The following is a 141,878-nucleotide window of genomic DNA, read 5'->3' as shown; positions in this document are numbered from 1 at the left end:
CGCCGAACAAGCGCGTGCTTGCCACGCGCGTGCTTTCTCAGTGCTCATCACGAGCACGCGCCTATTTTGCCGCGTGGGCGGGGCGGAGCGGCAAGAAGACGAAGGGGGAACCGTATCTGATGGGGAAACGCGGATTGACGTAACACCGGTTCGGGCTTTTAGCTTCCGAAGCCTGACGAAGCTCAACAAGCCTCATAGCTTGACAGTAGCGCAGCTCTGGTGTCAGAGATCTGGTTCAGCTGTTCAGGTTCAAAGTTGCTGCTTTTAGAAAAATATGACCGTGTTGCTTCATGTCTCCGTGTTATTTCGTTTTATTTGCATGTTTCTTGTGAAGAGCTCAGATAGGACGGTGTTTACAGCAGGATGTACAGGCGGATCAGTTGCTCGGCTGTCTGGCTCTGGTCTGCTCTCTGGTTCCCATAAACTCTTTCAGGCTGAATATAGAAGTGATTCCATGGAAATAACTCAGGGAGGCTCCTTTATTTACCATCCGTGTCCCCGGTAGTTTTAGGCTGATCCGGAGTGAAGTGAAGGCTGCAAACTTTGCTGTGCGGCGTTAGCTGGTAGCGACAGATATTTACAAGCCATCTTCTTAATTCAGGATCGCTTGGAAATTAACGAAAACTTAAAAGCCCATTATATTAGGAAGACAACAATGTTAATAGTATTGTTTTTTTGCATCTGAAATACGACTTAGTCTTTTCTACCAGTCATGGTAACTCAAAGCGGAAAAAAGTGAGCCGCATTAGCTCCTGGAGATGTGACGTCAACGCCTTAGGTGCAAAGAGCCCATGGTAGCAGGTGGAGGAGACGCACCTGCAGGGACACACAGGTGAGTCTGAGTCACATCACTTCATGTTTCACTTCAAACATCTGAAAGCAGAGGAAGACGCTTCCTGGAACACCTGCAGACAGGAAGTACCGCAGTAGGTACTTCCTGTCTGCAGGACTCACAGCAGTCACTTTGCACTCACCTGGAGGGAAACGCTGCAGCTCTCTGTTTCCACCTAAAAGCAGTGCTAACCTTTGACCTGTGAAGAGGCCTGTTCAACTTTAACTTTTTACAATGATCACATTCTTAATAAAACTGGGGCAGTTGGTTGACCCTTGACCTTTGGAAAATGCTAATTTAGCAATACAAAGCTGACATCAGTGTGATCAGTGTAGCGTAGAAATCTTCAGAACTTTTTCTGTTTTTCAGTTTGGAGCTTGTAGTGGCGATTGTTTGTCAAACCAAACATCCAACAAAGTTCCAATAAGCCACTGAGACACTGGGGTCAAATATTTCAACGCAGGCAAAGAAGGTTCAGGATCCAACTTGTAACTTGTTCTTCATGATTTATTTTGATATCTTTGCAAAACAAACAATTACAGAGTTTAAACTTCCTTTGTTTTCTCTGCTACCTCCTTGCACTGGTAAAAACCATCGGCCCCTAACCCAAATGCCTGCTGGTCCTTTACCAGGCCCCTACATTTATAGAAAGTGGACCAACCCACATCACTTCCTGTTTACTTAAAAAATATCAATAAGAAAAATAATAAAACAAAAAAATAAATGAAATCAACAATTATTAACTTACAAATAAGTTCTGTAAATAATACAAAAAATATAAATTTAAGAACAAACTAACAAAATTCAAATGGATAAAGAATATAAACAATAAATAGCTCCAACAGAGCTGTTAGCTTCATTTTGATCATCTTTGGTTTATTATTCTCAGTTTATTGGATCTTGTTTCTGATCCGTTTCTTCCTTACCGTCTTGTTTCAGACTTTGCTCCGGTCTGCGGCTGCAGCTCCTCTCCTGCTCGTCGGTATTTTCTGCCGGTTCCTCCAGGTTCTTCATTCTCAGTTTCTCTAAAGATTTTAATTTTCTGATTTTAAAAGAACATTGGATCTTTTTCAAATCTTTTCTGTCTCACTAACGGTTCTCTCTGACTATAGAACCGGTTTTAAATTGGACCTTCAGGTCCTGCAGACATAAACAGGAACTTTCTTCAGTTTAGAGTCGGATCCGAACCAGAACTGGTGCTCTGCTCTGTGATCTGTTCTGCATGAATAATGGATGAGTCCAGCGCCACCTGAAGGTTAATGAGCTAAATCATGGCTGATGACAGGAAGCTGCACAGGGATTGGGAGTTCTGGACACCGGCCCGGCCCGTGGTACCGTCAGAACACGGATGATTTAATTACTGTGTTGAACAGTTACATAAGCAGCTGAACTCCGAGAGAAACAGAAACGTTCAGCAGGAAACACGCAGAACTTTCTCACATCTGGATCAGAATTAATGTTTTATTTTCAAAGTCCTGCGGAAAAAACTAGATTGAAATATTTTAAGTTTTTATTTTCTTGCTGAACATGTTTTTTCTTTAGATGAGTGTAAATAAATATGATGTGCAAAAAATGATGAGTTGTTCTTTTTTCTGATTATAAATATATATTTCTATAATTTCTACAGACAGGAAAAGAAAAATGTTTTTAAGTCTCGGTTTTTTTCTCACTGAAAGGCAAGTGAAAAACAATTACTGTGAAAACCAAAAGTTTTTCTTTTCCTGTTTTGGATGAAAAGAAATTAAAATAAGTAGAAAAATCAACAACAGAAATATTTTTTCTCTGCTGAGTCTCTGAATCAGAATCTGTTTCTGTTTCCATCTGTCGTTTGTGACGTCAGCAGTCTGACGGCTGCAGCTTTAATCCGACAGAAAACCTCGGCCGGATTTAGACCCGCAGATTTATTCCTGACTCAGATTCACATCAGTGGATCTGAAACATGAATTAATCGTGATCTAGTCGGAGAACCGGATCAGAACCGGACTGGAACCGAGTCGCAGCTCTCAGATCAGCTGCAACTCGGTTCCAGTCCGGCTGCATTAACCAGGAAAAACTGCTTCTGCAGCCACAACCAGCAACCTTCAACCTGCAACCCTCAACCCTCAACCTGCAACCCTCAACCTGCAACCCTCAACCTGCAACCCTCAACCTGCAACCTTCAACCTGCAACCTTCAACCCTCAACCTGCAACCTGCAACCCTCAACCCTCAACCTGCAACCCTCAACCTGCAACCCTCAACCTGCAACCCTCAACCTGCAACCTTCAACCTGCAACCTTCAACCCGCAACCTTCAACCTGCAACCCTCAACCTGCAACCCTCAACCTGCAACCTTCAACCTGCAACCCTCAACCTGCAACCCTCAACCTGCAACCTTCAACCTGCAACCCTCAACCCTCAACCTTCAACCTGCAACCCTCAACCTGCAACCTGCAACCCTCAACCTGCAACCCTCAACCTGCAACCTTCAACCTGCAACCCTCAACCCTCAACCTGCAACCTTCAACCTGCAACCCTCAACCTGCAACCTGCAACCCTCAACCTGCAACCCTCAACCTGCAACCTTCAACCTGCAACCCTCAACCCTCAACCTGCAACCCTCAACCTGCAACCCTCAACCTGCAACCTTCAACCTGCAACCTTCAACCTGCAACCCTCAACCCTCAACCTGCAACCCTCAACCTGCAACCCTCAACCTGCAACCCTCAACCTGCAACCTTCAACCTGCAACCTTCAACCCTCAACCTGCAACCTGCAACCCTCAACCCTCAACCTGCAACCCTCAACCTGCAACCCTCAACCTGCAACCCTCAACCTGCAACCTTCAACCTGCAACCTTCAACCCGCAACCTTCAACCTGCAACCCTCAACCTGCAACCCTCAACCTGCAACCTTCAACCTGCAACCCTCAACCTGCAACCCTCAACCTGCAACCTTCAACCTGCAACCCTCAACCCTCAACCTTCAACCTGCAACCCTCAACCTGCAACCTGCAACCCTCAACCTGCAACCCTCAACCTGCAACCTTCAACCTGCAACCCTCAACCCTCAACCTGCAACCTTCAACCTGCAACCCTCAACCTGCAACCTGCAACCCTCAACCTGCAACCCTCAACCTGCAACCTTCAACCTGCAACCCTCAACCCTCAACCTGCAACCCTCAACCTGCAACCCTCAACCTGCAACCTTCAACCTGCAACCTTCAACCTGCAACCCTCAACCCTCAACCTGCAACCCTCAACCTGCAACCCTCAACCTGCAACCCTCAACCTGCAACCTGCAACCCTCAACCTGCAACCCTCAACCTGCAACCCTCAACCTGCAACCCTCAACCTGCAACCTTCAACCTGCAACCCTCAACCTGCAACCCTCAACCTGCAACCCTCAACCTGCAACCTTCAACCTGCAACCTTCAACCTGCAACCCTCAACCCTCAACCTGCAACCCTCAACCTGCAACCCTCAACCTGCAACCTTCAACCTGCAACCCTCAACCTTCAACCTGCAACCCTCAACCTGCAACCCTCAACCTGCAACCTGCAACCCTCAACCTGCAACCCTCAACCTGCAACCTTCAACCTGCAACCCTCAACCTGCAACCTTCAACCTGCAACCCTCAACCTGCAACCCTCAACCTGCAACCTTCAACCTGCAACCTGCAACCCTCAACCTGCAACCCTCAACCTGCAACCTTCAACCTGCAACCCTCAACCTGCAACCTTCAACTTGCAACCTTCAACCTGCAACCCTCAACCTGCAACCCTCAACCTGCAACCCTCAACCTGCAACCTGCAACCCTCAACCCTCAACCTGCAACCCTCAACCTGCAACCCTCAACCTGCAACCCTCAACCTGCAACCCTCAACCCTCAACCTGCAACCCTCAACCTGCAACCCTCAACCTGCAACCTTCAACCTGCAACCCTCAACCTTCAACCTGCAACCCTCAACCTGCAACCCTCAACCTGCAACCTGCAACCCTCAACCTGCAACCCTCAACCTGCAACCCTCAACCTGCAACCCTCAACCTGCAACCCTCAACCTGCAACCTTCAACCTTCAACCTGCAACCCTCAACCTGCAACCCTCAACCTGCAACCTGCAACCCTCAACCCTCAACCTGCAACCCTCAACCTGCAACCCTCAACCTGCAACCCTCAACCTGCAACCCTCAACCCTCAACCTGCAACCCTCAACCTGCAACCCTCAACCTTCAACCTGTAACCCTCAACCTGCAACCCTCAACCCTCAACCTGCAACCTTCAACCCTCAACCTGCAACCCTCAACCTGCAACCCTCAACCTGCAACCTGCAACCCTCAACCTGCAACCCTCAACCTGCAACCCTCAACCCTCAACCTGCAACCCTCAACCTGCAACCCTCAACCCGCAACCCTCAACCTGCAACCCTCAACCTGCAACCTTCAACCTGTAACCCTCAACCTGCAACCCTCAACCTTCAACCTGCAACCCTCAACCTGCAACCCTCAACCTGCAACCCTCAACCCTCAACCTGCAACCCTCAACCTGCAACCCTCAACCCTCAACCCTCAACCTGCAACCCTCAACCTGCAACCTTCAACCTGTAACCCTCAACCTGCAACCTGCAACCCTCAACCTGCAACCCTCAACCTGCAACCTTCAACCTGCAACCCTCAACCTGCAACCTTCAACTTGCAACCTTCAACCTGCAACCCTCAACCTGCAACCCTCAACCTGCAACCCTCAACCTGCAACCCTCAACCCTCAACCTGCAACCCTCAACCTGCAACCCTCAACCTGCAACCCTCAACCTGCAACCCTCAACCCTCAACCTGCAACCCTCAACCTGCAACCCTCAACCTGCAACCTTCAACCTGCAACCCTCAACCTTCAACCTGCAACCCTCAACCTGCAACCCTCAACCTGCAACCTGCAACCCTCAACCTGCAACCCTCAACCTGCAACCCTCAACCTGCAACCCTCAACCTGCAACCCTCAACCTGCAACCTTCAACCTTCAACCTGCAACCCTCAACCTGCAACCCTCAACCTGCAACCTGCAACCCTCAACCCTCAACCTGCAACCCTCAACCTGCAACCCTCAACCTGCAACCCTCAACCTGCAACCCTCAACCCTCAACCTGCAACCCTCAACCTGCAACCCTCAACCTTCAACCTGTAACCCTCAACCTGCAACCCTCAACCCTCAACCTGCAACCTTCAACCCTCAACCTGCAACCCTCAACCTGCAACCCTCAACCTGCAACCTGCAACCCTCAACCTGCAACCCTCAACCTGCAACCCTCAACCCTCAACCTGCAACCCTCAACCTGCAACCCTCAACCCGCAACCCTCAACCTGCAACCCTCAACCTGCAACCTTCAACCTGTAACCCTCAACCTGCAACCCTCAACCTTCAACCTGCAACCCTCAACCTGCAACCCTCAACCTGCAACCCTCAACCCTCAACCTGCAACCCTCAACCTGCAACCCTCAACCCTCAACCCTCAACCTGCAACCCTCAACCTGCAACCTTCAACCTGTAACCCTCAACCTTCAACCTGCAACCCTCAACCTGCAACCTTCAACCTGTAACCCTCAACCTTCAACCTGCAACCCTCAACCAGCAGGTCCAGCAGAACCTGCCGTCTCAGTCCAGTTTCTACTGGGAGCAATCCCAGTTATTCATTCATTTAACTGATTAAACTGGAGGAGTTCAGATCTGAATAATTTCTTCTAGATGTTTCTTCCATGGTTCAGAACCAGAACATCTCTTCCTAGTCAGACTGAGTTTAGTCAGGATGTTTAACTGGTTTAACTGGGAAACGTCTGTGGGAAGAACTGAAAGTTATCATAATAATAATAATAAATAATAATTAATCTCTCTTAAACCAAACAGCAATCTGATTGGCTGTTGTCACAGCAGCCATGTTGGTCTGAACCATCATCATCATCATCATCATCATCCAGGCTTTTCATCGTGATGCCGCAGGAACAAGCCCTCCTGGTTCTGTTCGAGTCCGTTTGGGTCTGAAGCTGCTATGTTGATGTCATATTCAAATCTCTGTTTCTAGGCAACTCCCTGATAAGTCGACCTGCTTTGCATACAGCAGCTGGTTCTGGACGGGTCTGTTTGGGTCGGGAAGCTGCTTTGCATACAGTCACTGGTTGACCCAGTTTCTTTGCTCCATTTCCACCTTCAGGTTCCAGGAAACCAGGACTGATGAGCAAACCGGATCTTCCTCCTGAGGGCTTCAGACGCCGACACAGGATCCAACCATCCAACCAACCAACCAACCAACCAACCAACCAACCATCCAACCAACCAACCAACCAACCAACCAACCAACCAACCAACCAACCAACCAACCAACCAACCAACCAACCATCCATCCATCCATCCATCCATCCATCCATCCATCCATCCATCCATCCATCCATCCATCCATCCATCCATCCAAATAAAATTTTATTTGTATAGTGCATGTCAGCAGCAAGGCATTTCAAAGAGTTTTACATCATAACAAAAACACAAAGTCATGCAACATTGAATCAACAATCAAAACATTACATTAAGTCAAGTGCCATCGTTAAATTTGTAATTGATCACATTTCAAATAAAGTAACCAGCTGGTTTTTAGTCGAGATTTAAAGGAGCTCAGTGTTTCAGCTGTTTTACAGTTTTCTGGAAGTTTGATAGCTGGTTTTAGTTAGTTAACCAGCTGTTTTTTAATAACTGAAGCTGTGCATTGACTCCAGATCTATGACTCTAGATCTATAACTCCAGATCTATAACTCTAGTTCTATAACTCCAGATCTATAACTCTAGTTCGCTCCTCTTTCGGTCCAAAGATAATAACTTCAGTTTGTTTCTGTTCAGCTGGAGAAAGTTTTGGCCCATCCACACATTTATCTGTTCTCAGCATCTATTCAGTGATTGGATGGGGTCAAAGGTCACCTGGTGACATCATGATGTAGAGCTGTGTATCATAGATATGGTAGCTGATCTTATTTCCTGCTATAACCTGAGCCAGTGGGAGCATGTAGATATTGAATAGGAGGGTCCTAGGATTGAACCTCGGGGTACCCCACATGTGACCTTTGACCTCTCTGATGAGAAGTTTCCGATTGAAACAAAGAAATCTCTGTTCTTTATGTAAGATTCAAACCAGTGGAGCTCTGGACCGGAGAGTCCGACCCGACTCTCCAGTCGGTTCAGTAAAATGTCCTGATCAACACTGAGGTCCAACAGAACCAGAACCAGCACTGTGGTTCTCCCACAGTCTGTATTTATGTGGATATCATTGAGCACGGAAACCAGACTGGAAGGAGTCAAAGCGGTTGGTTATTGTTAGGAAGCTATTTAATTGTTTAAAAACTGCTTTGTCAATAACTTTGGTGATGAATGGGAGGTCAGAGGTCAGAGATCGGCCTGTAATTCTGCAGTAGTGATTTGTCCAGATTGTTCTTTTTTATCGATGGTTTGATAACTGCTGTTTTCAAACCAACCATCCAACCAACCATCGTTCTCCAGCCAACAGGAAGTTGGTCTCGAGCTCCGGTTCTTCCCACAGCATGCTGCTGCCACCACCGTCCCTTCCTGTGTGAAGCTTCCTGCCTCTGTGGGAACGAAGGGAACTTGTCAGAGCGTTATGTAAATGTTCTGATGAGCGGCGAAGCTTCTTCTCTCCATCAGCCGTCTCCATGGTGACGTAACCGACCTGCAGCTTCCTGACCGTCTAATCTGGACATCAGGATTAAAACGCTGCTCAGGGTGAATCAGCGCTGCTGAGCCTCGAGCCGCAGAGGCTGAACCAGCAGGTTGAACCAGAAGCATCAGCTCTGCTGCTTTCTGTCTTGTTTCCTTGTATTTTCTCTGTTTTGGTCTGAGATGTTCTTCTGGGTCAGAGGTTCTGATCCGCTGAGAGGAAAACTCTGGGTTATGACAGCAAACCTCCTTCAGGGGAAGCAGAGACAGTCCAGAACCAGCTGCCGAACCGGCAGCAGAACCGGTTGAACCGGTCCGATACTTGAGCCCAGACTCGGCGCCGGCTCTGTTTTTACTGTGGCTCTGATTGCATGAGTCCGGCTCGTCTCCCAGGTTCTGTTCAGGCCCCATTCCAACCTCACCTGTTCTTAGAGTGAATAATTCATGTTCTCCTGTGCGGTCAAACCGGGTCAGAACCAGAACCTGACTGAGGTTCTCCCAGCGACAGATTAGAACTAAAATGTCGGAGTTCACAGTTTGTTCAGGTTTTGTTCTGATTGCAGCATTAAACTGCAGAACTGTTCTGGTTCTGGTCCAGATAAACCAGCAGACGGTTTGGACCTGCAGTCTCTGATTGGACCATGAAGTGTTCTAATGTGAACCAAACCGGGTCATCATCAGAACCATGATCCAAACCCAGCAGCTGAGATGAACCCCAGAAAAGAGAAGCAGCAACTAGACGGTCAGCAGCCGCTGCTAGCTTAAATATGCTTTACCAGAAACAAGCCAATACAAAGGTTCTGACCCAAACCTGTTCATGTGAAACATAAAAGCAATTAATTCTGCTAAAATCAATAAATTAATGGAAATTAATGTGCTAAAGTCTAATTAAATACTTTTCTGTGCCAGGTCCCAGGAACCTCTGGCTGTAATCGTTTGGTTGAATTCGGCTGCAGATGACGTTAATTTTCTCCATGAATTAGATTCAGTGAGAAACGAGGAACCAACTTGGAGAACGCGGAGGAACCCTCCGGTTCTGATCCGGTTCTCCTCTTCAACCCAGATAACATCACCAGCTGAGGCCTCTGGGAAATGTGCTACGCCGCAGCCGGCATCAGAATCACTCATCCGGGCCTGGCACCAGCTCCTCACATGACCTTTGACCTTACCTCGTCAGGCCCCGTGTCAGGCTGACGGTCCGAATGTTCTGCTCCTTTCATCTCGTATCTGTTGGGTTCTGTGTTTCTGTGTATTTGTTTCTTGGTTTTTTCTGTGTCCTGTTCCCCTGTGAGTCTCTGTGATGTCCTGTCCTCCCTGTTGATTGATCCCAGCTGTGTCTCGTTCCCCGATTACCCTTCTCATGTATTTAAGTCCACCTGTGGTCTTTGTTCCTTGTCGGGTCCTCATCGTATGTCACTGTCGTCAGTCTGCTCTCTGGTTTCTGTTGTTCTTGGATTATCATTAAATCATCTTTTACATCATGTCTACCTGGGCCTGTCTTTCTCACCGCCTCCAAAACCACATCATGACAGTATCAGCCTGAGGTTCTATCTGCTGACGGGAACCAGTACCAGAACCGCTCACGGTCCGTCTGCCATCACAAACATCACAAATGCCTCTGATCGATATTCAGAGACCAGGCTGGGCGTTAAAACAAGAGCATAAAGTCTGAACAACGACACAACTTTACCAGAAAAATGTCTGAAAATACAAGAAGAAAAGAGAAGAAATGTTCTGTAGTTCTGGAATCAGCCTGTCTGGTTCTGGTTCTAAAACTCCTAATGCAGATAAAACTGAGCTGATCCTCCTTTTCCACGTGAGCCTGAAACTGATCTGGGTTTGTGGCCGTTTCCATGCCAACGGTGACTCAAAGCTTCCCGCTGAGGATCCCACGGTTCTTAGAGGATCAGAGTGTTTCTATTTCTGCAGCCGAGAACGAAAAGCTGCAGCGAGTCAGCAGGGCACTGGGCCCCTCAGACCCCTGAGACCCCTCAGGCTCCCAGTCCCCTCCGGTCCCTCTGGACCCTCCGATCCCTCCGGTCCCTCCAGACCCTCCGGACCCTCAGCCCCCTCTGGTCTCTCTGGCCCCTGGGGCCCCAGATCCTCTCTGACCGCTCCTGGCTGCTGGTTCTGACCCAAACACCAGAACCTCCAGAGCCTCTGTGGTTCATTCAGTTATTCCTGCAGGTGAGTGGTTGCCATGGAGACGCACGGCTCCATATTTAGCCTGCTGGCTGCTAATCCTGTTAAAGCAGCAGGAGGCTGTTCACAGAGTGACCCACTGTACAGACAGACTGATCCCAATCCCTGACCCCTGACCCCTGCTGGGCAGGCTGGAGGACAGACTGGAGGACGGACTGGAGGACCTGTTGGACATGTTGGATCCTCCTGCAGACTGTGAGTTTATTAAAAACTGTCTGACAGGAAAACCAAAACTATAAATTCAGATTAAAAACTAACTGATCTCATTTGGAGCTGGTGGGGAGCTAACAAAGGATAGAAGCAGCAACATTTGAAATAATTTCCTTGAAAAAACTTCATGGTTTTTAGCTGTTCAGATAAGCAGTTAGTGCGCTAACAGAGCGAAGGAAACATGTAGCGGACACTCCCACCCGCTGCTGGCTCTGAGCCCCACTAGAGGAACCAGAACTCCAGGAGGGCATGACTCCCTCTGCTCCAGTTAGCAGTCTGTACTTCCTGTTAGCAACCTGTACTTCCTGTTAGCAGCCTGTACTTCCTGTTGCAGTCTGTACTTCCTGTTAGGAACCTGTACTTCCTGTTAGCAGCCTGTACTTCCTGTTGCAGTCTGTACTTCCTGAAAGCAACCTGTACTTCCTGTTAGCAACCTGCACTTCCTGTTAGCAGTCTGTACTTCCTGTTACCAGTCTGTACTTCCTGCTAGCAGTCTGTACTTCCTGCTAGCAGTCTGTACTTCCTGTTAGCAACCTGTACTTCCTTCTAGCAGTCTGTACTTCCTTTTAGCAACCTGTACTTCCTGTTAGCAGCTTGTACTTCCTGTTAGCAGCCTGTACTTCCTGTTAGCAATCTGTACTTCCTGTTAGCAGTCTGTACTTCCTGTTAGCAGTCTGCACTTCCTGTTTGCAGCCTGTACTTCCTGTTAGCAACCTGTACTTCCTGTTACCAGTCTGTACTTCCTGTTGCAGTCTGTACTTCCTGTTAGCAGCCTGTACTTCCTGTTAGCAACCTGTACTTCCTGTTGCAGTCTGTACTTCCTGTTAGGAACCTGTACTTCCTGTTAGCAGCCTGTACTTCCTGTTGCAGTCTGTACTTCCTGTTAGCAGCCTGTACTTCCTGTTAGCAGCCTGTACTTCCTATTGCAGTCTGTACTTCCTGTTGCAGTCTGTACTTCCTGTTGCAGTCTGTACTTCCTGTTAGGAACCTGTACTTCCTGTTAGCAGCCTGTACTTCCTGTTGCAGTCTGTACTTCCTGTTAGCAGCCTGTACTTCCTGTTAGCAGCCTGTACTTCCTATTGCAGCCTGTACTTCCTGTTAGCAGCCTGTACTTCCTGTTAGCAGCCTGTACTTCCTGTTAGCAGCCTGTACTTCCTGTTAGCAGCCTGTACTTCCTGTTAGCAGCCTGTACTTCCTATTGCAGCCTGTACTTCCTGTTAGCAGCCTGTACTTCCTGTTAGCAACCTGTACTTCCTGTTAGCAGCCTGTACTTCCTGTTAGCAGCCTGTACTTCCTGTTAGCAACCTGTACTTCCTGTTAGCAGCCTGTACTTCCTGTTTATGCCATCCGGAGCGTCAACATCTAATGACATCAAGCTCTGCGTCGCCTGTGTCACGATCCTTGTTTCTGTGTGTTTATTTTTGAGTTTTTTTCCTGTGTAGTCCTGTTCCTGTGAGTCTCAGTCCTGTCCTCCCCGTTGATTGCTCCCCATGTGTGTCTCATTTCCCCTGATTACCCGTGTGTATTTAAACCCACCTGTGTCTGTGTTCGTTGTCGGATCCTTGTCGTAGTCAGTGCCGTTTGTCTCACCTCTTGTGTTCGCTCCAGTAGAACTGTTAAGTCCTGGATAGCGTTAGCTCTCCTTTCCAGTCCTATGTGTCAGTTGCTACCGGTGTTTGGCTGTGTGCCTGTCTCTCTGCCGTGCTGCCTGTTTTTGGACTGTTTTGAGCATTTTCTTTATTAAAACCATCATATTCGAACATCCTGGGTCCGCCTGCGTCATCTCCTCACCACCTCAACCTCACCTTATGACAGCCTGGTTGATTCTCTCCAAACTAAAAGACAATAGCACGACTTTTTAAAACTTTTTAAAAGTTTAAAACTTTTTAAAAGTTTGCTTAAATTTTCATGACAGCAGGATGGAAACATCACCAGTAACAGAAATAAATATTAAATCTAATAAAACAAACCCCAAAATTCCCAAACAAGAGAAACACAAGAAATAAAGTAAAGTGGGAAGATTTAACAGTAAACAGTGACATGCGGTCAGGGGAGGCAAGTGAGGTAGAGCCTCACCTGTTATCAAGGAAAAATAATATGTAATGATAAAACAATTTATATTGCTATTTTCACCCTGTGGTTTGTATTATAAAGTACTTATTTTTCATTTAGCTCAACTAATTTTGCTTATTTTCCCCTCAAAATCGCTGGATTTTCGCATTTTTCCATTCAAATGCTCTGAAGCGAAGCAGGTGAGGCAGCAGCGAGCTGAGCCTCACCTGGACTGATCAACCTCTCTAACTGCACTGGCTGCCATTCGATGAGAGCAGGTCCTCCTGTCTGTACGTCGTGAACAAAATGGTTAAAAACATAATATATTAACCTATTTTCCATAATTTAGCTTATATATATAACGTACTGTGTTTTATGTCACCAACTGTGTGTGTTTCGTGTTTCGTGTGTTGAGGAGCGATCAGAAACGACAGAAAACAGACTCCAGGGGAGGCAGGCAGTTCTCCTGCCTCATGGCAGGGGGCGCTCATGATCCCAGATATTGTGACTCCACAACTGCAGAGTAAGACACAGTGAGCTAGCCATGGAGCTAGCCACACAGTAAATAAGTAAAGTACAGCGATATATTTGTTTTCTCCTCTCTTCCGACGTCAACAGGAAAGACTACATTTCTACAGTTAAACAGTTTTCTAAAGTGGGTTTTCAGTTGAAGCAGGAGATAATAACTAAAGTAAGACCAACACCGGAGCTGAAGGTTTTGCTTCGAGAGTTTGATGATTCTCAAACGGAGTAGAAAAGACATGCCGAGGATAGACTTGGCTTTGGATGAACGGATATTTTTGTGCAGAATTAGCGGTGCATGGATTTTATTGATAGATAAAGGTAAGACAGCAATAACATGTTTTTGTTTAGTTTTTTAATGAAATGTGCGTTTTGTGGGCTACAGTTTGTATGTCTACGTAATTCAGTAAAGTAGAAGCGGTAGCTAATCTACCACAGCAATTATTTATTAATAAAACATTAAGCCTAAAACATGCTACTGCAACAGACTGAATGTTCTGTTCTGTGTGCAAAATTCTTGAATTTTTGTTTTTGTTTTTATGTTAAATCCTAAAACATGAAGTGGCATTTGTAACAGCTGTAGTTGTGTAGTGTCTCTTTAAGATACTCCAGTATCTCTAATGACGTCACGTGTTTGCGCCGCGGCTTCTCTGTAGAGAGCGTGAGAGAAACGTGCTATAGTTGCCACATGGACATGTTAGCTCTCTAACTTTTGTAACGTTACGGGTAAGTTGTACTCTGCTCATTTTCATGTTTGATAATATAGCAGCCGTTCAACCGGGCTTTGTAAGGTTGGTGAAGAGTTCATTAAAGGACAACACTGTGGAATTCCCAGTATCGGTGTGGTTGTGAATTTTCTGTCGCCTCTTCTCCTTCCCTAATACAACCCAAACGTTACACATTGTTGTCAGTTGCTATGGCAACGGGTCTGCGCTTAGCTTAGCCGATACAAAGTGAGAAAGTGGTTTCGGTTTTTTCCCTTTGCTGTGGATCTTAGCACAAAATTAATACCTACATTTCTAAGTTTCACTGAATTAACGCGGCTATTGATAACATGTAAAAGATTAGCCTTTGTCCTCCAGCGTTGTATGTATGCAAGAAATTTCGGTCCGTAAATTAACATGCATGGTGTCTATATTTATAAATCGTAAGTCGATCAGTGCCTCACCGCACGTCACTGACAGTAAAGGTCTAAATAGAAACAAACTGAAGAGGCTCAGAGTAACGCCTGTTTGAGTTTAAGAATAAATATAAATATTTTATATTTTGTGATCATCAGGAAGAGAAACTAATTGAGCTTCCCCTGAGGTTCCTCTGAAACTCTGCGCTCCGGTTCAAACGTCGAGCTAACACAGCTAATGCAGCTAACACAGCTAATGCAGCTAATACAGCTCATGCAGCTAATACAGCTAATTCAGCTAATGCAGCTAATGCAGCTAATACAGCTAATTCAGCTAATACAGCTAACACAGCTAATGCAGCTAACACAGCTAATGCAGCTAACGCAGCTAACACAGCTAATACAGCTAACGCAGCTAATGCAGCTAACACAGCTAATGCAGCTATGCAGCTATGCAGCGAGCGCATCAGGAATCCTCAGAGAGATCAGCAAACAGATCAGCATGCTCAGCTCTTCATTGCTGCCAGCCAATCAGGAGCCTCCGCTGCTTCCCCAGGTGGATCCAGCGTCATGGAGACCGACTCTGAGGCGAGAAGCTGCAACCAGACACCTGCTGATTAGCTCCCCAGGTGGAGGGGGGAACAGGTGAGTCAGAGATGAGAGGAAAGTTAGAACTGTTCAGATAGAGCTGCAGCTTTCCATGCGGCACATGCATCAGCTGGACGCTCTGCAGATGTGGATCAGATCCTCCAGATCCATCAGATCCCCTTCCGTCTGGACATGAAGAGCAGGAAGCGATCCTTCATCGGTACGTTCTGCTTTCCTTCCACAGACGATAAAAACTGCTGAGTCACCACTGTGTTGGGTTTAGTCCAGAACCTCCAGAACCTGATCCAGAGGAGGAACTTTGCTCTGATCTTCCCAGCGTTCCTTTAGTTGCTTGCTGTTCCGCTCGGCTCCTCCACAGCATTTCAATTAATCTGGACTTTGACTAGGCCATTGCAAAACCTTGACTCTCCTCTGTTTAAGCGATCAGCTGCTGGGTTTGGATCATGGTTCTGATGATGACCCGGTTTGGTTCACATTAGAACACTTCATGGTCCAATCAGAGACTGCAGGTCCAAACCGTCTGCTGGTTTATCTGGACCAGAACCAGAACAGTTCTGCAGTTTAATGCTGCAATCAGAACAAAACCTGAACAAACTGTGAACTCCGACATTTTAGTTCTAATCTGTCGCTGGGAGAACCTCAGTCAGGTTCTGGTTCTGACCCGGTTTGACCGCACAGGAGAACATGAATTATTCACTCTAAGAACAGGTGAGGTTGGAATGGGGCCTGAACAGAACCTGGGAGACGAGCCGGACTCATGCAATCAGAGCCACAGTGAAAACAGAGCCGGCGCCGAGTCTGGGCTCAAGTATCGGACCGGTTCAACCGGTTCTGCTGCTGCTGACCAACATGGAGACTCCTGCTAGTCTCCATGGCAACAATTTGTTACACAGTAAAAATTAACAGCAACAATTTGACTCATTTAATCCACCGTAGGAGAAAATGTGGTTCATATTTCAAGATTTCCATCATTTTTATCTGTAACAGTTTCGGACTGAGCTGAATGTTTAGTTTGGGGCTAAAATGATTCGGTCACGTGAGGCTGGAGGAGGTTCTGCTGGCACCGGTTCCGAACTGAACTGGACCGGTTCCGGATCCTCGATTCTCCCGCTGCGGATCTTCTGCATTATGACTCAGTTATGTAACTGCATGTTAGTGGAGCAGCTGGACTCGCCGCTGCGTGACGTCACAGCTCCAGCTTTACGTAACCGCTGGTCCATAAGCTGCTCTGGGTCAGAACCGGAGGAACATCTGGGCCTCTGGTTCCGTAAAGGTTCCGGGATCAAAGGTTGCAGATGTTGCACCGTGTGATGGCGCAGCCTGAGGAAGAGGAGAAAGGACAGAAACTCTTCATCATCTTCCTCCTTTTCATCACCGTCATTCCTGCTGCTGCAGCGGAATCCCGTGACGTCATGGCCCAGTTGCTGTGGTTACCGGTGACGCAGCAGGGGGCGGGGTCCCCCGGTACCACGTGTCCCTTATAAAGCGGCGCGTCGGGGTCGCGCAGCAGCAGTCTTGCGCAGCTTCAGAGGAGATACACCGGACCGTCGGAACCGGGTCGGAACCGAACCGCGGGAGGATTCCTGTTTATTCTCTGCCTTTGGAGATTCGGTTTTGATTCCCGTCCGAACTGGCTTCCCGCTGCGCAGCGCTCAACATGGCGGTGACCGAGGCGGGATGCGACCTGACCTACTGCAAGATGCGGGGGATCGTTGCGGTTCTGACCGGTGAGCCTCACAGCACCCTATCGGTACCGGTACCAGGCCCGAACCCGGCGCCTTCACCACACAGCAGGACTCTAATCAGAACTTTAGTCTGTCACGGAAATGCGGTTTAAATTTAAATAGCGGAGCCAGTGCGCCTGCGCAGTAGGACTGTGTGACGGGCTGAATGGAAAAAGCCGCTGGGCTCTGCATGAATGGAAACCCGGCTGGTTGCGTAACTAATAAGCCGCAGCTTTGCACAAATCTTTAACAATCACGCAGCAACTGACCGCAGAAAGAACGTTCAGATGTCCAGATCGCAGTTCGGATCGTTTTTAATCAGACCGGTTCTTTTTTTTCTCTGCAGCTTTCATCAAGGAGAGGAAAATGGGTCTGAACGATTTCATCCAGAAGCTGGCGGCGACCCCGCACATCTGCCAGCAGTGAGTATCTGAGGGGCAGAGGCGGGATAACTGCCCCGGGTCAGGGGGTAAAACTGGGCCATAACTGCCCCGGGTCAGGGGGTAAAACTGGGCCATAACTGCCCCGGTCAGGGGGTAAAACTGGTCCATAACTGCCCCGGGTCAGGGGGTAAAACTGGTCCGTAACTGCCCCGGGTCAGGGGGTAAAACTGGTCCATAACTGCCCTGGTACAGGCTTCCTGCCCCCGCTCCTAATCTGCCTCCAGGAAGCCAGAATAGTCTAATCCCTGATGTTCTGGAGGTAAATCTGGTTGGGATTACGGTGTGACTCACCGCTCAGACCCGCACAGCTGCTGCCGCCTGCGGGAGAAAGTCAGACATCCTGTGGCGGCTCTAAGCCGATCCTCAGACGGTACAGGCTGGACTGGTGCCAGAGGTCAGCCAGAGGTCACCTGCTGACCCCTGACCTGCACATCCTGTGGTCTGATCAGAAAAAACATTTTAAGGTTTAATTTTTTTAATGTTTCTTTGTTTCTGTGCTGCAGCTCTGAGGGGAACAACTTCCTGAAGATCGATGAGAATCAGAACGAAGCTGAAGATGGAAGTCCAGTAAGTTCATCTCTTCACTTTCAACCTTTATTTAAAATAAATCGGTTCCTCCAGCAGAGCTGAGCTTAAATGATAATCTGACGTTCTTATGCTATCTATAGTGGCCTTTCTGTGTTTTATTTCCTTTGAATGTTATTGTTAAAACTTGGACAAAGCTTAGAGTGTCTACAAAATACGTTAGTAACATATTAATACAATAAACAGAAAGAAGTAGAAAAACAGAACTAATCTGTGCATTGCTCCCAAATAAAGTGCAAAAAATAGAAACAGTCTTTGAGGCAGAGTTCAGAAACTATAATAACTTTAAAAATAAAGTTAAATATGAAGAGGGAATCTGAAACTAAAGTATCGATCCGACACATATTTAATTAATATTACCCATATTTTAGATCGGTTATTTTGTCACATTTTGCTGTTGGACTGCTGATGTTTGGGATCTGCTGTACAAACAATAGTTTTTTTTTCTTCATTTAAATTCTTCCAAAAAATCCACATAAAAAAAATCCAACAACTATTTTTATTCTCTGAAGAAGCGAAACTCCAGACTTCCCATGAAGTGGGAAACGCTGCCACCTGCAGGAGGGAGTTGGCGTCATCAGAGCTGCAGGTTCTGATCCTGTTCAGCTGGTCGTTCTGGATCAGTGTGAGCAGCTGAGACCATCCGTCTCTGTTTGGCTCCAGGGTTTATTCCTCCTGCTTGTCTTTCAGATGTACCTGAGTCCGCGCTCGTCGCTGGCCGAGGACACTCAGTGAGTTTCTGCTCATTTCCTGTTTTATGACCTGAAGTCGGTTATCAGACAGGAAGCTGATTTATTCTGTCTGTCAGGATCAAGCCGTGTGACTTCGACTACCTCAAGATCATCGGGAAAGGCAGCTTTGGGAAGGTGAGTGATCTGCGCTTTGCTCCTGGCGTCGTTTCTGTTTCTCCTCTGACGGTTCTGGACCTGGTTCTGCTCAGGTTCTGCTGGCCCGGCACAGGGAGACCACCAGGTACTACGCCGTCAAGGTTCTACAGAAAAAGATCATCCTGAAGAAGAAGGAGGTGAGTCGTTGGCGGCAGCAGGTGAGCGGCTCCTGGTGGGACAGAGTATAACGGTTCTGGTTCGGTTCTGATCCAGCAAAAGCACATCATGGCGGAGCGCAGCGTGTTGATGAAGAACGTCCAGCACCCCTTCCTGGTCGGGCTGCACTACAGCTTCCAGACCACCGACAAGCTCTACTTCGTCCTGGACTACGTCAACGGAGGAGAGGTCAGTGTGCAGCTGGAAGGGACCGGTCCGGTCCGGTCCAGATGTTGACTCCGTCTGTTCCCTGCAGCTCTTCTACCACCTGCAGAGGGAGCGGGTCTTCCTGGAGCCCAGGGCCCGGTTCTATGCGGCGGAGATCGCCAGCGCTCTGGGCTACCTTCACTCTCTGCACATCGTGTACAGGTGAGGCTGAGCCCCAGCGCCCTCTGGTGGCCGCCGCGGGTCACGGGTTTTAATGCCGCCTGCTGTCCGGTGTTCCTCAGGGACCTGAAGCCTGAGAACATCCTGCTGGACTCGCAGGGCCACATCGTCCTGACCGACTTCGGACTCTGTAAGGAAGGCCTGGAGCCCAACGGAACCACATCCACCTTCTGCGGGACGCCGGAGGTAAACGCCAGAAAACATTTGAACTACCGTTGGTACATTTTAAATGACAGTTATTACATCTGGATCTGGTTAAACTCAAAATAAGAGAATCTATCAACAGGAAATATTCAAAAATGTTTACAGAAAGAGAAGATATGAATTTTAAAAACCATAAAATGAGAACCTGTGGAGTGACTTTATGAAGCTGCATGGATAAAGAAATGAATAAATGTAAAATCATAAACGTGTTAAAAAAGCTTCTAGATGACTTTAAGCAAGATGGACACACATAAACTGTAAAATAATACAAAATATTCTTGGATTATTCAGATATAAACAGCATAAAATTATGTTTTCTAGTTATTGATACATTTTCAAGAATTATATATATGAGTGGGGATTTAACAAGTGTAAACTTCTCCCTGTCTGAATAAACCAGTAGCCAAAATGATTCTCGTCTTGCACAACATTGTTGGGTTTTTTTTGGACACTGTAAAAACTAAAAATCTTACTGAGTATTTTTGTCTAGTTTCTAGTGCAAATATCTCATTTCACTTGAAATCAGACAAAACTAAGTTTCTTTTCAGCAAACAAATAGGAGCTTCTTTCATGTAAATAAATCCTTAATGGTGATTTTTTGCCATATAGGTGACAGAATCTGCCAGTGGAATTAGTCATTTAAAAAATCAATATTAAGGATTTATTTACATAAAAAAGTCCTTATATCTTGGAGAAATTTTACTTGCCATTTAGTTTTGTCTTATTATGAGACATTTGCTCTATAAACTAGACAAACATAATTTGAAATAAGTGTTTTTGCAGTGTGTGTCTTTATATATATTTGTATGTTTTCTGATTTGTTGGTGGTAAAGCATCTAGCGGTCCAGGAGGGTCGTGACGTTTGTGTTGGTTTGTGTTGCAGTACCTGGCTCCAGAGGTCCTGCAGAAGCAGGCGTACGACCGGACCGTGGACTGGTGGTGTCTGGGCTCGGTTCTGTACGAGATGCTCTACGGACTCGTGAGTCTCACTCTGTCCCATTTCTGCTGCTTTCTGCTCGTCTCTGCTGAACCGGCCGCTAACCGGCTAACCGTCTCCCTCAGCCGCCGTTCTACAGCCGCAACACGGCGGAGATGTACAACAACATCCTGCACAAGGCGCCGGTGCTGAAGCCCAACGTGTCCAACGCCGGCAGGGAGCTGCTGGAGGGGCTGCTGCAGAAGGAGTGCTGCAGCCGGCTGGGGGCCAAGGACGACTTCGTAAGTCCGCCTGACCCGCCGCGGCGCCGTCCCGACTGGGACCGGACCTCATAGTGTTGTGTTTCCCTGCAGCTGGAGCTCAAGCATCACTCCTTCTTCTCCCCCATCAACTGGGACGACCTGATGGCCAAGAAGCTGGCGCCTCCCTTCGTCCCCTCCGTGGTACGGTCACACCAACATCTGGAGCTGGTTCTGATCCAACCCAGAACCCGGGTCAGAACCAGCAGCTAGATGTTGAGCAGTGGATGATTGATAAGTGGAGAGCCATAAAAATGATCATAATTTAGTTTATTTAGTTTTAAGAGTAAAAAATAGAGGTTCATTTTGTAAAGCCATATTTTCATCACGTTTATTTATAAATGTCTGTTTCAAACTAAATATTTAACTTGCAAGCTGAATGTTGATCTCAAATTAAAACATGTAGCTCCAAACTAAATGTTTAGACATTTAGTTTACCTATTTAACCTGAAGCCAATTACCAGCTAACTAAATATTTAACTTGCTAACTAATTAGTTAATTTGAAACTGATATTTATACATGAACGAAAACATGACATTAAAAAAAATAATGGTTTATTTTTTAATGTTAGGCTAATAAATTTGGATTGCTAGCCCCGGTTCTGACTTCCGGTCCGCTCTGTTCTCCAGTCCGGTCCCACCGACCTGCGGCACTTCGACCCGGAGTTCACCCACCTGCCGGTGTCCGCCTCGCTCTGCAGCGACTCGGCCGCGGTGACCGGCAGCGTCCGGGAGGCGGCCGGAGCCTTCCCGGGCTTTTCCTACGGACCGCCGTCCGACCACGCCTTCATGTGACCGGACCGGTCCGGACACGAGCAGCTCTGGTACCGACTCAAAAGCATGTTGGCCGGAGGGACTCATGTTGCAGCACCATCGGCCCGACGGGCCGAACCGACCCAACAGGAGAGCATGTGCCAAGTGGAGGCGTTTCCGGACCTGAGGCCTGTTTGGGCCGGTTCTGGAGCCGCTGGTGACGTGACATGAAGTGCCTGACGTTGGGACGGCTCCATGAAGCTGTGTCGCCGTTTGGACCTCAGAGGAGGCGCCTTCGTTACCGGACCGGTCGGTTCTGCTCGTCCAATTCGTGTTTTCACGCAGAAGCTGAATTGCACTCGAGGAAACGAGGGTCAAAGAGAAGCCGAGCAGCTTCGGAACCAAAGGGTCCAAACGTCTCTGCTTCCGGTTCCGGGACCAAAGCGACGCTTCCCTCGACCCGTTTGTCCTCGACCTGACGAGGAAACCTGCAAATGATCCCAACCTGTTTACCTTGAACGACCTGCAGCTCTTCCACCTGTACATATCATAGAGGATATTCCCAGCTGGTTCTGATAGACTCGTGTCGGGTCAGAACCAGCGGTGACCTGGTATCGTTCGGTACTGTCCACCAGCACCGTAGCATCTGTTTATGCGTCATGTAGAGCAGAACTGTGTCGTCTTGTGCCTGATCCGTGTTGAAACATATCTCCGTCCCTCCAGAACCTTCTAGAACTTTAGTCTTACAGAAGTGCTTCGTTTGGTTGGACAGGAACCGCAGGCCGGAGCCGGATCCGGCTCGGTTCTGAAAAGTGCAATAAAATGTTCCCACAGAATATCTCCTGATCCCGCGTGGTTGTTCCTGATTGAATTGGAGAGCATCGTCACTCGGAGAGGAAATGTTCCCGGAATGAAACCGGTCCTGAAGTTCTTCCATATTTGGAAGTTTGTTTGTTTTTCTGTGTTTTTATTTTCATGTAAAGCAGAAAATTGGCTCCTTGAAGTGAAACTCTGAGCTGAGGTCTGGATCACAAATGCTAAATAAAAGCTTTCAAACACAACCAGACTGTCTCCTTTAATCCCACAGAAAAAATGTTCCTGTCATTCCAGAGGAAATGAAGATAGTTGCACAGAAATGATTTTCAAACATCACAAGATGCTGACATTCATCAGCAACTAAAAGCCAGAGGGATGCATAACGACCTGACTGCTGATGGATGTGAAAGTGTTCAGGCGATGGTTCAGCCAGATGGCGTCATGTTCACGCTTCAGTTCAGAGGCGCTTCTTCCACCTGGCCACCAGGGGGCTCCACAGCTGCATGTTCAGCCTCATCTCAGCAAAATTAAAATGCAGTATCCCGTTTATATCTGTAGTTATCTCATGTTTATTACATCTTTTAAATGCTTTTAAAAATAGAGAATAACTAAGCTACAAAGATTAACTTGGGCTGTTTTAGTCATTATTACATCATATTTTGTTGGTCCGCACCGTTTGTCACACGGAGTGGCGTAGGCTGCCGACGGAAATGACGTCAGACAAAAATACGGTGAGTGTCCCAGAAAAACAAGACAGAAGTGACGCATTTGTTGGTGATGTGGGCTGATGAGATGTCTGTTTGTGTTTCTTGGGTTATTAATAGATATTCTAAAAACTAAAACTAAATTTATGGTTACCGAAGCTAAAAAATGTCAAACGGAGCTGTAACTGAAAGAGTTTTATACCAAGATCCAAGGAGTCATAACTGATTTCAGGCTAGCAGAGACAGTATGTTGTAAACATGACGGTAAAACTTTCTAAAACTGGATATTTTATACAAAAATACAGATTTGCTTAGTTAAAATGCCCTATTTACAGTTTACTGCACGTGGATACTTTCATGTTTTGTGCTGAAGTGTAGAAATGTTGGGGAGCTAGTTTCAAAACAAATTGATTTTTTCTAACAAACATGAGCCTTAAAAATAAGGCTACTATTATCACATAAATCCATTATTTTAAAAATCCAAATACCTGAAGTTTAAAGACAGTTTTTCACATAATTCAGATGTGTTATGCAAAAGCAAAGACAGTGAAAAATGAACGTTGGTCAGTGGGGACATGCTCATTTGGCTGACCTCTACGCTTCAACAACCCATAACATTTTTCAAAACAGAATTTTTCAAATATATTTGCATGTTACATTAGCAAGACACATGGATATTCCATTTATTGATTTTCTCAAAAAATGTGGTTTGCATTATGTGAAAATCTTTGAGATAAACCTGAGACACATTATGCTAACAGACCCGGTACCGGTTCTGCTCTCATTCAGAGAATGACCCTCCTGTGTCAGCAAAATAACTTCTCTTTAATGGGCCCCAAATCGGTTCAAGGCCCATGGGCCCCATGGTTGTAAATCCGTCAACAGGATCCTGATCCCAGCGGTAAAACATCTCAAACTGCTCATGTTTGGTTTCTCTTATTCATTTTCAGGATCATTTTCTTTACTTTGAGTCTCCTGAAGATCTGGGAAGTCTTCCCGGGTTGATGAGCAGCAGCAGTTGCTTCCAGTTGCTTCCTTCTGGCAGGATTTGACCTCTGACCCCGCTCCTGTTCCATCTCACCTGTCAGCCCTCATCCCGTCAGCGACCTCAGAGATGTGAACGTTCTGCGCATGCGCTGTGGATCCCGTAGGAGCTCTTTCCTGCCAGATAGTGCTCCCTAACAACAGACAAAGCTTTCCTGCGTGGATTCCCGGGGAGAGAGTGGATCGAGGCGCTCCCGGATCCCCTTCCATGGTAAGGCCGGGCTGCGGGCTGCGGTGTCCGGGCAGAGGGCTGCCTGGGAGCCAGGGGGGACGGTTTCCTGCTCCGGGGTTCAGAAGCTGACACACGATGCCTGGTGGGACCGACTAATCCCTGGAGCAGAAAACTTCCCTACCCTGGTTCCGCCGGAGCATTGTGTAGTTCAGTCTGAATTATTCCCAGTAATGAAGAGTCGGACCGCCGCTAACGGCGCAGCTTAACCCGACAGAAGGAGACAGAAAGGAAGTTAGCTTTAGCTGGCTAACGTTCCCGTTGCTGGGTGCAGACTAACTCCTGGCGCCGTCAGTGGTGTTCCGGTCCAGATCTATGTGCCGCCCCCAGATCTATGTGTCGGTCCGGTTTCCTCAGGGATGAGTTGCTTCTTTCCAGGAAATAGCCGGGTTCGTGGCTGCACCCTTACTGTGTGCTCGGTGGGGTGTATTTCCTGGAGTCAGCGGTCTAGCAGCAGGATGTTTACGGCCAGGTAAACAGAGCCGGTTCCGGGCTTAAACAGGTTCGGGAAGAACCGGGTCCAGAGCCTCCATCCCTGCTCTACACCTGAGTCAGATTCCCTTACATCATCCGGTTCTGCGGAGACCTGGTTCCGATCCAATCCAATAGTCAGTCAGAACCACCAACTATGGCCCACATCAGACTGGACCCGATACCGGTTCTGCTCTCTGTTTCCTGAGCTGATAACACCGCTTCTCTCCTCAGTCCACCATTAATGACCTCTGCTGATTTATTTATTATTAGTCTTGTTTTTCTCAGATCTTCTGAAACGTTTTTCACCAGAACACAGTTTGAAACACATCCACATTATTTCCACAAACATCTGGAACCATCTGGGGCAGCAGAACCCGCCGCCCCCAGCAGTTAGTGAGATGCAGCCGCCACCCTTCATGGGCTTTTATTACAGCGATTCAGAGACACTGATCAGGGCCCAGTTGCCCTAAAAACCAACGTTACTGGATGGTGGAGGGACGCCGGAGTACCTGGAGAGAACCCAAACATGCATGAGGAGAACATTTCCACACCAGAACCTGCTGGAACTGTGAACCACAGGGCTGGCACAGAGCAACCCGTACCGTCTGTCTGCGGCCGTTTGACTCCTGATGGGTTACATTTAGACTGGATGGATGCATCAGTCTGTCCGTCCGTCCGTCCGGAGTTGTCCTGATCCGGTTCCTGATCTCAAACAGGAAGTAGTTTTCTCTGAGTTCATTGCTGATGTCTTTCCTTCTTGGCGTTGGGTTTTGGAGGTTGGAGATGTTCTGCCAGTTTTTTTCCTGGTTCCAGGAGGTTCTAAAACTTGGAAGCATCAGTTCTCCCCAGTCACCCGGTCCTGGTCCAGTTCTGGTTCTGTTGAACTGGTTGCTTCGCTGTCTTGAACCCTGGTGAACTTGATGAATCTTTTTTTAGTTGGTTTTTCCGCTCTGGCCTCCTTTCCTTGCTGTTGTGACAGTTTAGTGGTCCAGTTATCTAAAGCTTGTGTAAGTAGTTATTGCGGCTGAGCGGACGGATTCACGCGGCACGTTTCTCTCCCAGAACGTGTTCGGCGAGGAGCTGGCCGACACGTCTGGCGGTTTTAAATTAGCCGTCTGACCCACTTTGGGCCTCTCTCGGCATTATGTCAGCGAGATAACGGCTGGGCGCCTCCAGCTGTGGCCGATGGACAAAACCAGGTTAGATCTTATCCGGCCAGGCGAGTGTTGCTGCACCTGGGCTCATAATGCTGGGTGGAGATGTTTTCCCTGAATGTAGGTTAGGCCTCGTGTAAGGCGGCCCGCTCCCCTAATCCACAGGTCACCGCCGTGATGGAGACGCTGGTCAACGCCACGTCCACACGTGCCTCACCTGCACGTCTCGTGCTGCAGATCAGAGCGAGGCGCCGCACTTCCTGTGGCGCCGGGCGGGGCGGGGGGCTGATGGGTATTTATGGGGCAGGAGGAGCGGAGCCGCCTCACAGCGCCGGTGTTTGTGTGAAGCAGGGTCCAGAGCGGCGGTCCGACTGCAGAGCGTAGCTGAGCCTGGAGACGTGGTGGCGCACCCCGCCGCAGAGATGGACGACCCGCAGGAGCTGCCGGTGAGTCGCAGCGCGGCTAGCATAGCGTTAGCCTTCAACCGTAGCTCTAATCTGACTAAATCTGGTTTTACTGTTTGGTGTTCAGCTTGAAATGCAGCCGGTGACACAAAGATTCATTCATGCTTTTATTCTGGAGATGTGACGTGACGATTTCCCATCTGAACACGTAGAACTGGTTTAAAGTAGTTGGACAGCAGTAAATAATCTGTAATCTCCAGTTAATCTGAAAGATCGTAAAAATAAAGGTTTTCTTTCCAATGCTGGGACTCGGCTTGTTCGGTTTGTTCAGGCGAAGAAGGCGAAGCTGGAGGCCGACGGGGAGCAGGAGTCGGAGCTCAGGTTGGATTATCATCATTTCTCCTCAGATTAGCATTAATCTGTAACTCAGATGAAGGTTCTCTGTTCTCAGGAGTCTGAGCTCAGACGGGACTCCAGCTGCTGCTCTGGCTTCATCGGAGGAGGACGGCTCCTTCTCCGCTCTGTCTGCGGCCCGGCTGGACCCAGGTGAGCAGAACCAGAACCATTTTCCTTCCTGTCCTCTGGATGTTCTTGATGTTTTCTCTGAGCCTGCTGTAGTTAGCATGTTGCTGCAGTGTGTAAAGACGCCTGCATGGTTTTGTTTTCCCTGCAGGGGAGCAGGATCAGGCGAGCGGCGCCAGAGGAGAATCGGACCGGCCGATCGGCGACGCCGTCGACTCGTTCTCCCATCCAGGTACGGCGCCGGCGCTGAGAAAGCTTGCGTGTCTGGACTAGGGGTTGAACGACTACATATGTTTTAAGGTCGACTACATCATGATAATAGTCGAGTCGATGTCGACTAGTCGCGGTGACGTCATAGTGACGTAAGCGCAAAAAACCCTTCACAACTACTTGGAGGCTTTATCAGCTATTTTCACAGCAAATATGGACCCCCCCCCCCCACACACACACACACACTCCCCTTCTCCTGCTTTTACTAAGTCTATTATGCAGAATTAAAGAGCAATAAACAGATCATTCTTCGTGAGCAGGGAGAAAAGTTCGTTGCACAAAGTCGGGTATGACTTTTTTTTTTTTTTTTTTCCACACACCGGCTGATGCTGATGATCTCTGGATAGTTACTCGTATAGGAGTCAAATTATCACACTGACCACAATGTGCTTTTGGAACATCACAAACCAAACTTATTATGAACGGATCCCGTTTGGTTACAGTTGAATTTAACGAAACCTCCTGCTGCTCCTCCTGCTGCTCCTCCTGCTGCTCCTCCTGCTGCTCCTCCTGCTGCTCCTCCTGCTGCTCCTCCTCCTGCTGCTCCTCCTGCTGCTCCTCCTGCTGCTCCTCCGCCCGATGCGCAGCATGATCTCTGCTGACTCAGCAGCGGCTCTCTGAACCGACATGCAGACGGCGGCCGAGATCACCTCTATCAGATCCTCAGGATGAAGCTTGGACTTAGTTTCCAGATGTAGTCAAACCATATCTTTATAAGAGCGTAAAGCTGCCAGGTTAAAAGCTTCAATACGCAGGGTGATGCTGATCAGTTGGATGGATAAAAAAGCCTGACATCATGACGCGTTGTAACACATTACTGCGGTAGTCTTTTTTATATATATATATATATATTTAAGGATTTTTTTCGGCACTAGTTTATTTGACAACGACCTGACTGTAGGGGGGCAGAGAGAGCGGAGAGAGGCCTGGGCCCAGCGAATGGAGGACGGGAGTCGGACTCCTGATTACCGCGGGCTAAGGTCTCTGTATGCGGGGCACCGCGCTAACCACTGCGCCGCGCAACGCCCCTATTGCGGTAGCCTATGTTGTAATTTACAGTTTGTAATTATTAAATTATTTACATTTTTATACAATTTGAGCTTTCTGACGAACTCACCTAGTCCACCTTCTTTAATTTTCTGGGAAAAATCTGTTTAGTCATGTGATTGCGACTAGTCGACTGGCCCAGATAAAAGTCAGTGCAGAGAAAAGAATCGACGAGTCGACTAATTGGTGCAACCCCTAGTCTGGACCGGATTCACTCAGAACCTATTCTGTCTTCCAGATGGCAACTCGGCTCAGTCCAACTACAGTCAGCAGGTTTACCAGGAGGCCAGGTGAGATTCTGACAGAACCGGCCCGGTTCTGGAGGCCCACTTCAGTCCTGAGAGTTCATGCTAATGTTTGCTTTCTGGATGAATGAATCTGCTGTTGTTTGCTTGGTCATGTGACAGTGATGCAGCAAAGGATTGTGGGATGTTTAACTGAAACAGTAGAGGTCAATATATCGGTTATCGACCATATCGATCAGTTCATCCTGATATGATCGCAGAGGATTGAAATAAATACTGATAAAGTAAAAATGAAGCTTCTGAGAAAATGTTTTATGTTTGATGGAGACTTTAGATAAATAACTAAATCATTTTAATCAGTCACAGCTTATCTCTGCTCAGGTGGTTCTGGTCCGGTTCTGGTCGCAGCTGGGCCAGAGCCTCAGACTCGAGGTCGCCCCCTTGGGGGGAAATGTGTAGTTTGGTTTCAGAGCTCCTGTCCAGCAGGGGGCACCTGCAGCTGGTTGCCATGGAGACCTCTCTCTTCCAGTTTGACTCCTTCAGGCTGATCTCACTGTGCTGTTCTCTGTGTTGCCATGGCAATGCTGCTCCAGCCCTGCAGTGACATCCTTCAGCAGCCAGGTGGCGTTCCAGTCCGCCGTCTACTCCTCCTTCCCTCAGAGCGGTCAGACTTACGGCCTCCCGCCCTTTGGTTAGCCCCGCCCCTACCTCCCGCAGCATCATGCCTCTCTATGCCTCCGCCGTGCTCTGACCCCATCCTGCTGCGCCCCCTGCAGGTGCGCTGTGGCCAGGTGTGAAGACGGAGACAGGGCTGCCTGAGGCGCCCCCCGGTGGCCAGACGGGGTTCCTCAGCTTCAGCACAGCCTACACCTCCACCCAGCCGGGCCAGCTGCACTACTCCTACCCCAGCCAAGGCGAGCTGCACACACACACACACACGCACGCACGCATGCACACACGCACGCACGCACAGGCATGCAGGCACACACACACGCACGCACAGGCATGCACGCACACACACACGCACGCACACACGCACGCACGCACGCACAGGCATGCACGCACACACACACACACACGCACAGGCATGCACGCACACACACACGCACGCACGCACAGGCATGCACACACACACGCACGCACGCACGCACAGGCATGCACGCACGCACACACGCACGCACGCACGCACAGGCATGCACGCACACACACACACACAGGCACGCGCACACACACGCATGCACACACACACGCACGCATGCACACACACACACACGCACACACACGCATGCACACACACACGCACGCACACACACACGCACGCACACACACACGCACGCACAGGCATGCACGCACACACACACACACAGGCACGCGCACACACACGCATGCACACACACACGCACGCATGCACACACACACACGCACACACACGCATGCACACACACACCCTCCCTCCCTCCCTCTGAGGTGTAATGATGCTGTTTCTGCCTTCAGCCTCCAGCTTCACCACGTCCAGCGTTTACTCAAACATCCCCTCATCAGCCGCCGTCAGCGGCGGCGCCACCACCGCCGGACCGCAGGTGAGGACAAAACGAGCATCTGGACTGTCGCTTCTGTCCAGAACCAGAATCCCTGCAAGAACATGTTGGGTTCTGGTTCTCTGTGGGACAAGAACCAGATTTCCCATTAGAAAATGCTATTTCCAGTTAGCATATCTGTCACAAAGCGAGTCAAAAATAAAATACAGACTTAATAATTGGTCCCTGAATGCCAGAGAAGACGTTGGCTAATGAGTCAGAGTTCATGTCATCCAGATTACGTTTCATTGTGAGAGTTAAATTAAACTGTGACTCTGAAAACAAACTTTTTTTTCATGGAGTCTCACAGTAGCAGCGCTGCAAACCAAACTTACCTCTGGGTCAAAGGTCAATCATCGGTTCATTCCAGGTTTCATCCACCAATCAGGGAACAGCTCATTGATCATGTGATCAGTATTATGGTGGTTTCTTTTTAATGTATTTAGTAACCTGGTACCAGGTTCTGGTGTCTGACCCGGTCCAGTCTCTCCAGTCAACCTCTTCCTCCTTCCTTCCTCCAGGAGTTCAGCAGCTACAGCTCACTGGGACAGAACCAGTTCTCCCAGTACTACCACCTTCCTCCCAACTACACGTCCTCCACGCCGCCCAGCGCTGACGAGCACGGCTCTGGTACCGGCGCCGGCGCCGTGGGGTATTCAGCAGTGAAGTCAGAAGAGGCCGCCTCAGCTGGACCGCCCACAGGAGGTTCTGCAGAACTTCCTGACCCAGATGCTGCAGTCAGAACCCTGGCGGTTTGGACAGAGCCAGGTCAGTATCATCAATCTGTTTACCTGTTCTGCTGCAGATGCGTCACCGCCTGAGAACCCGCCAGCGGGGGGCGCCAGAGATCAGGACGAGGTCGGCCGCAGGAACTCGGTGGGAAAGTCCAAAGCCAAGGCCAAAAAGTCTGACGGCTCGCCGCCCGCCAGCAGCGACCTGGAGGTAAGCTCACCCGCTGCGGCTCACCCGCTGCGGCTCACCCGCTGCGGCTCACCCGCTGCGGCTCACCCGCTGCGGCTCACCCGCTGCGGCTCACCCGCTGCGGCTCACCCGCTGCGGCTCACCCGCTGCGGCTCACCCGCTGCGGCTCACCCGCTGGAAGGGGGCGGAGCCTCATTGTTCACCTCTGCTGCTTCCAGCGCGTCTTCCTGTGGGATCTGGATGAGACCATCATCATCTTCCACTCTCTGCTCACCGGAACATACGCACAGAAGTTCGGCAAGGTGAGGTTCTGATCCGAAGCTCCGGTTCCGGACCAGAACCAGGATTTTAACACAGTTCTTGTTGCTTAGGACCCGGCGACCATGCTGAACCTCGGCCTACAGATGGAGGAGCTGATCTTCGAGCTGGCCGACACTCACCTGTTCTTCAACGACCTGGAGGTACGGTCCAACAGAACCTCAGATAACCAACAGAACCTCAGATAACCATCAGAACCTCAGATAACCAACAGAACCTCAGATAATCAACAGAACCTCAGATAACCGATCAGAACCTCAGATAACCATCAGAACCTCAGATAACCATCAGAACCTCAGATAACCGATCAGAACCTCAGATAACCAACAGAACCTCAGATAATCAACAGAACCTCAGATAACCATCAGAACCTCAGATAACCGATCAGAACCTCAGATAACCAACAGAACCTCAGATAATCAACAGAACCTCAGATAACCGATCAGAACCTCAGATAACCGATCAGAACCTCAGATAACCGATCAGAACCTCAGATAACCATCAGAACCTCAGATAACCCATCAGAACCTCAGATAACCCATCAGAACCTCAGATAACCCATCAGAACCTCAGATAACCATCAGAACCTCAGATAACCGATCAGAACCTCAGATAACCAACAGAACCTCAGATAACCATCAGAACGTCAGATAACCAACAGAACCTCAGATAACCATCAGAACGTCAGATAACCAACAGAACCTCAGATAACCGATCAGAACCTCAGATAACCAACAGAACCTCAGATAACCAACAGAACCTCAGATAACCAACAGAACCTCAGATAACCATCAGAACGTCAGATAACCAACAGAACCTCAGATAACCATCAGAACCTCAGATAACCATCAGAACCTCAGATAACCAACAGAACCTCAGATAACCAACAGAACCTCAGATAACCAACAGAACCTCAGATAACCGATCAGAACCTCAGATAACCGATCAGATGTGTTATTTATGTAAATGATGTTTCTCCGGGTTTCTTCTAGGAATGTGATCAGGTCCATATCGAGGACGTGGCGTCTGATGACAACGGCCAGGACCTGAGGTCGGTTCAGTCACTCACCCAGAACCAGAACTGTTGGCCCGGTTTCCCTCGTCTGAAGTCTCTCCGTGTTTTTCCTCCTCAGTAACTACAACTTCATGGCCGACGGCTTCAACGGTTCGGGTGGCGCCGGTGGAGCGGCAGGGGCCGCCGCGGGGGTCCAGGGGGGTGTGGAGTGGATGCGGAAGTTGGCCTTCCGGTACCGGCGCCTAAAAGAGATCTACAGCAGCTACAAAGGGAACGTGGGGGGTGAGTTTGGACCGCAGAGCAGCTCCAGAGTTCACAGGAACGCTGGAGACAAAACGCACCACCGAGTCTGAGCTCAGAGAGGAGACGACAAACTGTGGTTGACCCCGTTGCTAGGTGTGTTGCTAGGTGTGGTTGACCCCGTTGCTAGGTGTGGTTGACCTCGTTGCTAGGTGTGTTGCTAGGTGTGGTTGACCCCGTTGCTAGGTGTGGTTGACCCCGTTGCTAGGTGTGGTTGACCCCGTTGCTAGGTGTGGTTGACCCCGTTGCTAGGTGTGGTTGACCTCGTTGCTAGGTGTGTTGCTAGGTGTGGTTGACCCCGTTGCTAGGTGTGGTTGACCCCGTTGCTAGGTGTGGTTGACCCCGTTGCTAGGTGTGGTTGACCCCATTGCTAGGTGTGTTGCTAGGTGTGGTTGACCCCGTTGCTAGGTGTGGTTGACCCCGTTGCTAGGTGTGTTGCTAGGTGTGGTTGACCCCGTTGCTAGGTGTGTTGCTAGGTGTGTTGCTAGGTGTGGTTGACCCCGTTGCTAGGTGTGGTTGACCTCGTTGCTAGGTGTGGTTGACCCCATTGCTAGGTGTGTTGCTAGGTGTGGTTGACCCCATTGCTAGGTGTGTTGCTAGGTGTGGTTGACCCCGTTGCTAGGTGTGTTGCTAGGTGCGGTTGACCCCTTTGCTAGGTGTGTTGCTAGGTGTGGTTGACCCCGTTACTAGGTGTGTTGCTAGGTGTGGTTGACCCCATTGCTAGGTGTGTTGCTAGGTGCGGTTGACCCCTTTGCTAGGTGTGTTGCTAGGTGTGGTTGACCCCATTGCTAGGTGTGTTGCTAGGTGTGGTTGACCCCGTTGCTAGGTGTGTTGCTAGGTGTGGTTGACCCCGTTGCTAGGTGTGTTGCTAGGTGCGGTTGACCCCTTTGCTAGGTGTGTTGCTAGGTGTGGTTGACCCCGTTGCTAGGTGTGTTGCTAGGTGTGGTTGACCCCATTGCTAGGTGTGTTGCTAGGTGCGGTTGACCCCTTTGCTAGGTGTGTTGCTAGGTGTGGTTGACCCCGTTGCTAGGTGTGTTGCTAGGTGTGTTGCTAGGTGTGGTTGACCCCGTTGCTGTGTGTGTTGCTAGGTGTGGTTGACCCCGTTGCTAGGTGTGTTGCTAGGTGTGTTGCTAGGTGTGGTTGACCCCGTTGCTAGGTGTGTTGCTAGGTGTGGTTGACCCCGTTGCTAGGTGTGGTTGACCTCGTTGCTAGGTGTGGTTGACCCCGTTGCTAGGTGTGTTGCTAGGTGTGGTTGACCCCGTTGCTAGGTGTGTTGCTAGGTGCGGTTGACCCCGTTGCTAGGTGTGTTGCTAGGTGTGGTTGACCCCATTGCTAGGTGTGTTGCTAGGTGCGGTTGACCCCATTGCTAGGTGTGTTGCTAGGTGTGTTGCTAGGTGTGGTTGACCCCGTTGCTAGGTGTGTTGCTAGGTGCGGTTGACCCCATTGCTAGGTGTGTTGCTAGGTGTGTTGCTAGGTGCGGTTGACCCCGTTGCTAGGTGTGTTGCTAGGTGTGGTTGACCCCATTGCTAGGTGTGTTGCTAGGTGTGGTTGACCCCGTTGCTAGGTGTGTTGCTAGGTTGACTGTTCAGACTCTGAGGATCTGAACGGTTAGCCGTGTTAGCAGCTCTCTGCAGGCCTGAGATTTTTCATGAATTGACGTCACTAAGAGCTACTTCAGGCTTGGTTGTGAAGCCGGGCCTGGAACCAGAATCTGGACCCGGTGCTGTCGTCTCGCTGCAGGTCTCTTGAACCCCATAAAGAGGGAGCTGCTGCTGCGGCTGCAGTCTGAGATCGAGAACGTCACAGACTCCTGGCTCACCACCGCTCTCAAGTCCCTGCTGCTCATCCAGTCCAGGTCCGACCCAGATCCGCTCGACCCAGACCCGGTTCCGGTCTTCCCATCCCGCTCATGTTGTTTTTCTGTTCTGCAGAGGGAAGTGCATGAACGTGTTGGTGACCACAACCCAGCTGGTCCCAGCGCTGGCCAAGGTTCTGCTGTACGGCCTGGGAGACGTCTTCCCCATTGAGAACATCTACAGCGCCACAAAGATCGGTGGGTATGACCCGGCATGGTGGACCCGGTCCAGACCCGGTCCAGACCCGGTCCAGACCTGCCCAGCCTCATGGTCTCCTCTCCTCCCAGGGAAGGAGAGCTGCTTTGAGAGGATCGTCTCTCGCTTTGGGAAGAAGGTGACCTATGTGGTGATCGGAGACGGCCGAGACGAGGAGTTCGCAGCAAAGCAGGTACGAGGTTCTGGAGATGTTCTGGAGACAATTTCCAGGTCCGGATAGTGATGGAAAAGGAACCAATTGTTTTTCTCTATGTTTCATTAACCATCCGTCTCCCTGCAGCCGCTTTATTTAACCTTTGACCTCCAGTAAATCCATAGAAAACAGCAGCAGCAGATGGTGTTACTGGATTTACTCCCTCTGCATCCACACCAGCTCCCTACAACATGGAGCGTAGTTTAACTACAGTCCATGCATGTCAGATGACTCTTCAAATATGAATGCTACCACAATATGAATGCATTAAACGAAGCCTGGACATAATGAAGGAGTTAGCTAACGGAGCGTCACCGAATTGGATCATTTTTGTTCCCCGGGACAAAAACAGCAAAAACTAATAATTATATCCAAAGCATGCAGAGCAGTTGAATCCTCCAGGAGGCAGCTAGCAGCTAGCACACAGCGCTAACAGGAGGCTCAATGCTGACCACCGGCCAGGACGTCTCTACCGACACACAGCATTCATGTCTACAATCAGCTTTGCTGGCCCTTTTATTAGCAGCTTAGCGCTTCGCTGTGTCCCTCGCCTCCATAGGGAAGGAACCGACCCTCAGTCAGACCAAGTCTTCCAGAAAATCCCTCCTGATATCCTGGCGGAGGTTCCTGAAACGCTCGTCCTTCAGGTCTCCAAAAACGGACGTTCCCCTCTGATGTGGGAACGTTCCCGAGAAAACCGACATTAACCAGAAGAGGCTCTGATGCCGCGGCGATGTGAGACTCCTGAGCGTTAATACACGCATTTCTGAGCGGTTCGACTCGCTTACCTGCAACTGCAGCAGAACTGAACTCGGATACAAAATCACCGCCAGGAAAAAAAATGGCCGATTCTCAGAACTGATTAGCTGGAAGTCATGACCTTGTTCAGCATTTCCACAGCAAGTGGTGACGTCATAGACAAGGACAGGTTACAGGCAAGAGAGAAAAATGAACAGACTGAAAAATATAACCCAGAGAGAATAGAAAGACATTTATGCAGCATTCCTGGACACTCAACGTACAAAAACAACATTTATGGGATAAAAAAGTGGATTTTGTATGACATGTCAAATTTAATGGCTCCAGGTTACAGTGTAGTTACCAGTTTTGTCAGCAGGAGGCGCAGTTTCACTGCTTAATCCTGTAATAACAAACTTTACTGAATGATCAGTTGTCCCAGAAATGACTACAGTAACCAATAATAATAATAATAGTGGAAGTTTACGTGTGTACAGCGATCCCTTGGTTTTTGCCTGGGCTGCGTTCCGAAAATAACCCGCGATAAGTGAAATTCGCGAAGTAGTTACCTTTAGTTTTTTACAACTATTACAGAGTATAATTAAATACTCTACATTGAAACCAAAGAACAAAACCTGTTTTCAGGTCAGCGGATGTCTGCTTGTATCAATCACAGCATTAATGTGATCCGGAGTCGTGTCATAAAGCGACTCCTCCAAGCTGCGAGATTCACAGCTGGATCTGCTGCAGAGCCTCCAGCCACTGTTTTTTCCAGCAGGTATTCAAAGTTTCAGTTTCCATTTCCTGAATGGCCAATCTGTATTACGTATATTTTAGCCAATCAGGACGCAGAACACAATGCATTGTGAGAAAAATGCCACACAAAAAAAATCCGCGAAGCAGCGAGGATCTCTGTATATTTATATATGAGATTATAAAATGTTAACCTCTAAGGAATATTTAACCCTGGTACTGGAAGACATTTTAAATGTCCAGAATAAACAAACAAAACAGCAATAATTAAACAGTGCAAGCTAATCTCTGAGCTAACATGGCGTCTCCTCCTGCAGCACAACATGCCTTTCTGGAGGATCTCCACCCACGGCGACCTCGTCTCCCTCCACCAGGCGCTGGAGCTGGACTTCCTGTAGACATCCTGCGCCTGGCGGCCATGTTTGGGGGCGGAGTCTGAGTCCGCCCCGCCCTGTATGGCAGCTAAACTCACCGCCGCTCAGACTGACTCACGCTTCACTTCCCCCGTCTCCATCTGGACGTCCTGCAGAGGACTTCCAGTCCTGGAGACGTCCGTTCGGTTCAATGTGTTTTAGTCTGGACCCAGAAAGTTCTGCTTCTGGACCGCTGTGCTCTGTGATCCGGTCCTGCATGCTCCCACCCGATCCAAACCGAGACGATGAACACTCAGGTCGTCTTTAATCCCAAAGAACCGGAACAAAAGATCCCTGTGAAGGTCTGGATTCCATCGTCGCTTTCCCTCAGCACAGCAGAACTTTATCAGAACTTCACCATGGCAACCAGAACCGGCAACTGAGCTCCACCTGCTGCAGACCGGACCGAACCAGACAGATTTGTCCTTCAGACACGAACAGGAAGCGGAGCGAATGTTCTGATTGGACCGTGAGGAATGTGGACCCGGTGTGTTTGGTGACTCGGCGTATTTATGTCCTGTGCCTTTAAGCGTCGCTCGTGTATCTGCAGCTTCTTCGTATCAAAGTGTTATTTTTCCATTCAGACGCTTCTTCATTTTCCTGTTCTGCCTGCACTGAGACCCGGAAGCTCTCCGTCCGGCGCCGACCCAAACACGGCTCGGATAAAGTCTCTCCGTGTTTCGTTTCATCTCACCAGACGCTCCTTTGGTCAGGAGCGTCGCTTAGTTGCTGCGACAATCACAGGTCAGGTTACTGCGGAAAACTGCGGCAGGAAATCGCGACAGAACCTCCGGTTGTGGAGAACTTTGAGACATTTTGGTCAGAACCTGCAGGTTGGCAGGAAATCTCCTGAAATCCATGGAAACCAGTCTGACCAGGCCCGGTTCTGAACTCGGTCCTGGTTCTGACCTCAGGCCCGGTTCTGACCCGGCTCGGTTCAAGTCGTACATCAGTTCTGAAGAAGCAGCGGTTCTGATGGACCTGCTGGTCCGTTTCCTCCTCGGCGTTTCTTTCTGTTCATCTCACTTCGGAGCCGAGCAGAACCGGAATGTGGTTCTGGAAACTCGGACCGCTCCGGTCCTGAACCGTCCGGGACTGTAAATACATTTTAAACCTTTTCTGGCTCAAGTTTCTGATTTCCACACATTCAGCTCATGGTGCTTCAGGTCCGAACTCCTGATTCAGGAGAGAAATTTACGACCGACGTCGATAAAAACCGTCCAGCTGGTTTCATTGGTTCATTCTGGAGCAAAATACTGAAGCTTCAGAAAAGGGTCTGAATAAAACCCAGTAATGGAGGCAAAATCTGGACCCGGCATGCAGAGAACTGAAGTCTGAGTTAATCTAGGAAATTCCTGGAGAAAATGTAACAATTCCCACAGTTCCTGAACGCAGCAAAGGTCCTGAAAAAATTTAGAGATTTCTATAAAAACTGAATATTGTTCATCAAAACAAATCAGCCTGAATCAGAACGGTTCCTTGAGGTCCTACTGAGTCCAGCTGATGGTTCTGGTGGGACGGACGCCTGCGCTCCAGAACCCGGCTGACATGGGCAGAACTCCCGGTTCTGATCCCTGCTGACCCAGCGATTCTGAAGGATTCGTCCATCCAGCTAGAGATTAAATATTTTAATCTGGTTTATGAAACCGATTCTGATCCATTTCCAGATTTTCTCTCCAGTTTGGTTCTGATTTATTGAAGGAAATTCTCCTTCATGACTTTACATCTAAAGCTCAGTTAAAAGCTTCATTAATTGGTCGAAGGTCAGCAGGAGTCATGGCGATGTAGAGCTGTGTGTCATGCTGTGCCTCTTTCTACTTTTACCAGAAAGATAACGATGCTTCTTTCTTGTTGCTGATTTATTGAAGCATGGCCTCTGTCTTCTCTTTGACCATCTAAAACTGAAGGCAACAATTATAATTATCACACCACCGTTACACAAAACAAAGAGATAATTATAAGTTTCCTCATTAACCAATACTTACGGACAAATCTTGTCCAAAACAGCAACGCATCAACGTTGATATCAGTTTAATTCAGGAACTCTCAGGCGTTACGTTCCGCCATCTTGGATCCGTCCGCATTCTCATCCAAACATTGTCTCAAAACAACCACCAGGGGGAGTTCTAGGGCTGTTCACAAAAACTAGTTAATCCAGTTTAAGTTAGTAAAGGCAGAACGCGTTTCCTGATGACATCACCCAACAGTAGTTTTTAAGCTGACCAGACTATAAAAATATCGAGCACTAGGAACTGAACAATATATAAAACACAACACAGTCGTTAAAATAAATATCAAAGTTAAGACAAGTGAGCAGTGACATAAATACTTGATTGTGCTATAAAATGGAACTAAAATACATAAATTGTCTCTTTTAGAGGTTTTTTCACGTGATTACCTCATCTGGTGCTGGATGCCGTGCAGCTAAGAGGATTTTTGTTTTTCTATTTTTAGACAGTTATGATGTGCAAACATAGAAACAAGGTGTTTTCACATGTGGTATCATCGACTACGATAATATCAGAAGAGTTGAGATGTTCATGCAGAGAGAAGGAAGTTAAACCTTCTCCATCGATCATAACCTGAGATCTCTGGCAAACTAAATAGATGAACTTCAAGCGTTGCCAGAACCAAAGCAGAGTATTATGAAAGCAGTTCCATGTGGTGCTTCAGATCTTCTATCAGTCTGGTGTGGAGACTAATCTCTTCTGCAGCATCAGAACTGCTGACTTCAAAAAGATCAACATGCTGATCAAAGAAAGGATTCTTCAGAAAATGAAGAATAATAGATAACTGTGAGAATGCTCTCCATTCTTCAGAGGCTTCCTAATACTCACTGTAACACTGACCTCTACAGGAGATGCTTCCTGCCCACAGCAACTACACACCTCTGAAGAAAGTTGGCTTAATTTCCCTTTAGACTAAATATTTTTTTAGATGAGGAGGTTTTATCATGGTTTACTCAAGTTCAGACATGACTGATCGAGCTGGATTCCACCGCTACTTTAGGAAAAACAGATCAGGTTTCATCCCCACTTTGTGGGATTGGTTGGCTTAGCGGGTCGGTAGAGACAGGAAGAGACCAGAGCAGAACATTTGCTGCAGAGGGTTCAGGTGAGCAGCAGAGTTAAACCTCCTGTAGGCCTGAAAGGAGGCGGCCTCCAGTCTGACAGGTTGGACCAGGAGTGGGTGGAGTTTCTGCAGAAACCTCACCTTTTACTGTCAGTTGTTCTGGTATTTCAGCTGCTGCAATGGCGGAGGCCAGGCCTTCTTTGTCTATTGAGGAGCTTTCAGATGACAGGCCTCCTTCCCATAGTGAGGAGAGTCCAGACCAAGACGAAAAGTCTTCCTCCCCTAATGGATGGAGTTTTATTAAGAGTTGCATGGGAAAGCCCAAGAGCATTTGGTCATTCTTCCTCGATCTTCTGGGTCTCCTATTGTTTCTTCTTGACATCGTTTTGGACTTCAAGACTCTGGTGATGTTTGGCTTGAATAGGGAGTATGGGCACTTCGCTGTTCTGCTGATTCTGCTCGTGGGCTCGGCCGTGCTCACACACACTTTCAGCTGGCTCTGGTACAAGGGTGATGAGTTTGCCATGATGACCAACCTGGAGAGGATTCTGTATCCCAACCTTGGATTTCTGCACATCTTCCATTTAGGAATCTACACCAGGTGGGTCCAATGCAAGCAGGACTGGGTTCCTCAGTTTTTTAGTCAAAACCTGTTTTAAGTTGCCTTCATTTGATTTAATTGTAATGTTTTTAGACAGAAATGTTTAAAGTTTCCTGGTCTGAGGACATTAAACCAGGCTTGCTCCTGTTCTGACCTAAACATCGGCATGTCCTTACCTCAGTGTCGCTGTTTCTGTTCCAGGCATGCAGCCATTGCAACGGCTTCAATGGAAAACGTTCGCTTTCAGTCCGAGAAACTGAAGAAAATAATAAAGCACCGTAAACAGGATCAGAGAATTCTGGGGATCTTTGAGGCGTACTCGGAGAGCGCTCCTCAGGTCGTCCTCATGCTCAGCATCGCCCTGAGTGACGATGGCTGGACACCGACTGTCCTCACAGGTACAGATCCTCAGAGCTGAAGATCTAGAAGCTGTTTCATTCATTTATTCTTTAAATTATTTCACTGAGCCATGTTTCAAAAGCAATATATGGCTTTTATTGAATAATTTTCAGTAAATGTCAATACTTTTGTCAGTCTCAAGTTTTTTCAGTGACTATCAGACCTTCATGTTCTGATGCCAACAGATTGTTGACCGTTGGGTTCTTGGTGTCGTACCATTAGCTTCATCTCCTTTCTGAATGTATCGTCTCTGTTTCTCCTCAGTGCGTAAGATCCTGGTCTCATTTGTGAGCATCATCTTCACTGAGGCCAAGTACTACAAGTCAGTCATGTCCTGCCTCAGTGAGACCAACCAGTGCTGGTGCTGCTCTTGTACGACAGTGATGCGGTTCGCGATCTTCTTCCTCTGGAAGCTGCTCCTGGTGTTGAGTCGCCTTGTTGCCCTCGCCCTCTTCGCCTCCGTGGAGCCCTGCTTCATCTTCACCCACTTCGTCTGCTCCTGGCTGCCCCTGTTCTTTGTTGCTTCTTACATCGAGACAAAACAAGAAGACTCAGTCTTCAGGAAGTCTACCGTTGAGAAGTGGCTGTTCCGAGGCACTGTGGCCCTGATCTGGTACTTCAGCTGGTTCAGCGGCGTGGTGAAGAGGAGGACCAGCAAACTGATGCTGTTCTACCACCTCTACATGCTGGTGGACATCTGGGTCCTCTGTGGGTTGTGGTACTGGGGAATTAGCTCAAATCCGCTTCACTTAGAGATCTCATCTTTGAACATTGCAGTTTTTGCTGGAAGTGTGCCCGTTTTTTATTTAATTGGATTGTTTTGGAAGGTGATTTATTTTTATGGCCTCCATCCAGATGTGGAGGAAAATAAGCTGGAAGAAGACAAAGAGGAGGAGAAAGAAGAGAAGAGAGATAAGTGGATGTGTGTGAAGAAACAAAAACAACTCATCTTTATGAAAATCATCTTCTATCTCTTCTATTTGTTGCCTGGCTTTAGTAAATGTTTTAAAAACCTTGAATCTGATCCCAGCGAACCGCCTTGCAGCAACAGGAGGATGGAGGTACTGGCCAAGAGTTTCTACATAAAACAAGCTGACGGCTTTGAGGATTCTCAGCAGGTTTTCTGCTGCAGGTGACTGATGAAAGGAAAGTTCATCTCTGACTCAAGATGCAACTATTGTGATGACCTCTGACCTGACCCTCCAGAGCCACATGAAGCCGGTTCCTCAGTGGACCTTCCAGCAGCTGCAGGACATTCAGACCCAGAGGACGAAAGTCTGAGACCAGAGAAACTCATCCAGGATTTAGTGGCTCTGATTCCTGCAGCAGGTCAGACTGAGACCAGAAGCTGCAGCTGGAGATCTGACTAGAACCAGGAGGGTAGAGACACCACCCGGTTCTACACCACCTGGTTCTACACCACCTGGTTCTATACCACCCGGTTCTATACCACCTGGTTCTACAGCACCCGGTTCTACACCACCCGGTTCTACACCACCTGGTTCTACAGCACCCGGTTCTACACCACCCGGTTCTACACCACCTGGTTCTACAGCACCCGGTTCTATACCACCCGGTTCTATACCACCTGGTTCTACAGCACCCGGTTCTACACCACCCGGTTCTACACCACCTGGTTCTACAGCACCCGGTTCTACAGCACCCGGTTCTACACCACCCGGTTCTACACCACCCGGTTCTACAGCACCCGGTTCTACACCACCCGGTTCTACAGCACCCGGTTCTACAGCACCCGGTTCTACACCACCCGGTTCTACAGCACCCGGTTCTACACCACCCGGTTCTACACCACCCGGTTCTACAGCACCCGGTTCTACAGCACCCGGTTCTACACCACCCGGTTCTACAGCACCCGGTTCTACACCACCCGGTTCTACACCACCCGGTTCTACAGCACCCGGTTCTACACCACCCGGTTCTACAGCACCCGGTTCTACAGCACCCGGTTCTACACCACCCGGTTCTACAGCACCCGGTTCTACACCACCCGGTTCTACAGCACCCGGTTCTACACCACCCGGTTCTACAGCACCCGGTTCTACAGCACCCGGTTCTACACCACCCGGTTCTACAGCACCCGGTTCTACACCGCCCGGTTCTACACCGCCTGGTTCTACACCACCCGGTTCTACACCGCCTGGTTCTACACCACCCGGTTCTACACCACCCGGTTCTACAGTCCTTCTCTGAGAGACTTTGAACTGCTGGTAATTTATAAATCACTGAACGGATTATAGATCTGCTGCTGCTGGATCAACCTGCTGGTTCTGGTTCTGATGCAGAAAAGAATGAACCTCCAGAAAGCTGAAAAACAGCCGAAACACAGAGTTCATGTAAATCCAGACTAAAACCAGCTGGTTGGAGCTGCTTTTGAAACGGAATAAATGAAACATTTAACGATGCCACTTGACTAAATGTAACCGTTTTATTACTTTCTATTTTTATCACGCAGTGGCGCAACTACACATTATTCAGGTGGATGCGAAAACATAAATCGTCCCCCCCCCCCCCCCCCCCCCGAGGGAAGGAGCGTCGGAGTGAAAAAGCGACTACATTGACCTCGTTATGTTCGAGAGCTGAAGTGTATGGGAAAACATAATCGCCCCCTCCAGACGGGGTTTTGGCGCCCCCTCTGGTGCTGCGCCCCTATGCGTTGCATACCCACTTTTTGCGCCTCTGTTATGACGTAAAGCATTTTGAACTGCCTTGTTGCTGAAGTGTGCCATACAAATAAAATTTGATTTGATTGATTGATATTGCTTTAGTCTCTGAGAAATCTTGAACATTTTTTTCTAAAGGGTTCTTCATCCATCCGACTGCAGCATTCTCTCCCATCAACATTTAGAAACGGTAATCAAACTCTTTGTAATTAACCTTTATTCATAAAGCCCTTTAAGTGGAGATATAAAGGGCTTTATGAATAAAATGGATTATTATTATTATTATTATTATTATTATTACCACTTGGCTGGATAACTGTCGTGTCCTCCATGAAGGAGTCAGGGATTCATACATCTGAAAGCTGCTGCACGTCTCCAAACGGCCAAACACGATCGACTTTCCTCTGGATGTTAGACAGGCTCCATCATTTCTGCTTTTAATGCCTTCAGAAAGGATCCATGATTAGTTGCAGCAAACTTTAATTCATAAATATTTATTAGATAAAAAAAATACAGTAAAAATAGTGGCTGCTGAGTAGTTTAAAAAAAAATTAATTTAAACAAAATATTGTCACACAACTGTGGCCATGTTGTTTATGCTGCAATGCATTCTGGGTAAATGACATGCGCTGTCTGACTGAGCACGTCATTCATCACAGCCAAATACGGTAAGATAGATGGGTAACGTTATTAAGCCATTTGAACCGGAGCTCGTTGAAATCAATGGGAACGTAGAAATCACAATGAAGATGAGGAGGAGCAAACGGAGGAAGAGGACAGAGTTAGTCGAAGCCAGTTGTGCGGCTGCTAGCTTCATAAATGGAACAATGAATGACACCTACCTCTGGTCGGACTCTGTGATCCGGTAAGTGGTTCTGTGGCTCTGTGTCCGGTCTGGTGTCAGGTTTAGGTTTTTTGGATACATTTTCGGCAGACATTTGGTTTCAGCTTGCGATGGGAACAACCACCAATTAGCTCCTTCATCAATTTGCTCCTAAAAATGACTCAAAGTCTTCTGGAGAGAAATGTTGAGAGCACAGATGTGGGTCCTTCAGAAGCTGTGCTCTTCCAACTGCTCTATCCCATTGCGCTCTTTTTTCATGTGGGAAGCGATGCAGACTCAACTCACTATTTCTTTGTTTTGCTGTTGTTTTTAAATTACCGCCAACAGTGACGTAGTGCGGCATTGTCTAAATTTACATCAGTCAAACATGATATAATAAAAAAATGACTGTTAAAGGTGGCCTACTCTGTCCAGAGGGTTCCTGACTGCGTCATTAACCCACCATGCTAATGACAAAATGGAAACCCTCACAGGTGAAAAACAAAAGATACACATTTTTTTCAAGTAATCATAAGTTTTTATCACAAGCAGCAGCTGTTAATGAGAAAATGACAACATATTTTGGGCAACATGTTCAGTTAGTTGTGATCCCTTGAAGTCTCTTTTCTTTTAACTTTGAATAAATAATCATAATAAACAGTATTGAAGAAACTTAACTTTTTAAAATCAGATTTCATGGTTTGAAATTAAAGAAACAAAATATGAACTGAGAGAGGATTTATTTAAAAAAAACAAAACGTCAGATGAATATTAAAAACAACTTCAGTTTGATGGATTCAATGTGGAATAATCAGAGTTAAAACTCTTTTTCACTCTTCAAATTTTAAAAACTGTAGAAAAACTAAAAAAACAAACTAATACGGTAAGGTTTGATCATTTCTTTTATGTGTTTGTCTACTGTTTTGGCTGAAATTTCTTGATTTTGATGATGTTGTACCTGTAACAGCCTGAAGGTGTCCTCATAACTAAACTCCTCTTGGTCAACAGTTTGGTTCTTGCCATTGACAGAAAATTAAATGTTTATTTATTTCTGTAATTGTTTTTCAGCACGGGGTGTTCATTTCTTTTTTGATTTGTGTATTAAAAGTTTTAAAATAATTGAAATAAAAAAAATCCAGTAATCTTCAACATCTGTGTTGCAGTTTGATTATCGACTAAACTCTTCAAGTAGAAATTTGCATTCAGGTTCTTATTTTGAAGTGTGTGAAGATTGCTTATGGAAAATGAAACTGGTGCTGAAGGTTGTCGTCTTTCAAAGTCAGATATAATCTGAAGTGAAGTCCGTTAGTTTCCCATATACTGTGTTGGTCAGCAGAAGGTCCGGATTGGTTAACCGGGATGTTCGGTCTGAAGTTGGGGCCTCAATGTCATTTTATTTAGTGTTTGTTTTGGGGTTTCATCTGCCGTCATGGCGCTGGGTCGATCATGTCCTGCTGCCGCTCTCCCTCCGGCCGAATCCTCTTTAGTTGTGGTGTGTTGAAAAGCTGTACCTGTTGTAATGACTGTGGCCACTAGGTGGCGCGCCCTTTGCTTAAGTAATTTCATGTTTTTGGGTTCAAACTATTAAAAATATTTGAGTAATCATAAGTTTACTAAAGAAACATTTAATTCTTAAACATAATCAGCAGTTAGATCAGATGTTTTATTACTACTGTCTTATGTTTATACTGGATTTTTGCATCTTTTCAGTACAAAGTTTTGCTAAACAATCAGTTTTAAGTTAATTTGTGTAATTTTGTTATGACAAACGTAAAGCAGCTGTTTATATGAACTGCATTAAATGTTATAAATGTTGAAAGCCTTTGGGAACCAGGAGTATTGAGAATGTGACAAATGTTAATTTTGTCCAGTTTTAATTAATTTATCCTGGAAATAATCCCAAATTTAGTAATCCCAAATTATCAGATTTTTCTGTGTAATAATCTGAGCTGTTCAGTTTTGTCTCCCAGAAACCTGTGACAGTGGTGCCTTTTCTGTTTTTAAGAGTTATTAAAATACACTGCTCAAAAAAATAAAGGGAACACTCCAATAACACATCCTAGATCTGAATGAATGAAATATTCTCATTCAGTACTTTGTTCTGTACAAAGTTGAATGTGCTGACAACAAAATCACACAAAAATCATCAATGGAAATCAAATTTATTAACCAATGGAGGCCTGGATTTGGAGCCACACACAATTAAAGTGAAATGTTCCCTTTATTTTTTTGAGCAGTGTATTTCCAGATTAAAATATTAGTGATAAATGTTAATCCTATTACAGAACTCCAGATTAGGAAGTTGAGATTAAAATAATCCTAATTTGATTCAGATCAGATTATTAAATGAAAACAACACAAATTTTACTCTTTTATTGATTTCCATTCTGAAGATCAAAGATGGCGGCTCTGCTGCTGACAGGACGCTTCAGCGCCCCCGGTGGCAGTTCCGCACTCGCCATGCTGGTTCCTGTTTGTGTTTTATTTTGAAAGGGATTCCAGGAATAACCACCGGGTTGGGGCCCAGAACTCCAGGTCTGGGTCCTGATCTGGGTTCTTCTGGTTCTGGTTCTGTTGGTTCTCCTGGTTCTGTTGGTTCTCCTGGTTCTGTTGGTTCCCATGGTTCTGTTGGTTCTTCTGGTTCTGATGGTTCTGGTTCTCCAGGTTCTCCAGGTTCTCCAGGTTCTGTTGGTTCTCCTGGTTCTGTTGGTTCTGGTTCTTCTGGTTCTGTTGGTTCCCCTGGTTCTGTTGGTTCCCCTGGTTCTGGTTCTGTTGGTTCTCCTGGTTCTGTTGGTTCTTCTGGTTCTGGTTCTGTTGGTTCTCCTGGTTCTGGTTCTGTTGGTTCCCCTGGTTCTCCTGGTTCTGGTTCTGTTGGTTCTCCAGGTTCAGTTGGTTCTGGTTCTGTTGGTTCTCCAGGTTCTGTTGGTTCTGGTTCTTCTGGTTCTGTTGGTTCCCCTGGTTCTGTTGGTTCTCCTGGTTCTGGTTCTGTTGGTTCTCCTGGTTCTGTTGGTTCTCCTGGTTCTGTTGGTTCTTTTGGTTCTGGTTCTCCAGGTTCTGTTGGTTCTCCTGGTTCTGTTGGTTCTGGTTCTCCAGGTTCTGTTGGTTCTCCTGGTTCTGTTGGTTCTGGTTCTCCAGGTTCTGTTGGTTCTTCTGGTTCTGTTGGTTCTGGTTCTCCAGGTTCTGTTGGTTCTCCTGGTTCTGTTGGTTCTGGTTCTCCAGGTTCTGTTGGTTCTTCTGGTTCTGTTGGTTCTGGTTCTCCAGGTTCTGTTGGTTCTCCTGGTTCTGTTGGTTCTGGTTCTCCAGGTTCTGTTGGTTCTCCAGGTTCTGTTGGTTCTGTTGGTTCTGGTTCTCCAGGTTCTGTTGGTTCTCCAGGTTCTGTTGGTTCTGTTGGTTCTGGTTCTCCTGGTTCTGTTGGTTCTCCTGGTTCTGTTGGTTCTGGTTCTCCTGGTTCTGTTGGTTCTGTTGGATCTCCTGGTTCTGTTGGATCTCCTGGTTCTGTTGGATCTCCTGGTTCTGTTGGTTCTGTTGGTTCTCCTGGTTCTGTTGGTTCTCCAGGTTCTGTTGGTTCTGTTGGTTCTGTTGGTTCTCCTGGTTCTGTTGGTTCTCCAGGTTCTCCAGGTTCTGTTGGATCTCCTGGTTCTGTTGGTTCTCCAGGTTCTGTTGGTTCTGTTGGTTCTCCAGGTTCTGTTGGTTCCCCTGGTTCTGGTTCTGTTGGTTCTCCTGGTTCTGTTGGTTCTCCTGGTTCTGTTGGTTCCCCTGGTTCTGGTTCTGTTGGTTCTCCTGGTTCTGTTGGTTCTGGTTCTCCAGGTTCTGTTGGTTCTCCTGGTTCTGGTTCTGTTGGTTCTCCAGGTTCTGTTGGTTCTGGTTCTCCAGGTTCTGTTGGTTCTCCTGGTTCTGTTGGTTCTCCAGGTTCTGTTGGTTCTGTTGGTTCTCCAGGTTCTGTTGGTTCTGGTTCTCCTGGTTCTGTTGGTTCCCCTGGTTCTGGTTCTGTTGGTTCTCCAGGTTCTGTTGGTTCTGGTTCTCCTGGTTCTGTTGGTTCTCCAGGTTCTGTTGGTTCTGGTTCTCCTGGTTCTGTTGGTTCTCCAGGTTCTGGCTCTCCAGGTTCTGTTGGTTCTGGTTTTCCTGGTTCTGTTGGTTCTCCAGGTTCTGTTGGTTCTGGTTCTCCTGGTTCTGTTGGTTCTCCTGGTTCTGTTGGTTCCCCTGGTTCTGGTTCTGTTGGTTCTCCAGGTTCTGTTGGTTCTGGGTCTCCTGGTTCTGTTGGTTCTCCAGGTTCTGTTGGTTCTGGTTCTCCAGGTTCTGTTGGTTCTGGTTCTCCAGGTTCTGTTGGTTCTCCAGGTTCTGTTGGTTCTCCTGGTTCTGTTGGTTCTCCAGGTTCTGTTGGTTCTCCTGGTTCTGTTGGTTCTCCAGGTTCTGTTGGTTCTCCAGGTTCTGTTGGTTCTGGTTCTCCTGGTTCTGTTGGTTCTCCAGGTTCTTTTGGTTCTGGTTCTCCAGGTTCTGTTGGTTCTGGTTCTCCTGGTTCTGTTGGTTCTCCTGGTTCTGTTGGTTCTCCAGGTTCTTTTGGTTCTGGTTCTCCAGGTTCTGTTGGTTCTGGTTCTCCTGGTTCTGTTGGTTCTCCAGGTTCTTTTGGTTCTGGTTCTCCAGGTTCTGTTGGTTCTGGTTCTCCAGGTTCTGTTGGTTCTCCTGGTTCTGTTGGTTCTCCAGGTTCTGTTGGTTCTCCAGGTTCTTTTGGTTCTGCTGGTTCTGTTGGTTCTCCTGGTTCTGTTGGTTCCCCTGGTTCTGGTTCTGTTGGTTCTCCAGGTTCTGTTGGTTCTCCTGGTTCTGTTGGTTCTCCTGGTTCTGGTTCAGTTGGTTCTCCTGGTTCTGGTTCTGTTGGTTCTCCAGGTTCTGTTGGTTCTCCTGGTTCTGTTGGTTCTCCTGGTTCTGTTGGTTCTCCTGGTTCTGGTTCTGTTGGTTCTCCTGGTTCTGTTGGTTCTCCAGGTTCTGTTGGTTCTCCTGGTTCTGTTGGTTCTCCAGGTTCTGTTGGTTCCCCTGGTTCTGTTGGTTCTCCTGGTTCTGGTTCTGTTGGTTCTCCTGGTTCTGGTTCTGTTGGTTGTCCAGGTTCTGTTGGTTCTCCAGGTTCTGTTGGTTCTCCAGGTTCTGTTGGTTCTCCTGGTTCTGTTGGTTCTCCAGGTTCTGGTTCTGTTGGTTCTCCAGGTTCTGTTGGTTCTGCTGGTTCTGGTTCTGTTGGTTCTCCAGGTTCTGTTGGTTCTCCTGGTTCTGGTTCTGTTGGTTCTCCAGGTTCTGTTGGTTCTCCTGGTTCTGTTGGTTCTCCTGGTTCTGTTGGTTCTGTTGGTTCTGTTGGTTCTCCAGGTTCTGTTGGTTCTGTTGGTTCTTTTGGTTCTCCAGGTTCTTTTGGTTCTCCTGGTTCTTTTGGTTCTCCTGGTTCTGTTGGTTCTCCTGGTTCTGGTTCTGTTGGTTCTCCTGGTTCTGTTGGTTCTCCAGGTTCTGTTGGTTCTCCTGGTTCTGTTGGTTCTCCAGGTTCTGTTGGTTCCCCTGGTTCTGTTGGTTCTCCTGGTTCTGGTTCTGTTGGTTCTCCTGGTTCTGGTTCTGTTGGTTGTCCAGGTTCTGTTGGTTCTCCAGGTTCTGTTGGTTCTCCAGGTTCTGTTGGTTCTCCTGGTTCTGTTGGTTCTCCAGGTTCTGGTTCTGTTGGTTCTCCAGGTTCTGTTGGTTCTGCTGGTTCTGGTTCTGTTGGTTCTCCAGGTTCTGTTGGTTCTCCTGGTTCTGGTTCTGTTGGTTCTCCAGGTTCTGTTGGTTCTGTTGGTTCTGTTGGTTCTCCAGGTTCTGTTGGTTCTGTTGGTTCTTTTGGTTCTCCAGGTTCTTTTGGTTCTCCAGGTTCTGTTGGTTCTGTTGGTTCTCCAGGTTCTGTTGGTTCTGGTTCTCCAGGTTCTGTTGGTTCTCCAGGTTCTGTTGGTTCTCCAGGTTCTTTTGGTTCTGCTGGTTCTGTTGGTTCTCCTGGTTCTGTTGGTTCCCCTGGTTCTGGTTCTGTTGGTTCTCCAGGTTCTGTTGGTTCTGCGTCTCCTGGTTCTGTTGGTTCTCCTGGTTCTGGTTCTGTTGGTTCTCCTGGTTCTGGTTCTGTTGGTTCTCCAGGTTCTGTTGGTTCTCCTGGTTCTGTTGGTTCTCCTGGTTCTGTTGGTTCTCCTGGTTCTGGTTCTGTTGGTTCTCCTGGTTCTGTTGGTTCTCCAGGTTCTGTTGGTTCTCCTGGTTCTGGTTCTGTTGGTTCTCCTGGTTCTGGTTCTGTTGGTTGTCCAGGTTCTGTTGGTTCTCCAGGTTCTGTTGGTTCTCCTGGTTCTGTTGGTTCTCCAGGTTCTGGTTCTGTTGGTTCTCCAGGTTCTGTTGGTTCTGCTGGTTCTGGTTCTGTTGGTTCTCCAGGTTCTGTTGGTTCTCCTGGTTCTGGTTCTGTTGGTTCTCCAGGTTCTGTTGGTTCTCCTGGTTCTGTTGGTTCTCCTGGTTCTGTTGGTTCTGTTGGTTCTGTTGGTTCTCCAGGTTCTGTTGGTTCTGTTGGTTCTTTTGGTTCTCCAGGTTCTTTTGGTTCTCCTGGTTCTTTTGGTTCTCCAGGTTCTGTTGGTTCTGTTGGTTCTCCAGGTTCTGTTGGTTCTCCAGGTTCTGTTGGTTCTCCAGGTTCTGTTGGTTCTCCAGGTTCTGTTGGTTCTGTTGGTTCTCCAGGTTCTGTTGGTTCTCCAGGTTCTGTTGGTTCTCCTGGTTCTGTTGGTTCTCCAGGTTCTGTTGGTTCTGTTGGTTCACCAGGTTCTGTTGGTTCTCCAGGTTCTATTGGTTCTGTTGGTTCTCCTGGTTCTGTTGGTTCTCCAGGTTCTGTTGGTTCTCCTGGTTCTGTTGGTTCTCCTGGTTCTGTTGGTTCCCCTGGTTCTGGTTCTATTGGTTCTCCTGGTTCTGTTGGTTCTCCTGGTTCTGTTGGTTCTCCAGGTTCTGTTGGTTCTCCAGGTTCTGTTGGTTCTCCTGGTTCTGTTAGTTCCCCTCGTTCTGGTTCTGTTGGTTCCCCTGGTTCTGGTTCTGTTGGTTCCTCTGATTCTGTTGGTTCTCCAGGTTCTGTTGGTTCTGGGTCTCCTGGTTCTGTTGGTTCTCCTGGTTCTGTTGGTTCTGGTTCTCCTGGTTCTGTTGGTTCCCCTGGTTCTGGTTCTGTTGGTTCCTCTGGTTCTGTTGGTTCTTCTGGTCCCGGTCCCTCTGGACCGTCTGGCCGGCCCGCGTTCTGCCCGCAGCTGCAGGTTCCCAGCTGGATGATGTTGCGGATCAGCTCGGCGCTGGGGAAGTCCATGCTGATGACGCCCAGGCAGCCGGCGCCGGCGCCGCCCCTGCGGCGGCTGACCAGGTCGCTGAGCTGGCGGTTGACGTAGCGGGCCAGCGCCTTGGGCCTGTGCAGCGCGGCGGCGGCGGTTTGGGTCAGCAGGATGTAATGGCCGCAGAGATGCCACCGGATGTGTCTGAGTTTCTTCTCTACGTCTTTCAGCTGGTTGGACTCAAAGAGGTAGGAACGGTGGTTCTCCGTTCCCAAGGGGAATTTCCTGTTCTGCAGAAAGACGATCTTCCCTCGGACCTGGCCCAGTTCTGGTACCGACACCTTCCTCCAGATTCTGCCCTCAAACCTCTGCAGCTGCTGCTCCACCATCCCCGCCGCTTGGTCTTGGTATAGGCCGTGTAGCGTCACCTTCATCAGCACCGCCTCGCCCCTGTTCTCGTCCAGGAACGCCAGAACCTTCTCTACCACCGCGGTAAAGGTGACGCCCTGGGAGAAGAGCCAGTTGGCGTCTCGGATGCCGACCTCCTTGTTGGTGGGAAACCAGATCCCAGCGTGGATGTCCAGATAGCGGATCCCGACGTTCAGCTGCTTTTCCAGAGTCCATACCTGAGTCACAGCGAGCGGCCCTCCGCTCAGCGTCAGGCTCTCATGGGTCCCAGGAACCGCGATGGCGGAGACCAGAGTCGCATCAGGGATGGACGCCATCCACTTCCTGTTGAGGAGACCAGAGTCCAGCTCCGACTTGTCGTTGAAACCGACCCCTGTGCAAACACAGGAGGGCAATCTGGAGGAGGGAACGGTCGGAAGATGGTTACTGCCACAAGTCAAGAGCTTACATTTTCCATGGGAGAGCAGGATTTCATGTCTGAAAACTGGCAATCCATGGACTCAAACTGAATGCAAAAACTAAGGAGAACAGAGAATATTTGAAAGAGAGCAAATATATTAAATCCTGCTCTCAAATTGAAAATGTAAATTCTTGACAGAGAATTTTACTGCCACAAGTCAAGAGCTTAAGTTTTCTATTTAAAAACAGGATTTCAACTCATTGCTCTCAAAACTTGTAATGCATGCACCCAAATCTGAATGTAAAAACTAAGATCTAAAGGAGAACAGAGAATATTTGAAAGAGAGAAATTTTGAGTGCAAAGATATAAAATCCTACACTCAAACTGAACATATGAACTACGATGCGCCGATCAGGTTTTCTGCTGCCGATTCCGATCACCCATGAGGCCGATCTCTGCCGATCACCTAGACTGGTGGTTAATTTGTCAACTTAGGTATAAATGCTACTATGTGATCTTCCATAATGGAAAAATGATCTGGCAATAAATTCACATATTTTAGACATAAAACATGCAAAATACTTCCAGGCACAACACAGCAGCTACTCAGTCAAAAGGACAACAGTCAGTCAGTAAAACAATATTTAACAGTAACAGCCTAATTTATACATAAATAAATCTCATAACACTGATTATATCAAATAATGTCAAGTAAAAAAGGAAACATTCATTCGATGTTAAACACAGGTTGCATCAAAATAAACAATCCTGAGTTACTAAATCAAAACTTTCTGAGAACATGGCTGTTTTGTTCTGGTTCTGATTGGTTGGTTCTGACGGAGCTGAGTAGTTCTGCAGAACACAGGAGGCAGAAGAGATTGATTATTTTTTCAGAGATTATCCGTCTTATGTTAGGACATAGTGAAAGTTTTAATACATATTGTTAAGGAAATAAATTTAAAATATGTTAGTTTTAAAACTAGCATATGTGTTGATTGAAATAGCCTAATTATAGTTTTCAGATTAATAACTTACTCTGCCCTATTGACCTTTATGTTTCCTGTAGTTACAGCAGATTCCCTGCTAGATCTTCTGATCTGCCCTTTGTCTGTGTGGGAAACAATCAGGAGAAGTTCCAGCTTCACACTGATCTGTGAAAAGCCCCACAGTTTGGGAACCTCTGGTTTAGGATTTGCTGCTGCCTGCATAATGTGAAGGAAAGAGGAGATGAGCTGCACACACAGGCTGCGAAGGAGGTACAGGTGATCAGCAACAAGAGACCGTGATCGGCGATCACCGATCGTACAGTTTTTCACGGAAATCGGCCAATATTGATCGATGGCCGATCGATCGGCACACCTCTTGACTCTTGACTTTTGGCAGTAAAATTTCGCTGTAGCTGCTGCTGAGTTCTCGTTCAAAGATTTTCTGCTTTTCGTCAAATCTTAGCTTTCACACTCAACTTTGTTTCTTGCAGACTTTTCTCCTCATGCAGAAAAGTCTGCATGAGGAGAGGTTTGTACCACAAACAGAGGTTTGTGCACAAACCTCTCTTTGTTGCTTTTCAATTCTTGTCACTATCTCTCAAATCGAGGACAATTGTCACCTAGCAACTGTGCTAGGAACATAAAATACTGCTTTCAAATTCAAAATGTAAGCTCATGACTTTTGGCAGTAAAATTCCCCTGTAGCTGCTGAGTCCTGCTGGATCTGGAAGGTAAAATGAAGATGAAGACTTACAGGGAGAAGAGCCAGAGGTAGAGCTGGGTCTCCATGCTGGTTTCTGTGGTTAAACTGTTAGTCGTCTTCTCTATGTCCTCACATTGTGTTGGCAGCGGTCACTAGTGACCAAACTGTCTCACAAAGGTAATTGTCTGCTGAGCCGGGAGCCGCTCTGGGAGATAAACAGACATTTGCATGTTTTACTCTAATCTGGTCTTCTAAGCGTGGAGGACAGAGATGGACGTCCTAAAGTGACGGCTCCGTTTGGATAGTAAAATGTGTCTCAGCGGCCGGGGGGAGGAGACAGTTGGACTCAGATCTGACTCTAGTATACCTTGGTCTACAGGGGACGCCCTGTTCAGGGGACGCCCTGGTCAGGGGACGCCCTGGTCAGGGGACGCCCTGGTCCACTCAGTGACTAAAAGATTTCCAAATCCATTGGCATTGGACGTTTCTGCTGGTCTGTTGTGTTAGATTTCCTCCATCCTGGTCCAACATGTCCAGAAGACATTGTCCCAGTAGTCTCGTCCTCCATCAGATGCAGCTCTGCTAAGTGTTGATGAACGGCCATCTTCTTTTTTGGAGAGAAGAGGCTTTCTTCTTCAACCCTTCCAAGCAGCCATACTGATGAATGTTTAATAACATTGTCTGAGATGAATTATAAGCTCAGATTTTAACATCAGTGGCAAAACTTGTCATGTTTTGGTTTCAGGTCAAGCAGAGACGCTAACGAACGATTCCTTTGGGACGTTCAAGTCTCCTTTAAGATGAGCAGAAACACAAATAGGAAGAAAAGCTGAATATCAGATATGATGTAGACGGATATCTGCGGAACAAATACAAATACATATGAGCTCTGATGTTTAGATCTGATCAACAGTCCAGGAAAGTTGGAGGAGGTCAAAGGTCAAACCTCAGGTCTTTTACCAAACCATTCTTATGCTATAAAGTAAAGCACATTTTAATTTTATTTTTCCACTAGAAGATGTCATAGTGTTTCTATATATTTTTGGCCCCAGTTTCACCCCAGTTTGGCCCCAGTTTCACCCCAGTTTGGCCCCAGTTTGGTTCCAGTTTGGCCCCAGTTTGGTTCCAGTTTCACCCCAGTTTGGTTCCAGTTTGGCCCCAGTTTGGTTCCAGTTTCTCTCCAGTTTGGCTCCAGTTTCACCCCAGTTTGGTTCCAGTTTGGCCCCAGTTTGGTTCCAGTTTCTCTCCAGTTTGGCTCCAGTTTCTCTCCAGTTTGGTTCCAGTTTCACTCCAGTTTGGCTCCAGTTTCACCCCAGTTTGGTTCCAGTTTGGCCCCAGTTTGGTTCCAGTTTCTCTCCAGTTTGGCTCCAGTTTCACCCCAGTTTGGTTCCAGTTTGGCCCCAGTTTGGTTCCAGTTTCTCTCCAGTTTGGCTCCAGTTTCTCTCCAGTTTGGTTCCAGTTTCACTCCAGTTTGGCTCCAGTTTCACCCCAGTTTGGTTCCAGTTTGGTTCCAGTTTCACCCCAGTTTGGTTCCAGTTTCTCTCCAGTTTGGCTCCAGTTTCTCTCCAGTTTGGCCCCAGTTTGGCCCCAGTTTCTCTCCAGTTTGGCTCCAATTTCACCCCAGTTTGGCTCCAGTTTCTCTCCAGTTTGGTTCCAGTTTCTCTCCAGTTTGGCTCCAGTTTCTCTCCAGTTTGGCTCCAGTTTCTCTCCAGTTTGGCCCCAGTTTCTCTCCAGTTTGGCTCCAATTTCACCCCAGTTTGGCTCCAGTTTCTCTACAGTTTGGCCCCAGTTTGGTTCCAGTTTGGCTCCAGTTTCTCTCCAGTTTGGCCCCAGTTTTGCCCCAGTTTGGCCCCAGTTTATTTCCAGTTTGGCTCCAGTTTCTCTCCAGTTTGGCCCCAGTTTTGCCCCAGTTTGGCCCCAGTTTCTTTCCAGTTTGGCTCCAGTTTCTCTCCAGTTTGGCCCCGGTTTCTCTCCAGTTTGGCTCCAGTTTCTCTCCAGTTTGGCTCCAGTTTGGCCCCAGTTTGGCCCCAGTTTGGCTCCAGCTTGGCCCCAGTTTGGCCCCAGTTTCACCCCAGTTTGGCTCCAGTTTTGCCTCAGTTTGGCTCCAGTTTTGCCCCAGTTTGGCTCCAGTTTTGCCCCAGTTTGGCCCCAGTTTCACCCCAGTTTGGCTCCAGTTTTGCCCCAGTTTGGCTCCAGTTTTGCCCCAGTTTGGCTCCAGTTTTGCCCCAGTTTGGCTCCAGTTTGGCCCCAGTTTCACCCCAGTTTGGCCCCAGTTTCACCCCAATTTGGCTCCAGTTTTGCCCTAGTTTGGCTCCAGTTTGGCCCCAGTTTGGTTCCAGTTTGGCCCCAGTTTCACCCCAGTTTGGCCCCAGTTTGGCTCCAGTTTGGTTCCAGTTTGGCCCCAGTTTCACCCCAGTTTGGCCCCAGTTTCAGCCCAGTTTGGTCCCAGTTTCACCCCAGTTTGGCTCCAGTTTGGCCCCAGTTTCACCCCAGTTTGGCCCCAGTTTCACCCCAGTTTGGCTCCAGTTTGGCTCCAGTTTCACCCCAGTTTGGCTCCAGTTTGGCTCCAGTTTTGCCCCAGTTTGGCTCCAGTTTTGCCCCAGTTTGGCCCCAGTTTCACCCCAGTTTGGCTCCAGTTTTGCCCCAGTTTGGCCCCAGTTTCACCCCAGTTTGGCCTCAGTTTCACCCCAGTTTGGCTCCAGTTTGGCTCCAGTTTTGCCCCAGTTTGGCCCCAGTTTTGCCCCAGTTTGGCTCCAGTTTTGCCCCAGTTTGGCCTCAGTTTCACCCCAGTTTGGCTCCAGTTTTTCCCCAGTTTGGCCCCAGTTTGGCTCCAGTTTTGCCCCAGTTTGGCTCCAGTTTGGCTCCAGTTTTGCCCCAGTTTGGCTCCAGTTTTGCCCCAGTTTGGCCCCAGTTTCACCCCAGTTTGGCTCCAGTTTTGCCCCAGTTTGGCCCCAGTTTCACCCCAGTTTGGCCTCAGTTTCACCCCAGTTTGGCTCCAGTTTGGCTCCAGTTTTGCCCCAGTTTGGCCCCAGTTTTGCCCCAGTTTGGCTCCAGTTTTGCCCCAGTTTGGCCTCAGTTTCACCCCAGTTTGGCTCCAGTTTTTCCCCAGTTTGGCCCCAGTTTGGCTCCAGTTTTGCCCCAGTTTGGCCCCAGTTTCACCCCAGTTTGGCCCCAGTTTTGCCCCAGTTTGGCTCCAGTTTGGCTCCAGTTTTGCCCCAGTTTGGCCCCAGTTTTGCCCCAGTTTGGCTCCAGTTTTGCCCCAGTTTGGCCCCAGTTTCACCCCAGTTTGGCTCCAGTTTTTCCCCAGTTTGGCCCCAGCTCCCTGCTCAGCCTGCTGCGTCACTCTGGCGTCTTTATCCCGTCCAATCGGCTTGAGGTCCTCCTCTGATCCTCTTGCTCACCAGCTGTCGCCTCTTAGAGGGAAGCTGCAGGATCTGGATCAGTTCAGACGCAGACATGGCGGCGACTCCCAGCAGGAACAACCAGGAGCTCCCAGCTGCCTCTGACCTCTGACCTCTGCTCTGGGAAGTGGATCGGGACCAGCAGGATGTCGGCGAGGACGCTGCCGCTGGTCTTCATTAACCTGGGAGGAGAAATGCTCTACATCCTGGACCAGCGCCTGCGAGCGCTCAACACGTCTGAGGACCAATCAGAGACAGGTGGGCGTACCTGGCAGGTGAGGTGGGCGGGGCCACAGCCTCTTCAGTAACTGCTCTGTCTTCCTCTGTTTCATGGGAACCGTTGGCACTCCGCAGGAGTTTGGTCAGAACGAGACAGGAAACGAGGTACCAGAACTTCCTGTTTAGTTCCCGCCTCCTAGAGGAAGTCGGCAGTTCAGGCTAGACCAGACGCTGTTTAGCTCCTCTAATGTTGCTGCTGGACTTCCTGTGTTTCCGTGTGGCTCAGTTCTGAACGACGTGGTCGGCATCATGTTCAGTAAATCCTTCATGGATGAACTCCTGAAGCCTCAGCAGCTATATTCCCACCGGACCATGAAGACGGTTCTGACCCGGTTGGCCCACTCCTCCATCATGAGGCTGAACCCGGCCAGCATGGACAGGGTAGGACAGAAACAGCTGTCAAAGTAAATCAATAAAACTTTTTTCTACTACATTTAAAAAAGAAACATATTACAGTGGTAGCACACTTCAGCTAATGCGCTAACAGCTAATTTTTTTAACTTTCAAATCGTTTAGCTAAATTAATTATTTTGGATAAATGCTAAAGAGCCAGTTTACTCGGCTGTTTTGTAAACTTTCAGTTGAATAAAGTTTGACGTCAGTGTTGAAGTTTTGGTTATTAACTGTTAAGTTATTCAAATAGTTAGTTGTTATATTCATGCTCTTATTTTGAAGTATGTCTACACAGCAGTTCCGATTCCTCTCCTCACATTCTCCTTTTTTTTCTTCAAAAATCTTTATTGAGAAAACAGCAATTAGTATTAATATGACTGTAAGAAAACATTAATAAACAACCAGGAGCGTTAACTAAACAAACACATTAAAAAATCCACTTACCTGAAATGTTCTGAGAGCCTCACCTTGACACATGGCAGGTGTCAACATGGCTGAATATGGCCCATTAGCATTACCTTCTGCTAAGCGCCATGTTGCTATAGCATTTAGCTTTAGCTTATGCTGAAGGCCATCTTGGTAAAGCTCTTTAGCGTTAGCAGAACTACTCCCCTATCTGGCCACCAGGGGGCAGCACAGTTTCTCCCAGACAAAGTGAAGGACCAGTGAGGAGAAGTTTATTTATTTTCCTGCGGTCTGGTTTCATATTCCGGTTATACGATCAGATCTGTTATCAGCTCTATTTTTAATAAAGTCTGCAGGTTTCTCTGTGCTGCCGGGTCCGTGGTTCTGACCCAGAAACTGCTTTTCCTGCTGGCCTGCAGCTGTATGAGCTGATGATCATGGCCTTCAAGTACCAGGTTCTGCTCAGCCCGCGGCCCAGAGACCTGCTGCTCATCTCCTACAACCACCTGGACGCCGCCAGGGCCTTCGTCAGAGACACGCCGGCCGTCCTCAACCAGGTGGACGAGACACACAGGAAAATCATTGAGGTGCACAGCTGGTTCTGGTTCTGGTTCTGGTTCTGTCCGGCCCGGTGAACCCTGAGTGATTCCTGCTGTCTCCTCCTGCAGGTTTACTCCAGATTATCAGACGGAGAATTCCAGCTGCTCAGACAGACGCTGCTCACGTTCCTGCAGGACGTCCACACCCGGGTCAGTACCGGGTCAGAACCACCCGGGTCAGAACCGCCCGGGTCCTGACCAACGTTTGTTTTCAGGTTTCTGTTTTCCTGAAGAACCAGATCCAGAACCCCAGCGGCCGGTTTGTCCTGATGACGTCCGGTCCGGTTCCAGCTGGAGTCGATGTACCGGGACTGATCAGGTGAGGCCGGTACCGGTTCTGTCTTCATAAGTTATGATTATTATTATTTCTTCAGGTTTTTCTTTTCCATTTCTTAACGAATCAAATGAATATCTGAAACCTCATGTCTGTTTTATCCAAACGGCCTTACAGAACCGTTTGGATCGACACGGCTCGGTTCTGAAGGTCGGCTGGGACTTTTAGAATGAAATCAACCTGAACCCGGTTCTGTCTGGACCTCCACATCTCATCTGGTCCATCAGACCCATCATTTAAAGCTTGTTGGGTTTTACCCGACTCAAACAGGATTTTTATGCTTTTCAGTTTTTTCCACAATAAAATATATTTAAAAAATCTAGTTTGTTCCTCAGATGTTGATGTTTGGTTCTGCAGCAGGACCGGTTAGAACCCAGAACTTTCTGACTGTCTCTGACTCCCACTGCTGGAGGACTTCCTGATTTCTGTCCAATCACAGAGCAGAGAGACACGCCCACCCTCTCCCAGTAGAGCTCTCCTCTGATTGGTTCAGGAGAAACTGGACCTGCAGGTTCTGTTTGACCCGTCAGAACAACGATCAAAAATTAACAGCAATAATCTGAGTTATTTAGTCTGTTATAAGAGAAACTAAACCTTATTAAATATTAACTAGCAAGATAAATATTAACTAATGACTCATTTAAACTAAATATTAATTACATAACTAATAAAAAAATCTAGAAAGTTAAATATTTAGTTAATAAGCAAAATATTAGTTTGAAACCAAGTAATTAGCTCAGAGGTAGCTATAAGCGGAAGTGTACTATCAAAATAAAAGCTGAGTCTTCCGTTTCATCTAATCTCTTCATTTCTTTTCTTGAACATTTCAGCTTAAAACAAATGATTAACTTTTAAAGGCTAAACGGATGATTACCAAGCTTTTATTTTGATATTCACTTCCGCTTATTGGTAAGTGGATTTGTACATCAGCTAAACATTTAGCTTTGAGCTAGCTAAATATGCAGTTTGTGACCTAAATATTTAGCTAGCTCAGAGCTAAATTGGATCTAAATTAGTTGTTGTTCACTAAAAATGAAATTCAAGGTAAATATTTTTGCTTGCAAATTAAATATTAAGTTTGAAACAGAGACATTTGAATGCCTGAGTAAAATATGATCCATCTGATGAGCTGTTGTCGTTCCAGGACCTTTGACCCCAGAGGGAGGGAAGTGGGGCGGAGTGAGTTCCCGCCTGGAGGAACCTACAGCGGTTCTGTTGGTGAAGGATCGTTTGAGCTGAGCGGAGACAGAGTCCTCAGGCTGGGCCAGAACCTGTAAGAACCCTGAGCCGGTAACATACTGCGGCCGCACACCGCTCCGCCTGACCCCGCTTCCTGTTCCAGGTACCAGGCCGAGCGTCCGGAGGAGACCCAGACGTCCAGAACACCTGGAACCCAGGTAACAGGTCTGAGCTAGTCCAGACCAGGTGGTTCTGGTTCTGTTTGGTTCTGGTTGAACCCTGCGGTCCGTTCTCCGTCCTGCAGCTGGACAGAACCAACCCGCTGGCCAAGGAGGAGCTGAACCTGCTGGCCCGACTCATGGGCTGCATGAAGGCCGGGTCGGTTCCCGCCGCGGCGCCGCGGTTCCGGATCAGCCTGTTCCCCTCGGACCCGGAGGAGGAAGAGGAGGGGTGAGTTCTTCCTCTTCAGTTCCCGGTAAATCCGGAGTTGTTCCCGCTGACTGGCGTTGTCTGTTGCCCAGCGGCGCTCCAGCAGAGCAGGCGGCCATCTTCCAGGTGATCAACATCCAGGCTGTGCAGGTGGGTCAACATGGCTGAGCTCTGATTGGCTGCCTCTGCTCCACTGAGGCCCATTTGGACCGGAACATTTACTGCCCTCTGCTGGCTGCTCTCCGCTCAGCGAGGTGGACTTTTCCTTTAAATATCATTTTAATACATTACAACATTCCTGAACCACAACAGAAAAGATTTTAAAGTATTTTTAATGTTTCTGTATAAAACAGCCGTTTGGCTTCAGCTGGACAAGTTTCAGAATTTAACAAATGGAAACCAGTTTCATCAAACCTGAAATCTGGAGCCATTTACACAAATACAAACTAACTGTCTGAGTTCTGGGATGAATCCGGTCCGGGTCAGACGTTCTGATCCGACCGGCCCGGGTTCTGTTTGATCCAGGATGAAGAGGCGGCGTCGGCGCTGGCCCGGATCGCCGGACAGTTTACTGATGAAGAGGCGGAGCTGGAGAATCCCAGCGGCAGTAAAGGAGACGACCTGCTGGCCATGATGGATGACCTCTGACCTCTGACATGTTATATCCTTTAAATCCCGGAAAACCAATAAAATATGAAGTGAAAATGGAAGTTTGAGTGAATCAGAAACATTTTTATCATTTTAACTTCAACTGGATGTTTCCAATAAAATCTGAACTTTTTAGTGATTTCTATTATTTATTTTATATTATTTGGAGAATTTCTTTCTTTAAGGCTGAAATGTGTTTTTGTTGCTTTAAAATGCAAGTTAGTTTAAACTCGAACCAGTAAAATAAATGAGAATAAATGGAAAATGAATACAGACGGTAACTAGTAAACAGAACCATCCAGGTCCGGTTCACGTTCAGGTCATTTTATTTAAAAAGCACATTTTCAGCAACAAGGCAATTCAAAGTGCTTTACATGAATTAGGAGGAAATAAAATAACAAACCAAAGGAAAGAGCAAAAGAAGAAAAAGTCTAAAATATTAGTTCCCCGTGTTTAAGAATAAGTAATGCATGATTTATAAAGTAGGACGTTTCTGCAGATTCCTGCTCTGATCATGTTGAGCCAAGGTGAGTTCCTCTGGATTACAAGTTTGTTCTAATTCCTTTTATGGGTTGCAAGATAATTATAAGTACTCCATAATTTAACATTCATGAGCTAGAAGCTGGAAAAACTAATAGGCGTTTCTCTGCATAATAATCTAAAAAGTATAATATTGGTCAAGGAGTGAGCCACAATTTCTGAAAGTAATAAAATAAAACAAGGCTAGAGAGACAAACAGGGCAGAAATGACATAAAATGTAGCAAATTTCAGACATTACAAAGACATGAGCCAGTGAAAGGCGGTGAGATCAGGGTGTTTAGTCAGGAGCCATGTACGCGTGTCTGGTACAGCCTGATGAGATGATGTCATGTCCTGGGTTCAGCCATGTGGTTCCACTCGGGGAGGGAGCAGCTGTTGACCTAAACTCCAGGAAATTTGATGCAGCCAGTCAGAGGTGCCAGATTCAGAATAAACTAATTTCGTTTAGATGGTGCAAAATTAAAATTTTTCTCTGCCCTCGTCTCAACCGGTACATTTCTGTTAATCCAAATTAGCATGGTCGTTTCCACTTGGCCAAAACTAGCAGCTTCTCCAAGATGGATTCCATCTGGTGCCTTTTAGGCTGCGAAGATTTCCATCCAACCTGCGCCTCTGTCCCACAACATGTCAGTCTGATGAGCCAGGCCCGGCCCCTAAGTGGCCCCGGGGCCACTAAGGGGCCCCTTCAGTGGAGCTGATTCTTTTTTTTTTTTTTAGTAATAATTTCTGTCATAAGTTAAAAAACACAGAATTTCACTACAAAATGATTTATTTTTACAATAATATATATTTGATAATGTATGTAGAAATTATTTTATTGATAAAAAGAAAAAAAAATATGTATATATAATATAAAAATAAATTGCTCTTGGACAGTGCACAGTGGTGTAGTTGGTAGAGCTGTTGCCTTGCAGCAAGAAGGTTCTGGGAATCGAACCTGTGCTGGTGGGTTTCCTCCCACAGTCCAAAAACATGACTGTCAGGTTAACTGGCCTCTTGGCCTCTCCAAATTGCCCCTAGGTGTGAGTGTGTGTGTTTGTCCTGTGTGTCTCTGTGTTGCCCTGCGACGGACTGGCGACCTGTCCAGGGTGACCCCGGGCAGGTTGGGGCCCCCTGGTGGCCGCGGTAGGTACCGCACGCTCCGCCGTTATCATGGGCCGCAATGAGCATCCAAACGTTCAGGGAGGGAGAACAGCCAGACATTTATGCTAGGCTCTCTGTGTGAAACTGAGTTTAACTTTAAATGAGTTGATTCTCATGGTGGCTCTGTATATTTCTGAGGTAGTTTTGGCTTCAAAACGCCGAGTTTGATAAGGTTTGATAATAATTAAAACTTCTGACTGTCTGACATTGTCTAGCTAAATGTTTCTACGTCAGGCTACATGGATGAGCTGCTCTGTGCTGTAGCTGGGATTTGCTGTTTGCTGCTGAGCAGAAACATTTTGTGGCTAAAACAAACATTATTTTTCTAAGTTAAGTGAAACTTCTGTTGACATCATTTGAAGACTCAGAATCAGTCCAGTACCGGTACCGGTCCAGATTCTCAGGGGAGAAAGACTCACCTGGTATAAATGACATTTTTAGCTGTTGGAGTTACGCTTAAGATAAATTAGTTTAATCAGAGAAGGTCATGAATGTGTGTAGAGCTGCACCGACTGCAGTTTTCTGGCCGATCCCTGGTTACCCATCTTTAAAAAGCCTGAGCTGCTGATTTTGGTTTTGGCTGATATGAAGTTTTTTCTCTGAAATGTTGCTAAATGTAGCAAGAAAGTCACTGAGTTTCCACAGTGGGTGAATATTAACTGTAAAGGTTCAGACCTGGTGGTCTGTCAGTCAAACCTCTCACTGCAGAGCAGAAGAGGACAGAGGCTGAGTTATAACCTTTGCTGATGAAGATCAGGGGATAAGATCAGCTTCACATGTAAGTATCGGCCGATTACGATGCCCCAAAATTAAGGAAATCGGCTCCCAGAAATCAACTGGTGGATAAACCAGTTGGCCAATAAATGTGTCCTACATGTATATAATGTAAACAGCCAGAGATGCAATCAGCTTATAGCAGCTGTGTGAAAGACCTGATGATCAGACTGCTGACTGCAGCCGGTCCACAGAACTAGAGGGGCCCAAACCACATTTGGCTTAGGGCCCCATGGAGGCTTGGGCCCCATGGAGGCTTAGGGCCCCATGGAGGCTTAGGGCCCCATGGAGGCTTAGGGCCCCATGGAGGCTTAGGGCCCCATGGAGGCTTAGGGCCTCATGGAGGTTTGGGCCGGCCCTGGTCTGAGTGTTCGCTAGTCGGCCCAATCTGTCACAAATTTGTCGATATGCCAGGTATCTGCAAGCTCCAAACAGCAAAAATCCTGTTGTCATGAATCCAAATAAATCCAGGATGTAACCCTCCGGGTGGGTTCCTGCGGGCAAGTGGGCTCTCCTGTGCCCAGTGTTGTTGTTGGGAAAATTTTATTAATAGCATTACTTAGGGACCAGTTAACCAGATCCATAATTTGTAGATTTGGAGGACGTGCAAAGAAAGCCTCCAAAACAGCAGCACAAAAACAGAAGACAGAGCAGAGCAAGCAGGGCGAAGATGGGAAGGAAGGGAGCAGAGGCAAAAACGCATCCGCCTCCACCAGAGAGTAAGAAACATCAAATCCAATGAATTACAGATTTATATTTAATTCTAGTCTTGCAGTGGAATCCAGTTGATCATGTGATCAGGTAGCAGTTAATCTGAAAATAGGATTAAAAAACCGCCAGAGCTGAATAATCTATAATCGCTCCATCCTGAAGGTTCTGGAATTAGACAGGAGGATTTTAATTTTTATTATGGGATGTAGAAGACATGGGGACAGCTGGAGATTATTCCTGGATGTGTTCGGTACCAACAGCCGAACTTGAAACGCATTTCAGCCTTTTAACCCCTTCATGCATAGTGGTCACTACAGTGGACAGCTGTCTAAAAGCCATTTTCTTGAGCTTCTTGTGGATTTTTATGTTATAAATGCACACAGACGACTGAAATGGACACTAATGCATCATAAAATACACCATCAACTACTGGCCATCAGCTGCAAATGCAAGAAATTATTTTTGTTAAATCCAATATGGCCGACAGACAAAAAAAAAAGCATGACAACCGACCCTGTACCTTGCAGTCGACTTTTTCAGGTAAAAAAAATCTTGTGACATCAACTAACCCCTAAAGAACAATATTACTGATGTATTTTTCAAATAACAACTTTGTATTTGGAGAAAATTACAACTAATCACCTAAAAGGATCATAATTTATGCATGAAAGGGTTAAACTAAAATAAAGAGACTGCAGTTTTCCGTTACACCACGGGGTGGCGGTAGTGCACCTCACCGGCCGGATAAATAACAGGATCTTACGTCATCACGCTGTGCGTCGTTTGTTGTTTGCGGTGGCAGAGGACCAATGAGAAGAATTTAAACCTGATACAAAGTGACTGAAGACAAGAAGGTCCAGTAGAACCAGAACAAGAACCACCAGTTCAGGTAGGAGTTCGAACTGGTTTCAGCTCTGATCTGGATCGGAACCGATACAGGCAGAAAACCCGACTCAGCAGAAACCAGGATCACTAAAATTTCTGCTTGGTTCTGATCCAGATGTAAAAACTGCAGTCAGAACTGAATCCTGTCGGAACCGCAGAGGTCCTGGTTCTGAACCAAGAATCACTTTCTGAACAAGGCCTAGAACCTTCAGCGATCCGGTTCTGGGTTCTGAGGAGGAGCCCAGAGCTGCTGGTCAGGACCAGCCTCTCCGCTACCGGACAGGTTCCGGTGTTACGTCGGTCCCCGTTTCCCCATCAGATACGGTTCCCCCTGCGTTATGAGCGCGTAACAAGCACGCGCTTTTTCAGCGCTTATCTAGAGAACTACGGACACCGTGAAGGCTCAAACAACGTGTGTGTGTGTGTGTGTGTGTGTGTGTGTATAAAAAAAAAAAAATTCCCTTCTCACCCTCCGTGGGTGGTCTCTCTCTCCCTCTCTCTCTCTCTCTCTTTCTCTCTCTCCCTCTCTCTCTCTCTCTCTTTCTCTCTCTCCCTCTCTCTCTCTCTCTCTCTCTCTCTCTCTCTCTTTCTCTCTCTCCCTCTCTCTCTCTCCCTCTCTCTCTCTCTCTTTCTCTCTCTCCCTCTCTCTCTCTTTCTCTCTCTCCCCCTCTCTCTCTCTCTCTCTCTCTCTTTCTCTCTCCCTCTCTCTCTCTCTCTTTCTCTCTCTCCCTCTCTCTCTCTCTCTCTTTCTCTCTCTCCCTCTCTCTCTCTCCCTCTCTCTCTCTCTCTCTTTCTCTCTCTCTTTCTCTCTCTCCCTCTCTCTCTCTCTCTCTCTCTCTCTTTCTCTCTCTCCCTCTCTCTCTCTCCCTCTCTCTCTCTCTCTCTTTCTCTCTCTCCCTCTCCTCTCTCTCTCTCTCTCTCTCTCTCTCTCTTTCATCCTCTGAGCTCGGGTCCTCTACCAGAGGCCTGGGAGCTTCAGGTTCTCCTCCAGTATCTTGGCTGTGCCTAGAACTGCACATTTCTGGACTGAGATGTCTGATGTTGTTCCTGGGATCTGTTTGAGCCACTGCTCCAGTTTGGGGGTGACTGCCCCGAGGGCCCCGATGACCACAGGCACCACTGTGGTCTTCACCTTCCAGGCCTTCTCCAGTTCCTCTCTGAGGCCCTGGTATTTCTCCAGTTTCTCCTTTTTCCTGATGTTGTGGTCACTTGGTATCGCTACATCTACATATATATATATATATATATAACGACATAACCAAGTGGCGGGCATAGTGTACAGGAACATCTGTGCAGAATATGGACTGGAAGCCCCGAGGTCAAAGTGGGGGACACCCCCACAGGTGGTGGAGAATGACCGAGCTAAGATCCTGTGGGACTTCCAGATCCAGACAGACAAGATGGTAATGGAGAACCAACCGGACATTGTGGTGGTGGACAAAGAACAGAGGAAAGCCGTTGTGGTGGATGTAGCAATACCAAGTGACCACAACATCAGGAAAAAGGAGAAACTGGAGAAATACCAGGGCCTCAGAGAGGAACTGGAGAAGGCCTGGAAGGTGAAGACCACAGTGGTGCCTGTGGTCATCGGGGCCCTCGGGGCAGTCACCCCCAAACTGGAGCAGTGGCTCAAACAGATCCCAGGAACAACATCAGACATCTCAGTCCAGAAATGTGCAGTTCTAGGCACAGCCAAGATACTGGAGGAGAACCTGAAGCTCCCAGGCCTCTGGTAGAGGACCCGAGCTCAGAGGATGAAAGAGACCACCCACGGAGGGTGAGAAGGGAAAATTTTTTTTTTTTATATATATAAAATGTATGTATTTAAGCGGGGCTTAGTGCTGTTAATCACTCTCTGTGATGCAGCTAGCACAGCCTGCTGTTAATACGAGTTAGCATTGCCATTGATTGCAGTGGAGAAACAGTTTTCCTGTAACAGTAAGTCGTATCTCCGCTGTTAGCACATTTAGCAGGTTACAGGAATTTATTGACAGCGCTATGCCCCGCCTCCTGGCTCTGATTGGTTGTTTTTGGTGCATTTCTTCAGACAGCAACAGGTGCTCAGGGAGGAGGTTGATCTGTTCAGATGATCTGTATCATAAACTGTCTGAACATAATGACAGATTTAATTAACATGTAAAAACATTTGATTAAAGTTTAACACTGCAGCTGTAATGTCAAAGTAAAATCTGACACCATACCTGTTCAGATCTTTCTGGTTTTGATCCTGAAAGGTCGAAAGATTTCCATCCAGAACCGGGTCATTCTCCTGAACTCTGACCTCTCTGTCCCGCCATGGACCCCGGTGACCCCGGCCCGTGTGGCGATGCGGCGGGCTCCATCCGGGAGCGGACCATCGCGGAGAACAGCCTGGTGGTTCTGCTGCAGGGCCTGCAGGGTCACGTGACCACGGTGGAACTGCGGGACGAGTCGACGGCTCGCGGACGCGTCCTCAGCGTGGACGCTTTCATGAACATCCGGCTGGAGGACGTCGTCTTCCAGGACCGGCGGGGCCGCACTGTGCGCCTGCAGCAGCTCTTTGTCACCGGGCGCAACGTGCGCTACGTGCACGTACCCGACCGCGTGGACATCCTGCAGACCGTCCAGAACCAGCTGGCCCGGATCCACAGGGTCCGGAACTTCGCCAGCCACGGAGGCGGGAGGAGAGAGTTCTGCAAGAACGCCAAGTGACTCAGTTCCACTATAGACCTGGTTCTACCAGGTGACCCAGTTCGGACGTGGAGACTATTTATCCCTGGTTCTCACTGGACGGAAACCAGAACTTCTGGAAGGATTCAAAACTGGGTTCTGATTAAAAACTGACTGGTTTTTACTGTTATTGATAATAAAAGTGTCCAAAAAAATCCAGATTTTCATTAATCCAACTCCAGTCCGTTTGTCTAGTCAAAATCCGATTTAGTTGGTGAGGTGTGAACGCTAACCAACCTCTGACCTCTGGTCCTCCAAACCTCAGTCTGGGTTTGGTTGAAGTGAACGCCAAGCGGACCGGAGACCACTTCAAAAGCAGAAAGTGGACCACAGCGCAGGGCATTCTGGGTAAATACAACCAAAGCTAACGTGCTAGCCTAGCGCTAGCAGCAGAAATGGCTCCTGGTCTTTAACCAAAGACTAAAGAGAAATCCACTAAAATCTGACGCCTCCATCTTGTTTTCATCTGGTGAAGAAGGAAGTTGCTCTCAGTGTCTTCAGAGGTTTTTGTGTCGTTTCCTTCAGTGGTTCTTGGTGCAGCGCCCCCACAGGCCAGGAGGGGAACAGGTTGGTTTGACTCAGAGCCACAGCAGCTGGAGGTGGAGCAGATGAATGAAAACCAAGTCTACCAGACCATCAGGAGGAAAACAGTCACACTGTTTGATGCAGAAGGTTTAACTCCAGCACATTAGAACCCGTTTCTTCGTCTTTTAAAGGGCCGGTATCGTGTAAAATCAACTATTTTTATCTTTCCATCACATTTTCATGTTTCTCCATGGCATATTGGTTTGATTCTTTCATGTTTGAGAAATCCTTTAATTTCCATGGCAACTATTCATCTGGGTGGCCCTAGCCCCGCCTTCGAGGTGCAGCTCCTCCCCCACTCAGCTCCTTCAGACTAGCCAGTAGCAATTAGCACCAGCTGCCGAGCTCATTGTAAGAGCTGCTGTTCAAAGCGACACTCGTACAAATGTTAAAGGGTGAAGAGAGGAGCCATGTTGGGACGACTTCCTGGAGGCGGAGCCTCCGTCAGAGCAGAAGCTTTTAAAGGAGAATTACAAAGTCAAATCTCTTAAGTCACATTTCATATATGCAGCATTTTTATAAGAACTGAATGTAACATAGTTGCTGGATTATTCTATTAAAATGGCTCAATGTGCCTGGAAAAGGCCCTTTAAATGTGAAATGATTAAAGTGATTTTTCCAATTAAAAGTGGCATTTGGATGATTCTGACCCGTTTGAGCTCGGTTCTGATTGCTGTTGAGTAACAAATCAGGAAAACACGCTGGAGGGGAAAAACAAGCCAGGCTGCAGGAGAAGGCCGTGTTTGGTTTGAGGCTCCGGACGAAGCTGGGAATGTGACAAATCCAACTGTTTCGGAGCGCCGCGGCGGGAAGCCGCTCCGCTCCTCAGCATGATGAGCATCAGCAGCTCAAACGGTTCCTGAAAACGGGCCGAAGTTCTGCAGAACCAGAACACAAAATATTTGGTTTTATATGAATAATTAGAAAGATGAATAAACTTATATCTGATATCTCAGTTCCTTTTTAAATATAATTTTTCTCATAAATCTGTTTGTGCGTACGTTTTATAACAAATAGTTCCATATTTGTGTGATCCGCTCCCACCAATAACTAACAGCTCGAAAATATTTAAAAATATTTCTAAATGTTTTAAGCAATACGGTGAGTTAAATAGACCATGCAGGAACACAAATACTTCAGAATATTTGATCTTTTCTATATATAACAAATGTTCATTAATGAGAACTCCCATTAATTATTAAATCTTTTCAGCACTTCTTTATTGCTACAAAAAATCATAAACTTTATTTTACCAACATTTAGGAATAATCAGTTACTGTCAAAGCATTTTTTAGTTCTGTAAATGAATTCCCATCCACAGCCAGTGGTGGTCCCAAAAAATTTGTTTTAAGGTGGAACAAAAATAAATAAATAACAAAAAACAAAAAAAAATCAGATAAATTAATATATATGTGTGTGCATATGGTAATTTAAAAAATGTATTTACTCTGTGTTACATTTATGACTATGATTTATGATTCTCAGGGGGGAACCAGTATTTTCCAGTGGGGCCGTGGCCCCCGCAGCCCCTCCTGTCGGACGCCACTGCCGCTAAACATTTATTTCTGTCTAAATAAAACAGAGGAGAAAAAATCCAGCAGCCGCCCAGTTATTTCCTGTCCCACCCATCGACCCGAGAGCAGAGGCACTGGGAACAGACTGGTCTGACTGGGATCACACTGGTCTGACTGGGATCGGCTCTCTCTCTTCAGCCTACAGTTTAAAGCTTTTATTTTGAAGGGTCTGCTCAGTTTGACAACCAGGAGAAACTTTTCTCTGCATCGCTGGACCCGGTTCTCCTCTCTAAGCGGACGGGTCAGAACCGGACTGGACCTTCACCAGAACCAGGTGAGTTAGAAGGAGAACCGGGTCTGTCCCAGAACCAGGTGATCCGGGTTGTTTTCACCCTGACTGGGCTCATGTGGTTCTGGTAACATCCTGAGCTTTAATCCGAACCTGAAGAACTTCAGATCGGTCCAGAACCTTAGAGGAACCGGCTCAGTCTCCCAGAACACAACTGGACCTCTCCGGTACTTTAGTTCTCCAGAACTGAGAAGAGGTCCGGTTCTGGAGCTCCAGTCAACTCATTGGAGACCCAAAGGAACCAGCTGGTTTAAACAGAACCTGACTGGGCCAGAACCGGATCAGGTGATAAAAATAAACCGAACCTGTGGAGAGTTCAGATGAGGTGATGTGTTGCAGCTTTAACTGACTGGGTTCTGGTTCTGTTTACTTCTACTCAGTAATTTGCTCTAAAACTGGATTCTATCTGGCCCGGTTCTGTCTGGCCCGGTTCCGTCTGGCCCGGTTCCGTCTGGCCCGGTTCCGTCTGGCCCGGCTTCTAACCTCTGGACACTGTAAACATCCCAGATATCAGCAGAAACGTTTTCCATCCGGCCGTCTGTTGATTTCCCAGCCGGTCCGGTCGGTCCGGTCCGGTAACAGAACCTGATCTTCAATCAATCAATCAATCAACTTTTATTTGTATAGCACATTTCAGCAGCAAGGCATTTCAAAGTGCTTTACATAATTAAAATAAAAACAGCATGTGACACTGAATAAACAGTGAGAAAGAGACATTTTGAAAAAGATTTTAAAAAAATAAAAACATTAAAACCCTTTTAGGACTTCAGTTAAACGTCGTTTAACAAGGATTCTCACAGCCCAGATATAGATTTATTGAACTGAGACGTTTTCTGGGGGGCTTTGCATAGACAGGGTGAAAGAGAAATAAAAAGAAGTTAACTAGATAAAAAGTAAAGATAAAAACATCAAAAACATCAAAACCCACTCTAACCCTAATTTAGCCATAAGCAGCTCCAACCAGGTGGGTTAAGTTGAGATTTAAAGGCTCTCAGTGTTTCAGCTGTTTTACAGTTTTCTGGAAGTTTGTTCCAAATGTGTGGTGCATAGAAACTGAATGCTGCTTCTCCTTGTTTGGTTCTGGTTCTGGTGCAGAGCAGAACCAGAACCAGAAGATCTGAGGGGTCTAGACGTTGGTACAGCCATAACAGATCTTTAATGTATTGTGGTGCTAAACCGTTCAGTGATTTATAAACTAACAGTATTTTAAAGTCTATCCTCTGAGCTACAGGGAGCCAGTGTAGGGACTTTAAAACTGGTGTTATGTCTCCATCTTCCTGGTTTTAGTGAGAACAGCAGCAGCAGCTTCTGGATCAGCTGCAGCTGGAGGATTGATTTATTAGTCAGACCTGTGAAGACGCTGCTGCAGGAATCAATGCGGCTGAAGATAAACGCATGGATGAGTTTCTCTAGATCTCGCTGAGACATCAGTCCTCTGATCCTGGAGATGTTCTTCAGGTGATAGAAGGCCGACTTTGTGACTGTCTTAATGTGGCTCTGAAGGTTCAGGTCAGAGGTCATCACTACTCCCAGGTTTCGGGCTGATCGCTGGTTTTCAGTTGTAATAACTGAAGCTGAGCACTGATTCTAGTTCGCTCCTCTTTAGGTCCAAAGATAATAACTTCAGTTTGTTTCTGTTCAGCTGGAGAAAGTTTTGGCCCATCCACACATTTATCTGATCTAAGCATCTGTTCAGTGATTGGATGGGGTCAAAGGTCACCTGGTGACATCATGATGTAGAGCTGTGTATCATAGTTATGGTAGCTGATCTTATTTCCTGCTATAACCTGAGCCAGTGGGAGCATGTAGATATTGAATAGGAGGGTCCTAGGATTGAACCTCGGAGTACCCCACATGTGACCTTTGACCTCTCTGATGAGAAGTTTCCGACTGAAACAAAGAAATCCCTGTTCTTTATGTAAGATTCAAACCAGTGGAGCTCTGGACCGGAGAGTCCGACCCGACTCTCCAGTCGGTTCAGTAAAATGTCCTGATCAACACTGAGGTCCAACAGAACCAGAACCAGCACTGTGGTTCTCCCACTGTCTGTATTTATATGGATATCATTAAACACTTTGACTAGGCCGTCTCTGTGCCGTGGTAACCATGGAAACCAGACTGGAAGGAGTCAAAGCGATTCATTATTGTTAGGAAGTTATTTAATTGTTTAAAAACTGCTTTTTCAGTAACTTTGCTGATGAATGGGAGGTCAGAGGTCAGAGGTCGGCCTGTAATTCTGCAGTAGTGATTTGTCTAGATTGTTCTTTTTTATCAGTGGTTTGATAACTGCTGTTTTCAAAGCCTGAGGGAAAACACCTGAAGAGAGCGATGAGTTACTATTTGGATCAGATCATTAATAACAGGCAGGACTTTCTTAAAGAAATGTGAGGGTCGGACATCCAGACAGCAGGAACTGGAGCTTCACTGACTTATCATTTATTCTAGGGCTTTATAATGAAGTAGTTGAAATTGGGTCATTTTTCCTGCATTTGTTTTGTTTGGGCACTGCATTGGTACTGGCTTTGGAGTGGATGTGCAGATTAATCCTCTGATCTTTTGAATTTTCTCTGAGATGAAACTGAAAACTTGTTGCAGGCGGCATTAGATTGAAGTTCAAGTGGTGACATCATAGGAGGGTTTGTGAGCCTATCAACAGTAGCAAATAAAGCTCGAGCGTTGTTAATGTTTTTGTTTATGACATCTGCAAAGAAAGCCTCTCTTGCATGTTTTAGTGTTGAGTGATAGTTACGTTGTCTTTCTTTGTAGATGTCATAATAAACGTGCAGTTGAGTTTTAGGCCATCTCCGTTCGGCCCTACGGCAAAGTTGTCTTGCAGATTGAACTGTTTGTGCATTTCTCCATGGAGATTTCTTCCTACCAGACACAACCTTCACTTTAATGGGGGCAATGAAATCAATGATAACTGAAAGTTTGCACTGAAAATCATCTACCAAATTATCTACATCATTATAGCTTAAGGACAAAGAAGAGGAGTAGATTTGATTAAATGTTTCTGCTGTGTTTTGTGATAGTAGCTGTTTGTCCAAGTGGGTTAACGGATAAAGAACATTCAAAGATAACAGCAAAGTGATCCGACAGGCGACATCAGTTACAGAAACATTGGAAATATTCACACCCTCACTGATAACCAGGTCCAGAGTGTGTCCATGAGTGTGGCCTTGTGGTAATTTAAAGTCTAATTTCTGCTGTTCTGCTTGAATCGGGTCAGTTTGAGAACATTGGTTCACTGCTGGACTGGGCCAGGTTTACTTAAATTATGACTATTTAAATTCACCATTAGAGGAACATTTAATTGGGCATTTTTGTTTCATTTATCACATTTAGTTATAGTAGCACTGGTTCAAACCAAACTATTCAGTTCAGTATGCTAACCTTAACACGCTAATTAGTTCATTTTAGTTCAGCTAGCTAAAATGCTAAAACGTCAGTCTAAATATCATTTGTTCAATAATGTTTTGTTCTCTAATCAGATCGCCGGGTTTTAGCCGGGTCTCCAGATGGTATCAGGTGAATCCGCCCAGAACATCCAGGCTCCGGGTGATGTCACTGATCCAGAAGTTTATCTGGTCCAGAACCTGGTTCTGATGGTTCTGGTTCCCAGCAGAACTTGCTTGAAGCTTTCAGCTGCTAATGGATTGAAGCAGCCGTCTGAGGCTGAACTCACTGACGATGTTGGGTCTGGGCCGTGCGGACTGGTTCCGCTGGGCGGACTGGTTCCCATCATGGCTGCTCCCACGGCCTTATCGTCAAAAACAAACAAACCAAAGTTTTTAAAGCGCCGAGGGTCTGAGGGCAATAAGGATCAGAGTGGGAGGGGCAGTGGGGGTCGGGGGTCGTCTCCAGGGAGACGGCATCAGAAGAGAAAACATTCAGCTCCCACGCTCCCCACTGCTGGAACCAGAACCCAAACAGAACCATCATGAGAAACAACGTCATCATGTTTCCAGGGAGCGGCTTTAACCGTGGGACCATCAGAACCTGAAGGCCCGGTTGGCCCAAACATCCCGACAAAGAGCTCAGCTTCGATCCGGTTCTGATCCAGAACTTCAGCTTCAATGTGAACATGTTCCTGATATCAGAACCATCTCAGTGGATCTTCAGGTCCAGTTTCTCCAGAACCAATCAGAGGTGAGATGAGCTCTGCTCTCTCATTGGTCAGAAACCTGGAAGTTAAACTAGGATTGTGGAAAAACTGGAAAGGGGATCAGAATGATGACCAGGTCGGGTCCAGCTTCCTGTGACCCAGTTGGACTAGGTTCTGGAAGGTTTGGAGGTCCAAACAGGACTGGGTCTGGATGGTACCCATCAGAACCAGCAGCAGGCTCTGGACCTACATGCACTCTCTGCACTCCTCCAGGTTCTGGTTCTGGACCGGCTGGGAACCCGGATGGATCCGGTGAAGGCGGACATGGAGCTGCTGAGCGACAGCATGGCCGCCTACGCTCACATCAAAGGTCAGACGGGAACCGAATATTCATTCAGCCTGATGGTAATTCAGTCCATCTACAGTTAGCATGCGCAGTAAGCTAAACGTTTACACAAGGCAAGTATTAAGTCTGAATTTACTGTTAGCATTTAGTTTAGCTCCATTTAGCATGCTAACAAATTTTGGTGTGTGTTGAGAAACGAGACATTTTCTACCTGCTGCTCGTTGTTCTCTCGTCTCTCCAGGCGTAAAAGTGAAACCAGAGACAACAGTCACTGTTCAACTTCACAACCAACCAGAATTTATTCACACAAACAAATGCATAAAGTCACACCGACAGCTCAACATGGTCGTCAGATACCAAAGCCAAGGAGGAAACATTAGTTATCTGAGAACAAATACAAATATACAAAGATGCGCCTTCAGAGAGCTCTGAGTGGCAGTTAAGACAGATGCTCCACCCAGCGATCTGATTGGCTGTTTTAGCTCCATTGCTTCTATATCAGCGCACCAGGCAGTTTCTACTACCTGGTGCGTCCGACGTTTAGAGGCGTCCGACGTTTAGAGGCGCCCGACGTTTAGAGGCGCCCGACGTTTAGAGGCGCCCGACGTTTAGAGGCGCCCGACGTTTAGAGGCGCCCGATGTTTAGAGGCGCCCGACGTTTAGAGGCGCCCGACGTTTAGAGGCGCCCGACGTTTAGAGGCGTCCGACGTTTAGAGGCGTCCGACGTTTAGAGGCGTCCGACGTTTAGAGGCGCCCGACGTTTAGAGGCGTCCGACGTTTAGAGGCGCCCGACGTTTAGAGGCGCCCGACGTTTAGAGGCGTCCGACGTTTAGAGGCGTCTGCCTGCCTACAGCAGCACCACGCCATCAGTGCTGCTGTAGCCAGACATGCAGGTGTTACCGAGGCCCAGGATGGATCCATCGCTGTCTAATCCTCCTTTCCCAGAGAAAGAATAGTAGATGTTCATTTCATACAGAAAGAAAGCAGGACCAAAGTTTATCAGCTATCTGTGTTTCTCATTTCAAACTGGTTCCTGAACCCACAGAGCTCTGCTGACCTCTGACCTCTGACCCAGGGCATCAATCAGCAGATTTGATTATAAAAATTAGCATGTTTCATATAATATCTTTAAACTCTGATATAACAGACACGAGCAGTTTCAACACCAACACATCTGTTACACTCTGATGTTCTGATCAGTTTTCAACTTCTTTGGTTATAATGAACTAAAATATTTTCAGATAAATTTATGACTTATAGACTCTTAAGAATGTGATCTACTATAAAAACTAATGATTAGACTAATTTTAATCAAATTGTGATCATTATATCTAATAAAAATGTTCTACTGATCAAGTTATGTATTAATTAAATCATGAGTCTAAATCGAATTGATGCCAACTCAAAACAATCATAATCATCTAATATTTCAACATGCACTGAAGTTAAATAGCATTAAAACAAGCATAATTAAACTAATATTTCCAACAGTTTGTAAGCTAAATATTTTTGTTTCAATGTTTAAACTAAATATTAATTTAGCAACATAATTATTTAGTCAGTCAACTCAGTAGTTAGCATAAGCTAAATATTTAACTTGGGGCCAGATATTCAGCTTATTAAAATAATTAGCTTGAAGCTGTGACATTATTACATTAATGACATAAAAACATGGCTTTCAAAATGTCATATTTTCCTCCTAAATGTCCCAGGTGATTCCAGTCAGTCAGTTTTTCCTGTAGCTTTGCAGCTGGACGCCTCTCTGCTCCAGAATGGAGTTAAAGTTTCTGTTACTGAATGAACCTTTAAAGCTTTTACTGTTTTAATTTTCTTTTGCTCAGAGTTACTGTCAGCTTCTAGATGTGAAACATCTCCAGTCTAGAAAGGTTGTGCAGGTTCTGAAAGGATTGAATCATTTTCTCTGGAGCAGAAACTTCCCTTTACTAGCTAACCATTATGACGTCAGCATGTCTGACCAATCAGAGCAGAGTGAGCAGTTCTTAAAGAGACGGTGTCTGGGAGCAGAACATGGTTCTGATCCGAATGTTTTCCTGTCATCTCTTCTGTGTTTCAGCCAATCCAGAGAGTTTTGCTCTTTACTTCATGATGGGCGTCTCGTTCGGACTCTTCATGGCGCTCTGCCTCCTGGTGGCCGCCATGGCCTGCAGGACCCGCAGGCCTCCTCCGTCCCCCGACAGGCGGCAGCTCAAAGACTCCAGCGACGAAGAAGAGAGCATGTTTGAGGAAGACGGGGCGGAGTCCGAGGGGAAGGTGGCGCTGGGGCCCTTGAGGGACCGCAGCAGCCAGTCCAACGGGACCCTGAGGAGCCTCGACGTCTTCACATCCGCAGAGGAGCTGGAGAAGGCCCGGCGCCTGGAGGAGCGGGAGCGGGTCGTCCGCGAGATCTGGAGGAACGGACAGCCGGACGTCATGGTGACCGGGACAGGAACCATCGGCCGGGTCCATTACCGCTAATGCTAACCGGGACTAAAACGAGTGGGCGGGTCCATTACCGCTGTTCTGTTCTGGAGGTGAAGTTCTCCAGAACCCCCAGGGTCTAGAATGATTTTCTTCTGCTGTTGTTGCTGCAGTGAGACTGAAACTGCTTCCTGGGAATCATTGGCAGTGAAGAACTTTCTGACTGCAGTTTGTTTACCGCATCACTTCCTGTGTTCCAGTTCTGACTGGTGCCTCCCGGGGCCCAGACTGGTGCCTCCCGGGGCCCAGACTGGTGCCTCCCGGGGCCCAGACTGGTGCCTCCCGGGGCCCAGACTGGGCCGGATGTTTCTCAGGAGCCTCTGGGGTCTCAGAGCAAAGATCCAGGAAATGGAAGATCGTTCTTTCAGTCATATTTTCATCGTTTCTCATTCATTTATAATTGTGTCAGTTTCAACTAAATATTTAATTAGCAAGCTAAATATCGAGCATGGAGAAATATTTAGCCATCAAGCTAATTAGTTAGCTTCAAACTCCATATTTAGTTTGTAGGTTAATTTTTAAACCAAATAGCAGAAAATATTAGGTAAGAATTTAAGCCCCAGTTTTCTCTGACAGGCTGATAATCCAGATTATTTCTGTTCAGTTTTCATAAAAGCCCCCCTCAGAGAACAGGTTGCTTCAGCCTTTCCAAATTTTAGTTTACTTTAACTTTTGAAAACCAGGATAAAGACAGAACCGGACAATCTGGTACCAGAACTTGTTTTCCAGACTGAGAAGGTTCTGAACTCGGTTCCGTCAGAAACTCGGTCCTCAGTCAGACCAACCTGCAGCTTCCTGTCCATCCTGGGAAGCTGCAGGTGTGACCGGGTTCTGCTTACCTAAACAGTTACACAGGAGCACAACAGAGACAACAGGGAAAAAAAACAATTATCGCTCAGGAAACAGAATTTTCCAGGTTTTATTTTGTTTTTCTGAATTTTCTCTAATAAAAAGTTTCCAGAAATCAAACCTCTATGTGAATCAACAGGTTTACAGAAATAAAGTTGATTTTTTATTTCAGGAACATTTTCTGGGTTTAAATTTGATCTGACCCGACGCAGGTTGGTGCGTGTTGGGAGTGTGAATCCAGATTGAATCCAGATTGAATCCAGATTGAATCCAGATTGAATTCAGATTGAATCCAGATTGAATTCAGATTGAATCCAGATTGAATCCAGATTGAATCCAGATTGAATCCAGATTGAATCCAGATTGAATCCAGATTGAATCCAGATTGAATCCAGATTGAATTCAGATTGAATCCAGATTGAATCCAGATTGAATCCAGATTTCCCTCCTGCAGATCTAGAAATGACCAGGAAACCCAGAAACGTTCCGATTCAAAGGAACATTTATTGAAAATAAAACAAATGAGTTTAAAGTAAAAAAGGTTCAGGCTGAAGCAGATGTCAGACGGTTGGTTCAGAACATGCAGGTCGGGTCCAAACAGCCTGAAACAGGATCTCATCAGAACTTTAAGCTAAATCTCTACAGCAGATAAATTCCTATGTGGATCTGGGCCAGTTGTCGGCGGCGCCCGGGTCGCTGCTGATTGGTCCCGTTGAGCGGCGCCGTGCTAACAGAATCATGAACCGCGTTTTCACTCGTCAGCAGCTTTTATTCTCCTCTAAGGCACAAAACGCTTTGATTTGCTGCAGAACATGAAGCTTAAAGTTCTCCCTTAAAAAGACATAAAAACAGAAACATGTCAACCGTTAGCTGGAAGATGGCTTCTCTACTTGGGGGTGGCGTCGCCGGAGGCTTTGGGCTCCTTGTGCTCCGCCTCCATGGCGTCGTCCGGCAGCTCGCCCTCCTCGCCGCCCTGGAACATGTCGTGGGCCCACTTCGGGCTGCCGCCGCCGCCGCCCTTACGGTACACGAAGCGGCCGCGGCGCGTCGGGAAGGAGCCCCGCCCCCGGCCCCGGCTCTCCACCCAGGTCTTCTCTCCGTCACGATCGTCGTGCTGGAAGAGGAAGAGGAGGAGAAGGTGAGGAAGATCACCAGATTAAAAGGTTAAACAATCAAAACTTAAAAGCAATAATTTGGTTATTTATCCTGTAAGTCAAATTTTAACCAGGCTGACCATTCATTAGACATGTCAGTTTCAAACTAAGCCTTTAATTATCAGGCTAAATATTTAGTTTGCCAAGAAATGTTCAGCTAGCTCAGAGCTAGCTCCAGCCTGACACGTAGCTTTAGCTTCAATCTGTGATGTTTATAAATAACATGGTGAAAATAAAACTGACACTAAATAACACAAAGTATTGCTGTTACTTTTTGACTAACTTTACAAAATCCCCCAAACGATTCAGCCTTGACCTTTGACCCTTTGAACCTGACAGGTGTCTCTGTGGTGGAGGCCGTAGCTTCTTCTCACATATAAAGAGCTTCGCTGCAGATTGTTATATTTTCTGAGGCTGCCTGGTTTTAAATCTGTTCCGTTCATAGATGTTTGTATTTCTGATGCAGATTTAATAAAACCTTAAGAAGCAAAGCAAACAGAAAAGTTTCTTCTGTTTCTGTGGTTCCTGATTAAAGCTCCCTGCTGCCCTCTGCTGGCCGCCACAGAAAGAAACAGGAAACCCACCAGGTAGTACTTCCTGCTCTTGGGCGTGTACTCGGGGTCCCAGTCCTCCTCCGGGGGGCGCACCGGAGCGTTCAGGTTGGCCGGGTTTCCGTTGCTGTTCCCGGGATAATTCCCTCTGCTCCAGCCTCTTCCTCTCATCCTGGGAAACTGAAAGGAGAACAGGTCATCATCATCATCATCACCACCTGACTCATCTTCATCATCACGAGGAGGAAGAGCGAAGAAACTTACAAATCCTCGGCCTCTTCCTCTGTCTGGGAAGTGGCCCTCGTAATCCCGTGGCCCCCGGTCGGCGGGGCCGCCGTAGTCCCGCGGCGGGTAGCGCGGGGGGCCGTAGCCCTCCTCCAGATGCTCCGCCCCCTCCGCCAGGTACTCCTTCCCTCTGTAGTGGGGGGGGAAGGGCGACGGAGAGGAGGAGGAGGAAGAGGAGGACGGAGAGCGGTCACGCTTCTTCTTACTCTTCCTGTGAGAACAAACCAGCAGCTGTCGTCATGGTTACGCTCCTCCATGTCTCCCTTCAGCTATCGGGGAACACTGGCAGCGCTTTGGAACAGGTAAAGTAAGGATCAACATCCTGCTGCTTCATGATGCTAACATTAGCTGCTTGCGTTAAAATCTAAGCCAGTTCAACGTTGTATCCACACAGTGTGACGTCTCCTCTGATCCAAAAAGGAAGCAGTGATGGCGGTTCACACTGGCGTCTTGTGATTGGTCAGATTGCAGATCTATCCAGGAATGTTTCTCTTCTCAGTCTGATTCGCTCTGAGGAATCTTTACTTTAACTACAGAGATTATTAAATATCTAAAAATGTTGCCGTCCAGAGGCTGAAAACCAAGAGAACCAAGAAAATGGAGGATGGAGGACCTGCGGCCAGGCGGGTAAGGGTCGGCGCCGAGAGCGAAACGTTTCTACTAACCAGAGTCTGAGCTGATTGGTCGACTTCTGATGACATATTAGGGTTCCCTTAAAGTTAGCACAAAACACTGCGGTTTGATGCTAACCATTCTATTATAACAATGCTACTCATGCTAACTGCTGTAATGCTAGCCACGCTGCTAACAATAAAATCTGAACTATGAACATTTTATCAATTAAAACAGAAACACTCTTCCTCTTCCCTTTCTTTCTCCTCACACACACACACACACACACACACACACACACACACACACACACACACACACACACACACACACACACACACACTGACGCCTCCTCCTCTCCAAACGTAAAGCATTAGTAGAGGTTCATATTCATGATTGGTTCTGACAGAAGATCCTTTGGAAAGATCTGAAATCAAACGTTCCTGGTTGTTGCATTGGAGCAGAACCCAGATCCTGCTCTGGTTCTGGTTCTGGAACAGCAGAACAAAGCAGCGGGACCTACTTGGACTTTTTGTGGTGCTTCCCAGATTTGTCGGAGGAGCGCTCGTGGCTGGGCCCCCGGGAGCCCGCGGGGCTCCGGCCTCCATCCCGCTTGTAGTCGCGCTCCTTCCCAGCAAACCTCTTTCGTCTTTCAATATCCAGCCGCAGGTCCATGATGTCTCCTTTGAACCGTTTGTCCTGCAGGGAGGAGAGCGGTTAGCGGCTATCCGTTAGCCGTTAGCGGCGGCCTCAGTGGGACTGATAATCACATGAATGCAGTAAACCTGAACGTTGTCAGGCAGAAACATGCAGTAGCTCAGAAACAAAGTGACACTGTCAGTTTGAGGCTGGATGGTTTTTCTGACAGGAAAAATACTTACAAGGTAAAGGCACTGATGTTGATCTGGATCATAATTCCTTTAAGCCTTTGCTCGGTTCGTTTAAACCCAATCAATTACCATATCTCATAGGCTGGGGCTTTCTTGGCACTTATTAAACACATTTGGGCTCTTTTGATATAGAAATATGCATCCTTTGAAAGAAAAGCACAAAGCTGAACACTGCTGCTCAGGACTGCCTCAGACTCCAACAACGGCAAATTTCTAAACGCTCGTCACCTTGTAGCTCGACTCGTCCACCTCCTCAAACAGGTGAGGGTGCCTCTTAAAGGCACTGGGGGAAACATCGATTCTCCTGCAAGAGGAAGAGCAGCGGTCAGCAGGGGGCGGCGGTGGGGTCAAAGGTGAGGGGCGGAGCCGTACCTGTGGATTTCTGGGCTCTTCCTTGGCTTCATCATTTCTGCCTCTGCGGCTTTTCTTTGGTACATGGCAAAACGCTCACTTAAAGTCATGTCTGAGGAGGGGAAGTGTTGAGCTGCAAACACACAGCAGTTAGAGACACACACACACACTGACGGAGGGCCCCGCCGCGCCGCCGCCAGAGCTACCTTTGATGTAGTGAACGATGGAGACGATGTGCTGGGCGAACAGCTCAGACGGGCTGCGGCGCAGCTGGGCCGACTGGATGTGCTGGAAGATGGAGCGAAACTCTGGATCCTTCTTGGAGGAAAGCAGCAGGTCGCGCTGCGCCAGGCGCTCCTTCGACACAGACGAGCTGAGAGGAAACGCTTTCACTAGTAACGTCACAATATTCAGACTCAGAGCGTGAAACTCATCACAGTGATTTATTTCATGTCGTTGACAGAAAGGTCAACGACTTTTATTTTACCTCAACCATTAACTCAGAGCAGCTGCTGGGCTTTAAACCAGGAGCATCGAGGAAAGAACCGAGAAAATACTAAAAAAATGTTTTAATCTACTCAACAATAAACCAAGCATGAACTTTTTAAATTAAATCATCACATTTGTTTTGTAGGAACGGAACCATGGACCCAAAACTTTAAATGGTTTTCTGCCTTAATGAAAGGCTTCCAGTTTTTATCGTTCTGGTCCAACTGATTAATCTTACCAATAAAAACAGGAGGTGGTCAGTCTTCATCTGAAAACACTTCCTGTATCCAACCAATTGAAAAAGCAGATTTTGGTGCTCCAAGGTGAGTAGATGTGGTCCAAGTTACCATGACAACAGAAGGAAACCAGAAGATGCTGGACAGCTTGGACCTAAAATCTTTGTAAGTAGATTTTGATTTAAGTTGCAATTCTGTCCTAATTTATGTAGTTTATTCTTTAATTGTGGTCAATGTGAGACAATGAATTATGACTTTACCTGGAATCATTAAAACTACAAGAAATAAAAGATTTAAATCTTTTACTCTGTTGAATCTATAAAAATGACCTGTCACTTTCTGAGATGACTGGAGAAAAATATTCTACTTTCATGTAATATTCTTTTTTTTATTTAACATATTAGTAATTCGGATTGTCCTTTGAAGTTCTTTATAAAATATTGAATAATCCTGATGTATTTTGCGATTTTTACCGTGTTTCTGCTCTGAATTGTGTCGACTGTACAGGAAACTAGATAAGACTGGTTCCAGTGTTCTGTAATACTGCTGTTCTCCTGCAGGGGCAGCAGAGGTTACCTGGCTGTCTCCTCTAAGCAGCTCATCTTCAGCTCGAACTCCTCCCTGGAGGCGGACAGGCGATGCGGAGGAGACGGCTCCAGAGCGGGGAACGCTCCAGGGAACAGCGGCCGCTCCTTCTCCTTGGATGTCGTCGGAGGACTCAGGCTCCTCTTGGTCTTCTCCTTCTTCTCCTTCTTCTTGGATTTCTCCTCCTTCTTGGATGAGTGCTTGCGGCTCCGGTACAGCTCTTCCTCTGCTTCATCCACAGCCTCTTCTTCTGCATCTCTGCGGCCTTTCTCTTTGGCCGACTGATAGGATGAGGAGTAGTTTGGCTCGTCGCCCCATTTGCCGAAGATGTCGCGCTCTGTAAGGATGGATTTGCCATCGGCGTCTTCGTTGATGATCCGGTCCTTCAGGCCCTGCGACTCCAGGAACTCCTCCTCCCCCGGGTCAAAGAAGGGCATAGTCTTGTCGTCTTTGGGATCAGCGTACGGAGACGCGGAGATGCTGAAGATGTCGGAGGACTTGGAGCTTTTCTCGGGCTCTGCGTCCTTCTCCCGGCTGCTCTCCTTCTCAGCTGCTTGCTTTTTCAGCTGCTTCTCAGCCAGGAACCTGGAACAGAGATTCAGGTGAGGTCAACAGTCAGGAGGAAGCTGATTGGATGAAAGCTTGTTGGAAATGGACATACTTCTTAAAAGCTGCGGAGATCCCAGCGCTGTCTCCAGGTTTGGCGTCATCCTTGGAGAAGAAGCCGAAGCCGCTGAAGGAGGCCGTCTGTCCGGACTTGGAGGGGCTCTTTCCTGGAGGCGAGACGGAGCCGACGGTCTTCCACATCTGACCGGCGCTGCCTTTGGCCTCCGGGTCCGAAGTGTCCTCCTTCTTGGAGTCCGGACTGCGCCTCTTGGGGCTGGCATCATAGTCGATCCACTTCCCACCAGACGTTTTGGCGATGACGGTTCCGTCGGCGGCTGTTGCCGATTTCTCTGGCTGACTCTCTGGCTGCTTGTCTTTAGAATCCTTGGACTTCTTCCGACTTTTGCTGTCGTGGCGTCGGGACGAAGATCGGGAACGGGAGCGGGACGAGTAGCTGGAGTGGCGGGACTGGCGGGACCGGCCGGAGGACGAGCGGTCGGAGTAGCGGGAGCGGCTGCGGCTTCCTGAGCGCTTCTTGGGCGTGCGGGAGCGCGAGTACGGCCTCCTGGGGCTGTGGTGCTCCTGCCGGTCGTGCCAGCCTCCGCCACCGCCGCCGCCCTGCCAGTTGGACTTGTAGCCGTAGCCTCCTCTTCCTCGGTTCTGGTAGTGGCCGCGCGGGTAGTAGCCACGGTTGCGGCCGCGGTAGTAGTACGGCCGGCGGTAGCCGCGATTGTAACCCCGGAAGCCTCTGTTGTTGCCCTGGTAGTCCCGGGACGGGTAGTTCCTGTAGCCCGGGGAATGGGAGCGGGAACGGGACCGGGAGCTGGAAACGGGAAGAGAGACGACAGTCAGGACCAACCGGACACGCTTCAGCTGATCGGACCAATCAAAGCCCTCCAACAGGTCAAATGTAGAGCTGTAACGATTCCTCGAATGATTCAAGTAACTCTATTAGTAAAATACCTGGAGGAAAACGTATCTGCCTCGAAGATTCATTAAATTAAGTTTAATGTTTAGCGCACCGTGAGAAAAGCCGCACCAGGCTACAATCCGCATGGTTCAAAGATTAGGAAAAAAGTAGCAGCTTATAGTCTGGAAAATACGGTACCGTAGGTGAAATTGAATAATTTCCACGGCACACTGGTTGAAAAACACTGCTTCAGATGCAAAGCTTTACGGAAGAACCGGAAAATTAAAGTGGGTGTCGGAGCGCATCGTGGCGGGACAGAGATGGTAGAGGAGGTTCTGTGACGAACAAGGTGTCACATCACGTCGCTACCATGGACACAAAAGCTTTAAATGGCTGGGCAAGGTGAGAGTTCATCTATTAAAATGAATTTAAATTGACTAAAAGCTGGAGTATAGACATTTTTTATAAGCGTATTTATATGCATCTAGTATTAAATGGAATATAATTTCAGATTTTTGTGTAACTTTTCTTCAGGTTAACTGAGAAAGTGAGTCATAATTGTTGCAAGTTAATTTTCTAAGCTACAGAAAAGTTATTATCAGGGAAGCACATATATGAAAAATTGGACTGGTGCTGATGTCCGATAGTAACTCTGCTGTTATGTTAGATTTACCAAGGTTTTATTTTATCAAAAAATTTGATCCGATTACTCGATTAATTGTAAGAATTATCCACAGAATACTCCATTACTAAAATATTTGTTTACAAGTCAGATGCTCAGACCAGCAGGAGGGAAGATGGAAAATGCTCAGAATGAAAAAACGACTGGAAGCAGCCAGCAGAGACGGGAACGTTGGTCCCGACAGGACAATGACCCTTCCTGCCGCTTTCTGAGCGGAAGACTGAAGCTGATTTATTTTAAAATTCCTTCCTAAATAAATCGGTGAGTTTTTGTTCCTTCATCAGCTGATCTGAGTCACCTGCTCAGGAAGAACTCATTAAAAACTCTGATCATTCTGCGCTCTGACCAGCTGGAGGCGCCACCACAGCATTGTGCACTGTAAAACATCACGGGCCTGATGTACAAAACACTGCGCAGTTTCCACATGAAAGCTTAGCGTACAGACAAATTTAGAAAACAAAAAAATCCAGATATCTAAAGCCGTGCGCACCTGGCTGCTCACCTTTCCTTTATAAATCCTGACTTACAGGAACCAGAGCAGCTGCTGCAGCAGAGCGTCTGGGTCAGACCTGCTGCTGCAGCAGAGCGTCCGGGTCAGCTGCTGCGGCAGAGCGTCCGGGTCGGACCTGCTGCTGCGGCAGAGCGTCCGGGTCGGACCTGCTGCTGCGGCAGAGCGTCCGGGTCGGACCTGCTGCTGCGGCAGAGCGTCCGGGTCAGCTGCTGCGGCAGAGCGTCCGGGTCAGCTGCTGCGGCAGAGCGTCCGGGTCGGACCTGCTGCTGCGGCAGAGCGTCCGGGTCAGCTGCTGCGGCAGAGCGTCCGGGTCAGCTGCTGCGGCAGAGCGTCCGGGTCAGCTGCTGCGGCAGAGCGTCCGGGTCGGACCTGCTGCTGCGGCAGAGCGTCCGGGTCGGACCTGCTGCTGCGGCAGAGCGTCCGGGTCAGCTGCTGCAGCAGAGCGTCCGGGTCGGACCTGCTGCTGCGGCAGAGCGTCCGGGTCAGCTGCTGCGGCAGAGCGTCCGGGTCAGCTGCTGCAGCAGAGCGTCCGGGTCGGACCTGCTGCTGCGGCAGAGCGTCCGGGTCAGCTGCTGCAGCAGAGCGTCCGGGTCAGCTGCTGCGGCAGAGCGTCCGGGTCAGCTGCTGCGGCAGAGCGTCCGGGTCAGACCTGCTGCTGCGGCAGAGCGTCCGGGTCAGACCTGCTGCTGCAGCAGAGCGTCTGGGTCAGACCTGCTGCTGCAGCAGAGCGTCTGGGTCAGACCTGCTGCTGCAGCAGAGCGTCCGGGTCAGACCTGCTGCAGCAGCAGAGCGTCTGGGTCAGACCTGCTGCTGCAGCAGAGCGTCCAGCCGGTCTACAGACCAGAGAGGCTCTGAATGTGGACGTTTGCTCTGCAGACAGGAATCAGCAGCAGAAGCTGCATTCACAGAGTAGAGATGCTTTCTGTCCATCAGGCGCTTTCACAAGGCGGGCGGCTCCACTGGAGGACGGCTGCAGCTGGACCGGTACCGGTACCGCTCTAAGTTCTGCTCAGAGCTCCAGGATGATCAGTCTGGATGACTCTAAACGCTGATGGACCATCAGATCGATCTGATCTGTGATCAAGTTACATCTTTATGAGACAAACTGAGGAAGTTATTATTTACGTCAGAGTGAAGTTTTACCTTCCTTTAGTTTAGTTTCTCTATTTTTCAGCTTATTGTCTGAGGATAAATGTGGATCAGTTTCATCGTTTAAACACTAAAATATTAAAATCATTAGAAAGCATCAGGTTTGATGCTTCTTGGTCTAAATAACTGAATCAGATTTCAGTGGATTTATGTGAGTTTTGACACTTTTATTACTGTCCACAGAAAAACTTTGCATTACTGCTGCACATTTACGCAGCAGGGTCTGCTGGTCCCACTGAAGGTTCACCTGCTGCTTGGAAAATTAAAACAACTAGAAAAAAGTTTTGATTTTAACTCAGAAATTATTCATGAAGTTGATTTAACAACAAGAGATAGTTTGTCTAAACTTTTGTAGCTCGTTATTAATCTTGACATCAAACAATCCTCACCGAGATAAACAAGCATGTCTGTAATATTTTCACTCCTCAGGTTAAAATAGGTCATCAGTTCAGAAACATGGAGTAAACATTCATACATCTGCACACTGACAGCTGTAATAAAAATATTTGATTGAATGACATTCAGATCCGTGTAACACCAGCGCAAAGCATCCTGGGAAATAGTTCTACTCCAGCCTTGTCCTTCTTTCTGTTGTTTTAACTCAAATTAAAATTCTTCTACTCAACATTTGCAGACAAAATTAATAAAAGTTAATAATTTACTACTGTAAGTTTATCTTTCACAAACTCATGTTTAAGTTAAAAATCTAAAACTTGAAGATTTACTTGCTGCTGCACGGGTCAGACGGCACCAAGACGTTTAACTGCTAAACTATCCAGAATCATGAGGTCACAAAGTCAGTGAAGGCCTCGATCACCCCCCACAGCGGGGGAGGTAAGAGGGCAAAGGGCAACTAGGCAGTTTGGCCAATCATCAACCAACAGCAGGGAAGATCTGCCAACATGGAGACAGACAGAACCACCGGATCAGAACCTGCCCATCAGAACTCCTCCACATATAAAGCCATCCGGTTTATCAGAGCCTGTAGGAGTTCAGTGGATCCGTCCTGAGGTCCAGAAGCGGGTTGGTCCAGAACCGGGTTGGTAAACGGGTTCTACCTGTAGTGGCGCTTCCTGGATCTGGAGCGGGAGTGGCTTCGAGACCTGGACCTGGAGTAGGACCTGGATCTGGATCTGGACCGGGATCTGGGTCGGGACGGAGAATCCAGAACCTTGGACATGTCTGCAGTCAGACCAGGTCGATTCTGTCCTGAGGAACAAACAGAGCCATCAGGGTGAGAGCAATACCGGCGGTACCAGGGGGCCTGGGTCCGATCCAACTCGGCCAGAGGAGCAGGAACCAGAGTGGACCTTAACCAGAACCCGGTCCAACAGCAGAACCTTCAGATGGAGCTGGAAGGAAAAGAAATCTGAGGCTACAAGAGAATCAGAGGAACATGCTGCGCTGCGCTGCATGCTGCGCTGCACGCTGCGCTGGACGCTGCGCTGCGCGCTGCGCTGCACGCTGCGCTGCACGCTGCACTGCGCTGCACGCTGCGCTGCACGCTGCGCTGCGCTGCACGCTGCGCTGCACTGCGCTGCACGCTGCGCTGCACGCTGCGCTGCACGCTGCGCTGCGCTGCACGCTGCGCTGCACGCTGCGCTGCACGCTGCGCTGCACGCTGCGCTGCACGCTGCGCTGCGCTGCACGCTGCGCTGCACGCTGCGCTGCACGCTGCGCTGCACGCTGCACGCTGCGCTGCACTGCACGCTGCACGCTGCGCTGCACGCTGCGCGCTGCGCTGCGCTGCACGCTGCGCTGCACGCTGCGCTGCACGCTGCGCTGCACGCTGCGCTGCACTGCGCTGCACGCTGCACGCTGCGCTGCACGCTGCGCTGCACGCTGCGCTGCACGCTGCGCTGCACGCTGCACGCTGCGCTGCAATGCACGCTGCGCTGCACGCTGCGCTGCAATGCACGCAGCTTGTGGAACGGTCTTATATAGAAATCTATTAGGATAAAAAAGTGGCATTATGCAGATTAATAAAATGCAACTAAAATAATTGAATTCAATTTCCAAGTAAAAGAAATAATCTGTGTATTCCAGTTGACACTTAATAAATGACTCAATTCATTGACAATTATTTCAATAATCGATTCATGAGATTAATTATTTAATCAATGTAATCATCAATTTTTTATGATATTTAAAAACCAAATGGAAACCTCTTTACATCCGACCCAGAGCAGGGAGGAAAAGGAAGTAGCAGGGAGGAACAGGAAGTAGCAGGGAGGAACAGGAAGTAGCAGGGAGGAACAGGAAGTAGCAGGGAGGAAAAGGAAGTAGCAGGGAGGAACAGGAAGTAGCAGGGAGGAAAAGGAAGTAGCAGGGAGGAACAGGAAGTAGCAGGGAGGAAAAGGAAGTAGCAGGGAGGAACAGGAAGTAGCGTTCCTCCTGTGAATGACACCAAACCGCTGCTGCATCTTCGTCTTCCTTAGCGACCCATAAACCAGCCTCTGCCTGCATTGTTCCTCTGTTTTAGGCCTGCCTAGCAACAGTTGCTATGTACCAAGTAGACGGCTGTAACGGTTTCTGCCATATATTTACATACAGCACACAGGAGAAGGAAGATGTTTTAATTTCATGAAAATAAAAGGTCATATTATGCTAATTTAAACATCTGCTAATTACAGAGTATTTTGTATAAAATACAAATTAATAACTACAAATTAATGACTTTGTTAGTGCTGCACAGGTTTACAGGCAGCACTTCAGGATTTTTCCATTTCATCGTCAGATCTGCCATGTTGGATCTAAAACTGCTTTATGATCAGAACATGCAGCTCCTAGAGTCTGGAGACGGACACCCGACCCAACAGAACCTCTTCTCTGAGCTCCACTCAGTGATCTGTGGCAGGAAGCCATCTTGAATTTCCTCCTTTTCCAAAGAGATTCAGAGTCTATGTTTATATTCTGATCAATTTTAAACCAGATCAAACTAAGATAATCCAACAAAATGGTGAACAGAAATTAGAAATATAATCTCACCTTCAATCTGATTATATTCTGATCCAGTTCTGGATTATTGGATCCATAAAACTGATCATGTTGGGCGATCCTGATCAGCTTTAACATTATTTCCTTCATTCCAGACAGAAATGAAGATTATTGTTTAGATTTTGGTTAAAACTGCTTCATTTACCAGAACCAGATAGTCCGCAAGTCAGTATTTACAACTAGCTTTAACAGAAAGGCAGAAAGTCTTCATATAAACGGTTCATACACAGGAAGCAAAACGCATTACTGTATTAAGTTTAGGCATAACAACAGGACTATCAGATTAACTGACTTTGTTCTCAACTATAAAAATGTCAGAATATTCATCAACCCAGGCCAGCAATTGTAAGTAGTTTTGGGTCAGAACTTTCGGTTCTGATCCAGGAACCTAAACTGGCTCAGAAAGAACCTGAAACCAGTTCAAACTTCCAGTTTTTCCACATTGAAACAGGAATTAAAGTCTGGAAAATGTTCCACAATGAAAACTGAAATCCCAGCAAATCCAGATTAAATTAACCAGATCCACCCCAGGGAGTTCTGTTCATCTCCGCGGCCGAACCTTTAACCGTTAAACCGATCAATGTTAACCAGGTTCTGAATTTAACCAGCTGCTCGCCCGGCTAGAAAACAGACTCGCTCTACCTTTATCCTTCTGCGGATGTTCTGGTTCTGTTGATCCGGATGAGAATTCTGGGGATCCGCGGAAGGTTCGGGCCCAAACGCCTGCAGCTCCACCGCCTCCTTCCTGGTTCCTCTGCAGCCGAAGCTAACGATGCTAATAGGCTAGCTGCTGTCGGGTTAGCCGTTGGCAGCCCCGATAAACAGCCGAAGGTAAAAACAGGAAACCCGGAGGTCTACTGCTGTGTTACGGCCCATAAACATAAACCAAACGTTGTATCTGCTGGGAAACTGTAGCAAAAAGCTCGGTTCTGGTCGCAGCGAAGTTCAACGGCTTCGAAACGAGCTGACGCTAGCTGACGGTAACAGGCGGTCTGGCCAATTCACGCGAGACTTTGTGTGAGCGCAGCCTGAAACACAAACAGAGCGGGAAGAAAGAGACCGGAGACATTTTAGTGCCAAACACCCCGGAGGTCACAGAGCTAAATTAGTCTGATATACAACAGTAAGGTCAAAAGAAGCAGAAACTAAAGTAGAATAGAGATAACTTTTATTGTCCTACAGAGGGGAAATTCAGCTTTAACAGCAGCATCAAAATATTTAGACAAAAGATTAAAAAGGTGTTAAAAATATTAAGTGGGGTAAAATATTAAGATTAACAGTATTGTAAAAGATAATAAATGAAACAAAAAATGCCCTTAAGTTAACAGAAACAGAAAAAATATCCTGACGGGGTGACTTTTTTAAATGCTTAATGTGTGTATTGAACACTAAGAAGACAACTGGCTATTTACAGTACGATGTATCAGTACAAAGAAACAGATATTCAGTAACAGCAGAGATGTTATTTCAAACAAATAGCAAAAACAGAATAATGGGTTTTAAAAATGCCAACATGTAACCATGTATGTATTTATTGATTTTGTTGCAGTGATGATTAGTCTGACCAGATGAGAGGAAGGATCTCCTATAAATCTCTTTTGTGCGCCTGGGATGCAGCAGTCTGTTATTAAAGGTCAAAATAACTGAGACTCGTTTAATATCAATTTAGTTCCATCCTGATTAAGGGAATAAACTTTTTGTTTTTCAAAAGCTCAGATCCAAAAACAAAAATCTAAACCAGCAGGAGTAACTATTTCACATTTATAATAAACTTAAAAACTGTATGTAAGCTGTTTTCTACTGTTTTACTATACATTTCTGTTTTAACAGTGACAGAAACCTGCAGAGAGCTCAGAGATTCAGCTAAAATGATCCTGAAACTAATGACAGACCTGCAGGACGATGCCAGAAAAATCCACCAGCAACGTCTCCATCAGCTTCAACCTGCAACACACGGAGGATTCACCAGCCTGCGAATGTTTGTCAGTTTGGCTCGTTTAGAAATTCATTTCTATCTACTTCCTAAAATCATTTCTGGTTATTTCATTTAAAATATTGATTAAAGACTTCATCTCTGAAAGTGATACTGTTGGTACAATAATTAACTATAAAAATGTAATTATTGTTTCTGTTCAAGCAGACAGTAAAAGTTATTGACCTGCATCTCCATGGAAACATCCAATCAATGATTGATCTGCATCCTTTTCCTGCAGATTTACAGTTTAAACTCTGTTTTATTCTCATATAATCATCATTTAAAAGTTTAATATTTATTCATATTCTCTCAAAATTAATGCAAAAATCCAAAAATAAAAGAAACACTGAGATTTCTATTTCACATTTAATGGCTTTTCTGACTTTTTTAATCAGCTTTATTGCATTTATTAAGGTCTTATTTATTTTTGAATTATTTTGATGAAGCTTTTCATGTCAAGCTGAATCTGCTCTGAAAATCTGAGCTGATCACTGATGGAAGCTGCAGGAGCAGATCAGGTTTTCTGATCCTGACCTCCGATTATGGAAATAACCCTCCAAATGATTTTTCTGTTTCCTCTCCCTCTAAGCCCCGCCCACTCCTTCTTTTAAAGGGCCAGTATCATGTAAAATAAATAGGGTTAGGGTTCTTTCATGTTGGAGAAATCCTTTAATTTCCATGGCAACTATTCATCTGGGTGGCCCTAGCCCCGCCTTCGAGGCACAGCTCCTCCCCCCTCAGCTCCTTCAGACTAGCCAGCAGCAATTAGCAAACAGCTGCTGAGCTCATAATAGGAGCAGCTGCTCAGAGCTACGCTGGGAAAAACGTTAAAGTTTAATAGAGGAGCCATGTTGGGATGACTTCCTGGAGGCGGAGCTTCAATTTCAAGGAGTTAAATCAGGAAATCAAATTTTTTTTAGGTCAGATTTAATATAAATAGCATTTTGTAACAACTGGAAGTATCATAGTCACTGGATTATAAAATAAAACATCTCTGTGTGCCTGGAAGACACATAATCCCGTTTCTTTAACTTTCCCCACATGGTGGCAGCTTTAGAGGAACTTCTGTCGCCGGATCGTCCCGCCTCGGCCCCCAGCTCCCCTTTGACCTTCTGCTGAAACATTTAACTCCTCCTGCTGTCCTCTGCAGCCAGTTGTTCATGCCGAGGTTAAAATTAACTGCAGCAGATCCTCCTTCCAGCACAATGGGGGGCCACATGCGGCTCTTATGAGGCGTTAATGCAGCGCAGCTCCAACCGGTGGAAATAAAGACACTGATGATCAGATCTCCTCCAGCTCTGGTTTCATCAGCTGCCACCGAGGCTGCAAGGAGGAAAGTAAAGAAGAATCTGATTTATTTTCTCTGAAGTCTCTTCAATGCACAAAGAGGAAGACTCTGCTGGAAGACAGGAGCCTGGGAGGAACAGTCTGGTTCCAGTGAAAAACTAAAGCAGTGACTTGGGTTATTTAGTCTGTCATAAGAGAAAATATGGTTTATTTATCACAGTGATATTCATTTACTTATAAATGTCAGGTTTCAAACTAAAAATGTAGTTAGCAAACTAAATACTTAGTTTGAAGTTAAATATTTATCTTGAAACTTGCTAACTTAATATTTAGGTGGAGCTAAATATTTAGCTTACTAATTAAATATTCATTTAGCAAGCTAAATAATTGTTAGCAGGCTAAATGAACTTGCTTGCAAAATATGTAGCTTGGAGTTACATGCATAGCTTCAAATTAAAGATTTTTCATGCTAACTAAATTTTTAGTTCAAAACGGCAACATTTCTGAATGAATGATTAACATGACAGGAAGTTTTGTCAGTGGCTGCTGAGCTGTTCAAAGCTGCAGCCTCTGAGGGAAACCTGAGCACGCTGAGCAACGTGTTGCTTTCTGGAAATGTTTTGAGTGAAGCTGTGAGGCTTTTAGCTGTTTGCCTCCAAGCATTAAAACGTCTGCAGTGCCTGCGTTCTGAATGAGGTCAGAGGTCACCATGACCTCACCTGGAGGAGGAAGAGGAGTGAATCCTTCCGCTGCTGCAGCTTCATGAAACACAACCAAGAGCCTGAAAGGAGAAAACATCACAAACCGCATCCAGTGTTAGGTCAGATCAGCAACTAAAACCACTTTGTTATTCATGATAAACTGAATTTATTTATGATAAACTGAATTTATTTATGGTGAATTGTTCTCTTCCAGCCGGTTTATCAGCTGCTCTGGACTGAATGGACTCAGGATTTATTGACTTGTATTCCTGAAAATCATGCAAATGTTTCCTGTCAGAGTGAAGATGGGATCAGCGGATTTCCATGAACGATGCAAACACAGCTCACTGTTAAACAGGAAGCAGCGTCTCCGGTTCTGGTCGGATCCGTTCATTTTTAGTTTTCAATTAAAAACACAAATTTCTTTGTCAGTGTTTCATTTTTGTAAATTAATGGTAGTAAAATAAGTTAACGTTGTTTGCTTCAGTAAAGAATCGTTTTCAGGTTCTGGACTTTTCAGGTCAAATGTTTTCGGTTCTGCTGCGGTTCTGTTGGTCTACAAACAAAATTATAAGTTAGTTCAGCAATAAAAACTAAAACATTTACTGCATCTATGTCTTAATAAATGCATTATAAAACTTAAACTTCCTCAAACTTTGCTTTTTGTGTCAAAGCACTGCTGAACACTTATTACCCTGAAATACCCCACAATGGGGCAATAAACACATTTCTGTTCTATTTTTTAAAAAATGCATTGATCCCAAAGAGAATTTAATTTAAATATTGCTGTAATTTATATTATTTCCTGTGAAGAGTTTTTGCTGCAGAACAGAAGGATCTCTCCTGTAGCAGTCTGTATCACAGCGGTTCTGAAGAAGCTTCTGAGTGAAGACGATCTGCGGTTCTATAACAGTTCTGGAGGATTTCTCTGTAGAAAAAACCCGTCAACATCCAAACAGGCTGGTGCTGCCACCTGCTGGAGGTTTCATTACACTACAGCTAAATAGCACGACTGTAAAACGATCTTTAATATTTAATCAGGGAATGTTTTATGATCAGTGTGACGTCATCATGGAGGAGCCAATCAGCTGATCTGCTGCTGCCTTCAGGTTCTCCCTGTGGTCTGGGATTCTGAAACTTCTCCGGCCGGCTGAATAAAACCGACCAGAACCTCTGATGTCACCCGACTTCATTTCTGATTAGTATCTGTGGAACCACCATTTTATTTCTATTGTCAGGTTTTAAAATAAAGAAAAGTTTGTTTCCAACCTGATGAAAATATCTGAAATTATATTTCTGATTTTTTCTGCTTCGCTCTGTTGTGGAAATTCAACTAATTTATTCCAGTAAAAACTGAAAACTGCTAAATCCGTTAGTAAGAATCATCATTAGCATCAGTTATTTGTTATTATATCTATATTTAACACATCAGTTGAAGCTGCACCTGGTTCTGTGGTTCTGGTTCTGCCCACTCTAAACTCTGATCCTGGTTCTGGTTCTGCTGGAGGTTCCTTCCTGTGTCCTCTCCACTGTCGCCCCGTGCATGATTGACCAGCTGGGTTTCCTGCTGACCATCAGAATAACGAGCAGCTCTGCTTCAGAACCACCTGGAACATGATGACGTCACCATGATGACGTGACATGAGAACAGAAGCAGGCAGCTTTGCTCCGTTTCCTCAAACCTTTATTTGTCCTGAACAGGAAGCAGCCGCCAGTTTGACATTTACAGAAGCGGCTTAAATAACGACAAAATCACACACACACACTCACACACACACACACACACACACACACACACACACACACACACACACACACACAGTAGAACTGAAGAAGACAGGAACAACAGCAGAATAATAACAGGAGTCACTGTCGCTGCTCCAGGGTCAGATCAGGAGGGGCAAGCTGGCCAATCAGCTGCAGCCGTTCCGTCGGGTTTCGGCCAATCGGCTGCAGCCGTTTCGTCGGGTTTCGGCCAATCGGCTGCAGCCGTTCCGTCGGGTTTCGGCCAATCGGCTGCAGCCGTTCCGTCGGGTTTCGGCCAATCGGCTGCAGCCGTTTCGTCGGGTTTCGGCCAATCGGCTGCAGCCGTTCCGTCGGGTTTCGGCCAATCGGCTGCAGCCGTTCCGTCGGGTTTCGGCCAATCTGCTGCAGCCGTTCCGTCTCGGCTGCAGCAGGAAAGAACACCTCTCGGGTTCAGCGCTGGAACAGGAAGTGATGCAAAGTTTTAAAGTTTCAGTTCCTCCATTTTTGGCACTCTGCTGGTCTGAGGGGCGTGGCCTACAGGCGGTCTCCATGGCGATTCACAGAACCTCTGCAGGTAGACAGCAGACAGGATAATGAGTTTGTTCACTTTTTCTTTCACCTGGTGAAAGCTGCGCTCTGATTGGCTACCTGCCACATGCTGCGGCTTCATGGCGCCCGCCTTCCTCAGGTAAGGCTCCGCCCCCTCAAAGGCACGGCGCTCCAGCTCGCCGTTGGCCGAGACGCCGTTCTGATGCGAAGCGGGCTGGACGCCGTTAACGGCCACAGAGCCGGTCAGGGGGGGGCAAAGGGCCGGGGGCCCGGGGCCCAGCAGGGGGGCAGCAGCTGCAGAGACATCATTTATTATTATTACTATTAATTATTCATAATTATACTTTTATTATTAATAAAATAATTTATTACTATTTATAAATTATTTTTTATTTTTGATCATTTATTATTATTGACTAGTAATAATATTGATAAACTAAAATGAAAAAATAATTGTAAAATCCCTTTAGTTGAAGGTAAACTTCATAAATGTCGTAACAAAGTTCATATGTTTATTAAAACAACATATTTATAGAAACTATGCATTTTATGTATTTTTATCAACATAGTGGAGAAAAGCTTCAGTTTATGTATTTTTAAGCCAAAACACAGATGGCAGAAATAAATGCAGCTTTTTATTTTACTGTTTTTTTAATACATTTCCTATTTGACCTGAAACACCTAAAATGGCGTATAATATTTAATAAACATGTTTTATGACGTCAGCTGGAACATTTCACTGTTTTCTTGTTTAAGGTTTCAGCTGTAAAATTATCCAGTTGAAACTCGAATAACCTGAATATTTTTCTTTTTGTGTTTCTGATCTTTGCTGTGATATAAAAATAAACTCGTCTTGCCATACGTCACACTGATATATATATGTTTCACATATATATTTTTTATATAATGAATGTTTGTTTCTTTATGATCATGTTAGTAATATCTTATTTTGCTTCCATTACTTTTCCTAAATAAAGTATTTCTCTGTATTTACTGCATGTTGTGTTTTTGGTTTATTTTAGTGAGTTTTTAAAAATCCAGGGAATCTAAGACTAAAGTTTTAGTTTTCAGTCAAACTATTGCTTATTGTGACTGATTGTGTTTCGTTTTTGGTCGTTTTAATAATCATTTTTACTGTTTTTATTGTGGATTTAATCTAATCCTGAGAAGTGTTTACCAGTTTCTGTCGTTTTGCTGCAGTTGGAGGTAAGATACTGTTTGCTTTCTGCTGCTGATTTTACCAGGTTAATTTTGATTTGTTGAGATTCAGTTTTGTTTTTTTTGTTTCGGAAACCAAACAAAGAGGAATCTTCCTGCAACGCGGTGTCATGCAGCGACCTTACCGTGACCCTTGTTGGGCTCGGAGCCGTTGACCTGCGGCGGCGCTCTGACGTCCTTCTGAGGACGGAACAACAGCAGCGTTGTGTTTTTACGGCTCAACAACAAGCGGCGACTCGGGGCGGATCACACCAACCTTTTCTCCGGCGTCGCTCCTGCGTGTCCGCTTCATGATCTCCTCCAGGCGCTGCCAACACCAGATCACATCAGCTCACCGCTCACAGCGCCGTGCCGTGACTACATGAACTTTCCCTCACCTTCTTCCTCTCCAGCCGCTCCTGCTCCTCCTTCAGGAAGTGCTTCTCCCTCTCCTCGCGCTGACGCTCCGCCTCCTCGCGGGCCTTGGCCTCTGCCTCGTCCCTCTGCAGGACAGAGACACAAACCAGAGGAGATGCTCTGACCAGCTCAACCTGCAGCAGACGCTGAGTCTGCCGTGTTTTTACCCCCTGCAGCTTTGAGCTGAAGCTCAGAAACATAAACTCTGAAAAGTTCCCAAAAAAACCTGCTGAGATTAAATCCTTAATCAACACCTGATGCACCGGCGTCAGATTTTAGTGGTTGGAGGATTTCTCTTTAGTCTTTGGCTACACACGCTAGGCTAGCATGTTAGCTTTGGTTGCATTTACCCAGAATGCCCTGCACTGTAATTTACTTCCTGCTTTTGGAGCGGTCTCCGCTCCACTTGGCGTCCACATTCAAACCGAACCCAGACCGAGGTTTGGAAGACCAGAGGTCAGAGGTCAACTAGCGTTCACATCTCACCAATCAAACCGGACTTTCTGGGCAAATGGACTGGAGTTGGATTAAAATGGAGAACTCAAACGCTGGTCCTCCGAACCTCGGGATTCTGGGTAAATACAACCAAAACCAACATGCTAGCCTAGCGCTAGCACAGGGTGAGCAACTGGTGTCCTGCAACCTTTAGATATGACCCTGCTTCAACACACCTGAGTCAAATAATGAGGTCATTAGCACGACCTGGAGAACCTGACTGCACTTAGGAGGAGAGTCAGCTGTTTGACTGAAGCTGGTTCAACCTGGGAGACATCCAAGAGTTGCAGGACCACGGCCTTCGAGGATCTGGATTGCCACATCCTGCGCTAGCAGCAGAAATGGCTCCTGGTCTTTAGCCTAAAGAGAAATCCTCCAGCCACTAAAATCTGACGCCTCCATCTTGTTTCCATCTGGTGAAGAAGGAAGTTGCTCTTAGTGTCTTCAGGAGCTTTTGTGTCGTTTCCTTCAGTGGTTCTTGGTGGAAAACATCCTCCATTAGCTTCCAGAGCCAGCAGGGGGCAGCACCTCGGCAGTGACCCACCTGCCTCTGCAGCTTCTCGTTCTCCTCCTGCTCGGCCTTGGCCTTCCTCTGCGCCTCCTCCTCTTCCTCGGTGCGCTGAGCTTCATCCCGGAGGCGCTGCTGCTCCTCCATGAAGCGCGCCTCCTCTTCGCGTCGCCTCCTCTCCTCGGCATCGCGGGCCACCGCTTCCTCCCGCAGGAGCCTGAGGAGCAGAGAGCAGCTTCAGGCTAACACTGGAATAAAACCTGATCTCCGGTCAGACCTGGGCTGCTCTGACAGGGCCGGCCCAAACCGCTCTGGGGCCCTGGGCAGATTTTCATCTGGGCCCCATCACAGCAAGTCATGTCCAGATGCTTCACTGTTACTGAGCTGCTGTATGTGTAGCAAAGCTGCTAGCATTAGCACCATTTGGAATTAGCTTACATTATATCAGTTGTCATAGTGAATGATTTTAACCGTACAGGAGCAGCAAACTTTAAAAAAATATCTGGATTTGAAATGCAGAGTGTTAATGAAGTAGCATGAACTGATAAACATTAACGTAGTTTTCCTTTCCTGTCCTAGTCAGTTTCCTGAAGCCAGACATGAACGCCACCCAGGTCAGTCCAGACCTGCTGATGTCATCTTCTCTGCGATGATGTCATCCTCACCTGTTGCGGCGCTCCTGCTCCAGCCGTTCCTGCTCCTCCCGCTCCCGCTGCTCCCGGGCCTGACGCCGTTTCTCTGCCAGAGCGCGCGCCGCCTCCTCCGGGTCGTTGGTACCGGCCGACGGTTTGCTGGGCGGCGCCGCAGCCGGGGCGGACCCGGACCCGACGGCAGCAGCGGGCTGCGACGCTACGACGGGCGGGCTGAGGGACGGAGGCGTGAGCGGGGCGGAGGAAACCACGATGGCGGGAACGACGCTGCAGCCTGAGGAGAAACACAGGAAATGATGTCAGAGGAAAACTCCTCCTCTCTGCGAGCCTTTGGTCGGGTCCGTCTGGATCCTGTAAAAACACGGGAGGCTCTGAAGCTCCCTGATTGGCTGTTCGAGGTCTGAGCCCATCTGCAGCCTGACGCTGTAAACCCGAACCATCGACTCAATTCATTAGATTCAACAGCAGAAACTCAACATTCTCTAAAAATATTCTACAAACTTAAAAGTGTTGAGTTAGTGTAAAATATTTATGTTTTTTAAACTCAAACTGTAGGTTTTATTTTCACACTGTTCTCTCTCAATGCTCTCTTTTCTTTAAAAAATGATTTTGCAATGTTCAAAGAGGTAGCACGTCTTTATAACCGTCATTTTTACTTTACGTTACGTTTTGTGCTTTGATTAAAGTCAGAATATTTTATTTTTCTGTTCTTAAAACAATGACAATAGAAACATTTTATCATTATTATTATTATTTTTTGAGTTTTGTTGAAAAAAACTGAAGTCTTGAAAGATGAAAATGTTTGAGTTTATATATCTAAAAACTTTAAATGGTTGTAACTGAAATATTTTTAAAATGGAATAAAAATGTGAAAGTTTAATAAAAAATTAGATAAACTTGTGATTTTAAGTTTAGAAACTCTGAGTTTGAGTTCTGCTAACTTATCTGTGTTTACAATGTATATCGCCGTGGCAACCTACTGTTTTTCTCCTCCTCTCTGGTTTCCACGGTAATGGCGGCCACGGTCTGCGGCTGCACTCTGGCCGGCGTCTGGGCCCGTTTGGGGCGGGGCTTGGCGGCGACTGTGGGCGTCTTCTGGCCGGGGGGCGGCTTGGAGGCCGGCACCAGAGGGGACAGCGGGCGGCTCCTGGGGGCCGGAGATGGGGGCCGGTTCCTGGCCCGGGGGGTGCTACGGAGCAGAGAGGAGGATGAAGGAAGACGTTCCAGATCCGGTCGGTACCTGGGCTCCGGTCTGGACCTGGAGACGCTGGCGCTCGCTGATGATGTCATCTGTCTCTTCTTCTGCACTCTCTCCTTGGCGAGCGCGTTCTTCTCCTTCTCGTTCTCTCTCTCCTTGTCCTTCTTCTCCTTCTTCTTCTTATCCACCTGCAGGGGGCAGCAGCGTGCACAGAGAGGACGGATAAATTGACCCAGTAATTATTGTGATTAACAATAAATTTGGGTTTTTGAGACCATTTTCGATTCATATATTGATAAAGATTTAATAATGCAGGTTCAACCTCTCTAGTAAAATATGACTAATAAAATTTAACTTTGAAATAAACTCTTCACACTGAAAGAATTTTAAATATATCAAAAATAAAATAAGCAAAACTAATAAATTAAACTGAAATAAAAATCAAACATAAATAAAATAGATTATTAAATCTGTTAGCAAAAATATCCTTCAAAAACTGTTAATTAGAAATTATTTATCTCAATCAAGCATGCAATTAATTGATTAATAGCTTATTGGGACGGGTTAGATGTAAATGTGCGCCGGTTTAATGGTGATTTGTGTGTCACCATAGCAACAGCTGTTCTGAGTTAATTGCTCAGAAAGTTGCAGCTTCTAATTATCCAAGCAGCAGCTACAGGAACTTTCAACATTTCAGAAATGACCTCTGACCCCCAGCTCACCGGCGTGGAGTTGCGTCGCCGCTGCCTCTGTGTGATGTCCGGCGTGCTGGAGGACGAAACTCGCCAACGCTCAGCGGAGCTCTGGGGCTGCTGGGAGCCACTGGAGAACGGGCTGAGGGAGGCTGGGGGGGCAACGGGACGGTCAGACACACTGAGACACACCGAGACACTGAGACACACTGAGACACTGAGACACTGAGACACACTGAGACACCGAGACACTGAGACACACTGAGACACTGAGACACACTGAGACACACTGAGACACACTGAGACACTGAGACACACTGAGACACTGAGAGACACTGAGACACTGAGACACACTGAGACACACTGAGACACACCGAGACACACTGAGACACTGAGACACACTGAGACACACTGAGACACTGAGACACACCGAGACACTGAGACACTGAGACACACCGAGACACACCGAGACACTGAGACACACCGAGACACTGAGACACACTGAGACACACCGAGACACTGAGACACACTGAGACACACCGAGACACTGAGACACACTGAGACACTGAGACACACTGAGACACTGAGACACACTGAGACACACTGAGACACACTGAGACACTGAGACACACTGAGACACTGAGAGACACTGAGACACTGAGACACACTGAGACACACTGAGACACACCGAGACACACTGAGACACTGAGACACACTGAGACACACTGAGACACACTGAGACACACTGAGACACACTGAGACACTGAGACACACTGAGACACTGAGACACTGAGACACACTGAGACACACTGAGACACACTGAGACACACCGAGACACACCGAGACACTGAGACACACTGAGACACACTGAGACACACCGAGACACACTGAGACACTGAGACACACTGAGACACTGAGACACACTGAGACACACTGAGACACACCGAGACACACTGAGACACTGAGACACACTGAGACACTGAGACACACTGAGACACACCGAGACACTGAGACACACCGAGACACTGAGACACTGAGACACTGAGACACACTGAGACACACCGAGACACACCGAGACACTGAGACACTGAGACACACTGAGACACACCGAGACACTGAGACACACCGAGACACTGAGACACTGAGACACACCGAGACACTGAGACACTGAGACACACTGAGACACACTGAGACACTGAGACACACTGAGACACTGAGACACACTGAGACACTGAGACACACTGAGACACACTGAGACACACTGAGACACACTGAGACACTGAGACACTGAGACACTGAGACACACTGAGACACACTGAGACACTGAGACACACTGAGACACACTGAGACACACTGAGACACTGAGACACTGAGACACTGAGACACACTGAGACACACTGAGACACTGAGACACACTGAGACACACTGAGACACTGAGACACACTGAGACACTGAGACACACTGAGACACACCGAGACACTGAGACACACCGAGACACACCGAGACACTGAGACACACCGAGACACACTGAGACACACTGAGACACACTGAGACACACCGAGACACTGAGACACACTGAGACACACCGAGACACTGAGACACACCGAGACACACCGAGACACACCGAGACACACTGAGACACACCGAGACACTGAGACACTGAGACACACCGAGACACACTGAGACACTGAGACACACTGAGACACTGAGACACACTGAGACACACCGAGACACTGAGACACTGAGACACACTGAGACACACTGAGACACACTGAGACACTGAGACACACTGAGACACACTGAGACACTGAGACACACTGAGACACTGAGACACTGAGACACACTGAGACACACCGAGACACTGAGACACACCGAGACACACCGAGACACTGAGACACACCGAGACACACTGAGACACACTGAGACACACTGAGACACACCGAGACACTGAGACACACTGAGACACACTGAGACACACCGAGACACACTGAGACACACCGAGACACTGAGACACTGAGACACACCGAGACACACTGAGACACTGAGACACACTGAGACACTGAGACACACTGAGACACACCGAGACACTGAGACACTGAGACACACTGAGACACACCGAGACACTGAGACACACCGAGACACACTGAGACACACCGAGACACTGAGACACTGAGACACACTGAGACACACCGAGACACTGAGACACACCGAGACACACTGAGACACACTGAGACACACTGAGACACACCGAGACACTGAGACACACCGAGACACTGAGACACACTGAGACACACTGAGACACTGAGACACTGAGACACACTGAGACACACCGAGACACTGAGACACACTGAGACACTGAGACACACTGAGACACTGAGACACACTGAGACACTGAGACACACTGAGACACACTGAGACACTGAGACACACTGAGACACACTGAGACACTGAGACACTGAGACACACTGAGACACACCGAGACACTGAGACACACTGAGACACTGAGACACACTGAGACACACTGAGACACTGAGACACACTGAGACACTGAGACACACTGAGACACACTGAGACACTGAGACACACTGAGACACACTGAGACACTGAGACACTGAGACACACTGAGACACACTGAGACACACCGAGACACTGAGACACACTGAGACACACTGAGACACTGAGACACACTGAGACACACTGAGACACTGAGACACACCGAGACACTGAGACACACTGAGACACACTGAGACACTGAGACACTGAGACACACTGAGACACACTGAGACACTGAGACACACTGAGACACACTGAGACACTGAGACACACCGAGACACTGAGACACACTGAGACACACTGAGACACTGAGACACTGAGACACACTGAGACACACTGAGACACACCGAGACACTGAGACACACTGAGACACTGAGACACACTGAGACACTGAGACACACTGAGACACTGAGACACACTGAGACACACTGAGACACTGAGACACACTGAGACACACTGAGACACTGAGACACTGAGACACACTGAGACACACCGAGACACTGAGACACACTGAGACACTGAGACACACTGAGACACACTGAGACACTGAGACACACTGAGACACTGAGACACACTGAGACACACTGAGACACTGAGACACACTGAGACACACTGAGACACACCGAGACACTGAGACACACTGAGACACACTGAGACACACCGAGACACTGAGACACTGAGACACACTGAGACACTGAGACACACTGAGACACACTGAGACACTGAGACACACCGAGACACACTGAGACACACTGAGACACACTGAGACACTGAGACACACTGAGACACTGAGACACACCGAGACACTGAGACACACCGAGACACACTGAGACAAACCGAGACACACTGAGACACACTGAGACACTGAGACACACTGAGACACACTGAGACACACTGAGACACACTGAGACACACCGAGACACTGAGACACACTGAGACACACTGAGACACACTGAGACACACCGAGACACTGAGACACTGAGACACACTGAGACACTGAGACACACTGAGACACTGAGACACTGAGACACACTGAGACACTGAGACACACTGAGACACACTGAGACACTGAGACACTGAGACACACTGAGACACACCGAGACACTGAGACACACTGAGACACTGAGACACACTGAGACACACTGAGACACTGAGACACACTGAGACACTGAGACACACTGAGACACTGAGACACACCGAGACACACTGAGACAAACCGAGACACACTGAGACACACTGAGACACACCGAGACACCGAGACACACTGAGACACCGAGACACACTGAGACACCGAGACACACCGAGACACCGAGACACACCGAGACACTGAGACACACTGAGACACACTGAGACACTGAGACACACCGAGACACTGAGACACTGAGACACACTGAGACACTGAGACACACTGAGACACTGAGACACACTGAGACACACCGAGACACTGAGACACACCGAGACACTGAGACACACCGAGACACACTGAGACACTGAGACACACTGAGACACTGAGACACTGAGACACACTGAGACACACTGAGACACACCGAGACACTGAGACACTGAGACACACCGAGACACACTGACACACTGAGACACACTGAGACACACTGAGACACACCGAGACACTGAGACACTGAGACACACTGAGACACTGAGACACACTGAGACACACTGAGACACTGAGACACACTGAGACACTGAGACACACTGAGACACACTGAGACACACCGAGACACTGAGACACACCGAGACACTGAGACACACCGAGACACACTGAGACACTGAGACACACTGAGACACTGAGACACACTGAGACACACTGAGACACACTGAGACACACTGAGACACACCGAGACACTGAGACACTGAGACACACCGACACACTGAGACACACTGAGACACACCGAGACACTGAGACACTGAGACACACTGAGACACTGAGACACACTGAGACACACTGAGACACTGAGACACACTGAGACACTGAGACACACCGAGACACACTGAGACACTGAGACACACTGAGACACACTGAGACACTGAGACACTGAGACACACCGAGACACACCGAGACACTGAGACACACTGAGACACTGAGACACACTGAGACACACCGAGACACTGAGACACACTGAGACACACCGAGACACACTGAGACACACCGAGACACACTGAGACACACCGAGACACACTGAGACACTGAGACACACCGAGACACACCGAGACACTGAGACACACTGAGACACACCGAGACACACTGAGACACTGAGACACACTGAGACACTGAGACACACTGAGACACTGAGACACACTGAGACACACCGAGACACTGAGACACACCGAGACACACTGAGACACACTGAGACACTGAGACACACTGAGACACTGAGACACACTGAGACACTGAGACACTGAGACACACCGAGACACTGAGACACACCGAGACACACTGAGACACTGAGACACACCGAGACACTGAGACACACTGAGACACTGAGACACACTGAGACAATGAGACACACTGAGACACTGAGACAATGAGACACACTGAGACACTGAGACACACTGAGACACTGAGACACACTGAGACACTGAGACACACTGAGACACTGAGACACACTGAGACACTGAGACACACTGAGACAATGAGACACACTGAGACACTGAGACACACTGAGACAATGAGACACACTGAGACACTGAGACACACTGAGACAATGAGACACACTGAGACACTGAGACACTGAGACACACCGAGACACTGAGACACACCGAGACACACTGAGACACACCGAGACACTGAGACACACTGAGACACTGAGACACTGAGACACACTGAGACACTGAGACACACCGAGACACTGAGACACACCGAGACACACTGAGACACTGAGACACACTGAGACACCGAGACACACCGAGACACCGAGACACACCGAGACACTGAGACACTGAGACACACTGAGACACACTGAGACACTGAGACACTGAGACACACCGAGACACTGAGACACTGAGACACACTGAGACACTGAGACACACTGAGACACTGAGACACACTGAGACACTGAGACACACTGAGACACACCGAGACACTGAGACACACCGAGACACTGAGACACACCGAGACACACTGAGACACTGAGACACACTGAGACACTGAGACACACTGAGACACACTGAGACACACTGAGACACACTGAGACACACCGAGACACTGAGACACTGAGACACACCGAGACACACTGACACACTGAGACACACTGAGACACTGAGACACTGAGACACACTGAGACACTGAGACACACTGAGACACACCGAGACACTGAGACACTGAGACACACTGAGACACACCGAGACACTGAGACACTGAGACACACTGAGACACTGAGACACACTGAGACACACTGAGACACTGAGACACACTGAGACACACTGAGACACACTGAGACACTGAGACACACCGAGACACTGAGACACACCGAGACACTGAGACACACTGAGACACTGAGACACACTGAGACACACTGAGACACACTGAGACACACTGAGACACACCGAGACACTGAGACACTGAGACACACCGAGACACACTGACACACTGAGACACACTGAGACACACTGAGACACACCGAGACACTGAGACACACCGAGACACACCGAGACACTGAGACACACTGAGACACTGAGACACACTGAGACACACCGAGACACTGAGACACACTGAGACACACCGAGACACACTGAGACACTGAGACACACTGAGACACACTGAGACACTGAGACACACTGAGACACACCGAGACACACTGAGACACACCGAGACACACTGAGACACTGAGACACACCGAGACACACCGAGACACTGAGACACACTGAGACACACCGAGACACACTGAGACACTGAGACACACTGAGACACTGAGACACACTGAGACACTGAGACACACTGAGACACTGAGACACACTGAGACACTGAGACACACTGAGACACACCGAGACACTGAGACACACCGAGACACACTGAGACACACTGAGACACTGAGACACACTGAGACACTGAGACACACTGAGACACTGAGACACTGAGACACACCGAGACACTGAGACACACCGAGACACTGAGACACACCGAGACACTGAGACACACTGAGACAATGAGACACACTGAGACACTGAGACAATGAGACACACTGAGACACTGAGACACACTGAGACAATGAGACACACTGAGACACTGAGACACACTGAGACACTGAGACACACTGAGACACTGAGACACACTGAGACACTGAGACACACTGAGACACTGAGACACACTGAGACAATGAGACACACTGAGACACTGAGACACACTGAGACAATGAGACACACTGAGACACTGAGACACACTGAGACAATGAGACACACTGAGACACTGAGACACACTGAGACACTGAGACACACTGAGACACTGAGACACACCGAGACACTGAGACACACCGAGACACTGAGACACACTGAGACACTGAGACACACTGAGACAATGAGACACACTGAGACACTGAGACAATGAGACACACTGAGACACTGAGACACACTGAGACAATGAGACACACTGAGACACTGAGACACACTGAGACACTGAGACACACTGAGACACTGAGACACACTGAGACACTGAGACACACTGAGACACTGAGACACACTGAGACACTGAGACACACTGAGACAATGAGACACACTGAGACACTGAGACACACTGAGACAATGAGACACACTGAGACACTGAGACACACTGAGACAATGAGACACACTGAGACACTGAGACACACTGAGACAATGAGACACACTGAGACACTGAGACACTGAGACACACCGAGACACTGAGACACACTGAGACACACTGAGACAACTGAGACACACCGAGACACTGAGACCACCGAGACACTGAGACACACTGAGACAATGAGACACTGAGACAATGAGACACACTGAGACACTGAGACAATGAGACACTGAGACAATGAGACACTGAGACACACTGAGACACTGAGACACACTGAGACACTGAGACACACTGAGACACTGAGACACACTGAGACACTGAGACACACTGAGACAATGAGACACACTGAGACACTGAGACACTGAGACACACTGAGACACTGAGACACACTGAGACACTGAGACAATGAGACACTGAGACAATGAGACACTGAGACACCGAGACACTGAGACACACTGAGACACTGAGACACACTGAGACACTGAGACACACTGAGACACTGAGACACCGAGACACTGAGACACACTGAGACACTGAGACACACTGAGACAATGAGACACACTGAGACACTGAGACACACTGAGACACTGAGACACACTGAGACACTGAGACACCGAGACACTGAGACACACTGAGACACTGAGACACACTGAGACACACTGAGACACTGAGACACACTGAGACACACCGAGACACTGAGACACACTGAGACACACTGAGACACACTGAGACACTGAGACACACTGAGACACACTGACACACTGAGACACTGAGACACACTGAGACACTGAGACACACTGAGACACTGAGACACTGAGACACACTGAGACACACTGACACACTGACACACTGAGACACACTGAGACACACTGAGACACACTGAGACACTGAGACACACTGAGACACACTGACACACTGAGACACTGAGACACTGAGACACACTGAGACACACTGAGACTCTGAGACACTGAGACACACTGACACACTGAGACACACTGAGACACACTGACACACTGAGACACACTGAGACACTGAGACACACTGAGACACACTGAGACACACTGAGACACACTGAGACACACTGACACACTGAGACACACTGAGACACACTGAGACACACTGAGACACTGAGACACACTGAGACACTGAGACACACTGAGACACACTGAGACACACTGACACACTGAGACACACTGAGACACTGAGACACACTGAGACACACTGAGACACTGAGACACACTGAGACACTGAGACACACTGAGACACACTGAGACACTGAGACACACTGAGACACACTGAGACACTGAGACACACTGAGACACTGAGACACACTGAGACACACTGAGACACTGAGACACACTGAGACACTGAGACACTGAGACACTGAGACACACTGAGACACACTGAGACACTGAGACACACTGAGACACACTGAGACACTGAGACACACTGACACACTGAGACACACTGAGACACTGAGACACTGAGACACACTGAGACACACTGAGACACTGAGACACACTGAGACACTGAGACACACTGACACACTGAGACACTGAGACACACTGAGACACTGAGACACACTGAGACACTGAGACACACTGAGACACTGAGACACACTGAGACACACTGAGACACTGAGACACACTGAGACACTGAGACACACTGAGACACTGAGACACACTGAGACACACTGAGACACACTGAGACACACTGAGACACTGAGACACACTGAGACACTGAGACACACCGAGACACACCGAGACACACTGAGACACTGAGACACTGAGACACACTGAGACACACTGAGACACACTGAGACACACTGAGACACTGAGACACACTGAGACACACTGAGACACTGAGACACACTGAGACACACTGAGACACACTGAGACACACTGAGACACACTGAGACACTGAGACACTGAGACACACTGACACACTGAGACACACTGAGACACACTGAGACACTGAGACACACTGAGACACACTGAGACACACTGAGACACTGAGACACTGAGACACACTGACACACTGAGACACACTGAGACACACTGAGACACTGAGACACTGAGACACACTGAGACACACTGAGACACTGAGACACACTGACACACTGAGACACACTGACACACTGAGACACACTGAGACACACTGAGACACTGAGACACTGAGACACACTGAGACACACTGAGACACACTGAGACACACTGAGACACTGAGACACACTGAGACACACTGAGACACTGAGACACACTGAGACACTGAGACACACTGAGACACTGAGACACACTGAGACACACTGAGACACTGAGACACACTGAGACACACTGAGACACACTGAGACACACTGAGACACACTGACACACTGAGACACTGAGACACACTGAGACACACTGAGACACACTGAGACACTGAGACACACTGAGACACTGAGACACACTGAGACACACTGAGACACTGAGACACACTGAGACACACTGAGACACTGAGACACACTGAGACACACTGAGACACACTGAGACACACTGAGACACTGAGACACACTGAGACACACTGACACACTGAGACACAGAGACACACTGACACACTGAGACACACTGAGACACACTGAGACACACTGAGACACTGAGACACACTGAGACACACTGAGACACACTGACACACTGAGACACACTGAGACACACTGAGACACACTGAGACACTGAGACACTGAGACACACTGAGACACTGAGACACACTGAGACACACTGAGACACACTGAGACACTGAGACACACTGAGACACTGAGACACACTGACACACTGAGACACACTGAGACACTGAGACACTGAGACACACTGAGACACACTGAGACACACTGACACACACACTGACACACACTGAGACACACACACTGACACACACACAGACACACACACTGACACACACACTGACACACACAGACACACACACTGACACACACACTGACACACTGACACACACACTGACACACACACTGACACACATACTGACACACACACTGAGACACACACTGACACACACACTGAGACACACACTGACACACACACTGACACACACACTGACACACACTGACACACACACTGACACACACACTGACACACACACAGACACACACACAGACACACACTGACACACACTGACACACACACTGACACACACACTGACACACACACTGACACACACTGACACACACACTGACACACACACTGACACACACACAGACACACACACTGACACACACACTGACACACACAGACACACACACTGACACACACTGACACACACACTGACACACACATTGACACACACACTGACACACACACTGACACACACACTGAGACACACACTGACACACACACTGAGACACACACTGACACACACACTGACACACACACTGACACACACTGACACACACACAGACACACACTGACACACACTGACACACACACTGACACACACACTGACACACACACTGACACACACACTGACACACACTGACACACACACTGACACACACACAGACACACACACTGACACACACTGACACACACACTGATACACACAGACACACACACTGACACACACAGACACACACACTGACACACACAGACACACACACTGACACACACACTGACACACACACTGACACACACACTGAGACACACACTGACACACACACTGACACACACATTGACACACACACTGACACACACACTGAGACACACACTGACACACACACTGACACACACACTGACACACACTGACACACACACTGACACACACACTGACACACACACAGACACACACACAGACACACACACTGACACACACTGACACACACACTGACACACACACTGACACACACACTGAGACACACACTGACACACACACTGACACACACACTGAGACACACACTGACACACACACTGAGACACACACTGACACACACACTGACACACACACTGACACACACTGACACACACACTGACACACACACTGACACACACACAGACACACACACAGACACACACACTGACACACACTGACACACACACTGACACACACACTGACACACACACTGAGACACACACTGACACACACACTGACACACACAGACACACACACAGACACACACACAGACACACACACTGACACACACTGACACACACACTGACACACACACTGACACACACAGACACATACACTGACACACACACTGACACACACAGACACACACACTGACACACACACTGACACACACAGACACACACACTGACACACACAGACACACACACTGACACACACACTGACACACACAGACACACACACTGACACACACAGACACACACACTGACACACACACTGACACACACAGACACACACACTGACACACACAGACACACACACTGACACACACACTGACACACACACTGACACACACAGACACACACACAGACACACACACAGACACACACACTGACACACACACAGACACACACACAGACACACACACTGACACACACAGACACACACACAGACACACACACTGACACACACACTGACACACACACAGACACACACACTGACACACACAGACACACACACTGACACACACACTGACACACACAGACACACACACTGACACACACTGACACACACACTGACACACACAGACACACACACTGACACACACAGACACACACACTGACACACACACTGACACACACAGACACACACACTGACACACACTGACACACACACTGACACACACACAGACACACACACTGACACACACAGACACACACACTGACACACACACTGACACACACAGACACACACACTGACACACACTGACACACACACTGACACACACAGACACACACACTGACACACACTGACACACACACTGACACACACTGACACACACAGACACACACACTGACACACACAGACACACACACTCCCAGCTCTTCCTCTGTCTAAAATGAGTCCAAACTGTGAAATATTTCTAGTTTAAAATCTACTTTTCTGATGTGAACAGGAATAATCGGCAGGTCTTACAACCAGAACCAGAACCAGAACCAGAACCCCGTCGTCTTGCCACTCACCGGAGTCGCTCCTGTTCAGCAGCGTGGCGGCGCTGCGGCTGCGGGCCAGGAAGGAGAGCGTTGGCGTCATGAGCCGCTCCACGATGCGGCTCTCCCACGGGCTGAGGCGCAGGCTGCGGGCTGACACAAGAGGGCGCCGTCACTGACTGTTCACAGACAGAGAAACACACACACACACACACACACAGAGAAACACACACACACACAGAGAAACACACACACACACACACACACACAGAGAAACACACACACACACGCCGACAGAGAAACACACACACACACGCCGACAGAGAAACACACACACACACACACACACACACACAGAGAAACACACACACACACACACACACTGCTGATGTGCTTCTGCTGCCTTCATGTGTTATAAATCCATGAACACATGAACCACTGAGCAGGATGATGAGGTTGGTGATGGACCTCTGCTGTCAGTCTACAGCTTCCACACATTCATCCCTTCACAATCATCCCAACAATCCAAGAAATCAGGAAACTTTACACCTGAGCTGGTTTCTTCATGCCGTCTCTTTGACCACGTTTAGCGCCTTGGTTCTCCTAAATTAGTTTATCTGGATAAACTCTAAATGTCTAAATTACTTTGCAGTTTTATAAACTTTCAGTTAAAGTTTGACACCTCAGATGAAGTTCTGGTTAAGAAGCAGTTTGACGTTTGTATTCATCACGTCAAAACTAAACTGCTGATCCAGGGTTGTTTCGGGGGCAGATATAATCTGAATTGAAGTTAGCAATTTAGCATTAGCGTTTGCTAAATACTGTGTTAGCATAGCTACTTCTTAGTAAGCAGTACCCACCACTGACTGGTCCAGCCAGGAATCGGAGAATTAGCTTCCAGAAGAGACCAGAACATTTACAGCTGGATCTGGGACAGATCTGAAGTGCACACACACCTCAGATTTGACCTTTCACCTCCAATGAACTGCCCTTCTTCTGGTTCCTTCAAGATGTCTCTTAGAACCAAGGATCTTACTCAAGAATCAATTTTTCATTGGTTCCTATGTTACATTGCTTCTGGTTGGTGCATCAGTTCCCATGACGACCGCTCCCCCAGAATCAGCAGCATTGTTTGTGTTCGTTTCCAAACCTTCAGCCATGAGGGCCAAAACGTTGATTCAGCAAAATATTGTAAATTTCAGGCAACTTTGGGTGAAAACAGCTGGATGTTTGTGGTTTTATTTACAGCAGATGAAGGTAAAAACATGGTGAATGAATGAGAAGAAATGTGCTGACCAACATGTTTTCTATTTTTACTAAATGAAAGTAAGGAGTCCGTCTGCATCAACGGGCCACAAACGGCCCCCCAGCCGCACGTTGGGCACCCCGCTCTGAGCTTTGCTGTGTTTTTGTGAAGAGTTGTTCAATATTCCAGTTTTTCCTCTTAGCACCTCAGTTCAGGATCAGATTTCCCTCCATCCTAGGAGTTGGTGACTTCAGACGCCTGAAGCCCAGCGTCAGACGAGACCAGAACCAGAATCCAGAACCAAGCCGGGTTCTGAGTCTGGCTTGTTTTCCTTTAAGTTTTCCTTTAAGCCTGAGAAACAGGCAGACTTTTGATGCTATTGTTTCCTTTCAGGTAATTAGTATTTAGGTAAAAGGAGGTCTGTTTGTTTTTGCTTGTTGGTTTTCAAGCTTGAGCAGCTGAGGCAGATTAATGATCACTGAATATATCACAGCTGTTCTAATCTTTACTTGAAGTTTTACTTGTTTTTTCTGATTCCAGAGCAACAGGAAACAGAACGGCGCTGATGGACGGCTGTTTCCTGTCTGTGGATCAGAAACATGGTCAGAAATTTTTACATCATCAGCAGCAGCAGCAGCAGCTTAATTAAACACAACTAGGGCCATAGGAAGATAATTAGTGAGACTATTTTCTTCTCTGCAGCTTCAGGATGTGACACACACCTTTAAACACACTCAGAGACAGAAGGAGCCAGAGCCAACCAGCCGCTTCAGCAAGACGACAGTCTGCTCTACATCAGGTTCCATAACCGATAACCTCACTACCTCCTGTTGCTAGGATACAGACATTTCCCTCCTCCTCCTCTTCCTCTCACGATGCAGCAGGACGAGGCTGAGCTGCTGACCGACTGTTTATCGTTCCGCAGCTAACCACATCCATCCATCATCCATCCATCCATCATCCATCCATCATCCATCCATCATCCATCCATCCATCATCCATCCATCATCCATCCATCCATCCATCATCCATCCATCATCCATCCATTCATCATCCATTCATCATCCATCCATCATCCATCCATCATCCATCCATCCATCATCCATCCATCATCCATCCATTCATCATCCATCCATCACCCATCCATCCATCATCCATCCATCATCCATCCATTCATCATCCATCCATCCATCATCCATCCATCCATCATCCATCCATCATCCATCCATCATCCATCCATCCATCATCCATCCATCATCCATCCATTCATCATCCATCCAACCATCATCCATCCATCATCCATCCATCATCCATCCATCCATCATCCATCCATCATCCATCCATTCATCATCCATCCATCCATCCATCATCCATCCATCCATCATCCATCCATCATCCATCCATCCATCATCCATCCATCATCCATCCATCCATCATCCATCCATCATCCATCCATCCATCATCCATCCATCCATCAATCCATCATCCATCCATCATCCATCCATTCATCATCCATCCAACCATCATCCATCCATCATCCATCCATCATCCATCCATCCATCATCCATCCATCCATCATCCATCCATCCATCATCCATCCATCCATCCATCATCCATCCATCATCCATCCATCCATCATCCATCCATCATCCATCCATTCATCATCCATCCATCATCCATCCATCCATCATCCATCCATCATCCATCCATCCATCCATCATCCATCCATCCATCATCCATCCATCATCCATCCATCATCCATCCATTCATCATCCATCCATCCATCATCCATCCATTCATCATCCATTCATCATCCATCCATCATCCATCCATCATCCATCCATCCATCATCCATCCATCATCCATCCATTCATCATCCATCCATCATCCATCCATTCATCATCCATCCATCCATCATCCATCCATCCATTATCCATCCATCCATCATCCATCCATCATCCATCCATCATCCATCCATCCATCATCCATCCATCATCCAACCATTCATCATCCATCCATCATCCATCCATCCATCATCCATCATCCATCCATCATCCATCCATCCATCATCCATCCATCATCCATCCATCCATCATCCATCCATCCATCAATCCATCATCCATCCATCCATCAATCCATCATCCATCCATCCATCCATCCATCATCCATCCATTCATCATCCATCCAACCATCATCCATCCATCATCCATCCATCCATCATCCATCCATCATCCATCATCCATCCATCCATCATCCATCCATCCATCATCCATCCATCCATCATCCATCCATCAATCCATCATCCATCCATCATCCATCCATCCATCATCCATCCATCATCCATCCATCATCCATCCATCCATCATCCATCCATCCATCATCCATCCATCATCCATCCATCCATCATCCATCCATCCATCATCCATCCATCCATCCATCCATCATCCATCCATCATCCATCCATCATTCATCCATCCATCATCCATCCATCATCCATCATCCATCATCCATCCATCATCCATCCATCCATCATCCATCATCCATCCATCCATCATCCATCCATCCATCATCAATCCATCATCCATCCATCATCCATCATCCATCATTCATCCATCCATCCATCCATCATCCATCCATCCATCATCCATCCATCATCCATCCATCATTCATCCATCATCCATCCATCCATCCATCCTCCATCCATTCATCAATCCATCATCCATCCATCATCCATCCATCATCCATCCATCCATCAATCCATCATCCATCCATCCATCATCGATCCATCATCCATCCATCATTCATCCATCATCCATCCATCCATCCATCCTCCATCCATTCATCAATCCATCATCCATCCATCATCCATCCATCCATCATCCATCCATCCATCCATCCATCAATCATCCATCCATCCATCATCCATCCATCATCCATCCATCATCCATCCATCCATCATCCATCCATCATTCATCCATCATTCATCCATCCATCCATCCATCATCCATCCATCATCCATCCATCCATCATCCATCCATCCATCAATCATCCATCCATCATCCATCCATCATCCATCCATCATCCATCCATCCATCCATCCATCATCCATCCATCCATCATCCATCCATCATCCATCCACCTAAAAAGAGCAGGAACTGTCCGATTATCTCCAGAACTAACGGCTCTGTGCTTTCATGTGTTTGTAGTTCTGCTGCAGCTGTATTGAGATGAAGTTTATCTGCAGACTCAAAGTGAACGATTCTGCAGCAAACACTGATTGGTTAGTTCCAGCATAACATTATTTTTTTAATTTGTTTTTTACTACTTATGTTAGTTTCACATTATTTCAGTAACCAAAACGGATTTTATTAAGGTATAAACATTTAGCCCTCCCTACTTACAAACGTCTGAAAATCGCTACTGGTAAAACTACTGGTGAGTTATGTTGATGCTCTTATTTTGAAATGTAACCGGACGTTCCGTGTTACGAGAAGCGGAAGGAGAAGTTGTGGAGACGCCGCTAATGTCGGACCGGCTAAAACAATCTGCCGTTATTATCAGAGACATAATATAAGGATAGACCCTCATGGACCGCTCTCGCCTATTGTCGCTGACGAGATTTAGGGCGGCCATCTTGGAGCGGTCCACCACTCCACTCAGCGTTATGTGTTTAGCAGCACAATGACGTATCAGCGCATTTAATCGATCATAACACACTTTTTGTTACTGTAAACCATATTGAAACATCTATCAAAGCTACATTTATAAACAATTGTATTTTTTAAGTATGTTTTTAATACATAGTTCATTATATTTAAATATGCTTAGTGGCTATAACAATAGAATAGGAATGGAATATTCTGATATCGATGTATGAAGAGCATATTACAAAGCACACAGCCGTTCATAATTTAATACATTATTTAGTAATAGCAATATATATTTATATAACTATGCAAACACTAATAAATAAAGATTAATAATGGCACAAATAAATAATGATTAATACTGAATATATATATATATATATATATATATATATATATATATATATATATATATATATATATATATATATGTGTTTCAGCCGACGAGTCCAAAATCCAATGAGATTCATCCTGCAGTGAATCCGTCTCTCTTTATAGATTTCTCCCTCGTCTTCCTCACATCGTGTCTTTAGGAAACTTTCAAAACAAAAGCAGAAGATTTAGGATGTATCTTACTTTGACAGAGTGAAAGAATATAAATAATAGTCTTTACCACCTGTGTAAACTTTGCCGGTGAATGTTATAACACATAAGTTTTATAATATGTGTTATATTGTTTCATTTCTAATATAGGCCCTTGTGTCAGTTAATCTAAGTCAATGTTAGAGAATAATTAATTTTTTTAGATGTACAGAATCTCAGTTAGCCTTCATAGCGGGGCTGAACCCGTATTACACCAAGCACTGTAGCTAATATTAGCTGGTATCTCGCCGGTGGACATAAATACAGTAAAGTAATATTCTAATCACAATATATACACAATAATATGTCCATCTTACTTGTGAAATGTTGTCTGTGGAGCCCTCACATCAATAATCCATCGATCAGAACAACAATATCCCTCAGTGCTGAGGCATCTTCTGCTGTTTTGGTTGAGCAAAGTAGGAGGGTATACCGCTCCAAGATGGCCGCCGTATTTCCTGCGCCGGAGCGGTCCATGAGGCGTCTATGCTTATATTATGTCTATGCATAGACCAGTCCTTCATGGGGTCCTCAGAAGTTCTGGTGCCCCCCCAATAATGCCTGTTTTTTTTTTTTTTTTTTACATTTTTTTTTCATGTCTCAAGGTGTTGACAAAACTAGGGACAAATTTCAATGGAGTTGGAAAATATCTAAAAATTATTTTAATTTTTAATTCAATTTATTGATACTTTTATAATTATTAAATGAATACTTATACTTAATAGTCATAATATATTATCTTAGTATTCCTTTAATTGTTCTAAACTATTATAATGTATTGAGTTCTGCTCCCGGACGAGGATTTTACAGGCATCATCCACCTACTACAATGTTTAAAATAAAAAATATTCAGCAAATACCAGGAAAACATATATTGTTGTGCTCACATGACCCAGGTTAGTTTAGTCAGATATTTGATAAAAATATATTTTGTGTATATTTTATTCAAATTTTGTGCTTTATCCATAGGACCTTTTTGTCCCTATTCTCAAGAATCACTGTATTATCCTTACATTCAGCTCATAGCTTTCAGAGCTAGCCTGTTAGCATGCTGCAGTAGCTCAAAGCTGGTTGTTTCTAGCAGCTGACTTACAACAGGCAGCTCTCTTGTTTTGACCCTAATCACACCATGCCCCATATTAAATATGTTTAACTTCGTTACAACAGTGGTTTGAAATAAACATGTTGCCATGTTAAAGATGGCGTGCTTTCATTTGCTCCAGTTGTAGCAGAGCCACGAAAACTCAAATGCAGGGCTCCTGTTTTTAAAAGTGATTTGGTGAAACTGTTAACTCTAAAATACTTTAATCTGAGCTCTTTAAACCTCAAAACATTTATTTGAGCCAAAGGCTGAATTGTATCCACTTAGCCTGCTACTACTTTAGCATGCTAAAAAAGGCTTTTGGCTCAAAATGTTTTTTTCTAGTTAGAGCCAGAAGGAACCTCCAAAAGCCAAGTTTCTTGTTTTAATTCCAAATTATATCGCATTTCATATGAAGTGTGTAACTGAATGAGAAACATGGCCAATATAAGATATTTTTAACTTTGTTGTGGTTAAAAATACCACAACAATTAGCATTACTTTAAAGAACTCCAGAGCCATAAAACCTCAGAAAAAACCAGCTTGTTGTTTTCAAAGTGATTCCGTTAAAAAGTTCACAGCTCTTTAAATGGTAAAACTTGCTTTGAGCAAATGATCCACTGCTCAGAGAACAGTGGAGAATATACGAGTTATCAACTTTAATATAACGGAAAGGTTTCATAAAACAACATGACGCTCTGTTAGTTGAACTCAACTAACAGGAACATATTATGATATCTACCATCTTAAACACTGAACACCACCCAGCACCATCAGCACAGAGCGCTCAGTGAAAAGCAGGATGTGAGCTCATAAACCCATGAGACAGACGCACCAATAAAGATGTAGAGGTGATCAAAAATGCAAAGGACTCAAATCAAGACAAACCACCAACTCAAAGTAAAACCCACGATGCACACAAGACCGAGAGCGTGACAGCAGGAGGGAGCAGGTGGTAAATGACCAGTCACCAAGCACAGGCAGGCAGGCAGGCCACCACAGACGACAGCGAGCACTGAGACCGGGTCAGGGTGGGGATGAGGAGGAGGAGAGGAGGAAGGCCTGGTGGATGCTGACGTCGGCTCGTCCTTACTTCTGTTGGGGGAGTTCCACAGGGTGGCAGAGGACTTGGACAGCCTGTTGTTAATGACAGGCTCCGCCTGTCGGGGCAGGTTGACCGTGGAGGCCGAGCATCTGCCTGCACCGGAGAGAACGCAACACAGACAGCTGATCACATGGGGCGGGGCCAGAACACCCGGCCCACCTCCAGCCGGGGTCCGGATACCCCCAGCCGTGTTTCAGCCAATCTGGACTCTGCTGTGGAAGCTGGGATGGAAGTTAGAGGAAAGTTTGGGAAAGTTTGGGGTTGTTGGGAATAAAAACCTGATTTCACCAATTTCAGAATCTGAATTCGTCTCTGAGAGACAGCAGCTGGTGAAGGTCAGTTTCTCTGCTCTCTGATGGACTCAAACTCAACCAGCTGATGCCCAAAAGCATTCTGGGATTCTAAGAGTTAGCAGGAGAAATAACTCTGTGGGCCACCAGCACCTGGGACGCCGCCCTCATGATGCGCCATTTCCTGGCGTTGCATCGGCCGCAGCATCAGCATCGGCCGCAGCATCAGCATCGGCCGCAGCGCCAGGCGTCAGGTTACCGGCAGGATGTCGGGTTTCTGAGACTCACTTTCTCTGCGGGACGTCTGGTTGAGGCCGCCGGCCCAGGACCAACGCTGCTGCCGGATCTCCGCCCACGTCTTCTTCGTCGACCTCTTGATGGCTGCCTCATATCGTTCCTATGGAAACCAGCAGCCCAGTTTAATGTGCCAGCCAGTTTAAACCTTTTGTTAGTTTTTGTTGTGTTTAAGTTGTGCTAAAAGAAGTTAGCCTATCAGCAAAGCTATGCTAGCCTAAAATAGCAGCTGAATGCTAAGCATGTAGCAGCTAATGCTAATGTGACCGTCTAAAAAAGCTCCATGAATGATCAGAGAAACTCTGGAAAGATGAAATTTGCTCCAATCTGAAGAACAGATCAAATCTATAAACATGTTTATCGAGTTCTGATGAGCTTTGATTCAATAATTTATCTGTTGAAAGGTTCTGAATTGAGAGTGTTGCTGATTTTGTTGAAATTGTTAAGTGGTTATTGGGGAGTGAATCCTGCTGAGCCGTTAGCTTCCACCTTGTTCTTCTCCAGTTTCTGCCGCTGCTTCTCCTCCAGCAGCGCGCGGCGTTTCTCCGCCTTCAGCCGCTGCTCCTCCAGCCTCCTGCGCCGCTCCTCCAGCTGGCTCTCCCTCAGCCGCCGCGCCTTCTCCTCCTTCTCCAGCCACTGGGCCTTCTTGGCGGCTGCAGCGTCGGCACACAGACACACCGCCCATGACAAACAGGAAGTCACCTGAGGGTCTGATCCCAGCTGATCGCCTGTCATCCTCCACATTAAAATGATCTGGTTTGGTTTCTACATTTTTAGGGAAATTCTGCAGAATTTTTCAGACTCAGCAGAATCAGAACTAAAACCATGATTCACTGATAACCATCATCAGCTGCAGCTGATGTCATAAATTCATCCAGCTGCTGATTAAAGCTGAACACACAGAGGCCAGGAAGTGGCTTCTAAATGTGGACCTTTCAGAATAAAACATGTTGTAACTGACAGGAAACATTAACGCTGCAGCCTGATGCCGTTTCTGCACTAAAACAATCTGCCTTCTTTATTTCATTTTATTTAAAAAAGTCATTCTAACATCAATACAGTGAATGGCTGATTAATTATTGGTCAACTGATAAATAAATGGACAGAAAAAGGTGACCAATAGATTTATTCAGGTGAAGATAAAACTGCCACTAGAGGAATTCTGGGTAAAACAGATTTTCAGATAAAGATGTTTGTTTTCATCTTAATTTAAATGTTCATGTTTTTGTTCAGTTTTGGCTTCATTGCTGATCTGAAGGTCATCATGATGACCTTTCAGTAAAAAGTAAGAACTGTTTACTCCTGTTGGCGCGTAATTTATTTCTAAATGAGTTGATGATTATTTCAATAATTGACTAATTGTGATTAATTGATTACTGATCTGCTGTTCCAGTGATGTCAGGCCTTCACTGCCTCATTTTGAAATATTCAACATGAAACTGTTACAGAGGTCAGGTTCCACTGCAGACTGAACGAAAGCCAATCAGGTGAGGGGGCGGACCCCAGAGCAGCCAATCAGGTCAGGGGGCGGACCCCAGAGCAGCTGCTAACCAATCAATAATCAATCTGGTCTGGCTGAAGGCCTCAGTTTACTGTGATCTGATTGGCTGCTGCTGGAGTCAGACTTAGTGAACTGTAAACAGAAACAAGAGGGAAGCAGAGGGGGAGGAGGAATGGATGGACGGTTGGATGGATGGACGGTTGGATGGATGGACGGTTGGATGCTAGCGTAGCAGCTTACCTTGCAGCTGGGTCTGTTGCTCTGACAGCAGGGAAACAACGACAAACGTTAGAAACTGAAGTAAGTTCCTGACTGAACCCGGCTTCATGCACCAGAGAGTTGGGGTTACTGTGGTTACCATGGTTACTGCGATGGGGCGGTTCTTACCGATGTAGCGAGCGCGCTCCTCTCTGCGCTCCTTGGCCAGTTTCTGCCGCTGCTCTGAGTTCATGGAGTCTGAAAGGAAAACAATAAAAAGACGAATTAAAAATCTTAGAAGTGAGCAGGTGAAGGAAAACAGCCTCCATCTGGAGCTGAAATGATCCAGAACAGCGCCGCCTGGTGGCAGCAGGCTGGTTCTGTCTCCAGACGTTCATCATTCTCTGGTCAGTGGAGCCCAAAGTGGGTCCTGGAGGCCCGGCATCCTGCATGTTTTCGTTCTCTCCCTGGTTTAACGCACCTGGATCAAATCACGGCTCGTTAAAAGGCCTAAGAGGAACATTGTTACCACCAGGAACAGAACTAAAACGTGCAGGATGCCGGGCCTCCAGGACCCACTTAGGACACCCCTGGTTTAGATAATTATTCCCTCTGGGTCTGGATGAACTGGATGAACAGCCCTGATACGTAGCCATGGCAACAAGGTGTTTTCAGCTGATTATCATCTCAAAAACTCCAATAACACCTGACCTATGACCCCAAATCCCAGAGATGACCAGGAGGATTCTCTTCCATCCATCATGATGAGCAGCAGATCTTTGGAAAACAAACTGGATGAGCTTCCAGTCCAAACAAACACCCAGCGGCAGTATTACATCGTTCAGAGGAACAAAATGTCTCCTACTCCAACATCCTTCTAAGCAGACAGATTTAAACAGCAACAGCAAAAGCAAATGAGGCGGATCAGCAGATCCACTCATCCAGGAAGTTACTGTGGAATATCGTCTTTGCTGCCTGGATGCTGAGCTGCTAGCATGTGAGGCAGCAACAGTCCTCAGTCAGAGGCCTCTTCACATACACTGCAACACTGACTGCTAGTGGAGAGCCTTCCTGCCAACAGCATCACCATCCAGACGACAGCATTTCATTTCCCTCTGGGATAAATAAATGCTTTTGTTCAGAACCAGAACCAGGACCCACTCAGCAGATCTGTGGAGGTAGAGACCTGGGTCTCTCTTCTCTTCTGCGCATCCTGTACATGTGTGCCAACATTATCGACCAATCAGAGCTCCCTGCAGCACTTCTCTGCTCTGTCTCCATGGCAACCTGCATCCCTCCCTCCCTCCACCTTGCAGAGAGCGTCCCACACAGATCGCCTCCTCGTCTCCACATCCAGCCGCGAAGAACGAGTCGCTCAGGAACCAGGAGTACGACCGGCTGACAGACCAGCAGGTACTGGGAGGACCAGACTGGTCCCAGTCCGCCTGCAGCAGGAAACCCAGCTGAGGAGCGCTGCAGCAGCTGAGAGCGGATCAGACGGTTCTGCTGATTAAAGTGGCTTAACCTTCTTCTGACACGCCACTGCTATCTGCAGCTAAACGCCCTGAAAATGTCAGAAAAACATCCAATAAATGTCAGAAACCATCAAAAAATTTAAAAAAATTAAAACTAATATTTAGTGGTCCAGTTCAAGTTTTTATTTTGGCTCATTATGAACCCTGGTTTGACCCGGTAGCCGCTGTGCAAAGCAGGTCTCAGTATGAAAACATCTCCTGACTCTAACAGCAGATAAAGATGTTGTTTCCATGGTAACACGGATGTTCAGAGTCTGTAGCCTGAAAGAGTTTGATCATCACCGTTATTGTTTTTATAAGAAATACCAACAAATATTGTGATGATGGAAGCAAGTGGTCAATTAATGAATTAAATAACAAGAACCAGGTTTTGTATTTCAGTTCATGGCGTAAAATTATGGAACAAGTTAAATGAGGAGATAAAGTCAAAATGTAATGGAATTAAAAAGGAAACAAAAGGAAGTCATTTTCACAAGATATAGAAATGTGGATGAGAGCAGAACTAATGTGTTTATGTAAACTGAGGCTCACGCATGTCTGTGTGTGTGTGTGTGTGTGTGTGTGTGTGTGTGTGTGTGTGTGTGTGTGTGTGTGTGTGTGTGTGTGTGTGTGTGTGTGTGTGTGTGCGCCCCCTCGTCGTACCTTTCTTGGGTTGCGGGCTGCAGCTGCTGGAGGCCGGGGCCAGAGGTCTGCCGTCCATCTTCAGGGAGGTCTCCGTCCTGGACGGCGTCTCCGTCCTGGAGTCTGTTTTAGGGGACAGATCTGACACGGCCGAGTCGTCCGGGGTCAGCAGGTCTTTCTCTGGGTTCTGGTCTCTGTTCTGGAGGGACGGAGAGTCTGACAGCAGAGGCAGGGCTGCAGGACAGAAGACAGGTCAGAGGTCAAACTTGACATGCGCTGAAAGCAGAGGAGACCAGACTGCAGGGTTGGTGCATTTAAATCCTTAATAGCTGCAGCTGAAGAACCTGCAGAGGAACGAAAACACTCTGAGGATCGATGGGGTCTGGTTCTGATGGGGTTCTGATGGGGTTCTGGGGTTTTGATGGGGTTCTGATGTGGTTCCGATGGGGTTCTGGGGTTTTGATGGGGTTCTGATGTGGTTCCGATGGGGTTCTGATGGGGTTCTGATGGGGTTCTGGGGTTTTGATGTGGTTCCGATGTGGTTCCGATGGGGTTCTGATGGGGTTCCGATGTGGTTCCGATGTGGTTCTGATGGGGTTCTGATGGGGTTCTGATGGGGTTCTGGGGTTTTGATGTGGTTCCGATGGGGTTCCGATGTGGTTCCGATGGGGTTCCGATGGGGTTCCGATGTGGTTCCGATGGGGTTCCGATGGGGTTCCGATGGGGTTCCGATGGGGTTCCGATGGGTTTCTAATGGGGTTCCGATGGGGTTCTGATGGGGTTCCGATGTGGTTCCGATGTGGTTCTGATGTGGTTCCGATGTGGTTCTGATGTGGTTCTGATGGGGTTCCGATGTGGTTCTGATGGGGTTCCGATGTGGTTCCGATGTGGTTCTAATGGGGTTCCGATGTGGTTCCGATGTGGTTCTGATGGGGTTCCGATGTGGTTCCGATGTGGTTCCGATGTGGTTCTGATGTGGTTCCGATGTGGTTCTGATGTGGTTCTGATGGGGTTCCGATGTGGTTCTGATGGGGTTCCGATGTGGTTCCGATGTGGTTCTGATGTGGTTCCGATGTGGTTCCGATGTGGTTCTAATGGGGTTCCGATGGGGTTCTGATGTGGTTCTGATGTGGTTCCGATGTGGTTCCGATGTGGTTCTGATGGGGTTCTGATGGGGTTCCGATGGGGTTCTGATGTGGTTCTGATGGGGTTCCGATGGGGTTCTGATGTGGTTCTGATGGGGTCTGTGGCTCGGTTTGTCAGCCGCTCCTGGCAATCTGCTGATTTCTGCAGCAGGGCCGGTCCAAGCCTTTTTGGGGCCCTAAGCACATTTTCATCTGGGCTCCATCAACACACGTCGACACCAGACGCGTCATCATTCCAAGGCTTTGTGCGTAGCATGCTAACATTAGCATCATTTGTAGTTAGCTTCCATCAGCCTGACGTTATGTTTGTTGATTTTAATCTTACAGGAACAGCAAACAAACAAAATGGTTTAATTTACATTTTGTGGCAAATTTTAACTTCTGAAGTTACTATAAACAAATTAACAAGTTTAATGTCTTGGATTTAAAACTTGGTGCAACATGTGTAATTTATTACGGTCAAATAAAACTAAATAACATGGCAGCCTGCTGAGTCCTTCCTGCAGATTCAGTTTCAATTTGGAAAAGCTGCTGCAGGGAGCAAGCAGGCTAGCCACAGAGCTAGCCACAGTTAGCCACAGAGCTAGCCACAGTTAGCCACAGAGCTAGCCACAGTTAGCCACAGAGCTAGCCACAGAGTTAGCTGCAGAGTTAGCCGCAGAGTTAGCCACAGTTAGCCACAGAGCTAGCCACAGTTAGCCACAGAGCTAGCCACAGAGTTAGCTGCAGAGTTAGCCGCAGAGTTAGCCGCAGAGCTAGCCGCAGAGTTAGCCACAGAGCTAGCCACAGTTAGCCACAGAGCTAGCCACAGTTAGCCACAGAGCTAGCCACAAAGTTAGCTGCAGAGTTAGCCGCAGAGTTAGCCGCAGAGCTAGCCGCAGAGTTAGCTGCAGAGTTAGCCACAGAGTTAGCCACAGAGTTAGCCGCAGAGCTAGCCGCAGAGCTAGCCACAGAGTTAGCTGCAGAGTTAGCCGCAGAGTTAGCCACAGAGTTAGCCACAGAGCTAGCCGCAGAGCTAGCCGCAGAGCTAGCCACAGAGCTAGCCGCAGAGTTAACTGAAGATTCCAAATTTTTCTCAAGAAAGGTTTTCGTGGTTAAATAAAAAAACTGCAGAATGTATTTTGCGACTGATTAATCCTCAGGATAACGTATCAGTAAATGAATGTCTGGCTGCGGTTCTGGTTTTCAGCAGGAGGAATATGAAGACCTTCTGGCCGTTCTGGGAGGAACTGAGTTTCAGTTTAGAGATGCTCCAGGTCCAGATCCTCTGATCAATTCTGGATCTGGTCCGGTTCATGAACCTCCTGGAAGCTGCAGCTGCTGGAGCCTCTGCAGAGTCCAGAGTTAACAATGAATGAGGATGGAAGATATTTCAGATGTCTGATGCCGCCTGATGCTAACGGCCTCCAGGCTGCAGCATCACATGATGCTGCCATTCATGACGCCTCCATTTCCCAGAAAGCTCCGCCGCCTGCTGCAGGATATTATTAGCTGGAGAGAATGTGGCCCATAAAAGGTTCTGGCTGCAGTCGAGGCTCCGCAGGGCGGCGACCCGACCGCAGAGCGTCTGCAGCAGGAAGTCTGTTTACAGAGCCAATCAGCTCAGAGCTGCTCAGACTTCACTTTCTGTCCAGCAGAAGATTTATTATGATCTAAACTGGGATCAGATTATTTTCAGGTCATTAAAAGCAGAAAGGGTTCTGAGTTTCAGTGAAGCGGACCGGCCCGTTTTCAGGGTTCTGAGAGGAAAACATTCCGGCTGCTGTGCGGACATGTTGGATCTGGGTCAGGAATCTGTGGCATGTTTCTGAGCAGCCGACGCCTCACACACACCACAGACCAGCTGCTGCTGCAGGATGACAACACAGGAAGACCTGGAGAAACCTGGATTTCTCCTGAAATCCCAGGATTTGTCCTGGAAAACCCCCTGGAGCCCGGCTGACCCCCGCTCCTCCTCCGCCTCCTTCAGGGCCGGAAGCGCAGCGGGACAGCGGGGCGCCCGGCACAGGAAGCACATTCCTTCAGCACAACGCTGCAGTCTGTGTCGCAGCACGGCCCACATGCTCCTCCTCACAGCCAGCAGAACCGAGGAGAAGCAGACAACACGCATCCGGACAGAACCCGACCAGAACCTTTCCTGATCTCAGAGGAAAACAAAGTCCAGACTCTGGTTCTGACTGAAGTTTGATCCAAACGTTTCGGATCCGCCGGGTTCAGCTGAAAACAAAAATCTGCTTCTGAACTGAAAGTAGGTAGTTAGTTAGAGATTAGCCAGACCAAACCAGACCAGGGCCAGAACTGATTCCTTTACAGTTCACTTCCTGTTTCCCTGGTCACCACGGCAACCGCCAGCCGAAGGAGGCCAAAGGGAAAAAGGAGGAAATCAAGACGTCCATCTTGAGTTTCACTTCCTGTTTTCCATGACCTCATAGTGACATCACTTCCTGAACTCTTCAGATTCTAAAACCATTCAAACTCAAACCTGGTCCAGCTGAGCACAACTGGACCGGGTTCAGATTCACACAGGTTCTTCTGACGGACCCGGCTATCCGCCAACAGCAGTACCAGTCTGGTTCTGGTTCTGTTCTGGTTCTGTTTTGGGTCTGGTTCTGTTCTGGTTCTGGTCCAGATGTTTAGGACAGAGGAGCTTAAAGGTGCTCTGGGTCTGGACCAGAACCAGAAGAACCAGACCATTTGAGTCTGTTGTATCCATCAGAACCGAGGGAGAACCAGTCAGATCAGAACCAGTGGAGTTTGGACCAGAGACCCGGTAGAACCCAGAGAGCCGAGAATCAGCTCAGAAACTCAGAACTGATCGAAACCAAAGTGAACAGAACCAGAATCTCAGCAGCTGTGGATTCTGGCTGTCTTCACTCTTCACCGATTTTCTTCCTTCCACTCAACTTTCCATTCATATGCTTGGGTGCAGCAGGTTTCCTCTGACTTGGACATGACGGATCATTTTCTGTTAACTCCTGAACGTTGGGCTTCCCTTAAGTGACTACATGAGTTTCACTTCCTGCTTTAAATTATTGAAACGTTTTGATCGTTTAAAACTGAACAGAGAAACTGAAGGCTCCAGTTTGTGATGAGAGGTTGGCGGCGGCTCTGATCAGAGCAGGGAGTCAGCAGTGAAACCGGGTCAGATGACGCTGCGGAGCCTCTGCTGGTAAACATCAGCTGCTCCATGAATCACAGACAGACGATGAAGAGTTGCTGGTCGTCTTCCTCTGAGTCTGGCAGCTTTCAGCCTCACCCAGAGCCAAGATGGCCGCCGCTGCAGGTGAAGCTAACGGTCCAATGCCCGTTGGAAAGAAAACGTCGCCACGGTTCTGGAAATACTGCATGTGGCCCAGATGTGGCACAAGTACAGAATTCTTATTTAATTTTTGGTCAAAACTGGTCCAGACATTACCCAGTGGTTCCTGATCCCGACCCGACCCGACCCAGAGCAGCCAGAGGTCCGTACACCGTTGGGTGGCTGTTATGATGTGGAGCCTTTTGGTCCAGATCTCAGTGCTGCAGGTTTTCTCTGTCTGTATATAAACACAGATTGTCAGAGTTGAGTCCAGTCTGTGTAAATGTCTGGGCCCCGCGGACGGACAGGGCCATACAGTGGGGGCCCAATGGGCCCTCTGGGCCCATTGGGCCATTGGGAAGAGAACGTCAGAAGAGAACGTCCTAGTCCAAGTGCTAATCCCAGGGGACTGCTGGTTCCACTGGTCGTCAACTGGACCAACAGAACCAGAACCGGAGTCGGGTCCGGAGTTTCAAAGATCAGTGATGGAACCATTTTCTTCTACAATGTTGATGGGAAAATAATATTTAATGAATGTTTTCATTCAATAGAAATAAAACCGACTGAATCATAAAATAACTTTATTATTATTATAAATAATTATTTATCACTTTTAGCCAAAGTTAGAACCAAAGAGCCGCAGGTTGGAGACCGCTGGACCAGAACCAGAACCCAGCAGATGTCAGACCCAACCCGACCCAGAAGATAAACGTTGGACAGCCTCTACAGCAGAACCACTCAAACCGGGCTTCTGACCCGGCTCATGACGGTACCGTCGGTACCAACCTCTGGTGCAGAGAACAGAACCTTCCTCTGCAGCTGGTCCAGTCCTCTGCCTCCTTCACACATCCAGAAGAACCAGCAGGAGGTTCTGAGCCACACAGAGATGGTTCCACCTCAGAACCCAGCAGAAACATCTGGAGATTCATCACAACATCAGAACCAAACCTGCAACCATCATCTGCCTCAACTGGACCACCAGAACCAGAACTTTCCTTCTGGACCAGCCGAACCGCCCTGGGCAGAACCAGCAGAGCAGCCGGACTGCCTGAGCGGCTTCCAGTCAGCTGCAGCTGGAAGGACTGATCTGATTGGCTGACTCTCTGCAGGTGATGGACGTGATAACCGGACCGGTGCCGCGGACCGGACCGGGCCAGGACTGGTTCTGGTTACTCACTCTTCTCTGTCAGGGTCAGCTTCTCCTCCAGACGAACCCCCAGCTCTTTATAATCCATGGTGTCGGTCCAGTTCGGGTCCAGACGGGTTCATTCCTCAGAACCAGCGCGGTACACGAGCCGAACTCCGGTCCAGTTCTGCCTAACACACCCAGCTGTAGAGGAAGGAACGGAACCACGGACGGTTCGGGGGAAAGACCCGGATCCGAACAGAACCAACGCCGGGAATACAGAAAGTGTTCAAATCTGGCTTCCGAACCGGAACCGCGAGGTGAGTTCTGAAACGCAGAGGTTCGGTTCGGTTCTGCGGTGTGAAGGTCTTCACTGAGGAATCTTCAGGGAGAGACTGAAAACCGAGGTCAAGTTCCCGAGAGGAAGGTCACACTTCCGGTCACGCACTTCAAAATAAAACAAATGCTACTACTACTACTAATAATAATAATAATAATTAATTAAGCAAATCAAAATAACATAAAACTAAATTGAATTAAATACAATAAAAATAAAATAGTAAAACAAAGTAGATAATAAAGTAGAACAAAATAAAAAATAGAAAAGCATGAGACTAAATTAAATCAATATCAATAAAATGACCCAAAATGTAATTTTGTGAGTTTACTTACCACTGAAAAATGATTTAATGTAGAAATTTTAAAAATATGATCAAATTAAAAAAAATTTAATTAATGATTAAGTAAAATTGAAAAAATAAACTAAATAAAAGTTAAACAGTCAATAAGTTTAATAATCTTAAAACATTTGGCATGTTTTATAATGATGTGAAACAGAACGGTTTTTTGAATTAATATAATATTTTAATGCTAATAAAAATGTTTAAAAAGAGGCCAATCCAAACCTCAAACAACAATATTTCTCTGAGTCGTTAATAATTTAATAAATAAGAAGCTCGTTGATCTCTCCTGTTAATGCTGAGGAATTTTCTCCAGACCTTCAAACTGTACTTTCTAAATTAAATAAAATTTTCATTCCGTTTTAAGTTTAGACAAAACTTATGAATGACTTTAATTTTCGCTTGTTCCATTTATTTTATTTTGAAGGCTTGAGGACCTCATTTCCGCTCGCTGTCTCTCTGCCGCTGCCTTGACTTTTTTCTTATCGCAGCCAAAACCTTCATGCCGGACAAATGGACGGAACCAACTGGAACAAGATCAGAACCGGGTTTTCTGGCCGAAACGGACCTCAGGTCACTTCTGAGGAACTCTGACGAACCGAACCGGTTCTCCTGACGGCGGTTCTCCTCAGTGCGAGCCCCAGAGCCGGGAGGTTCTGCTGCGGTTCGGACCCTGAATGGTTCGGTCCGCCAGATGATTCAGAGCAGCTGAAAGCGGCGAGAGGAGCCGCGCAGGCCGGCAGGGCTTCAGGCCGGAAACTCAACAAGACCGAAGAAACAATCAGCAGAATTAGCCCAAAAACAGAAAGTAGAGATAATAATTATAACATTCACAAAAGTGTATAAAGTTAAACAACATATTAAAAATAACATGTAATCATCTACTATTAAGAACATTGTGCACATATTTGATGTGTATTTGCTCGATTCTGGTGGCAAAATGTTTCATATTTGATGAAGATGTGATGTTTTATGAAGTAAAGCACTTTGAACTGCCTGGTTGCTGAAATGTTCCATAAAAATAAGCTTAGCTTGACTTTTGCATCCAGTTATTAATCAGTTAATCTATAAATAATCACCAGATCATTTCTACTCTGTTGATGTCAGAAGGATTATTTAGCTGCAGATCAAATATTCAAACTTTCTCTAAATGAATGAAGTTACTGGCTTTTGGCCAATAAAACTTTTGTTTTCTAATTAATTGAATAATTTATTTGCATTTCTGATGCATTTTTAATATTAATTAATATTATCAAATGTACATGAATCAATCCCAGAAAGCAAGCAAATGTTCACACGACGTCCGTGAACGTAGTCTGAAAGTCGAACGTCGAATGTTCGGACCTGACGTTCAGCAAACGTTGTGTTAACATTCACTTATCATCCCTTAACTCTGACTCAATACAAAATCATGTAGACCCAAATGTAGGTGACGGTTGAATCAGCATTGATTCCAGTCATGGCTGAAAATCTAAGGTTGATGCATGTAAATCAGTTTGTATAATTTTAATATCAGGTTTCATCATCGATTCAATATTTCTGCCAGTGTTGTGGTACTCGAGATCGGTCTTGGTCTCGAGTCCGGTCTTAAGACCGTTTTCTGATGGTCTCGGTCTCGTCTCGGACTCGACCGCATTTGGTCTCGGTCTTGTCTCGGTCTCGGGCTCTGAGGACTCGGCATTTTATTTCAAGACCAGTCGAGACCGCAGCTGTGAAAATATCATTAAACGTGCAGCATACTGTCCAGTTTATTTGTTAACATCTTTGTTTTCAGTGGATGCAAAACGCACCAATTAAAATCCAAGCAACTACGTGTTTCTCCCCCTCCCCCTCCCCTCCCCACCTTTCACTCGCGTGCGGCGCTACTCCCTCCTCCCTCCTCCCCACCTTTCACTCGCACGCGGCGCTCCAGGACATGCAGTGGTTTTCTCTCAGCGGCAGAAAATGTTTGTCTAATCGTCAGTAATATAATAGCGCTGCATAAATAGTAAGAAAAACGATGGCCAGAGCTAACTCAGCAGCGCTTCGTTTTCACAGACGGTGGGGACAACGTCTAACTATTTTCGTCACTTAGAAAAGTAGCTCAAAGAAGGTAAGCTACGTTAACGTGATGTTAGCAAAGCTAGCTGTACAGAGACACATAAGAATTTGTGATGAAAAAAAGTCACTCACTGCCTGAATTATTGTGCGGAGATGTTGACTGACTTGTCGCATATATAGGACAACGCTATGTCCAAAAGTCTGGAATATAGTGATGTGACATTCAGAAACAGTCGATTCTTCTCCACGGCTCTTTATTTATTAGATAGGACTGGAGTGTCACTCACTGAGAGCCGTTCTATCAGATTACCATACACTGTCAGAATAGCATACGTGCAGTGAGTACCATGCTTGCGCATGTTCGACCGTCAGAGGAGTTGTCAGTTCACCATATGCAGCAAGTTATGACGAAAATAAGTCATTAAATTGTTTTCAATGATAACTATATAGATATACATGTGTTGTCATGGTTGCAAAGTGTATTTAAAGCAGGTCTGGCTGCAGCTGGAGTCAGCTACAACACAGGCCCGTGTAAAACTCACTTAACCGCTAAGTCAGGATGCCATACAACTGTTAATAACAGATCTACGTCATGATTCTATGTTCCTAGCATACATGCAGTGAGTACCATGCATGCGCCTTAAGAAGTCCGACCGTCAGTGGAGTTGTCAGTTCAGCATATGCAACAAGTTATGACGAAAATAAGTCATTAAATTGTTTATAATATGACATAATGTGATAACTAGATGGATATACATGCGTTGTCGTGGTTTCAAAGTGTATTTAAAGCAGGTCTGGCTGCAGCTGGATGCCATACAACTGTTAATAACCAAGTGTATGATGATCTACGTCATGATTCTATGTTGCTGATTAAATAAAATCATATGGTAATGACAGCGTATGTATGTCTGAGCTAAGCGTACGACTATCTGACAACGTATGCTGATCTGACAGAACACCGTGAGTTCGTGCTAAGCGTATGACGATCTGACCTGACAGAACACCCGTTCTTTGTTCTAGTAATGCTCTGTGTACACTGCATCATTATTTAATTATGTACGTTGATATTTAAATTAACAAATAACTAAAACGAAAGAGCACGCAGAGCATGCACATTGCTCTTTGTTTTTGTTCAAAGTGGCAGCTGTAATGTCTGCCATGGTGTCAGACTACCTGGCTTCATGTACTGGGATAGAGAGTGAAAACAGTCACGATGAGCGCCTTCTGTTTGGTTACTTCTTGCTTGTTGCTCCTTGGTCAGTGTTCATAGTTGAGCGTTATTTACCGTCAGGGCATTGCCTCAATTGCTATGTTTAATGGTGCAACAGTGGTGGATTCTTATATGAGCAATATGGGCAAATTCCCAGGGTGTTATGTTTTTAGGGATGGCACGAGACCATCACACATTGTAACACAGAAATGGAATATTTAATATTGGTAAAATGTATTAAGTATTTAATATCTAGGTGTTTTTATGGGAATATGGATCTTTCAGATTATTCTGAGAAGCAATTTCGATCATATTTTACATTTTATTGTGTCATGTAGCACGGCCGCTGGTCTTGGTCTTGACTCGGTCTCGACTTTCCTCGGTCTTGGTCTTGACTTGGTCTCGGACCCTAAAAGTCTTGGTCTTGTCTCGGTCTCGATACACTCTGGTCTTGGTCTTGTCTTAGTCTCGGGTTAGGTGGTCTTGAACACAACACTGATTTCTGCCTAACCAGATTTCAGTGCTGGTTTCATCATTTGACCTCAAACTGCTGCAGTTTTTCCAACAAGATTTCAGTTTCATTTGTCATATTCATTTGTTGAATTGTCAACATGAACTAACTCCGCAGCTGCTGGTCTTGTTGATGCAGAGGACAGACGTGGTTCTGTTTATGATGCTGCTGGTTTCAGTGACTGATGCAGATTGCTGGTTGCGCTCCAGCAGCAGTGATGCATGTCCAGACTCACCCCTCCAGCAGGAAGCATCTCTTCTCCTGCCTGGGAGCGGCTCTGTCCCTGCGTCTATTCTGTGCTTCAGCAGCTGCTGGAGCAGGCCCGGCGGCATGGGTGGGCATTGGGGGACAATGGCCGCCCACAGAGACAGCCGTGACCCCTGGACTGGAAGCTGCTTGTTGTTTTTACCTTAGAATGGCCAACTCTCTGTTATTCCTATATCAATTTGATACAGTAGGGGCTTCCACACTTCCCATATCTGTGTCCTCTGTCACTTTTATCAGCAGTTAAAACTGTTTAATCCGTTGTTAACATGTGGTAACCTGTTTTTCCGAGCCGCCTTTAAACGCAACATGAGCGCTGAGACGCTCGCGCTGGGTTTCCACCTGTGAAGGAGACCTGCTGCTGCTGGGCGGAGCTACAGGTGTGTTAGAATCACGGCAGCAAAACGCAAAGAACTTTTCACGGTTTTCCCCCAAACTAACCGACTGAGGTGAGTGAAGCTGCTGGATGCAGGAAATGTTAGCTAAAAGATGACTAGCTAATATCAATACAGAACCTTAAGCTTGTTAAGTAGCCTGTAGGCAGGGGCGGATCTAGAAAAATACCTATGGGGTGGCAAGAGGGCAAGGATTTTTCAGGGGTGGCAGCATATATATATATATATATATATATATATATATATATATATAAAAACAGGGCAATGCATTTTGATGCTCAATATTACCCATCAGATAACGTTCCCCTTGTTTTACAGTGGGGAAATGGTATCTGATGGCCACAGTTCACCCATCAGATAGCGTTCCCCCTATGTTAAAATCACCCATCAGATAGTGTTCCCCTTGTTTTACAATGGGGAAACGGTATCTGATGGAGACATTTCACCCATCAGATAGCGTTCCCCCTGTTTTACAGGGGGAACGCTACTTAGCAGTAGGTGTCAGTTTACATGTTGCATTCAATGTTCTCGGAAAAAAGAGACTCATGATCTTATAATGTCCGATTTGCCATAACTATTTATTGAATTCATAGTCGCCCCTGTTGCTGGGGTGGCAACAGGGGTGGCAAGGCTCTCAGTCGGGGTGGCAGCTGCCACCCCATGCCACCCCAGTAGATCCGCCCCTGCCTGTAGGCTACTGATGTTGTGGTCTATGTTCAGCTACGAAGATTCATTTTGTTCCCCCAAAATAAGCCGATGCCCCCCTGTTAAACTCGTCTGGAGCCGGAGCTGTACTGGAGGGAAAGCGCCACGTCAGAGAGGAAGAAAGACTGGAAAATATGTGGATGAGATGAATCATATCAGGCAGCATGCAGGGAATGACCAAAAGGAAAAACTGGATCTGAGTGAGGCAATGATGATTCACATATCATACAGCGTCCTATGGAGTGCAGTTACAATCAAAAATTAACAATAATTTGGGTTATTTAGTCTGTTAGAAGTGAAAAAACATTCCAAATTATATTTTCACTGCATTCATTTATTTATAGATATTACAGTATCAAGCTAAATATCAAGTATACCAACTAAATATTTAGCTCCAAGCTAAATAGCTAGCTAGGAAGCTAAATATTTATTCAGCTAAATATTTATTTAGCACCTGTAAACTTTATTTTTCAACTAAAATCTAATTTTTTCCTGCATGATCAATAGTTTTCCAGACCTTCTGAGGGTTTTTTGCAGCTGAACATTTTCAGGTTGCTGGTTACCAGTGAAGGCAGGATGAGCTCAGGTTAGCAACGTTAAGCGTAGCTGCTATGTTTCACTGTGACCACTAGATGTCACCATCTCTTAGACAGCGAGCCTTTAAATCTGAAGCAGCTCTGCCTGGTGGAATGAAGCCAGCCTCATTGTGCATAACAGCCTTGGTCTGTTTCCACTCAATCACATGACATGCGCGCGTGCACGTGCACACACACACACACACACACACACACACACACACACACACACACACACACACACACACACACACACACACACACACACACACACACACACACACACGCACACATCCCGTCCTGCCCTGCAGCAGTTGGCAGAGCTTCTCCTCTCAGCTGTTCCTGGACCAGCAGCTGCTGCAACATGACCATCAGTCAGAAAACAGCTGACCTTCCACAGCAGCTGATTCATTCTCACACTAATAGATAATAAAGGGATGGAAAATGTAATTTATAACTTATGTCTAGCAGGAGGAGCTGTAGGAATGTTTGAGGCTTCGGGCAGTCCTTTGTCAAAACACGAGGATTGCAGTAAACTGAAACATACATTTTATTAAAAAAAAAAAAAAGTTAATAATTAGTCTGAATGTCTGAATCAAATTTAATCCTTTTTCTGAAGCTGAAATGTTCCTGAAAGTGTGACTGAAGAACATTCCATGAACCTCCAGCTCTGGCAGTGTTTCCTCTAAGTTTATCTGATGAAGAAGGAAGAGGAGTCGGGTTTTTCTGATGCTCTGAGATGTGTTGCTACTTCACTTTGACATGATCTTTTCCTTCTGGTAAACTTTCCCTGCTTTTGGCTCCATATCCGCTTGGAGATTGAAAATATTCCTGAATGCAGCAGAAAACATTTTCTGGTTGTTCTCCAGCTCCACAAGTCATTAGGAAATATTTAAGAAAACCAGAAACGTTTGGAAAACTTTGATGGATAAATGCTGGTGATAAAACTTTGAACACAGTGAAATAACAATTAAAACTAATAAACTTCTAAATCGGCATCTTCGCTGATCAGATCTCATTGAAAAACATCAAAAATTAACGTGAAGCTGCAGATAAGATGGAGTTGTTGTCATAGTAACTGTTTGAGTCCTACCGGAGCCCTGTCGTGGTCTGGAGCGCCCCCTGCCGGAAGTATCGGAACCCTGCGACCACTGCAGCCCGCTGCTTCTACCTTTTCCTTCGCTGCTGTTTTCCAGAAAGCCTCCTCCCGTCATGGCGATGCACGCTAAGGCCACCCCACCTCAGATCCCGGACACCAGGAGGGAACTAGCGGAGCTGGTGAAGAGGAAACAGGAGCTGGCTGTGAGTAGATGTGGATTTTGGGCGTTTTATACGCGGAATTAGTCGCTCCGCCATTAAATGAGGCCTACATGCTAAGCTAATGGAGGCTAACTAGCGTTTAGCTCTTGGTAACTCAACGGTTACTTTCCTTTTAAAACGCATATAAAACTATATTAGAAAATTATTGAATGGATAAAAAGCCCAGGTAGTGTTTCCTAAAGGTTTACATATGTTTATTATCGTTGAAACATTCAGAATAAACGTGTTAATAATGCTCCATTGTTAGCACGGAAACGTACAGCTGCCAACGGTTTGACTGAAATCTCGCGATATCAATAAACTTCCAGTCTGTTAAACATAACTGATGAAATTATTTAATGACTTCCAGAAGAACAAATATAAGTTTATGTCTGAGTAGTTTGAAATTTAAACAGAATAGAAATATCTCTTATTGTCCCAGAGTGGAGAAATTTAGCTGCAGTTCACATGTAAGTAAGAACGTGGAGATGCACAAAGGTAAAACAATATATTTATAACAATTAGAATAAAAGAAAGTAAGGACAAAATACGACATAAGAAAATACCACAGTATTACAATTACAGCTACATTGCAGTTTACTACACTAAAGAGAAAACTGTTTAAGATTAACACTCTTTACTAGAAATTAGAAAAACAAAATGGGGTAAAATTTGATTCTTTTACTTTTTATTTATTTATTTTATCCAATAATGTTGATTTTGTCCAAACATCTCCCTCACCTGTTTCAACCTAACAGGAGACGCTGGTGAACCTGGAGAGACAGATCTACGCCTTCGAGGGCAGCTACCTGGAGGACACCCAGATGTACGGAAACATCATCCGAGGATGGGACCGCTACCTCACCAACCAGAAGTAAGAGGAAGTTCTGACGGGTTTTACCTTCTGATGTTTGGTTCTGATGACCAGACCCTCCTTTTTTTTTTTACACAGGAACTCCAACAGTAAAACTGACAGAAGGAACCGGAAGTTTAAGGAGGCGGAGCGTCTGTTCAGCAAGTCATCTGTGACGTCTGTCGCTGTGAGTTCTGTTGTGGCGTCAGGTTCTGGTCCTGGTTCTGTGTTGAGTAGCGGGCTCATGCCGGTGTCTGCGTTGTGATTGGCAGGCGGTGTGCGCGCTCGGAGGGATCCCAGATCACATGAATGAAAAGCGTGAGTGGTGTTTAACTGTCAGACCGCTGTGGCAGCGCCCCCTGGTGGTTCTGATGTTCTGCCGGGTCTCTGCAGGCGAAGCCGGCAGCGGCACGGAGAGCGACACATCTCCGGACCTTCAGAACCAGGAGAATGAGCCGAGCCAGGACGACACGGAGGACGTGGACTCAGCGCTGCAGGACCTGAAGCCTCAGAAAGCCGCGTCATCGTCCTCATCCAGCAGTCACCACGGCAACCACAAGAAGAGGAAGAACAAGAACAGACACAGGTACAGAATCCACAGCAGGTTCTGACGGCCCGAAAACGCTGGATCCTGCAGCAGCTCAGAACCCTCTGAGGCTCATCCAGTTAGAAGGTCTGAACCTGTAGAACCCGGACCCGACTGCCGGTTCCGAACCGGTGTTCTATCTGCCGTACCCGTAAATCCAGCAAACCTTATGTTAATGCTCACATCGATGCTACGTCACATACTGCTTACTCAGCAGATTTCTTATAAATCCGTCATACCTGTGTGTTGTGTTTCTCAGACGTTTACGGTAAATTTTATCTAATTAAGCTGCTATGTTAATCAAACATATTAACATAAATGACTTTTGCTGTTTCCAACATCGTTACCAAACTGTAAACAAGACATTCGTCCCGTTTAGCGTCACTATTACTACAAATACTGTTGGACTACAAATGTGGTCGGATAT

General features: G+C 47.0%; 10 protein-coding genes across 17 annotated transcripts in view; 8 read left to right on the top strand and 2 right to left on the bottom strand.

The window, feature by feature from the left end:
- Nucleotides 1-16,732: 16,732 nt before the first annotated feature.
- Nucleotides 16,733-22,667, top strand: LOC106911072 (serine/threonine-protein kinase Sgk1). The gene is made up of 13 exons (XM_014977803.2): nt 16,733-16,958; nt 17,302-17,377; nt 17,902-17,965; nt 18,674-18,714; nt 18,792-18,849; nt 18,924-19,007; nt 19,084-19,215; nt 19,283-19,395; nt 19,476-19,599; nt 20,501-20,596; nt 20,680-20,835; nt 20,908-20,997; nt 21,484-22,667. Exons 1-13 carry the CDS (start codon nt 16,889-16,891, stop codon nt 21,646-21,648), a joined length of 1,269 nt encoding a protein of 422 aa, XP_014833289.2. The 5' UTR covers nt 16,733-16,888; the 3' UTR covers nt 21,649-22,667.
- A 1,333-nt stretch (nt 22,668-24,000) lies between these two features.
- eya3 (EYA transcriptional coactivator and phosphatase 3) lies at nt 24,001-37,933 on the top strand. Of its 3 annotated transcripts, none has more exons than XM_088010570.1 (19): nt 24,001-24,381; nt 26,379-26,473; nt 26,763-26,812; nt 26,868-26,977; nt 27,105-27,185; nt 28,509-28,560; nt 29,109-29,206; nt 29,292-29,429; nt 30,010-30,095; nt 30,614-30,797; nt 30,898-31,034; nt 31,232-31,315; nt 31,385-31,474; nt 32,324-32,382; nt 32,465-32,628; nt 34,387-34,501; nt 34,578-34,699; nt 34,790-34,890; nt 36,720-37,933. In XM_088010570.1, exons 2-19 carry the CDS (start codon nt 26,450-26,452, stop codon nt 36,798-36,800), a joined length of 1,776 nt encoding a protein of 591 aa, XP_087866696.1. In that variant the 5' UTR covers nt 24,001-24,381; nt 26,379-26,449; the 3' UTR covers nt 36,801-37,933. The 3 variants fall into 3 exon arrangements, with proteins under 3 accessions (XP_087866696.1, XP_087866697.1, XP_087866698.1); XM_088010571.1 differs by having other exon boundaries at nt 26,376-26,473; XM_088010572.1 differs by having other exon boundaries at nt 24,002-24,381; nt 26,883-26,977.
- Nucleotides 37,934-38,064: 131 nt separating this feature from the next.
- LOC106905116 (XK-related protein 8-like) lies at nt 38,065-42,300 on the top strand. The gene is made up of 3 exons (XM_014969732.2): nt 38,065-40,488; nt 40,690-40,886; nt 41,152-42,300. The coding sequence occupies exons 1-3, from the start codon at nt 40,067-40,069 to the stop codon at nt 42,021-42,023; spliced, it is 1,491 nt and encodes a 496-aa protein (XP_014825218.2). The 5' UTR covers nt 38,065-40,066; the 3' UTR covers nt 42,024-42,300.
- LOC148156617 (uncharacterized) lies at nt 42,070-43,662 on the top strand. The gene is made up of 3 exons (XM_088009927.1): nt 42,070-42,162; nt 42,258-43,115; nt 43,361-43,662. The coding sequence occupies exons 1-3, from the start codon at nt 42,070-42,072 to the stop codon at nt 43,505-43,507; spliced, it is 1,098 nt and encodes a 365-aa protein (XP_087866053.1). The 3' UTR covers nt 43,508-43,662.
- A 13,876-nt stretch (nt 43,663-57,538) lies between these two features.
- oscp1a (organic solute carrier partner 1a) lies at nt 57,539-61,888 on the top strand. The gene is made up of 11 exons (XM_088009921.1): nt 57,539-57,818; nt 57,915-57,960; nt 58,055-58,220; nt 59,057-59,224; nt 59,306-59,386; nt 59,452-59,555; nt 60,715-60,843; nt 60,913-60,967; nt 61,054-61,199; nt 61,271-61,328; nt 61,704-61,888. Exons 1-11 carry the CDS (start codon nt 57,707-57,709, stop codon nt 61,824-61,826), a joined length of 1,188 nt encoding a protein of 395 aa, XP_087866047.1. The 5' UTR covers nt 57,539-57,706; the 3' UTR covers nt 61,827-61,888.
- A 3,859-nt stretch (nt 61,889-65,747) lies between these two features.
- On the top strand, nt 65,748-69,802 carry lsm10 (LSM10, U7 small nuclear RNA associated). 2 transcript variants are annotated; one of them, XM_014969733.2, is made up of 2 exons: nt 65,748-65,884; nt 68,115-69,802. In XM_014969733.2, the coding sequence occupies exon 2, from the start codon at nt 68,176-68,178 to the stop codon at nt 68,569-68,571; it is 396 nt and encodes a 131-aa protein (XP_014825219.2). In that variant the 5' UTR covers nt 65,748-65,884; nt 68,115-68,175; the 3' UTR covers nt 68,572-69,802. The 2 variants fall into 2 exon arrangements, with proteins under 2 accessions (XP_014825219.2, XP_014825220.2); XM_014969734.2 differs by having other exon boundaries at nt 65,778-65,884; nt 68,090-69,802.
- A 67-nt stretch (nt 69,803-69,869) lies between these two features.
- On the top strand, nt 69,870-78,935 carry eva1bb (eva-1 homolog Bb (C. elegans)). The gene is made up of 3 exons (XM_014969724.2): nt 69,870-71,022; nt 75,416-75,512; nt 77,563-78,935. Exons 2-3 carry the CDS (start codon nt 75,446-75,448, stop codon nt 77,961-77,963), a joined length of 468 nt encoding a protein of 155 aa, XP_014825210.2. The 5' UTR covers nt 69,870-71,022; nt 75,416-75,445; the 3' UTR covers nt 77,964-78,935.
- On the bottom strand, nt 78,870-91,831 carry thrap3b (thyroid hormone receptor associated protein 3b). 3 transcript variants are annotated; one of them, XM_014969723.2, is made up of 11 exons: nt 91,466-91,830; nt 88,885-89,035; nt 84,630-85,397; nt 83,960-84,553; nt 82,865-83,031; nt 82,680-82,791; nt 82,536-82,611; nt 81,941-82,116; nt 80,785-81,016; nt 80,554-80,700; nt 78,870-79,929 (listed from the first exon to the last, which is right to left on the bottom strand). In XM_014969723.2, the coding sequence occupies exons 2-11, from the start codon at nt 89,004-89,006 to the stop codon at nt 79,702-79,704; spliced, it is 2,622 nt and encodes an 873-aa protein (XP_014825209.2). In that variant the 5' UTR covers nt 89,007-89,035; nt 91,466-91,830; the 3' UTR covers nt 78,870-79,701. The 3 variants fall into 3 exon arrangements, with proteins under 3 accessions (XP_014825209.2, XP_087866690.1, XP_087866691.1); XM_088010564.1 differs by having other exon boundaries at nt 80,554-81,016; nt 91,466-91,831; XM_088010565.1 differs by having other exon boundaries at nt 80,554-81,016; nt 88,885-89,030; nt 91,466-91,831.
- Nucleotides 91,832-96,448: 4,617 nt separating this feature from the next.
- Nucleotides 96,449-133,337, bottom strand: map7d1b (MAP7 domain containing 1b). Of its 3 annotated transcripts, XM_088010562.1 has the most exons (17): nt 132,385-133,336; nt 126,786-126,998; nt 124,798-124,866; nt 123,399-123,562; nt 122,904-123,012; nt 122,314-122,418; nt 114,698-114,817; nt 102,269-102,390; nt 101,607-101,734; nt 101,329-101,537; nt 100,364-100,622; nt 99,735-99,915; nt 98,677-98,781; nt 98,556-98,606; nt 98,425-98,479; nt 97,181-97,375; nt 96,449-97,100 (listed from the first exon to the last, which is right to left on the bottom strand). In XM_088010562.1, the coding sequence occupies exons 1-17, from the start codon at nt 132,440-132,442 to the stop codon at nt 97,090-97,092; spliced, it is 2,154 nt and encodes a 717-aa protein (XP_087866688.1). In that variant the 5' UTR covers nt 132,443-133,336; the 3' UTR covers nt 96,449-97,089. The 3 variants fall into 3 exon arrangements, with proteins under 3 accessions (XP_087866688.1, XP_087866687.1, XP_087866689.1); XM_088010561.1 differs by having other exon boundaries at nt 101,329-101,734; nt 132,385-133,337; XM_088010563.1 differs by lacking the exon at nt 122,314-122,418 and having other exon boundaries at nt 101,329-101,734; nt 132,385-133,337.
- Nucleotides 133,338-139,854: 6,517 nt separating this feature from the next.
- Nucleotides 139,855-141,878, top strand: part of meaf6 (MYST/Esa1-associated factor 6) — a 3,384-nt gene continuing 1,360 nt past the window's right edge. Inside the window, exons 1-5 of the mRNA XM_014976891.2 lie at nt 139,855-140,015; nt 140,771-140,886; nt 140,965-141,052; nt 141,138-141,183; nt 141,259-141,451. Of these exons, the coding sequence (XP_014832377.1) occupies nt 139,926-140,015; nt 140,771-140,886; nt 140,965-141,052; nt 141,138-141,183; nt 141,259-141,451 (533 nt within the window). The 5' untranslated portion in view covers nt 139,855-139,925. The remainder of the gene's footprint in view (nt 140,016-140,770; nt 140,887-140,964; nt 141,053-141,137; nt 141,184-141,258; nt 141,452-141,878) is intronic.

The sequence above is a fragment of the Poecilia mexicana genome, unplaced genomic scaffold (genome assembly GCF_051168715.1).
Source record: "Poecilia mexicana isolate PSO_F unplaced genomic scaffold, ASM5116871v1 scaffold_11, whole genome shotgun sequence".
NCBI lineage: Eukaryota > Metazoa > Chordata > Actinopteri > Cyprinodontiformes > Poeciliidae > Poecilia > Poecilia mexicana.
This window is presented reverse-complemented; position numbering and strand designations above follow the sequence as displayed.

Bases quoted from the DNA above. Each gene is read 5' to 3' on its own strand.
- LOC106911072 (XM_014977803.2), top strand. From the start codon at position 16,889: ATGGCGGTGACCGAGGCGGGATGCGACCTGACCTACTGCAAGATGCGG. The intron at 17,966-18,673 runs GTAAGTTCATCT...CTTGTCTTTCAG, and splicing joins AAGCTGAAGATGGAAGTCCA to ATGTACCTGAGTCCGCGCTC. The intron at 19,008-19,083 runs GTGAGTCGTTGG...GTTCTGATCCAG, and splicing joins TCATCCTGAAGAAGAAGGAG to CAAAAGCACATCATGGCGGA.
- eya3 (XM_088010570.1), top strand. From the start codon at position 26,450: ATGGACGACCCGCAGGAGCTGCCG. The intron at 30,798-30,897 runs GTTCTGCAGAAC...GTTCTGCTGCAG, and splicing joins AGCTGGACCGCCCACAGGAG to ATGCGTCACCGCCTGAGAAC. The intron at 32,629-34,386 runs GTGAGTTTGGAC...GTCTCGCTGCAG, and splicing joins CTACAAAGGGAACGTGGGGG to GTCTCTTGAACCCCATAAAG.
- LOC106905116 (XM_014969732.2), top strand. From the start codon at position 40,067: ATGGCGGAGGCCAGGCCTTCTTTGTCTATTGAGGAGCTTTCAGATGAC. The intron at 40,489-40,689 runs GTGGGTCCAATG...TTTCTGTTCCAG, and splicing joins CATTTAGGAATCTACACCAG to GCATGCAGCCATTGCAACGG. The intron at 40,887-41,151 runs GTACAGATCCTC...GTTTCTCCTCAG, and splicing joins GACACCGACTGTCCTCACAG to TGCGTAAGATCCTGGTCTCA.
- LOC148156617 (XM_088009927.1), top strand. From the start codon at position 42,070: ATGACCTCTGACCTGACCCTCCAGAGCCACATGAAGCCGGTTCCTCAG. The intron at 42,163-42,257 runs GTCTGAGACCAG...AGATCTGACTAG, and splicing joins TTCAGACCCAGAGGACGAAA to AACCAGGAGGGTAGAGACAC. The intron at 43,116-43,360 runs GTAATTTATAAA...TTTATCACGCAG, and splicing joins TGAGAGACTTTGAACTGCTG to TGGCGCAACTACACATTATT.
- oscp1a (XM_088009921.1), top strand. From the start codon at position 57,707: ATGTCGGCGAGGACGCTGCCGCTGGTCTTCATTAACCTGGGAGGAGAA. The intron at 59,387-59,451 runs GTCAGTACCGGG...GTTTGTTTTCAG, and splicing joins TGCAGGACGTCCACACCCGG to GTTTCTGTTTTCCTGAAGAA. The intron at 60,968-61,053 runs GTAACAGGTCTG...TCCGTCCTGCAG, and splicing joins CCAGAACACCTGGAACCCAG to CTGGACAGAACCAACCCGCT.
- lsm10 (XM_014969733.2), top strand. From the start codon at position 68,176: ATGGACCCCGGTGACCCCGGCCCGTGTGGCGATGCGGCGGGCTCCATC.
- eva1bb (XM_014969724.2), top strand. From the start codon at position 75,446: ATGGATCCGGTGAAGGCGGACATGGAGCTGCTGAGCGACAGCATGGCC. The intron at 75,513-77,562 runs GTCAGACGGGAA...TCTGTGTTTCAG, and splicing joins CGCCTACGCTCACATCAAAG to CCAATCCAGAGAGTTTTGCT.
- thrap3b (XM_088010564.1), bottom strand. From the start codon at position 89,006: ATGTCCAAGGTTCTGGATTCTCCGTCCCGACCCAGATCCCGGTCCAGA. The intron at 82,792-82,864 runs GTAGCTCTGGCG...GTGTGTTTGCAG, and splicing joins CATCGTTCACTACATCAAAG to CTCAACACTTCCCCTCCTCA. The intron at 82,612-82,679 runs GTACGGCTCCGC...TTCCTCTTGCAG, and splicing joins AAGAGCCCAGAAATCCACAG to GAGAATCGATGTTTCCCCCA.
- map7d1b (XM_088010561.1), bottom strand. From the start codon at position 132,442: ATGGATTATAAAGAGCTGGGGGTTCGTCTGGAGGAGAAGCTGACCCTG. The intron at 126,999-132,384 runs GTGAGTAACCAG...TCTGTCCTGCAG, and splicing joins GCTGACCCTGACAGAGAAGA to CCCTGCCTCTGCTGTCAGAC. The intron at 98,480-98,555 runs GTTGGTGTGATC...TTCCGTCCTCAG, and splicing joins GGAGCGACGCCGGAGAAAAG to AAGGACGTCAGAGCGCCGCC.